Below are 142,262 nucleotides of genomic sequence, written 5' to 3' on the forward strand. Positions count from 1 at the left end.
TCTTCCCTTGAGAGGAACGTTAAGTCCCGGACACAGGCCAAGATGAGGTCTCTTTGGCCCTGCAGTGACTGGAGTGCAACCCTCAGCTTTCCCTCGCAACTCGAATGGAAGATTAGGCTTCCCGGGGCCAACACAAGAGGAAGCCTGAAATCACCGTAGTAACTCTAGAATCCCGCCGCAACTCGAGAAAATCCACATGGTCCCAACGTCTTCGCAAGATGAGGCCCTTGCCCGCTACGGCGTCTCAAGGGAAGTCCCAGGTTCTGTCCTGAAGTGCGAAACGGTACCTGACTCCTTTCATGCAACCCCCAAAAGTCCCCCACACGCCGGTTTCCCTCGAGGGTAACACCGAGGGTTCCGTCTCTACTTCATCTGAGCCCCTTCTACCCTCCTGATGGCGACAGGAGAGTCGATCCCCCTGCATTGTCTGGAAGGGTCCCCGGCCTTCCCAGCACACCTCAGGATGAAGCCGGCCTCACTAGGAAATTTGAGACTACCACCGTGGGTGGTCCCACATGCCGAAAGACCCCAATTTCCCTGTCCGCTCTTGAAAAGAACCCGAGGCCCGGACACCTCTTCGAAGGCAACCCAGTGGGTGAAGGCACAACACGAAGGGGCACTGTCACCGTCGTGCATTTCCGGAAACACCCGCAGGTTCCACACACAGCTCAACAAGGGGCTTGAGACCCCCTGAGCACCTCGAGAGGCAAGCGGAGTTCCCTTCCTCAGACAAGACGATTCCTGACTCTCCTGTCCCAACTCTGCAGGGACCCTGCGGTCGGAGTCCGAAACGGAGAGGAGGCCTGAGGTTCCTGCCTTCCCTGGAGATGAGGCCCTCTTCCATTGCGCCAAACCCAGCGGAGTCCTGAGAGGCCCCGCCAACTCCACAGCATCCCTCATCTGTCAGAAGTACACTGGGAAGTTCCCTAAGGTCACCGGTAAACTTTTATTGCACAAGGTCCCCATGAAAAGGCCCACGCAGCAGGACAGCCACAGATTCTGTCTGCCATTAAAGGGCAGTAAGGTGCCCTCCCCACTTCTTTGCTGCCTCGGCGGCCACCAGGGTGCAATTCGCGTACCCTTCCCTTTCCCATCCTAGCAGGTGCTCCAGGGCCCGCTGGCCTACAAAGTGCCAGAAGCAGGGCTGGGCCAGCCGGCCAGAATTCAGGGTTATGTCCCTTGGACTTCCAGCGGACCCTAGGCTGCTTGGGAAAACCGCGCATACTCTGAGGTTTTTCAGCAGAGGGGTGGAGCGGTAAAGGCCTTGACCCCAAAGACGAGGCCTTTCTGCGACCGCCAGGTTGGGGAGCTCTGAGACTGTGCCAACACAGGGCGGAATACATGGTTCCCTGCTCCAGGCAGTCCCCGTTCCCTTACCTGTGTTCCGCACCCCTCCGCTGTGGCCAATGGATGCCGATCCTTGGGGATCCAGGAGTTCACGAAATGGGCATTCCCAGCCGCAATGGCGACCCCCAACAGCACATCTGGAAAGCCCTCCCCCACCCCCGCCAGGAGCCGACCCCCACTGCGAACGGAACCCCACCCCGCCCCGCGCCGCCAGGTTTCGCCCCGGCCCTGCCGGGCTCCCGGCGGGTTCCCAGCCATATTGGCGACCCCCGGGAGCACAACAGGGACCGACCCCCCACCCACAGCGAGCGGAATCTCGACCTGTGCAGCCCAGGTTTACCCCACCCTGGCTGCGCTCCCGGCGCGTTTCCAGCTGCAGTGGCCATCTCCGAGAGCACAACTGGGAAGCCCTCCCCTACCCCCGCCAGGAGCCGACACCCGCCCTGCGCCGCCGGGTTCGCCCCGCCCCTGCCGCGCTCCAGGGGCGCTGCCCACCTTCAACAGCGGCTCTCGGTGAGCCCCGTCCCCACGCCCGGTTCCAGGAGAGGCTCTCGGACCTCGCTGCTGCCGCCAGGTCAAACATGAGGACAATACATACACCCCACAGAGACAATCCAAGCTGTCTATGATTTAGGGATAAAACGAGGACTACAGAAAGGCAAGATGACCTGACCTAGGAGGGCCATGATATTCTATAGAACCAGACAAAGTTGGTTACCAAGTAAACTTTTTTCCTTGGAACCCGGAAAGCTGGTTCTTTGCATATGCAATGACCAACAATTAGCTTGTTACCCAAGCCTGCCTCACTGCCACCCCCATCCCCCCACTCCCCAGAAGACTGGCTCAAAGAAATATTTTAAATCTCAGGCGGAAACCTGGAAGATGTCTTGTCTGTCTGTTTGGATTAAGGTATGTGTCAGTGTGAGCCCTGTGTTTTTTGATAATATTGCTCAAGTTCTGTGTTCTGATTTCAGTGGTCTCAAGACAAGGCAGCCCTTCCAAATCAAACAGCTGGAAATACAAGAAAACATTGACCTAAATGAATGTCAGAGTCCCGTGAACTGGGAACTGGTCAATATTAAATATCTAGTATTTTTGATTTTGCTCCTCCATTATAGACATGTCTAAGAGTCAACAACATTAAGCACAACATGTTCATAGTGCCTAGGTTTCTTTTGAGGTAAAAATTGCTCTATTGTTGTATCTGTCACAAGCTTGTCAGCAAGAAACTACCTGGAAATGACAACAACAAAAGTAAAAAATGTAAAGGTGATATGAGCTTTTAGACAAACTCTTTACAATAATTATACTCTAAAATATCTGCCTCTCATAGTCTTGATTGAAGGCAGAGGAGAAGGGGATGACAGAGGATAAGATGGTTGCATGGCATCACTGACTCGATGGACATGAGTTTGAGCAAGCCCCTGGAGTTGGTGATGGACACGGAAGCCTGGCGTCCTTCAGGCCACGGGGTCCCAAAGAGTCAGACACGACTGAGCAACTGAACTGAACTGAACTAACAAACGTTTCTCCAGGAGTTTTGGTTACCCGAGTTTCTATCCTTGTGCTAAACCAAGTGACGACAGTGTATTTCATAGCTAGGTCATTTCCAAATAAATGAAAGTTCTGAAACATTCACGACTTGAAAGGACCTCCCTTTTACACAGAAACAAAAGAGATTTTTGACTCTCCATGAATAGTGTCTGGCACCATCCTGACATGTTAAATGTAAGAAAGCAATTGTTTTGTTTTGTTTTGTTCTGTTCTTTGGGGTGGGGGGAGGGGGGCGGGCTATAGCGAATGCCAATATAAAAGTCAGTTCTTGGTTGCTGAAGGGAAATGTATGACTTGTTATTACAAGAAAGTATGTGGAATGCAATGGCACTTGAGGAAGGAAAACAAAGTAGTTCTGTCTTACAGGTGGCCGTTTCAGGATGGGAGAAGCAAAGGAATGGGTACAGAATGGGATAAGGAGGTTGTAGGGAACGTGGACCCCCAGAAAAGAGTTCTGTGCCTAGCACAAGTTTTCTTGAGATGTCGAACTGCCTTTGCTAATGGAGTTTAAGTTTCTTTACCTCTTAAGTGATCTCTTCTAGGTTGACCTAGAACAGAAATCTTTTGTTAGCTTTGGCTAAGTAGAGAAGTAGTGTTTCACGGTGACATATGTGATCCTTCCTGACTGTTTGCAGCCCTTTTGATATCGATGCACTGCTTCTGCTGCTGCTGCCGCCGCTGCTGCTGCTAAGTCGTTTCAGTCGTGTCCGACTCTGTGCGACCCCATAGACGGCAGCCCACGAGGCCCCGCAGTCCCTGGGGTTCTCTAGGCAAGAACACTGGAGTGGGTTGCCATTTCCTCCTCCCATGCATGAAAGTGAAAAGTGAACGTGAAGTCGCTCAGTGGTGTCCAACTCTTAGCGACCCCATGGACTGCAGCCTACCAGGCTCCTCCATCCATGGGATTTTCCACGCAAGAGTACTGGAGTGGGGTGCCATTGCCTTCTCCCATATCTATGCACAAGCCTGCCTAAATAATTGACTTCTAGCTAGCTTTGGGATGCCAATGACCATCCACCCTTACCAGGCAACAGAGAAGAGAAAAACACTTACCACAGGAGGTCCTGGTAAGGAACGAGGAACTAACAAGCTCCCGCCAACCAGGATTCTGCAGAGGTCAACAAGAGGTCAGTAAGAGATGGAAGACTGCAGTCCAGAGGTCCTAGCACCTTCCATCTTGCAGCAGACACCCAGCATAGTCAAAACGAATTCAATGTTGCAAAAAATAAGTAAACAAATAAAGGACAGAAGTTCTTTGAACACATGACTGAGATTAGGGGTGAGGCAGTACATGTACGGTGCCCGGAAAATCTTAAAGTATGAGAAAGGAAAGAAATTAAAGACAACTATCAAGCTGTCCAAACTGATAAAAACGAAAGATTACACAGTTTTTTCTGTATATATTACCACATAATAATCTGAAAAGGAATTTAAAAAAATTCCCTTTCAATAATGTCAACATGAATACAACACTTTGCCATGGATGTAACGAGGATGACAAGACTGGCACACTGGAACTTATACACCCTGGCTGAAAACTATCCTGAATACATGGACAGGTATTCCATAACAATGGAAAGACTTAAGATGGCAATACCATGGAATGCATCTTCAATCTGAAATGAAGATTTGATATGATTTGATCACTCAGAGCTTTTGTGTCATCAATTGTTATTAAAGTATAAATGAGATAGAGAAAGCTGCTGACTTAGACTTGAGGCGGGGTGTATGCCCTGCTGGTCTCTAGCCAGATATTCTACAGGCACTAGCAGTCAGCTAAGGAAAGAAAGGCACTGTCTCAGGGAATGGCACCAGGCCCCTCCCCCACGACATGCCTTGAGGTCACATTGGCAGCAGGTGAGTCATCCTGGGCCAAAAACTGATTGACATGAATCTTGAAGAAAAGCAGTATTCCAGGCAAATATATCATTTCCTTAACATAGATTAGGAGAACAAGGTACGAGGAAAACATACTGTTTTGTTCAAGTCGCTTCTGAGCCTATTGGGGGAACCGACCTGAAGCCAGAGTCCAGCAGATATACATAGCATATTTACATCGCTTAAGACAAACATTTCCTCAGGAACAAATGCATTGCTTAGCTCAAGGTTTGTCTGCGAAATTCTTACACATCAGGAGATGGCTCCGAGCTGTGTTTCTACACACAAGAACATGAATGCAAAGGACAAGCCTGCACAGCCCATCTGCCCCCCTCCCCCACAGCCAGCAGCATTTCCAAGTGACCTCCTAAGGCCTTCCCCAAAATACAGGGGCACCTCTGGGTTTCCTGTTTCCCTCACTTCGAACACTTTTCTTAAAAAAAAAAAAAAATCCTGCACACTTCTTGATAGAATGCCACAGTGCAAGGAATACAGTCCTTCAATATTTAAACCTCCATTTGCAAAACACTTGGAGCTTGGTTTTGTTTTGTTTTGTTTTTTAATTACACCACCACATAATTTAAAGCTTTTACACGTTCTAATTATTCAGTTCCAAAACACCAAACTTTTATTGCACAGGGTCCTCATGAAAAGGCCCACGCAGCTGGACAACCACAGATTCTGCCATGAAAGGGCAGCAAGGTGCCCTCCCCCCTTCTTTGCTGCCTGGGCGGCCACCAGGGTTTGAAATCCATGCACCCTACTAAGTTTCTAGGGTGCAATCCGTGGACCCTTCCCTTTCCCATCCCAGCAGGTGCTCAAGGGCCCGCTGGCTTACAAAGTGCCAGAAGCAGGGCTGGGCCAGCCGGCCAGAGTTCAGTGTTCTGTCCCTTGGACTTCCAGCGGACACTAGGCTGCTTGGAAGAACCGCGCAGACTCGGAGATTTTTCAGCAGAGGGGTGGAGCGGTAAAGGCCTTGACCCCAAAGGCAAGGCCTTTCTGCGACCGCCAGGTTGGGGAGCTCCGAGAATGTGCCAACAGAGGGCAGAATACTTGGTTCCCTGCTCCACGCAGTCCCAGTTCCCTTACCTGTGGTCCGCAGCCCTCCACTGCACCCACGGGATGGCGATCCTTGGGGACCCAGGAGCGGACGAAATGGGCGTTCCCAGCCGCAGTTGCAACCCCCGAGAGCGCAACTGGGAACCCCTCCCCATCCCCCCCATGAGCCGACCCCCGCCCCGCGCCCCCAGGGTTAGCCCCGCCCCTGCCGCGCTCCCGGCGCGTTCCCAGCCGCAGTGGCGACCCCCGGGAGCACAACTGGGACCGACCCCCACCCAAAGCCATCGGAATCTCGACCCGCGCAGCCCGGGTTTACCCAGTGCCGGGTGCACTCCCGGCGCGTTTGCAGCCTCAGTGTCCACCTCTGAGAGCACAACTGGGAAGCCCGCCCCCACCCCCGCCAGAAGCCGACCCCCGCCCCACGCCGCCCGCGTTCACCCCGCCCTTGCACGGTCCAGGTACCTTCCCAGCTTCTAGCGTTCACGCCCGGGTAGGAGCAGGATGTAGGAGTATGGGAGATGTGTCTGAAGCCTGACATCCTCAGCTCCGCTCTGGCCTGCCCTTTGGACCTAGGAGCCAGGCCAACTTGCAGAGGGCTTAGGGCCCCATTGTATGCAAACTACCAAGGCCTACCGCAAGGAGAGCTCTGTCCGAGGGAAGGGAAGCACCCCAGGCTGCATTCCCAAGCTGTTGTTTAGCCGCCCAGACTCAGCGCTGCACAGGGGTAATCAGGCTCTCTGTGCCCGCAGCTTCACACACAGGTGTGTCTCCGTAGGAATCAAGAAAGATCCTGACAGAGTGAGGTTCATTAGAGCTATACTAAAGAGCAAAGACTTGTCCATGTGATCTTGCCTTCCCCTGTGCCTTTGGGTCTCCAGGCTCGGCCCCAGCTCCGTGGAAACAACCCCTGAGAAAATATCTTCAAGATCCACTTTTCCCAGTGTCTGGGAACCGGGGTTCGTAGGAGGAGAGAAAAGCACGCCTCCATAGGGAACGAAAAGGCAGCCCACCTGCCTGTGTTTTGAAGCCTCTATTTGGAAGGAATGGGTTAGCTTCTCCTAAAGGAGACCTCCAGATCTGCTCAGAAGTCGGTAATTCCAGAGGCAGGGTACTGGTTCCTGACTGCCCTTTGCTAGCCTTGCAAAGATATTCCTAGATTCTAGAGTTATTTTCCATGAAGGAGCAGGCTTCGGGAATGTGTCAGACGGGACTGGCTCCTTATTGACCTCAGCTCAGCTATTGCCTTTCCATTCAAACTAGAACAAGGCCCTACTTTATGAAGGGTAAGGGTCTTCTTCTTTGCAAACTGCCAAGGGCTACAGCAATGAGACCTCTGTCAAGGTGAGGGAAGCCTAAGAGGATGGATTCTCAAGCAGGTGCTTTGCCACAAAGCATCAGCACCCCACGGAGAGAATCAAGCTCCCTGTGCACCAATGTTGGGAGTGTAGCTTCACACACAGAGTTGTCTCTATAGGAGCCAAGAATGTTCCTGAGAGATTAGGTTCACTAAACCTCTCCTACAGAGCATAGACCTGTCCAAGTGGTTTTGCCTTCCCCTGTGAGTTGGGTCCTCGAGGTCTGCCACACCTCCGGGGAAACTGTCCCTGAGAAAAGATCCCCAGGAACCGCTTCGCCGAGGCTGGGAAATGCTGTTCACATGAAGTAAGGCAAGCGAATCTCCTGCATAGTAAAAGAGGCCTTACAGTCCCTGGAGGAGCAGGCTGCCAGAATGTGTGAAACCTGACTGTTGCCTTACTGGCCTCAGCTCCACCATTGCCTGTTCATCCGAGCTAGCACCCAGGCCTACTTGGAAAAGCGTTTGGGTGCAGATTTCTACAAAGTGCCAAGGGCTACAGCAGTGAGAATTCTCTCAGTGGTAAGGGAGAGCATTTTATGGATTCTCAAGCTGTTTTCTGAAAGACAGCGTCAAAATGAACAGAGAGAATCAGGCTCTCTCTGCCCCTATGTTAGGTACGCAGCTTCACACACAGAGGTGTCTCTGTAGGAGCCAAGAATGCTCCTGAGAGATGAGGTTCACTAGAGGTCTGCTACAGAGCATAGACCTGTCCATGTGGTCTTGCCTTCCCCTGTGTCTTTGGGCCCTGGGCTCGGCCCCAGCTCCGTGGAAACAACCCCTGAGAAAATATCTTCAAGATACGCTTTTCCCAGAGGCTGGGAACTGGGGTTCATAGGAGGAGAGAAAAGCAAGCCTCCTTCGGGCACGAAAGACAGCCAACCTGCCTGTGTTTTGAAGCCTCTATTTGGAAGGAATGGGTTAGCTTCTCCTAAAGGAGACCTCCAGATCTGCTCAGAAGTCGGTAATTCCAGAGGCAGGGTGCTGGTTCCTGACTGCCCTTTGCCAGCCTTACAAAGACATTCCTAGATTCTAGCAATATTTTCCATGAAGGAGCAGGCATCGGGAATATGTCACAGTTGACGGGTGCCTCACTGGCCTCAGCTCAGCTATTGCCTTTCCTTTCAAACTAGGATCAGGGCCTACTTGGTGAAGGGTAAGGGTCTGCTTCTTTCCAAACTGCCAAGAGACACAGCAATGAGACCTCTGTCAAGGCGAGGGAAGCGTAAGCGGATGGATTCTCAAACAGGTGCTTTGCCACAAAGCATCAGCACCCCATGGAGAGAATCAGGCTCCCTGTGCCCCTATGTTCGGTGTGTAGCTTTACACACAGAGGTGTCTCTGTACGAGCCAAGAATGTTCCTAAGAGATGAGACACACTAACGTCTCCTACAGAGCATAGACCTGTCCATGTGGTTTTTCCTTCCCCTCTGAGATGGGTCCCCGAGGTCCACCCCAGCTCTGGGGATAGAGCCCCTGAGAAAAGATCTCCAGGAACCGCTGTTTGCCCAGGCTGGGAAACGCAGTTCACAGGAGGCCAGGCAAGCGAGCCTCCCACAGGGAAAAATAGGCCTTACTGTCCCTGGAGGAGCACGCTGCCAGAGTGTGTGACACCTGACTGGTGCCTTACTGACCTCAGCTCCGCCACTGCATGGCCATCCAAACCAGGACCCAGGCCTACTTGGAGAAGGGTTTGGGTGCGGATTTGTAAAAACTGCCAAGGGTTACAGCAATGAGAAGTCTCTCAGAGGTAAGGGAGAGCATTGTATGGATTCTTAAGCTGTTGTTTGAATGACAGCTTCAAAGCTGCAAAGAGAGAATCAGGCCCTGTGTGCCCCCTTGTTGGGTACGCAGCTCCACACACAGAGGTATCCCCGTGGAATCCAAGACTTTCCTCACATACTGAGGTTAACTAGAGTTCTCCTACAGAGCAAAGACTTGTCCATGTGGTTTTGCCTTCCTCTGTGCGTGTGGGTCTCCGGGCTCGGCTCCAACTCCGTTGAAATAGCCCCTGAAAAAAGATCTCCAAGAACCACTTTTCCCCCAGGCGGGAAGCGGAGTTCACAGGAAGCGGAACAAGCAAGCCTCCTTCGGGCAAGTAGATGCAGCCAACTAGCCTGTGTTTGGAAGCCTCTATTTGGAAGGAATGGTTAGCTTCTCCAAAAGAAGACCTCCAGATCTTCTCAGAAGATGGAAATTCCAGAGGCAGGGTCGAGGTTCCTGACTGTCCTTTACCAGCCTTGCAAAGACATTTCTAGATTCTAGCGTTATTTTCCATGAAGGAGCAGGCTTCAGGAATATGTCAGACTTGACTGGCGCCTTACTGGCCTCAGGTCAGCTATCGCCTTTCCGTTCAAACTAGGACAAGGGCCTACTTGGTGAAGGGTAAGGGTCTGCTTCTTTCCAAACTGCCAAAGGCTACAGCAAAGAGACCTCTGTCAAAGAGAGGGAAGTGGAAGCGGATGGATTCTCAAACAGGTGCTTTGCCACAAAGCATCTGTACCCCACGGAGAGAATCAGGCTGCATTTGCCCCTATGTTGGGTGTGTAGCTTCAAACACAGAGGTGTTTCTATAGGAGCCCAGAATGTTCCTGGGAGATGAGGTTCACTAGAGCTCTGCTACAGAGCATAGACCTGTCCATATGGTTTTGCCTTCCCCTGTGAGTTGGGTTCCCGATGTTCGCCCCAGCTCCGAGGAAGAAACCCCTGAGAAAACACCTCCAGGAACTGCTTTTCGTCCAGACTGGGAAATGCAGTTCACAGAAGGCAAGGCAAGCGAGCCTCCTGCAGAGAAAAAGAGGCCTTACTGCCCCTGGAGGAGCAGGCTGCAAGAGTGTGTGAGACCTGACTGGTGCCTTACTGGCCTCAGCTCCGCCATTGCATGTTCCTCTGAACTAGGACCCAGGCCTACTAGGAGAAGGGTTTGGGTGCGGATTTCTAAAAAACTGCCAAGGGCTACAGCAATGAGAACTCTCTCAGAGATAAGGGAGAGAATTGTATGGATTCTCAAGCTGTTTTCTGAACGACAGTGTTAAACCTTCACAGAGGGAATCAGGCTCTCTGACCCCATAAGTTGTCCCTGTAGGAACCAAGAACGTTCGTCAAAGACTGAGGTTCACTAGAGCTCTCTTAGAGAGCAAAGACTTGTTCATGTAGTTTTGCTTTCCTCTGTATGTGTGGGTCTCCGGGCATAACCTCAGCTCCGTGGAAACAACCCCTGAGCAAAGATCTCCAAGATCTGCTTTTCCCCCATGCTGGGAACCAGGGATCATAGGAGGCAGGAAAAGCAAGCCTCCTTCGGGCAAGAAGAGGCAGCCAACTAGCCTGTGTTTGGAAGCCTCTATTTGCAAGGAATGGGTTAGCTTCTCCAGAAGGAGACCTCCAGATCTGCTCAGAAGATAGATATTCCAGAGGCAGGGTCGAGGTTCCTGACTGCCCTTTGCCAGCCTTGCAAAGACATTCCTAGATTCTAGCGCTATTTTCCATGAAGGAGCAGGCATCGGGAATATGTCAGAGTTGACGGGTGCCTTACTGGCCTCAGCTCAGCTATTGCCTTTCCTTTCAAACTAGGATCAGGGCCTACTTGGTAAAGGGTAAGGGTCTGCTTCTTTCCAAACTGCCAAGGGACACAGCAATGAGACCTCTGTCAAGGCGAGGGAAGCGTAAGCGGATGGATTCTCAAACAGGTGCTTTGCCACAAAGCATCAGCACCCCACGGAGAGAATCAGGCTCCCTGTGCCCCTATGTTCGGTGTGTAGCTTTACACACAGAGGTGTCTCTGTACGAGCCAAGAATGTTCCTAAGACTTGAGATTCACTAAGGTCTCCTACAGAGCATAGACTTGTCCGTGTAGTTTTGCCTTCCCCTGTGAGTTTGGTCCCCGAGGTCCACCCCAGCTCCGGGGAAACAACTCCTTAGAAAAGATCTCCAGGAACCGCTTTTCGCCCAGGCTGGGAAACGCAGTTCACAGGAGGCAAGGCAAGCGAGACTCCTGCAGGGAAAAAGAGGCCTTACTGTCCCTGGAGGAGCAGGCTACCAGAATGTGTGACATCTGACTGGTGCCTTACTGACCTCAGCTCCGCCATTGCATGGCCATCCAAACCAGGACCCAGGCCTACTTGGAGAAGGGTTTGGGTGCGGATTTCTAAAAACTGCCAAGGGCTACAGCAATGAGAACTCTCTCAGAGGTAAGGGAGAGCATTGTATGGATTCACAAGCTGTTGTTTGAATGACAGCTTCAAAGCTGCAAAGAGAGAATCAGTCTCTCTGTGCCCCCTTGTTGGGTACGCAGCTTCACACACAGGGGTGTCTCCATAGGAGTCAAGAACGTTCCTGACAGAGTAAGTTTCACTTAGAGGTCTCCTGGAGAACAAAGACTTGTCCATGTGGTTTTCCTTCCCCTGTGCAATTGGGTCTCTGGTCTCGGCCCCAGCTCCATGGAAAAAACCCCTGAGAAAAGATCTTCAATATCCGCTTTTCCCAGAGCCTGGGAAGCTGGGTTCATAGGAGGCAGGAAAAGCAAGCCTCCTTCGGGCACGAAGAGGCAGCCGACCGGCCTGTTTTTGGAAGTCTCAATATGGAAGGAATGAGTTAGATTCTCCTAAAGGAGACCTCCAGATCTGCTTAGAAATCGGTAATTCCAGAGGCAGGGTGCAGGCTCCTGACTGCCCTTTGCCAGCCTTGCAGAGACATTCCTAGATTCCAGCGTTATTTTCCATGAAGGAGCAGGCTTCGGGAATATGTCAGACTTGACTGGCGCCTTATTGGCCTCAGCTCAGCTCTTGCCTTTCCTTTCAAACTAGGACAAGGGCCCACTTTATGAAAGGTAAGGGTCCTCTTCTTTCCAAACTGCCAAGGGCTACAGCAATGAGACCTCTGTCAAGGCGAGGGAAGCGTAAGCTGATAGATTCTCAAGCAGGTGCTTTGCCACAAAGCATCAGCACCCCATGGAAAGAATCTGGCTCCCTTTGCCCCTACGTTGCGTGTGTAGCTACACACACAGAGGTGTCTCGATAGGAGCCAAAAATGTTCCTGAGAGAGGAGGTTCACTGTTGGGGGCCAGAGTGAGGCACTCCGCCCATGGCAAAGGTCATGAGGAAGGAGGCTCGACATACGCAAAGGCGGGATCGAGCCTCAGGAGTCCCCCTGGAAATCCTCGAGCATCTACCCCCATCACCAGAGCCTGCCTACCTTACTACTTTGTGCTCTCACCTACACCTCTGACTTTACGGGGGGCTGTCCCCCACCACCTCTTTCGGAGAAGGAGTTAACCTAGAGCTCCAGTTGATAAAAACCCCTGGGTGTGACAAGAGTGTTTTAACCTACAAACTCCTCTGAAGGTTCTCTAGCCTGCCTGACAGGCTTGTCCGGCCACATGTGATTGCTCACAGCCTCCCAACCATGAGAGGCACGAGATGCTTTAAACCTTCTAAAAACAGGTTCCTTAGAAAAGTTAGAAAATTATTAGTATAAGTATAATGGGCTGATTAGAAATCATATTGGTGAAGGGTTTTTCATTTGTTGAGCTGATGTTTACTGCTAAGTCTCCACATCCCCTGCCCTTATACACATTAATGAATATATAGAAGAAATAAGTATTAACCTTTGATAGAAATCACGTTAGACCTTAGGCTAAGTAAATTCTTTCCTTAACTAAAACCCACTACACCCTCACCCTATAGGAATGTAACTTTATTTGGGTGGCGTCTGTTTTAAGAATAATCACCCCTGGAGAAATAAGTGTCCTGGTTGACTGACCGCTGTCACAAGGAGAGGGTCGTAAATTGTCAGCAGGCCCCCCGGCCAGAAGATGATGTAACACCCCTAAGACCTCTGTATACTTTTGTATGAAGCACCTGACTTTGATAAAAGTCAGGACTGCTGACCCCACGTGACTTTTGCATAACATCTCAGTGTATAAAAGTAGACCATGGAAAATAAAGAATTGGGATCAGTTTCTCGAAATACTGGTCTCCCCATGTCTCTCTCTCTCTCTCTCACTCTGGTTGAGTCTCCATCTGGAGCGCGGAACCCACCAAGCTTACTAATTTTGCCTGGGCTTCTAAGATCCGACCGGGGAGGCCTCAGTGTCTCCTCTCCTTCGGGAGAACGGAAGGACGCCTGCGGCCTACGTAAGTGGTGCAAGCTTCTTGTCTTGAAGTTTTATTGGTCCCCCGCGTAAACCAAGCTACTCAGCCTCTTTTCTCCACTGAATTTTCCTACTGAGCTATCCTCATTTTATTACTCTTTATATCCTTAATTAACGTTTAATTAAGCAGTTGTTCCCTGACCCTCGCCTACGCCGTCTCTGCTTCGAATACCCTGGATCAGCTGGGGCTGGACCCCGGCAGTTCACTAGAGATCTCCTACAGAGCATAGACCTGTCCATTTGGTTTTGCCTTCCCCTGTGAGTTGGGTCCCCGAGGTCCGCCCCAACTCCTGGGAAACAGCCCCTGAGAAAAGATCTCCAGGAACTGCTTTCCGCCCAGGCTGGGAAACGCTGTTCACAGGAAGTAAGGCAAGCGAGCCTCCTGAAGGGAAATAGAGGCCTTACTGTCCCTGGAGGAGCAGGCTGCCAGAGTGTGTGACACCTGACTGGTGCCTTACTGGCCTCAGCTCCGCTATTGCATGTTCATCTGAACTTGAACCCAAGCCTACTTGGAGAAGTGTTTGTGTGCCGATTTCCAGAAACTGCGAAGGGCTACAGCAATGATAACTCTCTCAGTGGTAAGGGAGAGCATTGTGTGAATTCTCAATTTGTTGTTTGAACAACAGCGTCAAAGCTGCACAGAGAGAATCAGGTCTCTGTGTCTCTATGTTGGCTATGCAGCTTCCCACACAGAGATGTCCCCGTTGGAGCCAAGAACATTCCCCATAGAGTGAGGTTCACTAGAGCACTCCTAGAGAGCAAAGACTTATCCATGCGGTTTTCCCTTCCCCTGTGCGTGTGGGTCTCCGGGATCGGCCCCTGCTCCGTGGAAACAGCCTCTGAGAAAAGATCTCCAAGAACCTCTTATCCCCCAGGCTGGGAAGCGGAGTTCGCAGGAGGTGGGATAAGCAAGCTTCCTTCGGCAAGAAGAGACAGCCAACCGGCCTGTGTTTGGAAGCCTATATTTGCAAGGAATGGGTTAGTTTCTCCTGACCGAGACCGCCAGATGTGCTGAGAAGATAGAAATTCCAGAGGCAGGGTCGAGGTTCCTGACTGCCCTTTGCCAGCCTTGCAAAGACATTCCCAGATTCTAACGTTATTTTCCATGAAGGAGCAGGCATCGGGAATATGTCAGACTTGACTGGCGCCTTACTGGCCTCAGCTCAGCTACTGCCTTTCCATTCAAACAAGGACAAGGGCCTACTTGGTGAAGGGTAAGGGTCAGCTTCTTTCCAAACTGCCAAGGACTACAGCAATGAGACCTCTGTCAAGGTGAGGGAAGCCTATGCGGATGGATTCTTAGCAGGTGCTTTGCCACAAAGCATCAGCACCCACGGAGAGAATCAGACTCCCTTTGCCACTATGTTGGGTGTGTAGCTTCATGCACAGAGGTGTCTCTGTAGAAGCCAAGAATGTTCCTGAGAGATGAGGTTCACTAGAGCTCTCCTACAGAGCATAGACCTGTCCATGTGGTTTTGTCTTCCCCTGTGAGTTGGGCCCCCGAGGTCTGACCCAGCTCCAGGGAAACAGCCCCTGAGAAAAAATCTCCAGGAACAGCTTTGCGCCCAGGCTGGGAAATGCAGTTCACAGGAGGCAAGGCAAGCGAGCCTCCTGCAGGGAAAAAGAGGCCTTACTGCTCCTGGACGATCAGGCTGCAAGAGTGTGTGAGACCTCACTTGTGCCTTACTGGCCTCAGCTCCGCCGTTGCCTGTTGTTCCGAGCTAGGACCCAGGCGTACTTGGAGAAGGGTTAGGGTGCGGATTTCTACAAACTGTCAAGGACGACAGCAATGAGAATTCTCTTAGCAGTAAGGGAGAGCATTGTATGGATTCTCAAGCTGTTGTTTGAATGACAGCTTCAAAGCTACACAGAGAGAATCAGGGTCTCTGTTCCCCTATTTTGGCTGTGCAGCTTCACACACAGAATTTGACTCTGTTGGAGCCAGAAATATTCCTGAAAGACTTAGGCTCACCAAAGCTGTCCTCCAGAGCAAAGACATTGGATGTGGTTTTGCCTTCCCTTGCCAGTATGGGTCCCCTAGCTTGGCCCCAGCTCCGGGGATACAGCCTCTGAAAAAAATCTTGCAAGAAGCGATTTTTCCTCCAGGCTGTTAAGCAGAATTCGCAGTTTTCAAGTTAAGGAAGCCTGCTTCGTGGAAGAGCAAGCAGCCAACTGGCCCTGTGTTAGGAAGCCTGTATTTTAAAGGAATACGTTAGCTTCTACAGCGGGAGAACCTCAGATCTGCTCAGGGGGCTGAAATACTAGAGTCAGGGTCGAGGTTCTCCCTTGTCCTTTGCGCACCTTGCAAAGACATTCCTAGCTTCTAGCGTTAGTGTCCCTGTAGTAGCAGGCTGCAGGAGCGTGTGATAAATGACTGCCGCGTTCCTGTCCTCAGCTCCGCTATTGACTTTCTATTCGAACTAGAACCCAGGCCTACTTTGAGAGGGGTTAGGGTCCAGTGTTTCCAAACTGCCAAGGGCTACAGCAATGCGAGCTCTGTCAGAGGTAAGAAAAGAGCAATTGGTTGGATTCTTCAGCTGCTGCGTGGCTGCACAGCTTCCGCGCTGCATGGAGAGCATGAGGCTCCTTGTGGCCCTATTTTGGGTACGCAGCAACATGCACACAGAATGTCTGTGTTCACTTATGTACAGGCTTATGTACACTAGAGCTCTCCTACAGAGCAAAGACCACTCAGTGGGCTCCAAGAGATACCTGTCGCGGCTCGAGAAGAGAGTGGAGTCCTTTGCTTCCCCTCGAGATGAGGCCTGACTCCCCGGGTGAGTATGGAATGCAACCCCAAATCCCTGTCCCCTATGGAGAGGAACATTAAGTCCTGGATAAAAGCCTAGATGAGGTCTAGTTTGCCCTTCAGTGAATGGAGCCCAATCCACAGCTCTCCCTGGCAACTCGAATGGAAGATTAGACTTCCTGGGCCAACACAAGAGGAAGCCTGAATTCCCCGTCGTAACTCGAGAATCCCACCGAAACTCGAGAAAATCCACGTGCTTCCCTCGTCATCGCAAGATGAGGCCCTTTGTCCGCTACAGCATCTCAAGAGAAGTCCCACGTTCCATCCTGAAGTGCGAAACGGTACTTGGCACCCTTGATGCGACCCCAAAAGTTCCGCGACATACCAGACTCACTCAAGGGGAACACTGAGGTTCCCGGCACCACTTCATCTGACCCCTTCTCCTCTCCTGATTGCGACAGGAGGGTCGACTCCCCTTCTCTGTCTGCAAGGGGTTCCCGACCTTCCGGGCGCACCTCAGGATGAGGCCGGTCTCATGAGGAAGTTCGAGACGTAGCCTCGTGGGTGGTGCCACATGCCGAAAGACCCCAATTTCACGGTCCACTCTTGAAAAGAACCCGATGCCAGCACACCTCTTTGAAGGAAAACCTGTGGATGAAGGCACAACACGAAGGGGCACTGACACCCGCGTGCATCGTCCAGAAAAACCCGCAGGTCCCACAGACATTTCGACAAGTGGCCTGTCACCCTGTAAACAACTCGAAAGGCAAACGAAGGTCCATTCCTCAACAGAAGACTAGGTGTGACTCTCTTGTCCCTACTCTGCAGGGACCATGGGATCCGAGTCAGAAACGGAGAGGAAGCCTGAGGTTCCTGCGTCCACTCGAGATGAGGCCCTCTTCCATTGCACCACACCCAGTGGAGTCCCGAGAGGCCCCTACCAACTCCACAGTATCCCTGAGTTCTCAGAGGCACAATGAGAAGCTCCCTGAGGTCACAGGCACAAGTCGAGGGAACCCTGGGTTTTCTGCCATGACTCGAGAAAGACCTCGAGAGTGCTTCAAAATGTGTTGAGTCGCGATTCCCCTACCATGACTCGAGAGCCATGACACGCGCCCCCTCTTCACGCGCATGGAGACCTGACTAAACTGGCACTGCACGAGAGGCTCCCTGAGATCCTCATCGTACCTCATGAGGAAACCCACACTGCCGCGGCAGCTCGAGGAAACACATGAGACACCCCGGTCATCGCGAGATGAGGGCCTTATATTCCTGCATGGCCTGGAGACCAATCACGAGTCCTCTCTCCAAACTGAAGAGCAGACTGGACTCCGTTGAGGCCGCTCAGGGGGCTCCAACAGATCCTTGTCGCGACTCAAGAGGAGAGCGGAGTCCTTGGCTTCCCCTCGAGATGAGGTCTGACTCCCCGGGGGAGCCCGGAATGCAACCCCGAGATGCCTGCTTTCCCTAGAGAGGAATAGTAGGTCCTGGACACACGCCTAGGTGAGGTCTCTTCGGCCCTGCAGTGACTCGAGTGCAACCCCCAGATTTCTCTTGCAACTCGAGGGGAAGATTGGGCTTCCCAGGGCCAACCCAAGAGGAAGGCTGAGATCCCCATTGTAACTCGAGAATCCCGCCGCAACTCGAGAAAAACCACGTGGTTCCAAACTCTTGGCAAGATGAGACCCTTGCCAGCGACGGCGTCTCAAGGGAAGTCCCCTCTTCTGCCCTGAAGGGCGGAAAGCATCCTGTCCGACTTCATGCGACCCCCAAAAGTTCCCCGACACGCCGGGTTCCCTCGAGGGGAACACCGAGGGTCCCGGCACCGCTTCCTCTGAGCCCCTTCTCCCCTCCTGATCGCGACAGGAGAGTCGATTCCCCTGCGTGGTCTGGAAGGGGTTCCCGGCCTTCCCGGTGCACCTCAGGATGAGGCCGGCCTCACGAGGAAATTGGAGACGAGCCACGTGGGTGGTGCCACATGCCCAAGGCCCCCGATTCCCCAGTCCGCTCTTGAGAAGGACCCGAGGCCCGGATCCCTCTTCGAAGGCAACCCTGTGGGTGAAGTCACAACAGGAAGGGGTACTGCCAACCCCGTGCACCGTCCGCAAAGACCTGCGGGTTCCACACACAGCTCGACGAGGGGCCTGAGACCCCCTGAGCAACTCGAGAGGCAAGCGGGGTTCCCTTCTTCAGACAAGACGAGGCCTGACTCTCCTGTCCCAACTCTGCAGGGACCCTGCGGTCGGAGTCCAAAACGGAGAGGAAGCCTGAGGTTCCTGCCTCCCCTCGAGCTGAGGCCCTCTTCCATTGCGCCAGACCCAGCGGAGTCCCGAGGGTCACCGCCAACACCACAGGATCCCTCGCCTCTCAGAGGCACCCTGGGAAGTTCCCTAAGGTTCCCGGCAGAAGGCGAGGGAAACGAGGGTTTCCCGCCGCCCTCCGACAAAGACTTCGAGAGTCCTTCTTCAACGCGTCTCGAGGCCCTAGTCCCCTCCCGCGACTCGAGAGCCATGACGCGCTCGCCCTCGCCACGCGCATGGAGAGCTGACTTCCCTGGCGCCGCACGAGAGGCTCCCTGAGATTCTCATCGTGCCTCGGGAGAAAACCCCCAGGGGCGCCGCAGCTCGAGGAAACCCCTGAGACGGCCCCGTACTCGCGAGCTGAGGGCCTTCTTTTCCTGCATGGCCTGGAGAGCAATCCCGGGTCCTCTCTCCAAACGGAAGAAGAGTCTGGTCAATTGAGGCCGCTCAGGGGGCTCCAAGAGACCCGCGTCGCGACTCGAGAGGAGAGCGGAATTCTTGGCTTTCCCTCGAGACGAGGCCTGACTCCCCGGGGGAGCCTGGAATGCAACCCCGAGATCCCTGCCTTCCCTGGAGAGGAATATTAGGTCCCGGACACACGTCTAGGTGAGGTCTCTTCGGCCCTGCAGTGACTCGAGCGCAACCCCCAGCTTTCCCTCGCAACTCGAGGCGAAGATTGGCCTTCCCAGGGCCAACCCAAGAGGAAGCCTGAGATCCCCGTCGTAACTCGAGATTCCCGCCGCAACTCGAGAAAAACCACGTGGTTCCCACCTCTTGGCAAGATGAGGCCCTTGCCCGCCACGGCGTCTCAAGGGAAGTCCCCTGTTCCGCCCTGAAGGGTGAAACGGTCGCTGACAGCCTTCCTGCGACCCCCAAAAGTCCCCCGACACGCCGGGTTCCCTCGAGGGGAACACCGAGGGTCCCGGCACCGCTTCATCTGAGCCCCTTCTCCCCTCCGGATCGCGACAGGAGAGGCGATTCCCCTGCGTGGTCTGGAAGGGGTTCCCGGCCTTCCAGGCGCACCTCAGGATGAGGCTGGCCTCACGAGGAAATTCGAGACGAGCCACGTGGGTGGTGCCACATGCAGAATGCCCCCGATTCCCGGGTCCGCTCTTGAGAAGGACCCGAGGCCCGGACCCCTCTTCGAAGGCAACCCTGTGGGTGAAGGCACAACACGAAGGGGCACTGCCACCCCCGTGCATCGTCCGCAAAGACCCGCGGGTTCCACACACAGCTCGACGAGGGGCCTGAGACCCCCTGAGCAACTCGAGAGGCCAGCGGGGTTCCCTTCCTCAGACAAGACGAGGCCTGACTCTCCTGTCCCAACTCTGCAGGGACCCTGCGGTCGGAGTCCGAAACGGAGAGGAAGCCTGAGGTTCCTGCCTCCCCTCGAGGTGAGGCCCTCTTCCGTTGCGCCAGACCCAGCGGAGTGCCGAGGGGCCCCGCCACCTCCACAGGATCCCTCGCCTCTCAGAGGCACCCTGGCAAGTTCCCTAATGTCCCTGGCAGAAGGCGAGGGAAACGAGGGTTTCCCGCCGCCCCCCGAGAAAGACCTCGAGAGTCCTTCTTCAACGCGTCTCGAGGCCCTAGTCCCCTCCCGTGACTCGAGAGCCAGGACGCGCTCCCCCTCGCCACGCGCATGGAGACCTGACTTCCCTGGCGCCGCACGAGAGGCTCCCTGAGATCCTCGTCGTGCCTCGGGAGAAAACCCCCAGGGGCGCCGCAGCTCGAGGAAACCCCTGAGACGCCCCCGTCCTCGCGAGCTGAGGGCCTTCTTTTCCTGCATGGCCTGGAGAGCAATCCCGGGTCCTCTCTCAAAACGGAAGAGGAGGCTGGACTCCCTTGAGGCCGATCAGGGGGCTCCAAGAGACCCGCGTCGCGTCTCGAGAGGAGAGCGGAGTCCTTGGCTTCCCCTCGAGACGAGGCCTGACTCCCCGGGGGAGCCTGGAATGCAACCCCGAGATCCCTGCCTTCCCTGGAGAGGAATATTAGGTCCCGGACACACGCCTAGGTGAGGTCTCTTCGGCCCTGCAGTGACCCGAGCGCAACCCCCAGCTTTCCCTCTCAATTCGAGGGGAAGATTGGGCTTCCCAGGGCCAACCCAAGAGGAAGCCTGGGATCCCCGTCGTAACTCGAGAATCCCGCCGCAACTCGAGAAAAACCACGTGGTTCCCACCTCTTGGCAAGATGAGGCCCTTGCCCGTGACGGCGTCTCAAGGGAAGTCCCCTGTTCCGCCCTGAAGGGCGAAACGGTCCCTGACAGCCTTCCTGCGACCCTCAAAAGTTCCCCGACACGCCGGGTTCCCTAGAGGGGAACACCGAGGGTCCCGGCACCACTTCATCTTAGCCCCTTCTCCCCTCCTGATCGCGACAGGAGAGTCGATTCCCCTGCGTGGTCCGGAAGGGGTTCCCAGCCTTCCCGGCGCACCTCAGGATGAGGCCGGTCTCACGAGGAAATTCGAGACGAGCCACGTGGGTGGTGCCACATGCCGAACGCCCCCGATTCCCCGGTCTGCTCTTAATAAGAACACGATGCCCGGGCACCTCTTCGAAAGCAAACCTGTGGATGAATGCACAACACGAAGGAGTACTGACATCCCCATGCATAGTACGGAAAAACACGCAGATTCCAAACACAGATCGACAAGTGTCCTGTCATCCCTTGAAGAACTAGAGCGGCATGCGGAGTTCCGTTCCTCCAAACAAGAGAAGGCCTGACTCTCCTTTCCCAACTCTGCAGGGACCGTGCGATCGGAGTCAGAAATGTAGATGAAACCTGACGTTCCTGCATCAACTCGAAATGAGGCCCTCTTCGATTGCGCCATACCCAGTGGAGTCCCGAGAGGCCCCTCCCAACTCCACAGTATCCCTGACTTCTCAGAGGCACCCTCAGAAGCTCTCTGCGGTCACTGGCACAAGTCGAGTGAACCCAGGGTTTCCTGCTGCATTCTGCGAAAGACCTCGAGAGTCCTTCTTTACCGCGTCTTGAGGCCCGATACCCTACCATGACTGGAGAGCAATGACGCATTTCCCTCGCCACGCCCATTGAAACCTAACTTCCCTGGCGCCACACGAGAGGCTCCCTGCGCTCCCCGTCCTACCTCATGAAAACCCCACACTGGCACCTCCGCTCTAGAAAACACATGAGACGCCCCCGTCATCGTAAGATGAGGGCCTTCTTTTCCTACATGACCTAGAGAGCAATCCCGAGTCCACTCTCCAAACTCCACTGGAGGCCTGTCTCCCTTTAGGCCACTCAGTAGCCTCCAAGAGATACACGTCGCTACTCTAGAGGAGAGCGGAGTCCGTTGCTTCCCCTCGAGCTGAGGCCTGACTACTTGGATGAGTGTGGAATGGGATCCCGAGATCCGTGTCGCCCCTGTAGAGGAAAACTCGGTCCTGGACACAAGCCTAAATGAGGTCTTTTTTGTCCTGCATTGACTCAAGTGCAATCCCCAGCTCTCCCTCGCAACTCGAATGGAAGATTGGACTTCCCTGGGCCAACACAAGAGGAAACCTGTATTCCCCGTTGTAACTCAAGAATCCTGCCGCAACTCGAGAAAAAACACGTGGGTCCCCCGTCAGCGCTAGATGAGGCCCTTGCCCACTACAGCGTCTCAAGAGAAGACCCAGGTTCCGTCTTGAAGTGTGAAACGGTACTTGGCACCCTTGATGCAACCCGAAAAGTTACCCGACTTACCAGTTTCACTCAAGGGGAGCACCGAGGTTCCCGGCACTACTTCATCTGAGCCCTTTCTCTCCTCCTGATCCCGAAAGGAGGGTCGATTCCCCTGCTTTGTCTGGAAAGGGTTCCCGGACTTTCCTGCGCGCCTCAGGATGAGGCCGATCTCACGAGGAAATTCGAGATGTAGCCTCGTGGGTGGTGCAACATGCTGAAAGACCCCGATTTCCCGGTCCGCACTTGAGGAGAACCCGATGCCCGGACACCTCTTCGAAGGCAACCCTGTGGATGAAGGCACAACAGGAAGGAGCACTGACACCCCCGTGCATCTCCGAAAAACCCGCAGGTTCCACACACATCACGAAATGTGGTGTCATCATTGAACAACTTGAGATGTAAGCGCAGTTCCATTCCTCCGCAGAACACGAGACCTGACACTCCTGAGCAAACTCAGCAGGGACCCTGCAGTCTGAGTCAGATCCGGCTCCAGGAAGTCAGGAGCAGAACCCTGAGGTTCCTGCCTCAACTCGAGATGAGGCTCTCTTCCATTGCACCAAACCCAGAGGAGTCCCGAGAGGCCTCTCCCAAATCCATAGTATCCCTGATTTCTCAGAGGCACCCTGAGAAGCTCCCTGAGGTCACCGGCACAAGTCAAGGGAACCCAGGGTTTCCTGCCGCAACCCTAGAAAGACATCGAGAGTCCTTTTTCAACCCGTCATGAGGCCCGATTCCCCTACCCTGACTGGAGAGCAATGACGCGCTCCCCCTTGCCCCGCCCATGGAGACCTGACTTCCCTGTTGCCAAACGAGAGGCTACCTGAACTCCCCGTCGTACCTCGTGAGAAACCCCACACTGGCGCCACAGCTCGAGAAAACCCACGAGACGCCCCCGTCATCTCAAGATGTGTGCCTTCTTTTCCTGCATGGCCTGGAGAGCAATCCCGAGTCCTCTCTCCAAACTGAAGAGGAGGGTTGACTCCCTTTAGACCACTCAGTGGGCTCCAAGAGATATGCGTCGCAACTCGAGAGGAGAGCCGAGTCCTTTGCTTCCCCTCGAGACGAGGCCTAACTCCCCGGGTGAGTCTGTAATGCAAACCCGAGATCCCTGTCGCCCTTGGAGAGGATCATTGGGTCCTGAACACAAGGCTAGCTGAGGTCGCTTTTGCCCTGCAGTAACTCGAGAGCACTCCCCAGCTTTCCCTCGCAACCCGAATGGAAGATGGACCTCCCTGGGCCAACACAAGAGGAAGCCTGAATTCCCAGTAGTAATTCGAGAATTCCGCCTCAACTCGAGAAAAACCACGTGATTCCCCCGTCATTGCAAGATGAGGCCCTTGCCTGCTCCAGCGTCTCAAGAGTAGTCCCACGTTCTGTCTTCAAGTGCGAAATGATATTTGGCACCCTTAATGCTACCCCAAAAGTTCCCCGACATACGGGTCGCACTAGAGGGGAACACCGAGGTTCCTGGCACCACTTCATCTGAGCCCCTTCTCCCCTCCTGATCGCGAAAGGAGGGTCAATTCCCCTGCTTTGTCTGCAAGGGGTTCCCGACCTTCTCCACGCACCTCAGATGAGGCTGTCTCACGAGGAAATTCGAGACGTAGCCTCGATGGTGGTGCCACATGCCGAAAGACCGCGATTTCCCGATCCGCTCTTGATAAGAACGCGATGCCCAGACACCTATAAGAAGATAGTGTGGATGAAGGCACAACACGAAGGGGCACTGACAACCCCGTGCATCGTCCAGAAAAGACCGCAGGTTACTCTTACAGCTCAACAAGTGCCTGTCACCCAGTGAACAACTCGAGAGGCAAGCGGAGGTCCATTCCTGCACACAAGACGAGGCCTGACTCACCTCTCCCAACTCTGAAGTGACCCTGCGATCGGAGTCCGAAATGGAGAGGAACCCTGAGGTTCCTGACTCCACTCGAGATGAGGCCCTCTTCCATTACACCAAAAATAGTGGAGGCCCGAGAGGCCCCTCCCAAATCCACAGTATCCCGACTTCTCAGAGGCACCCTTAGAAGCTCCCTGAGGTCACCGGCACAAGTCGAGGGAACACAGGGTTTCCTGACGCAACCCGAGAAAGACCTCGAAAATCCTCCTTCAATGCGTCTTGAATCCCGATTCCCCTACCATGACTCAAGAGCAATGACGCGTTCCCCCTCGCCACTCGCATGGAGACTTGACTTCCCTGGCGCCACACGAGAGGCTCCCTGAGCTCCCCGTCATACCTCGTGAGAAATCCCACACTGGCTCCCCAGCTCGAGAAAACCCACGAGACGCCTCCGTCATCGCGAGATGAAGGCCTTCTTTTCCTGCATGGCCTGGAGAGCATCTCGAGGCCTCTCTTCAAACTCCACAGGAGGCCTGACTCCCTTTAGGCCACTCTGTGGGCTCAAGAGATACCCGTTGGGACTCAAGAGGAGAGCGGAATTCTTTGCTTCCCCTATATACCAGGCCTAACTCCACAGGTGAGTCTGGAATGCAACCCCGAGATCCCTGTCGCCCCTGGAGAGGAACATTAGGTCCTAGACACAAGCATAGATGAGGTCTCATTTGCCCTGAAGTGACTCGAGAGCAATCCCCTGCTCTCCCTCGCACCTCGAATGGAAGAATGGAGTTCCCTGGGACAACACAAGAGGAAGCCTGAATTCCCCGTCGTAATTCGAAAATCCCGCCGCAACTCGAGAAAAACCACGTGGTTCCCCCGTCATCGCAAGATGAGGCCCTTGCCAGCTACAGCGTCTCAGGAGAAGCCCCACATTCCATCTTGAAGTTTAAAACGATAATTGGCAACCTTGATGTTACCACAAAAGTTCCCCGACACACTGGTCTCACTCGAGGGGAACACCAAGGTTCGGTGCACCGCTTGTTCTGAGCCCCTTATCCCCTCCTGATCGCGACGGGAGGGTCGATTACCCTGCTTTGTCTGGAAGGGGTTCCGGACCTTCCCGGCGCACCTCAGGATGAGGCCGGTCTCACGAGGAAATTCAAGACGTAGCCTTGTGGTTGGTGCCACACGCCGAAAGACCCCGATTTCCGTGTCTGCTCTTGATAAGAACCCAATGCTAGGACACCTCTTCGAAGGCAATCCTGTGGACGAAGGCACAAAACGAAGGGGTCTGACACCCTCCTGCATCGTTGGAAAAGCCCGCAAGTTCCACATACAGATCGACAAGTGGCCTGTCACCCCATGAACAACTCGAGAGGCAAGAGGAGTTCAATTCCTCCACACAAGACGAGGCCTGACTCTCCTGTCCCAACTCTGCATGGACACTGAGATCCGATTCAGAAATGGAGAGGAACACTGAGGTTCCTGCCTCAACTCGAGATAAGGCCCTCTTCTACTGCACCAAACCCAGTGGAGTTCGGAGCGGCCCCTCCCAACTGCACAGTATCCCTGACTTCTCAGAGGCACCCTGAGAAGCTCCCTGAGGTCACGGGCATAAGTCGAGGGAACCCAGGGTTTCCTGCCATAACCTGAGAAAAACCTCGCGAGTCCTTCTTCACGCGTCTTGATGCCCGATTCCCCTACCATGACTGGAGAAAAATGACGCGCTCCCCCTCGCCACGCGCATGAAGATCTGACTTCCCCGGCACCACATGAGAGGCTCCCTGAGCTCCCCATCGTACCTCGTGAGAAACCCCACACTGGCGCCGCAGCTCGAGAAAACCCACGAGACGCCCCTGTCATGGTGAAATGAGGGCCTTCTTTCCTGCATGACCTGAAGAGCAATCCCGAATCCTCTCTCCAAAATCCAAAGGAGGCTTGACTCCCTTTAGGTCACTCAGTGGGCTCCAAGAGATACTCGTCGATACTCAGGAGGAGAGCGGTGTCCTTTGATTCCCCTCGAGATGAGGCCTGACTACGAGGGTGAGTCTGGAATGCAACCCTGGATCCCTGTCGCCCCTGGAGAGGAACCTTAGGTCCTGGACAAAAGCCTAGAGGAGGTCTCTTTGGCCTTGCAGTGACTCAAGCGCAACCCCTAGCTTTCCCTTGCAACTCGAACAGAAGATTGGCCTTTCTGGGCCAACACAAGAGGAAGCCTGAATTTCCAGTCGTAATGCGAGAAACCCGCCGCAAATCGAGAAAAATCATGTGGTTCCCCGTATTGCAAGATGAGGCCCTTGCCCCCTACAGCATCTCAAGAGAAGTCTCACATTCCGTCTTGAAGTGCAAAACAGTACTTGGCACCCTTGATGCGACCCCAAAAGTTCCCCTATATACCGATCTCACTAGAGGGGACACTGAAGTTCCCGGCACCACTTCATCTGAGGCCTTTCTCCTCTCCTGATCGCGACAGGAGGGTCGATTCCCATGCTTTGTCTGCAAGGGGTTCCCGACGTTCCCCGTGAACCTCCGGATGAGGCCGGTCTCATGAGGAAATTCGAAAAGTAGCCTCATGGTTGGTGCCATATGCTGAAAGATCCCGAATTCCCGGTCCACTCTAGATAAGAACCTGACGCCCGGACATCTCTTCGAAGGCAACCCTGTGGATGAAGGCACAACACGAAGGGACACTGACATCCCCATGCATCGTCTAGAAAAACCCGCCGATTCCACTCACAGCTCCAAATGTGGACTGTCACCCCGTGAACAACTCGAGAGGCAAGTGAAGTTGCATTCCTTCACACAAGACGAGGCCTTACTCTCCTGGCCCAACTCTTCAGGGACCCTGCGATCGGAGTCAGAAATGGAGAGGAACCCTGAGGTTCCTGCCTCAACTAGAGAAGAGGCCCTCTTCCATTGAACCAAACTCAGTGGTGTCCCGAGAGGCCCCTCCCAACACCACAGTATCCCTGAATTCTCAGAGGCTCCCTGAGAAGCTACCTGAGGTCACTGGCACAAGTCGAGGGAACCCAGAGTTTCCTGAAGTAACCCGAGAAAGACTTGGAGAGTCCTTTTTCAACGTCTCTTGATGCCCGATTCCCCTACCATGTCTCCAGAGCAAGGACGCGCTCCCCTCGCCACAAGCACGAAAATTGACTTCCCTAGTACCACACAAGAGGCTCCCTGAGTACCCCATCGTACCTCGTGAGAAAACCCACAGTGGCGCCGCAGTTCGAGAAAAACCACAAGATGCCCCCATCAAGGAGAGATGCGGGCCTTCTTTTCCTGCCTGACCTGGAGAGCAATCCCTGGTCCTCTCTCCAAACTTCACAGGAGGATTGACTCCCTTTAGGCCACTCAGGTGGGTCCAAGAAATACCCGGTGCGACTCGAGAGGAGAGCGGAGTCCTTTGCTTCCCTGGAGACGAGGCCTGACTCCCCGGGTGAGTTTGGAATGCAACCCCGAGATCCCTGTCGCCCCTGGAGTGGAACATTATGTCCTAGACACAAGCCTAGATGAGGTCTATTTTGCCCTACAGTGACTCGAGAGCAACCTCCATCTCTCCCTCACAATTTGAATGGAAGATTGGTCTTCCCAAGGTCAACACAAGAGGAAGTCTGAATTTCCCATCGTAATTCGAGAATTCAGCCTCAAGTCTTAAAAACCATGTGGTTCCCCCTTAATCACAATATGAGGCCCTTGCCAGCTAGAGTCTCAAGAGAAGTCCCACGTTCCATCTTAAAGTTCGAAATGCTACTTGGCACCCTTGATGTGACCCAAAAGTTCCCCAACATACCGGTCTCACTCCAGGGGAACACGGAAGTTCCCGGAGTCTCCAGGGAAGTCCCATGTTCCGTCCTTAAGTGCGAAACGGTAATTGACACCCTTGATGCGACCGCAAAAGTTCGCCGACACGCTGGGTTCCCTCGAGGGGAACACCGAGGGTCCCGGCACCACTTCATCTGAGCCCCTTCTCCCCTCCTGATCGCGACAGGAGAGTCGATTCCCCTGCTTTCTCTGGAAGGGGTTCCCGGCCTTCCTGGTGCACCTCAGGATGAGGCCGGTCTCAGGAGGAAATTCGAGACTAGCCATGTGTGAGGTGCCACGTGCCGAACAACCCCGATTTTCCGGTCCGCTCTTGATAAGAACCCGATGCCCGGACACCTCTTCGAAGGAAACCCTGTGAGTGAAGGCACAACACGAAGGGGCACTGACACCCCCGTGCATCATCCGGAAAAACCCGCAGGGTCTACTCACAGCTCGACAAGGGGCCTGAGACTCCCGGAACAACTCGAGAGGCAACCAGAATTCCATTCCTCAGACAAGACGAGGCATGACTCTCCTGTCCCAACACTGCAGGGACCGTGCAGTCGGAGTCAGAATCGGAGAGGAAGCCTGAGGTTCCTGCCTCCCTTCGAGATGAGGCCCTCTTCCATTGCGCCGAACCCAGCAGAGTCCCGAGAGGCCCCGCCAACTCCACAGCATCCCTCACCTCTCAGAGACACCCTGGGAAGTTCCCTATAGTTCCCTGCAGAAGTCGAGGGAAACGAGGGATTCCCGCCGCCACCCGAGAAAGACCTCGAGAGTCCTTCTTCAACGCATCTTGAGGCCCTAGTCGCATCCCATGACTCGAGAGTGATGACCAGCTCCCCCTCGCCATGCGCATGGAGACATGAGTTCCCTGGCGCCGCACGAGAGGCTCCCTGAGGTCCTCGTCATGCCTCGTGAGAAAACCCCCACGGGCGCTGCAGCCTGAGGAAACCCATGAGACGCCCCCGTCCTCACGAGCTGAGGGCCTTCTTTTCCTGCCTGGCCTGGAGAGCAATCCCGAGTCCTCTCTCCAAACTGAAGAGGAGGCTCGACACCCTTGAGTCCACTCATTGGGCTCCAAGAGATCCGTGTCGCGACTTGAGAGGAAAGCGGAGTCCTCTGCTTCCCCTCGAGGCGAGGCCTGACTCCCCGGGGGAGTCTGGAATGCAAACCCGAGATCCCTGTCTTCCCTTGAGAGGAATATTAGGTCCTGGACACACGCCTCGATGAGGTCTCTTTGGCCCTGTAGTGACTCGAGCAGAACCCCCAGCTTTCCCTTGCAACTCCAGGGGAAGTTTGGGCTTCCCAGGGCCAACCCAAGAGGAAGCCTGAAATCCCCGTCGTTTTCGAGAATCCAGACGTAACTCGAGAAAAACGACGTGGTTCCAACGTCTTCACAGGATGAGGCCCTTGCCCGCTACAGCGTCTCCAGGGAAGTCCCATGTTCCATCCTGAAGTGGGAAACGGTACTTGGCTCCCTTGATGCGACCCCTAAAGTTCCCTGAAACACCGGGTTCCCTCGAGTGGAACACCTAGAGTCCCTGCCCCACTTCATCTGAGCCCCATCTCCCCTCCTGATCACGACAGGAGATTCGATTCCCATGCTTTGTGTGGAAGGTGTTCCCGGCCTTCCCGGCGCACCTCAGGATGATGCTGGTCTCACGAGGAAATTCGAGATGAGCCACGTGTGTGCTGCCACATGCCGAACGACCCCGATTTCCCGGTCCGCTCTTGAAATGAACCCTATACCCGAACACCTCTTTGAAGGCAACCCTGTGGGGGAAGACACAAAATGAAGGGGCAATGACACCCCCGTGCATCTTCTGGAAACACCCGCAGGTTCCACACACAGCTCGACAAGGGGCCTGAGACCCACTGAACGACTCGAGAGGCAAACAGAGTTCCATTACTCAGACAAGATGAGGCCTGACTCTCCTGTCCCAACCCTGCAGGGACCCTGCGGTCGGAGTCAGAAATGGAGAGGAAGCCTGAGGTTCCTGCCTCCAATCGAGATGAGGCCCTCTTTCATTTCGTCAAACCTAGTGGAGTCCCGAGAGGCCCCTCTAACTCCTCAGTATTCCTCACCTCTCAGAGGCACCTGGGAAGTTCACTAAGGTCCCCGGTAGAGGTCGAGGGAAACGAGTGTTTCCCACCCCAACCCAAGAAAGACCTCGAGAGTCCTTCTTACATGCGTCTTGAGGCCCTAGTCCCTCCCATGACTCCAGAGCAATGACGCGATCTGCCTGGCCACACGCATGGAGGCCTGACTTCTCTGGCGCTGCACGAGAGGCTCCCTGATCTCCCCATCATATCTCGTGAGAAACCCCACACTGGCGCCACAGCTCGAGAAAACCCATGAGACACTCCCGTCATCACGAGAGGAGGGCCATCTTTAACTGCATGGTATGCAGATCAAGCGTGAACCTTCTGTCCAAGCTACACAGGACGCTTGACTCCTTTTAGGCCACTCATTGGGCTCCAAGAGTTACATGTCGCGACTCGAGAGGATAGTGGAGTCCTTTGCTTCCACTCGAGACGAGGCGTGACCCACCGGGTGAGACTGGAATGCGACCCCGATATCCCTGTTGCCCCTGGAGAGCAATACTACGTCCTGGACCCAAGCCTAGATGAGGACTCTTTGCCCTGAAGTGACTCGAGAGCAACCCACAGCTCTCTCTGACAAGTTGAATGGAAGATTGGACTTGCTGGGCCAACACAAGAGGAAGCCTGAATTCCCCGTCGTAACTCGAGAATCCCGCCACATCTCGAGAAAAACCACGTGTTTCGCTCGTCATCGCAATATGAGGCCCTTGCCCGCTAGAGCATCTCCAGAGAATTCCCACGTTCGTCTTGAAGTGCGAAACTGTACTTGGCACCCTTGATGCGACCTCAAAAGTGCCGTGACATACCGGTCTCACTCGAGGGGACCACCGAAGTTCCCGGCACCACTTCATCTGAGCCCCTTCTCCCCTTCTGATCGCGACCGGTAGGTCGATTCCCGTGCTTTGTCTGCAAGGGTTTCCCTACCTTCCCGGCGAACCTCAGGATGAGGCCGGTCTCCTGAGGAAATTCGAGATGTAGCCTCGTGGGTGGTACCAATGCTGAAAGACCCCAATTTTCTGGTACGCTCTTGAAAAGAACCCGATGCCCGGACACCTCTTTGAAGGCAACCCTGTGGATGAAGGCACAACACGAAGGGGAAATGACACCCCTCTGCATCATCCGGAAAAACCCACAGGTTCCACACACAGCTCAACAAGAGGCCTGTCACTCCATGAACAACTCGCAAGGAAAGCGGAGATCCATTCCTCCACAGAAGACGAGGCGTGACTCTCTTGTCCATACTCTGCAGGTACTCTGCGACCCGAGTCAGAAATGGAGAGGACCCCTGAAGTTCCTGCCTGCATACGAGATGAGGCCCTCTTCAATTGCACCAAACCCAGTTGAGTAACGAAAGGCCCCTCCCAAATCTACAGTGTCCCTGACTTCTCAGAGGCACCCTGAGAAGTTGCCTGAGGTCACCGACACAAGTCGAGGGAACCCAGGGTTCCCTGCCGCAACCCGAGAAAGACCTCGAGAGTCCTTCTTCAATGCGTCTTGAGGCCCGATTCGCCTACTATGACTCGAGAGCAATCACGCACTCCCCTTCACCACACGCACGGAGACCTGACGTCCCTAGCACCACACGAGAGGCTCTCTGAGCTCCCCGTTGTACCTCGTGAGAAATCTGATACTGGCGCCACAGCTGGAGAAAACCCACGAGACGCCCCCGTCATCGCAAGATGAGGGCCTTTTTTCCTGCATGGCCAGGAAAACAATCCCGAGTCATCTCTCCAAACTCCATAGGAGGCTTCACTCCCTTTACGCCACGCAGTGGGCTCCAAGAGATACCCATCGCGACTTGACAGGAGAGCGGAGTCCTTTTTTTCCCCTCAAGACGAGGCCTGACTCTCCGGGTGAGTCGAGAATGCAACCCTGAGGTCCCTGTCGGCCCAGTAGTGGAACAATAGGTCCTGGACACAAGCGTAGATGATGTCTATTTTGCCCTGCAGTGACTGGAGAGCAATCCCCAGTTCTAACTCGCAACTCGAATGGAATACTGGATTTTCCTGGCGCCACACAAGAGGCTCCCTAAGATCCCCGTGGTACTTCATGAGACACCCCACACTGGCGCCGCAGCTCGAGAAAACCCACGAGATGCCACCGTCATCTCGAGATGAGGGCCTTCTTTTCCTGCATGGCCTGGAGTCCAATCCCGAGTCCTCTCTCCAAACTCCACAGGAGGCTTGACTCCCTTTAGTACACACAGTGGGCTCCAAGAGATACCCATCGCGACTCGAGACGAGAGCGGAATTCTTTGCTTACCCTCGAGGTGAGAACTGACTCCCCGGATGAGTCTGGAATGCAAACCCGAGATCCCTGTCGCCCCTGGAGAGCAACATTAGATCCTGGACACAAGCCTAGATTAGGTCTCTTTTGCCCTGCAGTGACTCTAGCGCAATCCCCAGCTCCCCCTCGCAACCCGAATGCAAGATTGGATTTCAAGGCCAACAAGAGGAAGCCTAAATTCCCGGTCATAACTCGAGAATCCTGCCGCAACTCGAGCAAAACCACGTGGTTCTCCCGTCATCGCAAGATGAGGCCCTTGCCCGCTACAGCGTTTCAAAAGATGTCCCAGGTTCCGTCTTGAAATGCGAAATGGTACTTGGCACCCTTGATGCGACCCCAAAAGTCCCCCAACACGCCGGTCTCACTCAAGGGGAACACCGAGGTTCCCGGCACCACTTCATTTAAGCCCCTTCTCCCCTCCTGATCGTGACCGGTGGGTCGATTCCCCTGCTTTGTCTGCAAGGGGGCCCGACCTTCCCTGCACAACTCAGGATGAGGCCGGTCTCATGGGGAAATTCGATACGTAGCTTTGTGGGTGGTGCCGCTTGCTGAAAGACTCCAATTTCCCGGTCCGCTCTTGATAAGAATCCGATGCTCGGACACCTCTTGGAAGGCAGCCTTGAGTATGAAGGTACAACACGAAGGGGCACTAACACACCTGTGCATCATCCGGAAAAACGGGCAGGTTACACACACAGCTCGACAAGTGGCCTGTCACCTCGAGAACAACTCGAGAGGCAAGAGGAGTCCCATCCTCCAGAAAAGACGAGGCCTGACTCTCCTGTACCAACATGCAGGGACCTTGCGATCTGAGTCAGAAATGGAGAGGAACACTGAGGTTCCTGCTTCAACTCGAGATGAGTCCCTCTTACATTCCACCAAATGCAGAGGAGTCTCGAGAGGCCCCTCCAAACTGCACAGTATCCCTGACTTCTCAGAGGCACTCTGAGAAGCTCCCTGAGGTCGCAGGCACAAGTCAAGGGAACCCTGGGTTTTATGCAGTGACCCGAGAAAGACCTCGAGAGTCCTTCTTCAACCCGTCTTGAGGCCCGATTACCCTACCATGACTCGAGAGCAATGACGATCTCCCCCTAGCCATCTCATGGGGACCTGACTTCCCTGGCGCCACACGAGAGGCTCCCTGAGCTCCCTCTCGTACCTCGTCAGAAACCCGGCACTAGCGCGGCAGTCTAGAAACCCCACGAGACACCGCCGTCATCGTGAGATGAGGGCCTTCTTTTCCTGCATGGCCTGGAGAGGAATCCCGAGTCCTCTATCCAAACACCACAGGAGGCTTGACTCCCTTTATGGCACACAGTGGGCTCCAAGAGATACCCATCGCGACCCAAAAGGACAGCAGAGTTCTTTGCTTCCCCTTGAGATGAGGCCTGATTCCCCGGGTGAGTCTGGTATGCAAGCCCGAGATCCCTGTCGCCCCTAGGGACGAACATTAAGTCCTGGACACAAGCCTAGATGAGGTCTATTTTGCCCTGCAGTGACTCGAGGGCAATCCCCAGCTATCCCTTGAAACTCGAATGGAAGATAGGACTTCCCTGGGCCAACACATGAGGAAGACTGTATTCCCTGTCAAAACTCGAGAATCCCGCCACAACTCGAGAAACGCCACGTGGTTCCCCCGTCATCGCAAGATGAGGCCCTTGCCCCCTACAGCGTCTCAAGAGAAGTCCCACGTTCCGTCTTGAAGTGCGAAACGGTATTGGCACCCTTGATGCGACCTCAAAAGTTCCTCGCCACACCAGTCTGACTCAAGGTGAACACCGAGGTTCCCAGCACCACTACATCTGGGCCCCTTCTCCCCTCCTGATCGTGACAGGAGGGTCGATTCCCCTGTTTTGTCTTGAAGGGGTTCCTGCCTTTCCCGGTGCATCTCAGGATGAGGCCGGTCTCACGAGGATATTCGAGACATAGCCTCGTGGATGGTGACACATGCCGAAAGACCCCGATTTCCCGGTCCGCTCTTGATAAGATCCCAATGCCCGGACACCTCTTTGAAGATAACCCTTTTGATGAAGGCACAACACGAAGGGGCACTGACACCCCCGGGTATCGTCTGCAGAAACCCGCAGGTACCACACACAGCTCGAGAAGTGACCTGTCAACCCGTGAACAACTGGAGAGGCAAGCGGAGTTCCATTCCTCCACACAAGACGAGGCCTGACTCTCCTGTTCGAACTCTGCAGCGAAACTGCGATCCGAGTCAGATCTGGCCCAGGAGAAGTCAGGAGACACAACATGAGTTTCCTGCCTCCACTCGAGATGAGGCCCTCTTCCATTGCACCAAACCCAGTGGAGTCCCGAGAGGCCCCTCCCAACTGCATAGTATCCCTGACTTCTCAGAGGCACCCTTAGACCTTCCTGAGATCACCGGCACAAGTCGAGGGAACCAAGGGTTTCCTGCCCCAACCCGTAAAAGACCTCGAGAGTCTTTCTTCAACGCGTCTTGAGGCGCGATTCCCCTACCATGACTCGAGAGCCAGGACGCGCTCCCCCTAGCCACGCGCATAGAAACCTGACTTCCCTGGCGCCACAGGAGAGGCTCCCTGAGCTCCCCATTATACCTCGTGAGCAACACCACACTGGAGCCGCAGCTCGAGAATACCCACGAGACGCCCCAGTCCTCACGAGATGAGGGCCTTCTTTTGCTGTATGGCCTGGAGAGCAATCCTGAGTCCTCTCTCCAAACTCCACAGGAGGCTTGACTCATTTTAGGCCACACAGTGAGCTCCAAGATATACCCGTCGCAACTTCACAGGAGAGCAGTGTCCTTGGCTTCCCCTCGAGACGAGACCTGATTCCCCGGGTGAGTCGAGAATGCAATGCCGAGATAGCTGTCGCCCCAGAAGAGGAACATTAGGTCCTGGACACAAGCCTAGATGAGCTCTATTTGGCCCTGCAGTGTCTCGAGAGCAATCCCCAGTTCTAACTCGCAATTCGAATGAAAACTGGACTTCCCTGGGCCAGTTGAAGAGGAAGCCTGAATTCCCCGTCGTCACTCGACAATCCCGCCGCAACTCGAGAAAAAACACGTGGTTCCAACGTCTTCGCAAGATGAGGCCCTTGCCCACTACGGCGTCTCAAGGGAAGTCCATTGTTCCGCCCTGAAGTGCGAAACGGTACCTGACACCCTTCGTGAGAACCCCAAAAGTTCCCCGACACACCGGGTTCCCTCGAGGGGAACACCGAGAGTCCCGGCACCGCTTCATCTGAGCCCCTTCTCCCCTCCTGGTCACGACAGGAGAGTCGATTCCCCTGCGTGGTCCGGAAGGGGTTCCCGGCCCTCCCGGCGCACCTCAGGATGAGGCCGGTCTCACGAGGAAATTCGAGACGAGCCACGTGGGTGGGGCCACATGCCGAACGCCCCCGATTCCCCGGTCCGCCCTTGAGAAGGACCCGAGGCCCGGACCCCTCTTCGAAGGCAACCCTGTGGGTGAAGGCACAACACGGAGGGGCACTGCCAACCCCGTGCATCGTCCGCAAAGACCCGCGGGTGCCACACACAGCTCGACGAGGGGCCTAAGACCCCCTGAGCAACTCGAGAGGCCAGCGGGGTTCCCTTCCTCAGGCAAGACGAGGCCTGACTCTCCTGTCCCAACTCTGCAGGGACCCTGCGGTCGGAGTCCGAAACGGAGAGGAAGCCTGAGGTTCCTGCCTCCCCTCGAGGTGAGGCCCTCTTCCGTTGCGCCAGACCCAGCGGAGTCCCGAGGGGCCCCGCCACCTCCACAGGATCCCTCGCCTCTCAGAGGCACCCTGGGAAGTTCCCGAAGGTCCCCGGCAGAAGGCGAGGGACACGAGGGTTTCCCGCCGCCCCCGGAGAAAGACCTCGAGAATCCTTCTTCAACGCGTCTCGAGGCCCTAGTCCCCTCCCGTGACTCGAGAGCCAGGACGCGCTCCCCCTCGCCATGCGCATGGAGACCTGACTTCCCTGTCGCCGCATGAGAGGCTCCCTGAGATCTTCGTCGTGCCTCGGGAGAAAACCCCCACGGGCGCCGCAGCTCGAGGAAACCACTGAGACGCCCCCGTCCTCGCGAGCTGAGGGCCTTCTTTTCCTGCATGGCCTGGAGAGCAATCCCGGGTCCTCTCTCCAAACGGAAGAGGAAGCTGGACTCCCTTGAGGCCGCTCAGGGGGCTCCAAGAGACCCGCGTCGCGACTCGAGAGGAGAGCGGAGTCCTTGGCTTCCCCTCGAGACGAGGCCTGACTCCCCGGGGGAGCCTGGAATGCAACCCCGAGATCCCTGCCTTCCCTGGAGAGGAATATTAGGTCCCGGACACACGCCTAGGTGAGGTCTCTTCGGCCCTGCAGTGACTCGAGCGCAACCCCCAGCTTTCCCTCGCAACTCGAGGGGAAGATTGGGCTTCGCAGGGCCAACCCAAGAGGAAGCCTGAGATCCCCGTCGTAACTCAAGAATCCGCCGCAACTCGAGAAAAACCACGTGGTTCCCACGTCTTCGCAAGATGACGCCCTTGCCCGCGACGGCGTATGAAGGGAAGTCCCCTGTTCCGCCCTGAAGGGAGAAACGGTCCCTGACAGCCTTCCTGCAACCCCCAAAAGTTCCTCGACACGCCGGGTTCCCTCGAGGGTAACACCGAGGGTTCTGGCCCCACTTCATCTGAGCCCCTTCTCCCCTCCTGATGGCGACAGGAGAGTCGATCCCCCTGCGTTGTCTGGAAGGCTCCCCGGCCTTCCCGGCATACCTCAGGATGTAGCCGGCCTCACTAGGAAATTTGAGACTAGCCCCGTGGGTGGTCCCACATGCCGAAAGACCCCGATTTCCCTGTCCGCTCTTGAAAAGAACCCGAGGCCCGGACACCTCTTCGAAGGCAACCCAGTGGGTGAAAGCACAACACGAAGGGGCACTGTCACCGTCGTGCATCGTCCGGAAACACCCGCAGGTTCCACACACAGCTGAACAAGGGGCCTGAGACCCCCTGAACACCTCGACAGGCAAGCGGAGTTCCCTTCCTCAGACAAGACGATTCCTGACTCTCCTGTCCCAACTCTGCAGGGACCCTGCGGTCGGAGTCCGAAACGGAGAGGAAGCCTGAGGTTCCTGCCTTCCCTGGAGATGAGGCCCTCTTCCATTGCGCCAAACCCAGCGTAGTCCTGAGAGGCCCCTCCAACTCCACAGCATCCCTCATCTGTCAGAAGCACACTGGGAAGTTCCCTAAGGTCACCGGTAAACTTTTATTGCACAAGGTCCACATGAAAAGGCCCACGCACCAGGACAGCCACAGATTCTGTCTGCCATTAAAGGGCAGTAAGGTGCCCTCCCCCCTTCTTTGCTGCCTCGGTGGCCACCAGGGTGCAATTCGCGTACCCTTCCCTTTCCCATCCTAGCAGGTGCTCCAGGGCCCGCTGGCCTACAAAGTGCCAGAAGCAGGGCTGGGCCAGCCGGCCAGAATTCAGGGTTCTGTCCCTTGGACTTCCAGCGGACACTAGGCTGCTTGGGAAAACCGCGCAGACTATGAGGTTTTTCAGCAGAGGGGTGGAGTGGTAAAGGCCTTGACCCCAAAGACGAGGCCTTCCTGCGACCGCCAGGTTGGGGAGCTCTGAGACTGTGCCAACACAGGGCGGAATACATGGTTCCCTGCTCCACGCAGTCCCCGTTCCCTTACCTGTGTTCCGCACCCCTCCGCTGTGGCCGATGGATGCCGATCCTTGGGGATCCAGGAGTTCACGAAATGGGCATTCCCAGCCGCAATGGCGACCCCCAACAGCACATCTGGAAAGCCCTCCCCCACCCCCGCCAGGAGCCGACCCCCGCTGCGAACGGACCCCCACCCCGCCCCGCGCCGCCAGGTTTTGCCCCGGCCCTGCTGGGCTCCCGGCGGGTTCCCAGCCACATTGGCGACCCCCGGGAGCACAACAGGGACCGACCCCCCACCCACAGCGAGCGGAATCTCGACCTGTGCAGGCCAGGTTTACCCCACCCTGGCTGCGCTCCCGGCGTGTTTCCAGCCGCAGTGGCCATCTCTGAGAGCACAACTGGGAAGCCCTCCCCTACCCCCGCCAGGAGCCGACACCCGCCCTGTGCCGCCCGGGTTCGCCCCGCCCCTGCCGCGCTCCAGGGGCGCTGCCCACCTTCACCAGCGGCTCTCGGTGAGCCCCGTCCCCACGCCCGGTTCCAGGAGAGGCTCTCGGACCTCGCTGCTGCTGCCAGGTCAAACATGAGGACAATACATACACCCCACAGAGACAATCCAAGCTGTCTATGATTTAGGGATAAAACGAGGACTACAGAAAGGCAAGATGACCTGACCTAGGAGGGCCATGATATTCTATAGAACCAGACAAAGTTGGTTACCAAGTAAACTTTTTTCCTTGGAACCCGGAAAGCTGGTTCTTTGCATATGCAATGACCAACAATTAGCTTGTTACCCAAGCCTGCCTTACTGCCACCCCCATCCCCCCACTCCCCAGAAGACTGGCTCAAAGAAATATTTTAAATCTCAGGCGGAAACCTGGAAGATGTCTTGTCTGTCTGTTTGGATTAAGGTATGTGTCAGTGTGAGCCTTGTGTTTTTTGATAATATTGCTCAAGTTCTGTGTTCTGATTTCAATGGTCTCAAGACAAGGCAGCCCTTCCAAATCAAACTGCTGGAAATACAAGAAAACATTGACCTAAATGAATGTCAGAGTCCCGTGAACTGGGAACTAGTCAATATTAAATATCTAGTATTTTTGGTTTTGCTCCTCCATTATAGACATGTCTAAGAGTCAACAACATTAAGCACAACATGTTCATAGTGCCTAGGTTTCTTTTGAGGTAAAAATTGCTCTATTGTTATATCTGTCACAAGCTCTTCAGCAAGAAACTACCTGGAAACGACAACAACAAAAGTAAAAAATGTAAATGTGATATGAGCTTTTAGACAAACTCTTTACAATAATTATACTCTAAAATATCTGCCTCTCATAGTCTTGATTGAAGGCAGAGGAGAAGGGGATGACAGAGGATACGATGGTTGTATGGCATCACTGACTCGATGGACATGAGTTTGAGCAAGCCCCTGGAGTTGGTGACTGACACGGAAGCCTAGCGTCCTTCAGGCCACGGGGTCCCAAAAGTCAGACACGACTGAGCAACTGAACTGAACTGAACTAACAAACGTTTCTCCAGGTGTTTTGGTTACCCGAGTTTCTATCCTTGTGACGACAGTGTATTGAATAGCTAGGTCATTTCCAAATAAATGAAAGTTCTGAAACATTTACGACTTGAAAGGACCTCCCTTTTACACAGAAACAAAAGAGATTTTTGACTCTCCATGAATAGTGTCTGGCACCATCCTGACATGTTAAATGTAAGAAAGCAATTGTTTTGTTTTGTTTTGTTCTGTTCTTGGGGGTGGGGGGAGGGGGGCGGGCTATAGCGAATGCCAATATAAAAGTCAGTTCTTGGTTGCTGAAGGGAAATGTATGACTTGTTATTACAAGAAAGTATGTGGAATGCAATGGCACTTGAGGAAGGAAAACGAAGTAGTTCTGTCTTAGAGGTGGCAGTTTCAGGATGGGAGAAGCAAAGGAATGGGTACAGAATGGGATAAGGAGGTTGTAGGGAAAGTGGACCCCCAGAAAAGAGTTCTGTGCCTAGCACAAGTTTTCTTGAGATGTCGAACTGCCTTTGCTAATGGAGTTTAAGTTTCTTTACCTCTTAAGTGATCTCTTCTAGGTTGACCTAGAACAGAAATCTTTTGTTAGCTTTGGCTAAGTGGAGAAGTAGTGTTTCACGGTGACATATGTGATCCTTCCTGACTGTTTGCAGCCCTTTTGATATCGATGCCTTGCTTCTGCTGCTGCTGCCGCCGCCGCTGCTGCTAAGTCGTTTCAGTCGTGTCTGACTCTGTGCGACCCCATAGACGGCAGCCCACCAGGCCCCGCAGTCCCTGGGGTTCTCTAGGCAAGAACACTGGAGTGGGTTGCCATTTCCTCCTCCCATGCATGAAAGTGAAAAGTGAACGTGAAGTCGCTCAGTGGTGTCCGACTCTTAACCACACCATGGACTGCAGCCTATCAGGCTCCTCCATCCATGGGATTTTCCACGCAAGAGTACTGGAGTGGGGTGCCATTGCCTTCTCCCATATCTATGCACAAGCCTGCCTAAATAATTGACTTCTAGCTAGCTTTGGGATGCCAATGACCATCCACCCTTACCAGGCAACAGAGAAGAGAAAAACACTTACCACAGGAGGTCCTGGTAAGGAACGAGGAACTAACAAGCTCCCGCCAACCAGGATTCTGCAGAGGTCAACAAGAGGTCAGTAAGAGATGGAAGACTGCAGTCCAGAGGTCCTAACAACTTCCATCTTGCAGCAGAGACCCAGCATAGTCAAAACGAATTCAATGTTGCAAAAAATAAGTAAACAAATAAAGGACAGAAGTCCTTTGAACACATGACTGAGATTAGGGGTGAGGCAGTACATGTACGGTGCCCGGAAAATCTTAAAGTATGAGAAAGGAAAGAATTTAAAGACAACTATCAAGCTGTCCGAACTGATAAAAACGAAAGATTACACAGTTTTTTCTGTATATATTAGCAGATAATAATCTGAAAAGGAATTTAAAAAAATTCCCTTTCAATAATGTCAACATGAATACAACACTTTGCCATGGATGTAACGAGGATGACAAGACTGGCACACTGGAAATTATACACCCTGGCTGAAAACTATCCTGAATACATGGACAGATATTCCATATCAATGGAAAGACTTAAGATGGCAATACCATGGAATGCATCTTCAATCTGAAATGAAGATTTGATATGATTTGATCGCTCAGAGCTTTTGTGTCATCAATTGTTATTAAAGTATAAATGAGATAGAGAAAGCTGCTGACTTAGACTTGAGGCGGGGTGTACGCCCTGCTGGGCTCTAGCCAGATATTCTACAGGCACTAGCAGTCAGCTAAGGAAAGAAAGGCACTGTCTCAGGGAATGGCACCAGGCCCCTCCCCCACGACATGCCTTGAGGTCACATTGGCAGCAGGTGAGTCATCCTGGGCCAAAAACTGATTGACATGAATCTTGAAGAAAGGCAGTATTCCAGGCAAATATATCATTTCCTTAACATAGATTAGGAGAACAAGGTACGAGGAAAACATACTGTTTTGTTCAAGTCACTTCTGAGCCTATTGGGGGAACCGACCTGAAGCCAGGGTCCAGCAGATATACATAGGATATTTACATCGCTTAAGACAAACATTTCCTCAGGAACAAATGCATTGCTTAGCTCAAGGTTTGTCTGCGAAATTCTTACACATCAGTAGATGGCTCCGAGCTGGGTTTCTACACACAAGAACATGAATGCAAAGGAGAAGCCTGCACAGCCCATCTGACCCCTCCCCCACAGCTAGCAGCATTTCCAAGTGACCTCCTAAGGCCTTCCCCAAAATACAAGGGCACCTCTGGGTTTCCTGTTTCAAGCTCTTCGAACACTTTTCTTAAAAAAAAAAAAAATCCTGCACACTTCTTGATAGAATGCCACAGTGCAAGAAAACAGGCCTTCAATACTTAAACCTCCCTGTGCCAAACACTTGGGGCTTGGTTTTGTTTTGTTTTGTTTTTTAATTACACCACCACATAATTTAAACTTTTTACAATTTCTAATTATTCAGTACCAAAACACCAAACTTTTATTGCACAAGGTCCCCATGAAAAGGCCCACACATCAGGACAGCCACAGATTCTGCCATGAAAGGGCAGCAAGGTGCCCTCCCCCCTTCTTTGCTGCCTGGGCGGCCACCAGGGTTTGAAATCCATGCACCCTACTAACTTTCTAGGGTGCAATTCGCGGACCCTTCCCTTTCTCATCCTAGCAGGTGCTCCAGGGCCCGCTGGCCTACAAAGTGCCAGAAGCAGGGCTGGGCCAGCCGGCCAGAGTTCAGGGTTCTGTCCCTTGGACTTCCAGGGGACACTAGGCTGCTTGGGAAAACCGTGCAGACTGAGATTTTTTCAGCAAAGGGGTGGATCGGTAAAGGCCTTGACACCAAGGGCGAGGCCTTTCTGCAACCGCCAGGTTGGGGAGCTCCGAGAATGTGCCAACAGAGGGCGGAATACGTGGTTCCCTGCTCCAAGCAGTCCCAGTTCTCTGACCTGTGGCCCACAGCCCTCCGCTGCACCCACTAGATGTGGATCCTTGGGGACACATTAGCATAGGAAATGGGCGTTCCTAGCCGCAGTGGCGACCCCGGAGAGCACAACTGGGACCGAACCCCCACCCACAGCCATCTAAATCTCGACCCGCGCAGCCCAGGTTTACCCCGCCCCTGCCGCACTCCCAGCGCATTTCCAGCTGCAGTGGGGACCCCCGAGAGCACAACTGTTACCACCCCCCACCCCCTCCCAACCGGAACCCCGACCCGCGCCGCCTGGGATCGCCCCGCCCCTGGCGCGCTCCCGGCGCATTGCCCACTTCCACCAGGGGCTCCTGGTGAGCCCTGTCCCCACGCCCGGTTCCAGGAGAGGCTCTCGGACCTCGCTACTGCCGCCAGGTCAAACACGAGGACAATACATCCACCCCACAGAGACAATCCAAGCTGTCTATGATTTAGGGTTCAAACGAGGACTACAGAAAGGAAAGATGTCCTGACCTAGGAGGGCCATGAGAGTCTATAGATCCAAACAAAATTGGGTACCAAGGAAGCTTTTTTCCTTGGAACCCGGAAAGCTGGTTCTTTGCATATGCAATGACCAACAATTAGCTTGTTACCCAAGCCTGCCTCGCTGCCACCCCCACTCCCACCCCCCCACTTCCCAGGAAAACGGCTCAAAGAAATATTTTAAATCTCAGGCGGAAAACTGGAAGATGTCTTGTCTGTCTGTCTGGATTAAGGTATATGTCAGTGTGAGCCTTGTGTTTTTTGATAATATTGCTCAAGTTCTGAGTTCTGATTTCAATGGTCTCAAGACAAGGCAGCCCTTCCAAATCAAACTGCTGGAAATACAAGAAAACATTGACCTAAATGAATGTCAGAGTCCCGTGAACTGGGAACTAGTCAATATTAAATATCTAGTATTTTTGGTTTTGCTCCTCTACTATAGACATGTCTAAGAGTCAACAACATTAAGCACAACATGTACATAGTGCCTAGGTTTCTTTTGAGGTAAAAATTGCTCTATTGTTATATGTGTCACAAGCTTGTCAGCAAGAAAGTACCTGGAAACAGCAACAACCAATGTAAAATATGTAAATGTGATATGAGCTTTTAGATAAACTCTTAACAATAATTATACTCTAAAATATCTGCCTCTCATAGTCTTGATTGAAGGCAGAGGAGAAGGGGATGACAGAGGATAAGATGGTTGGATGGCATCACTGACTCGATGGACATGAGTTTGAGCAAGCCCCTGGAGTTGGTGATGGACACGGAAGCCTGGCGTCCTGCAGGCCACGGGGTCCCAAAGAGTCAGACTCGACTGAGCAACTGAACTGAACTGAACTTACAATCGTTCCTCCAGGTGTTTTGGTTACCTGAGTTTCTATCCTGGTGCTAAACTAAGTGACGACAGTGTATTGAATAGCTAGGTCACTTCCAAATAAATGAAACTTCTGAAACATTCACGACTTGAAAGGACCTCCCTTTTACACAGAAACAAAAGAGATTTTTGACTCTGCATGAATAGTGACTGGCACCATCCGAACATACTAAATGTAAGAAAGCAATTTTTTTGTTTTGTTTTGTTTTGTTCTGTTCTTGCAGGAAGCGGGGTGGGCGCTATTATCACTGATAGGTATGCTCACCAATCTATCAAATGCCAATATAAGAGTCAGTTCTTGGTTGCTGAAGGGAAATGTATGACTTGTCATTACAAGAATGTATGGAATGCAATCACACTTTAAGAAGGAAAACGAAGTAGTTCTGTCTTACAGGTGGCATTTTCAGGACGGGAGAAGCAAAGGAATGGGTACAGAATGGGATAAGGAGGTTGTAGGGAAAGTAGGCCCCCAGAAAAGAGTTTTGTGCCTAGCACAAGTTTTCTTGAGATGTTGAACTGCCTTTGCTAATGGAGTTTAAGTTTCTTTACCTCTTAAGTGATCTCTTCTAGGTTGACCTAGAACAGAAATCTTTCGTTAGCTTTGGCTAAGAGGAGAAGTATTGTTTCACGATGACATATGTGATCCTACCTGACTGTTCTCATCCCCTTTGATATCTATGCACTGCTGCTGCTGCTGCTGCAGCTGCTAAGTGGTTCAGTTGAGGCCGACCCTGTGCCACGCCATAGATGGCAGCCCACCAGGCCCCACAGTCTCTGGGGTTCTCTAGGCAAGAACACTGGAGTGGGGTGCCATTTCCTCCTCCTATGCATGAAAGTGAAAAATGAAAACGAAGTCACTCAGTGGTGTCCAACTCTTAGCCACCCCATGGACTGCAGCCTACCAGGCTCCTCCATCCTTGGGATTTTCCAGGAGTGGGGTGCCATTGCCTTCTCCCATATCTGTGCACAAGCCTGCCTAAATAATTGACTTCTAGCCAACTTTGGGATGCCCATGACCACCCACCCTTACCAGGCAACAGAGAAGAGAAAAACACTTACCACAGGAGGTTCTGATAAGGAACAAGGAACTAACAAGCTCCCACCTACCAGGATTCTGCAGAGGTCAACAAGAGGTCAGCAAGAGATGAGAGACTGCAGTCCAGAGGTCCTACCTACTTCCATCTAGCAACAAACACCCAGCATAGTCAAAACGATTTCAATGTTAAAGAATAAATAAATAAATAAATAGATAAATAAATAAAAGGACAGAAGTTCTTTGAACACATGTCTGAATTTAGGGGTGAGGCATTACATATGTGTCCCAGGATAATCTTAAAGTGTCAGAAAGTAAAGAAATTAAAGACAACTATCAAGCTGTCCAAACTGATAAAAATGAATGATTACACAGTTTTATCTGTATACATTAGCAGATAATAATCTGAAAAGGAATTTTAAAAAATTCCCTTTCAATAATATCAGCATGAATAAAACACTTTGCCATGGATGTAACGAGGATGACAAGACTGGCACACTGGAAATTATACACCCTGGCTGAAAACTATCCTGAATACATGGACAGATATTCCATAACGATGGAAAGACTTAAGATGGCAATACCATGGAATGCATCTTCAATCTGAAATGAAGATTTGATATGATTTGATCGCTCAGAGCTTTTGTGTCATCAAGTGTTATTAAAGTATTAAAGAGATAGAGAAAGCTGCTGACTTAGACTCGAGGCGGGGTGGGGGGGGGTAGTAAGAGTACCCCCTGCTGGTCTTTAGCCAGATATTCTACAGGCACTAGCAGTCAGCTAAGGAAAGAAAGGAACTGTTTCAGGGAATGGCACCAGGCCCCTCCCCCACGACATGCATTGAGATAATATTGGCAGCAGGTGAGTCATCCCGGGCCAAAACTTGATTGACATGAATCTTGAAGAAAGGCAGTATTGCAGGCAAATATATCATTTCCTTAACATAGATAAGGAGAACAAGCTAGGAGGAAAACATGCTGTTTTGTTCAAATCGCTTCTGAGCCTTTTGGGGGAACCGACCTGAAGCCAGAGTCCAGCAGATATACATAGCATATTTACATCGCTTAAGACAAACATTTTCTTAGGAAAAAATGCATTGCTTAGCTCAAGGTTTGTCTGCGAAATTCTTACACATCAAGAGATGGCTCCGAGCTGGGTTTCCACACACAAGAACATCCATGCAAAGGACAAGCCTGCACAGCCCATCTGCCCCGCTCCCGCACAGCCAGCAGCATTTCCAAGTGACCTCCTAAGGCCTTCCCCAAAATACAGGGGCACCTCTGGGTTTCCTGTTTCCCTCACTTCGAACACTTTTCTTAAAAAAAAAAAAATCCTGCACACTTCTTGATAGAATGCCACAGTGCAAGGAATACAGTCCTTCAATATTTAAACCTCCATTTGCAAAACACTTGGAGCTTGGTTTTGTTTTGTTTTGTTTTTTAATTACACCACCACATAATTTAAAGCTTTTACACGTTCTAATTATTCAGTTCCAAAACACCAAACTTTTATTGCACAGGGTCCTCATGAAAAGGCCCACGAAGCTGGACAACCACAGATTCTGCCATGAAAGGGCAGCAAGGTGCCCTCCCCCCTTCTTTGCTGCCTGGGCGGCCACCAGGGTTTGAAATCCATGCACCCTACTAAGTTTCTAGGGTGCAATCCATGGACCCTTCCCTTTCCCATCCCAGCAGGTGCTCAAGGGCCCGCTGGCTTACAAAGTGCCAGAAGAGGGCTGGGCCAGCCGGCCAGAGTTCAGTGTTCTGTCCCTTGGACTTCCAGCGGACACTAGGCTGCTTGGAAAAACCGCGCAGACTCTTAGATTTTTCAGCAGAGGGGTGGAGCGGTAAAGGCCTTGACCCCAAAGGCAAGGCCTTTCTGCGACCGCCAGGTTGGGGAGCTCCGAGAATGTGCCAACAGAGGGCGGAATACTTGGTTCCCTGCTCCACGCAGTCCCAGTTCCCTTACCTGTGGTCTGCAGCCCTCCGCTGCACCCACGGGATGGCGATCCTTGGGGACCCAGGAGCAGACGAAATGGGCGTTCCCAGCCGCAGTTGCAACCCCCGAGAGCGCAACTGGGAACCCCTCCCCATCCCCCCCCGTGAGCCGACCCCGCCCCGCTCCGCCAGGGTTAGCCCCGCCCCTGCCGCGCTCCCTGCGCGTTCCCAGCCGCAGTGGCTACCCCGGGAGCACAACTGGGACCGACCCCCACCCAAAGCCATCTGAATCTCGACCCCCGCAGCCCGGGTTTACCTGTCCCGGGTGCGCTCCCAGCGAGTTTTCAGCCTCAGTGTCCACCTCTGAGAGCACAACTGGGAAGCCCGCCCCCACCCCCGCCAGAAGCCGACCCCCGCCCCACGCCGCCCGCGTTCGCCCCGCCCCTGCATGGTCCAGGTACCTTCCCAGCTTCTAGCGTTCACGCCCGGGTAGGAGCAGGATGTAGGAGTATGGGAGATGTGTCTGGAGCCTGACAGCCTCAGCTCCGCTCTGGCCTGCCCTTTGGACCTAGGAGCCAGGCCAACTTGCAGAGGGCTTAGGGCCCCATTGTATGCAAACTACCAAGGCCTACCGCAAGGAGAGCTCTGTCCGAGGGAAGGGAAGTGCCCCAGGCTGCTTTCCCAAGCTGTTGCTTGGCAATGCAGACTCAGCGGTAAACGGAGGGAATCAGGCTCTCTGTAGCCGCAGCTTCACACACAGGTGTGTCTCCGTAGGAATCAAGAAAGATCCTGACAGGGTGAGGTTCATTAGAGCTATACTAAAGAGCAAAGGCTTGTCCATGTGGTCTTGCCTTCCCCTGTGCCTTTGGGTCTCCAGGCTCGGCCCCAGCTCCGTGGAAACAACCCCTGAGAAAATATCTTCAAGATCCACTTTTCCCAGTGTCTGGGAACCGGGGTTCGTAGGAGGAGAGAAAAGCACGCCTCCATCGGGAACAAAAATGCAGCCCACCTGCCTGTGTTTTGAAGCCTCTATTTGGAAGGAATGGGTTAGCTTCTCCTAAAGGAGACCTCCAGATCTGCTCAGAAGTCGGTAATTCCAGAGGCAGGGTGCTGGTTCCTGACTGCCCTTTGCCAGCCTTGCAAAGACATTCCAAGATTCTAGAGTCATATTCCATGAAGGAGCAGGCTTCGGGAATGTGTCAGAGGGGACTGGCTCCTTATTGGCCTCAGCTCAGCTATTGCCTTTCCATTCAAACTAGGACAAGGGCCTAGTTTATGAAATGTAAGGGTCTTCTTCTTTGAAACTGCCAAGGGCTACAGCAATGAGACTTCTGTCAAGGCGAGGGAAGCCTAAGAGGACGGATTCTCAAGCAGGTGCTTTGCTACAAAGCATCAGCACCCCACGGAGAGAACCAAGATCCCTGTTCCCCAATGTTGGGAGTGTAGCTTCACACACAGAGTTGTCTCTATAGGAGCCAAGAATGTTCCTGAGAGATTAGGTTCACTAAACCTCTCCTACAGAGCATAGACCTGTCCATGTGGTTTTTCCTTCCCCTGTGAGTTGGGTCCTCGAGGTCCACCACACCTCCGGGGAAACTGTCCCTGAGAAAAGATCTCCAGGAACGGCTTCGCTGAGGCTGGGAAACGCTGTTCACAGGAAGTAAGGCAAGCGAATCTCCTGCAGAGAAAAAGAGGCCTTACTGTCCCTGGAGGAGCAGGCTGCCAGAGTGTGTGAAACCTGACTGTTGCCTTGCTGGCCTCAGTTCCACCATTGCCTGTTCCTCCGAACTAGGACCCAGGCCTATTTGGAGAAGCGTTTGGCTGCGGATTTCTACAAAGTGCCAAGGGCTACAGCAGTGAGAATTCTCTCAGCGGTCAGGGAGAGCATTTTATGGATTCTCAAGCTGTTTTCTGAACGACAGGGTCAAAATGAACTGAGAAAATCAGGCTCTCTGTGCCCCTATGTTAGGTACGCAGCTTCACACACAGAAGTGTCTCTATAGGAGCCAAGAATGTTCCTGAGAGATGAGGTTCACTAGAAGTCTGCTACAGAGCATAGACCTGTCCATATGGTTTTGCCTTGCCCTGTGAGTTGGGTCCCTGAGGTCCGCCCCAGCTCAGGGGAAGGAGCCCCTGAGAAAAGATCTCCAGGGGCCGCTATTCCCCCAGGCTGGCAAACGCAGTTCACAGGAGGTAACGCAAGCGAGCCTCCTGCAAGGCACAACAGGCCTTAGTGTCCCTGGACGATCAGGCTGCAAGAGTGTGTGAGACCTGACTGGTGCCTTACTGGCCTCAGCTCCGCCATTGCATGTTCCTCTGAAGTAGGACCCAGGCCTACTAGGAGAAGGGTTTGGGTATGGGTTTCTAAATACTGCCAAGGGGTATAGCAATGAGAACTGTGTCACGGGTAAGGAAGAGCATTGTATGGATTTTCAAGCTGTTGTTTGAACGACAGCTTCAAAGATGCACAGAGAGCATCAGACTCTGTGTCTCCATGTTCGGTACACAGCTTCACAGACAGGGGTGTCTCCATAGGAAACAAGAACGTTCCTGACAGAGTGAGGTTCACTAGAGCTCTCCTAGAGAGCAAAGACTTGTCCATGTGGTTTTTCTTCCCCTGTGCGTTTGGGGCTCCAGGCTCGGCCCCAGCTCCGTGGAAACAACCTCTGAGAAAAGATCTTCAAGATCCGCTTTTCCCAGAGGCTGGGATGTGGGGTTCATAGGAGGCGGGAAAAGCAGGCCTCCTTCAGAGAGCAAGAGGCAGCCAAGCGGCCTGCGTTTGGAAGCCTCTATTTGGAAGAATGGGTTAGCTTCCCCTAAGGGAGACCTCCAGATCTGTTCAGAAGTCGGTAATTCCAGAGGCAGTGTGCAGGGTCCTGACTGCCCTTTGCCAGCCTTGCAAAGACATTCCTAGATTCTACAGTTATCTTCCTGAAGAAGCAGGCTTTGGGAATATGTCAGACTTGACTGGCGCCTTATTGGCCTCAGCTCAGCTATTGCCTTTCCATTCAAAGTAGGACAAGGCCCTACTTTATGAAGGGTAAGGGTCTTCTTCTTTCCAAACTGCCGAGGGCTACAGCAATGAGACCTCCGTAAATGCGAGGGAAGCATAAGCGGATGGATTATCAGGAAGGTTCTTTGCCACCAAGCATCAGCACCCCACGGAGAGAATCAGGCTCCCTTTGCCCCTATGTGGGGTGTGTAGATTCACACACAGTGGTGTCTCTACAGGAGCCAAGAATGTTCCTGAGAGATGAGGCTCACAAGAGCTCTCCTACAGAGTGCTCACCTGTACATGTGGTTTCGCCTTCCCCTGTGAGTTGGGTGCCCGAGGTCCACCCCAGCTCCGAGAAAACAGCCTCTGAGAAAAGATCTCCAGGAACCGCTTTTTGCCCAGGCTGGGAAAAGCTGTTCACAGGAAGTAAGGCAAGTGAGCCTCCTGCAGAGAAAAAGAAGCCTTACTGTCCCTGGAGGAGCAGGCTGCCAGAGTGTGTGAAAACTGACTGGTGCCATACTGGTCTTAGCTCCGCCATTGCTTGTTCCTCCGAACTGGGACTCAGGCCTACTTGGAGAAGGGTTTAGGTGCAGATTTCTACAAACTTCCAAGGGCTACTGCAATGAGAACTCTCTCAGAGGTAAGGGCGAGAATTGTATGGATTCTCAAGCTGTTTTCTGAACGACAGCATTAAACCTGCACAGAGAGAATCAGGCTCTTTGCCGCCATGTTGGGTACGCAGTTTCACACACAGAGGTGTCCGCATAGGAGCCAAGAACGTTCGTCAAAGACTGAGGTTCACTAGAGCTCTCTTAGAGAGCAAAGACTTGTTCATGTGGTTTTGCCTTCCCCTGTATGTGTGGGTCTCTGGGCACAACCCCAGCTCCGTGGAAACAACCCCTGAGCAAAGATCTCCAAGATCTGCTTTTCCCCCATGCTGGAAACCAGGGATCATAGGAGGCAGGAAAAGCAAGCCTCCTTCAGGCAAGAAGAGGCAGCCAACTAGCCTGTGTTTGGAAGCCTCTATTTGCAAGGAATGGGTTAGCTTCTCCAGAAGGAGACCTCCAGATCTGCTCAGAAGATAGATATTCCAGAGGCAGGGTCGAGGTTCCTGACTGCCCTTTGCCAGCCTTGCAAAGACATTCCTAGATTCTAGCAATATTTTCCATGAAGGAGCAGGCATCGGGAATATGTCAGAGTTGACGGGTGCCTTACTGGCCTCAGCTCAGCTATTGCCTTTCCTTTCAAACTAGGATCAGGGCCTACTTGGTGAAGGGTAAGGGTCTACTTCTTTCCCAACTGCCAAGAGTCACAGCAATGAGACCTCTGTCAAGGCGAGGGAAGCGTAAGCAGATGGATTCTCAAACAGGTGCTTTGCCACAAAGCATCAGCACCCCACGGAGAGAATCAGGCTCCCTGTGCCCCTATGTTCGGTGTGTAGCTTTACACACAGAGGTGTCTCTGTACGAGCCAAGAATGTTCCTAAGAGATGAAACACACTGACATCTCCTACAGAGCATAGACCTGTCCATGTGGTTTTTCCTTCCCCTGTGAGATGGGTCCCCGAGGTCCACCCCAGCTCTGGGGATAGAGCCCCTGAGAAAAGATCTCCAGGAACCGCTTTTTGCCCAGGCTGGGAAACGCAGTTCACAGGAGGCAAGGCAAGCGAGCCTCCTGCAGGGAAAAATAGGCCTTACTGTCCCTGGAGGAGCAGGGTGCCAGAGTGTGTGACACCTGACTGGTGCCTTACTGACCTCAGCTCCGCCATTGCATGGCCATCCAAACCAGGACCCAGGCCTACTTGGAGAAGGGTTTGGGTGCGGATTTGTAAAAACTGCCAAAGGCTACAGCAATGAGAAGTCTCTCAGAGGTAAGGGAGAGCATTGTATGGATTCTCAAGCTGTTGTTTGAACGACAGCTTCAAAGCTGCAAAGAGAGAATCAGGCCCTGTGTGCCCCCTTGTTGGGTACACAGCTTCACACACAGGGGTGTCTCCATAGGAGTCAAGAACGTTCCTGACACAGTAAGTTTCACTTAGAGGTCTCCTGGAGAGCAAAGACTTGTCCATGTGGTTTTCCTTCCCCTGTGCGATTGGGTCTCTGGTCTCGGCCCCAGCTCCATGGAAACAACCCCTGAGAAAATACCTTCAAGATCCGCTTTTCCCAGAGGCTGGGAACAGGGCTTCATAGGATGCGAGAAAAGCAGGCCTCCTTCGGGCGCGAAAAGGCAGCCAACTGGCCTGTTTGGAAGCCTCTATTTGGAAAGAATGGGTTAGCTTCTCCTAAAGGAGACCTCCAGATCTGCTCAGAAGTCGGTAATTCCAGAGGCAGGGTGCTGGTTCCTGACTGCCCTTTGCCAGCCTTGCAAAGACATTCCCAGATTCTAGAGTTATTTTCCATGAAGGTGAAGGCTACGGGAGTATGTCAGACTTGGCAGGCACCTTATTGGCCTCAGCTCAGCTATTACCTTTCCATTCAAACTAGGACAAAGGCCTACTTTATGAAGGGTAAGGGTCTTCTTCTTTCCAACCTGCCAAGGGCTACAGCAATGGGACCTCTGTCAAGGCGAGGGAAGCCTAAGTGGATGGATCATCAAGCAGGTGCTTTGCCACAAAGCATCAGCACCCCACGGGGAGAATCAGGCTCCCTTTGCCCCTATGTTGGGTGTGTAGCTTCACATACAGAGGTGTCTCTATAGGAGGCCAGAATGTTCCTGAGAGATGAGGTTCACTAGAGCTCTCCTACAGAGCATAGACCTGTCCATATGCTTTTGCCTTCCCCTGTGAGTTGGGTCCTCGAGGTCCTCCCCAGCTCCGGGGAAGGAGCCCCTGAGAAAAGATCTCCAGGGACCTCTTTTCCCCCAGGCTGGGAAATGCAGCTCACAGGAGGGAAGTCAAGTGAGCCTCCTGCAGGGAAAAAGAGGGCTTACTGTCCCTGGACGATCAGGCTGCAGAGTGTGTGAGACCTGACTGGTGCCTTACTGGCCTCAGCTCCGCCATTGCATGTTCCTCCGAACTAGGACCTAGGACTACTTGGAGAAGGGTTTGGGTGCGGATTTCTAAAAACTGCCAAGGGCTACAGCAATGAGAACTCTGTCACGGGTAAGGAAGAGCATTGTATGGATTTTCAAGGTGTTTTTTGAACGACATCTTTAAAGCTACACAGAGAGAATCAGGCTCTCTGTGCCCCCATGTTGGGTACGCAGCTTCGCACACAGGGGTGTCTCCATATGAATCAAGAATGTTCGTGACAGAGTGAAGTTCACTAGAGCTCTCCTAGAGAGCAAAGACTTGTACATGTGGTTTTTCTTCCCCTGTTAGTTTGGGTCTCCAGGCTTAGCCCCAGCTCCGTGGAAACAACCCCTGAGAAAAGATCTTCAAGATCCGCTTTTCCCAGAGGCTGGGATGTGGGATTCATAGGAGGCGGGAAAAGCAGGCCTCATTCAGAGAGCAAGAGGCAGCCAAGCGGCCTGCGTTTGGAAGCCTCTATTTGGAAGAATGGGTTAGCTTCCCCTAAGGGAGACCTCCAGATCTGTTCAGAAGTCGGTAATTCCAGAGGCAGGGTGCAGGCTCCTGACTGCCCTTTGCCAGCCTTGCAGAGACATTCCTAGATTCCAGCGTTATTTTCCATGAAGGAGCAGGCTTCGGGAATATGTCAGACTTGACTGGCGCCTTATTGGCCTCAGCTCAGCTCTTGCCTTTCCTTTCATACTAGGACAAGGGCCCACTTTATGAGAGGTAAGGGTCCTCTTCTTTCCAAACTGCCAAGGGCTACAGCAATGAGACCTCTGTCAAGGCGAGGGAAGCGTAAGCTGATGGATTTTCAAGCAGGTGCTTTGCCACAAAGCATCAGCACCCCACGGAAAGAATCTGGCTCCCTTTGCCCCTACGTTGCGTGTGTAGCTACACACAGAGGTGTCTCGATAGGAGCCAAGAATGTTCCTGAGAGAGGAGGTTCACTGTTGGGGGCCAGAGTGAGGCACTCCGCCCATGGCAAAGGTCATGAGGAAGGAGGCTCGACATACGCAAAGGCGGGATCGAGCCTCAGGAGTCCCCCTGGAAATCCTCGAGCATCTACCCCCATAACCAGAGCCTGCCTACCTTACTACTTTGTGCTCTCACCTACACCTCTGACTTTACGGGGGGCTGTCCCCCACCACCTCTTTCGGAGAAGGAGTTAACCTAGAGCTCCAGTTGATAAAAAACCCCTGGGTGTGACAAGAGTGTTTTAACCTACAAACTCCTCTGAAGGTTCTCTAGCCTGCCTGACAGGCTTGTCCGGCCACATGTGATTGCTCACAGCCTCCCAACCATGAGAGGCACGAGATGCTTTCAACCTTCTAAAAACAGGTTCCTTAGAAAAGTTAGAAAATTATTAGTATAAGTATAATGGGCTGATTAGAAATCATATTGGTGAAGGGTTTTTCATTTGTTGAGCTGATGTTTACTGCTAAGTCTCCACATCCCCTGCCCTTATACACATTAATGAATATATAGAAGAAATAAGTATTAACCTTTGATAGAAATCACGTTAGACCTTAGGCTAAGTAAATTCTTTCCTTAACTAAAACCCACTACACCCTCACCCTATAGGAATGTAACTTTATTTGGGTGGCGTCTGTTTTAAGAATAATCACCCCTGGAGAAATAAGTGTCCTGGTTGACTGACCGCTGTCACAAGGAGAGGGTCGTAAATTGTCAGCAGGCCCCCCGGCCAGAAGATGATGTAACACCCCTAAGACCTCTGTATACTTTTGTATGAAGCACCTAACTTTGATAAAAGTCAGGACTGCTGACCCCACGTGACTTTTGCATAACATCTCAGTGTATAAAAGTAGACCATGGAAAATAAAGAATTGGGATCAGTTTCTCGAAATACTGGTATCCCCATGTCTCTCTCTCTCTCTCACTCTGGTTGAGTCTCCATCTGGAGCGCGGAACCCACCAAGCTTACTAATTTTGCCTGGGCTTCTAAGATCCGACCGGGGAGGCCTCAGTGTCTCCTCTTCTTCGGGAGAATGGAAGGACGCCTGCGGCCTACGTAAGTGGTGCAAGCTTCTTGTCTTGAAGTTTTATTGGTCCCCCGCGTAAACCAAGCTACTCAGCCTCTTTTCTCCACTGAATTTTCCTACTGAGCTATCCTCATTTTATTACTCTTTATATCCTTAATTAACGTTTAATTAAGCAGTAGTTCCCTGACCCTCGCCTACGCCGTCTCTGCTTCGAATACCCTGGATCAGCTGGGGCTGGACCCCGGCAGTTCACTAGAGATCTCCTACAGAGCATAGACCTGTCCATTTGGTTTTGCCTTCCCCTGTGAGTTGGGTCCCCGAGGTCCGCCCCAACTCCGGGGAAACAGCCCCTGAGAAAAGATCTCCAGGAACTGCTTTCCGCCCAGGCTGGGAAACGCTGTTCACAGGAAGTAAGGCAAGCGAGCCTCCTGAAGGGAAATAGAGGCCTTACTGTCCCTGGAGGAGCAGGCTGCCAGAGTGTGTGACACCTGACTGGTGCCTTACTGGCCTCAGCTCCGCTATTGCATGTTCATCTGAACTTGAACCCAAGCCTACTTGGAGAAGTGTTTGTGTGCCGATTTCCAGAAACTGCGAAGGGCTACAGCAATGATAACTCTCTCAGTGGTAAGGGAGAGCATTGTGTGGATTCTCAATTTGTTGTTTGAACGACAGCGTCAAAGCTGCACAGAGAGAATCAGGTCTCTGTGTCTCTATGTTGGCTATGCAGCTTCCCACACAGAGATGTCCCCGTTGGAGCCAAGAACATTCCGCATAGACTGAGGTTCACTAGAGCACTCCTAGAGAGCAAAGACTTATCCATGCGGTTTTCCCTTCCCCTGTGCGTGTGGGTCTCCGGGATCGGCCCCTGCTCCGTGGAAACAGCCTCTGAGAAAAGATCTCCAAGAACCTCTTATCCCCCAGGCTGGGAAGCGGAGTTCGCAGGAGGTGGGATAAGCAAGCTTCCTTCGGCAAGAAGAGACAGCCAACCGGCCTGTGTTTGGAAGCCTATATTTGCAAGGAATGGGTTAGTTTCTCCTGACCGAGACCTCCGGATGTGCTGAGAAGATAGAAATTCCAGAGGCAGGGTCGAGGTTCCTGACTGCCCTTTGCCAGCCTTTCAAAGACATTCCCAGATTCTAACGTTATTTTCCATGAAGGAGCAGGCATCGGGAATATGTCAGACTTGACTGGCGCCTTACTGGCCTCAGCTCAGCTACTGCCTTTCCATTCAAACAAGGACAAGGGCCTACTTGGTGAAGGGTAAGGGTCTGCTTCTTTCCAAACTGCCAAGGACTACAGCAATGAGACCTCTGTCAAGGTGAGGGAAGCCTATGCGGATGGATTCTTAGCAGGTGCTTTGCCACAAAGCATCAGCACCCACGGAGAGAATCAGACTCCCTTTGCCACTATGTTGGGTGTGTAGCTTCATGCACAGAGGTGTCTCTGTAGAAGCCAAGAATGTTCCTGAGAGATGAGGTTCACTAGAGCTCTCCTACAGAGCATAGACCTGTCCATGTGGTTTTGTCTTCCCCTGTGAGTTGGGCCCCCGAGGTCCGACCCAGCTCCAGGGAAACAGCCCCTGAGAAAAAATCTCCAGGAACAGCTTTGCGCCCAGGCTGGGAAATGCAGTTCACAGGAGGCAAGGCAAGCGAGCCTCCTGCAGGGAAAAAGAGGCCTTACTGCTCCTGGACGATCAGGCTGCAAGAGTGTGTGAGACCTCACTTGTGCCTTACTGGCCTCAGCTCCGCCGTTGCCTGTTGTTCCGAGCTAGGACCCAGGCCTACTTGGAGAAGGGTTAGGGTGCGGATTTCTACAAACTGTCAAGGACTACAGCAATGAGAATTCTCTTAGCAGTAACGGAGAGCATTGTATGGATTCTCAAGCTGTTGTTTGAATGACAGCTTCAAAGCTACACAGAGAGAATCAGGGTCTCTGTTCCCCTATTTTGGCTGTGCAGCTTCACACACAGAATTTGACTCTGTTGGAGCCAGAAATATTCCTGAAAGACTTAGGCTCACCAAAGCTGTCCTCCAGAGCAAAGACATTGGATGTGGTTTTGCCTTCCCTTGCCAGTATGGGTCCCCTAGCTTGGCCCCAGCTCCGGGGATACAGCCTCTGAAAAAAATCTTCCAAGAAGCGATTTTTCCTCCAGGCTGTTAAGCGGAATTCGCAGTTTTCAAGTTAAGGAAGCCTGCTTCGTGGAAGAGCAAGCAGCCAACTGGCCCTGTGTTAGGAAGCCTGTATTTGAAAGGAATGGGTTAGCTTCTACAGCGGGAGAACCTCAGATCTGCTCAGGGGGCTGAAATACTAGAGTCAGGGTCGAGGTTCTCCCTTGTCCTTTGCGCACCTTGCAAAGACATTCCTAGCTTCTAGCGTTAGTGTCCCTGTAGTAGCAGGCTGCAGGAGCGTGTGATAAATGACTGCCGCATTCCTGTCCTCAGCTCCGCTATTAACTTTCTATTCGAACTAGAACCCAGGCCTACTTTGAGAGGGGTTAGGGTCCAGTGTTTCCAAACTGCCAAGGGCTACGGCAATGCGAGCTCTGTCAGAGGTAAGAAAAGAGCAATTGGTTGGATTCTTCAGCTGCTGCGTGGCTGCACAGCTTCCGCGCTGCATGGAGAGCATGAGGCTCCTTGTGGCCCTATTTTGGGTACGCAGCAACATGCACACAGAATGTCTGTGTTCACTTATGTACAGGCTTATGTACACTAGAGCTCTCCTACAGAGCAAAGACCACTCAGTGGGCTCCAAGAGATACCTGTCGCGGCTCGAGAAGAGAGTGGAGTCCTTTGCTTCCCCTCGAGATGAGGCCTGACTCCCCGGGTGAGTATGGAATGCAACCCCAAATCCCTGTCGCCTATGGAGAGGAACATTAAGTCCTGGATACAAGCCTAGATGAGGTCTAGTTTGCCCTTCAGTGAATGGAGCCCAATCCACAGCTCTCCCTGGCAACTCGAATGGAAGATTAGACTTCCTGGGCCAACACAAGAGGAAGCCTGAATTCCCCGTTGTAACTCGAGAATCCCACCGAAACTCGAGAAAATCCACGTGCTTCCCTCGTCATCGCAAGATGAGGCCCTTTGTCCGCTACAGCATCTCAAGAGAAGTCCCACGTTCCATCCTGAAGTGCGAAACGGTACTTGGCACCCTTGATGCGACCCCAAAAGTTCCGCGACATACCAGACTCACTCAAGGGGAACACTGAGGTTCCCGGCACCACTTCATCTGACCCCTTCTCCTCTCCTGATTGCGACAGGAGGGTCGACTCCCCTTCTCTGTCTGCAAGGGGTTCCCGACCTTCCGGGCGCACCTCAGGATGAGGCCGGTCTCAGGAGGAAGTTCGAGACGTAGCCTCGTGGGTGGTGCCACATGCCGAAAGACCCCAATTTCACGGTCCACTCTTGAAAAGAACCCGATGCCAGCACACCTCTTTGAAGGAAAACCTGTGGATGAAGGCACAACATGAAGGGGCACTGACACCCGCGTGCATCGTCCAGAAAAACCCGCAGGTCCCACAGACATTTCGACAAGTGGCCTGTCACTCTGTAAACAACTCGAAAGGCAAACGAAGGTCCATTCCTCAACAGAAGACTAGGTGTGACTCTCTTGTCCCTACTCTGCAGGGACCATGGGATCCAAGTCAAAAACGGAGAGGAAGCCTGAGGTTCCTGCGTCCACTCGAGATGAGGCCCTCTTCCATTGCACCACACCCAGTGGAGTCCCGAGAGGCCCCTACCAACTCCACAGTATCCCTGAGTTCTCAGAGGCACAATGAGAACCTCCCTGAGGTCACAGGCACAAGTCGAGGGAACCCTGGGTTTTCTGCCATGACTCGAGAAAGACCTCGAGAGTGCTTCAAAATGTGGTGAGTCGCGATTCCCCTACCATGACTCGAGAGCCATGACACGCGCCCCCTCTTCACGCGCATGGAGACCTGACTAACCTGGCACTGCACGAGAGGCTCCCTGAGATCCTCATCGTACCTCGTGAGGAAACCCACACTGCCGCGGCAGCTCGAGGAAACACATGAGACACCCCGGTCATCGCGAGATGAGGGCCTTATATTCCTGCATGGCCTGGAGACCAATCACGAGTCCTCTCTCCAAACTGAAGAGCAGGCTGGACTCCGTTGAGGCCGCTCTGGGGGCTCCAACAGATCCTTGTCGCGACTCAAGAGGAGAGCGGAGTCCTTGGCTTCCCCTCGAGACGAAGTCTAACTCCCCGGGGGAGCCTGGAATGCAACCCCGAGATGCCTGCTTTCCCTGGAGAGGAATAGTAGGTCCTGGACACACGCCTAGGTGAGGTCTCTTCGGCCCTGCAGTGACTCGAGCGCAACCCCCAGATTTCCCTTGCAACTCGAGGGGAAGATTGGGCTTCCCAGGGCCAACCCAAGAGGAAGGCTGAGATCCCCATTGTAACTCGAGAATCCCGCCGCAACTCGAGAAAAACCACGTGGTTCCAAACTCTTGGCAAGATGAGACCCTTGTCCGCGACGGCGTCTCAAGGGAAGTCCCCTCTTCCGCCCTGAAGGGCGGAAAGGATCCTGCCAGCCTTCATGCGACCCCCAAAAGTTCCCTGACACGCCGGGTTCCCTCGAGGGGAACACCGAGGGTCCCGCAACCGCTTCCTCTGAGCCCCTTCTCCCCTCCTGATCGCGACAGGAGAGTCGATTCCCCTGCGTGGTCTGGAAGGGGTTCCAGGCCTTCCCGGGGCACCTAAGGATGAGGCCGGTCTCACGAGGAAATTCGAGACGAGCCACGTGGGTGGGGCCACATGCCGAACGACCCCGATTCCCCGGTCCGCTCCTGAGAAGGACCCGCGGCCCGGACCCCTCTTCGAAGGCAACCCTGTGGGTGAAGGCACAACACGAAGGGGCACTGCCACCCCCGTGCATCATCCGCAAAGACCCGTGGGTTCCACACAGAGCTCGACGATGGGCCTGAGACACCCTGAGCAACTCGAGAGGCAAGCGGGGTTCCCTTCCTCAGACAAGACGAGGCCTGACTCTATTGTCCCAACTCTGCAGGGACCCTGCGGTCGGAGTCCGAAACGGAGAGGAAGCCTGAGGTTCCTGCCTCCCCTCGAGGTGAGGCCATCTTCCGTTGCGCCAGACCCAGCAGAGTCCCGAGGGGCCCCGCCACCTCCACAGGATCCCTCGCCTCTCAGAGGCACCCTGGGAAGTTCCCTAAGGTCCCCTGCAGAAGGCGAGGGAAACGAGGTTTTTCCGCCGCCGCCCGAGAAAGACCTCGAGAGTCCTTCTTCAACGCGTCTCGAGGCCCTAGACCCCTCCCGTGACTCGAAAGCCATGAAGCGCTCCCCCTCGCCACACGCATGGAGACCTGACTTCCCTGGCGCCGCACGAGAGGCTCCCTGAGATCCTCGTCGTGCCTCGGGAGAAAATCCAAACGGGAGCCGCAGCTCGAGGAAACCCCTGAGACGCCGCCGTCCTCGCGAGCTGAGGGCCTTCTTTTCCTGCATGGCCTGGAGAGCAATCCCGGGTCCTCTCTCCAAACGGAAGAGGAGGCTGGACTCCCTTGAGGCCGCTCAGGGGGCTCCAAGCGACCGGCGTCGCGACTCGAGAGGAGAGCGGAGTCCTTGGCTTCCCCCCGAGACGAGTCCTGACTCCCCGGGGGAGACTGGAATGCAACCCCGAGATCCCTGCCTTCCCTGGAGAGGAATATTAGGTCCCGGACACACGCCTAGGTGAGGTCTCTTCGGCCCTGCAGTGACTCGAGTGCAACCCCCAGCTTTCCCTCGCAACCCGAGGGGAAGATTGGGCTTCCCAGGGCCAACCCAAGGGGAAGGCTGAGATCCCCGTCGTAACTCGAGATCCCGCCGCAACTCGAGAAAAACCACGTGGTTCCCACCTCTTGGCAAGATGAGGCCCTTGCCCGCCACGGCGTCTCAAGGGAAGTCCCCTGTTCCGCCCTGAAGGGCGAAACGGTCCCTGACAGCCTTCCTGCGACCCTCAAAAGTTCCCCGACACGCCGGGTTCCCTAGAGGGGAACACCGAGGGTCCCGGCACCACTTCATCTTAGCCCCTTCTCCCCTCCTGATCGCGACAGGAGAGTCGATTCCCCTGCGTGGTCCGGAAGGGGTTCCCAGCCTTCCCGGCGCACCTCAGGATGAGGCCGGTCTCACGAGGAAATTCGAGACGAGCCACGTGGGTGGGGCCACAGGCCGAACGCCCCCGATTCCCCAGTCCGCTCTTGAGAAGGACCCGAGGCCCGGATCCCTCTTCGAAGGCAACCCTGTGGGTGAAGTCACAACACGAAGGGGCACTGCCACCCCCGTGCTTCGTCCGCAAAGACCCGCGGGTTCCACACACAGCTCGACGAGGGGCCTGAGACCCCCTGAGCAACTCGAGAGGCCAGCGGGGTTCCCTTCCTCAGACAAGACGAGGCCTGACTCTCCAGTCCCAACTCTGCAGGGACCGTGCGGTCGGAGTCCGAAACGGAGAGGAAGCCTGAGGTTCCTGCCTCCCCTCGAGGTGAGGCCCTCTTCCGTTGCGCCAGACCCAGCGGAGTCCCGAGGGGCCCCGCCACCTCCACAGGATCCCTCGCCTCTCAGAGGCACCCTGGGAAGTTCCCTAAGGTCCCAGGCCGAAGGCGAGGGAAACGAGGGTTTCCCGCCGCCCCCCGAGAAAGACCTCGAGAGTCCTTCTTCAACGCGTCTCGAGGCCCTAGACCCTTTCCGTGACTCGAGAGCCAGGACGCGCTCCCCCTCGCCACGCTCATGGAGACCTGACTTCCCTGGCGCCGCTCGAGAGGCTCCCTGAGATCCTCGTCGTGCCTCGGGAGAAAACCCCCACGGGCGCTGAAGCTCCAGGAAACCCCTGAGACGCCCCATCCTCGCGAGCTGAGGGCCTTCTTTTCCTGCATGGCCTGGAGAGCAATCCCGGGTCCTCTATCCAAACGGAAGAGGAGGCTGGACTCCCTTGAGGCCGCTCAGGGGGCTCCAAGAGACCCGCGTCGCGACTCGAGAGGAGAGCGGAGTCCTTGGCTTCCCCTCGAGACGAGGCCTGACTCCCCGGGGGAGCCTGGAATGCAACCCCGAGATGTCTGCCTTCCCTGGAGAGGAATATTAGGTCCCGGACACACGCCTAGGTGAGGTCTCTTCGGCCCTGCAGTGACTCGAGCGCAACCCCCAGCTTTCCCTCGCAACCCGAGGGGAAGATTGGGCTTCCCAGGGCCAACCCAAGGGGAAGGCTGAGATCCCCGTCGTAACTCGAGAATCCCGCCGCAACTCGAGAAAAACCACGTGGTTCCCACCTCTTGGCAAGATGAGGCCCTTGCCCGCCACGGCGTCTCAAGGGAAGTCCCCTGTTCCGCCCTGAAGGGCGAAACGGTCCCTGACAGCCTTCCTGCGACCCCCAAAAGTCCCCCGACACGCCGGGTTCCCTCGAGGGGAACACCGAGGGTCCCGGCACCGCTTCCTCTGAGCCCCTTCTCCCCTCCTGATCGCGACAGGAGAGGCGATTCCCCTGCGTGGTCTGGAAGGGGTTCCCGGCCTTCCCGGCGCACCTCAGGATGAGGCCGGTCTCACGAGGAAATTCGAGACGAGCCACGTGGGTGGGGCCACATGCCGAACGCCCCCGATTCCCCGGTCCGCCCTTGAGAAGGACCCGAGGCCCGGACCCCTCTTCGAAGGCAACCCTGTGGGTGAAGGCACAACACGAAGGGGCACTGCCACCCCCGTGCATCGTCCGCAAAGACCCGCGCGTTCCACACACAGCTCGACGAGGGGCCTGAGACCCCCTGAGCAACTTGAGAGGCCAGCGGGGTTCCCTTCCTCAGGCAAGACGAGGCCTGACTCTCCTGTCCCAACTCTGCAGGGACCCTGCGGTCGGAGTCCGAAACGGAGAGGAAGCCTGAGGTTCCTGCCTCCCCACGAGGTGAGGCCCTCTTCCATTGCGCCAGACCCAGCGGAGTCCCGAGGGGCCCCGCCACCTCCACAGGACCCCTCGCCTCTCAGAGGCACCCTGGGAAGTTCCCTAAGGTCCCCGGCAGAAGGCGAGGGACACGAGGGTTTCCCGCCGCCCCCCGAGAAAGACCTCGAGAGTCCTTCTTCAACGCGTCTCGAGGCCCTAGTCCCCTCCCGTGACTCGAGAGCCAGGACGCGCTCCCCCTCGCCACGCGCATGGAGACCTGACTTCCCTGGTGCTGCACGAAAGGCTCCCTGAGATCCTCGTCGTGCCTCGGGAGAAAACCCCCACGGGCGCCGCAGCTCGAGGAAACCCCTGAGACACCCCCGTCCTCGCGAGCTGAGGGCCTTCTTTTCCTGCATGGCCTGGAGAGCAATCCCGGGTCCTCTCTCCAAACGGAAGAGGAGGCTGGAGTCCCTTGAGGCCACTCAGGGGGCTCCAAGAGCCCCGCGTCGCGACTCGAGAGGAGAGCGGAGTCCTTGGCTTCCCCTCGAGACGAGGCCTGACTCCCCGGGGGAGCCTGGAATGCAACCCCGAGATGCCTGCCTTCCCTGGAGAGGAATATGAGGTCCCGGACACACGCCTAGGTGAGGTCTCTTCGGCCCTGCAGTGACTCGAGCGCAATCCCCAGCTTTCCCTCGCAACCCGAGGGGAAGATTGGGCTTCCCAGGGCCAACCCAAGGGGAAGGCTGAGATCCCCGTCGTAACTCGAGAATCCCGCCGCAACTCGAGTAAACCCACGTGGTTCCCACCTCTTGGCAAGATGAGGCCCTTGCCCGCCACGGCGTCTCAAGGGAAGTCCCCTGTTCCGCCCTGAAGGGCGAAACGGTCCCTGACAGCCTTCCTGCGACCCCCAAAAGTCCCCCGACACGCCGGGTTCCCTCGAGGGGAACACCGAGGGTCCCGGCACTGCTTCCTCTGAGCCCCTTCTCCCGTCCTGATCGCGACAGGAGAGGCGATTCCCCTGCGTGGTCTGGAAGGGGTTCCCGGCCTTCCCGGCGCACCTCAGGAGGAGGCCGGTCTCACGAGGAAATTCGAGACTAGCCACGTGTGAGGTGCCACGTGCCGAACGACCCCGATTTTCCGGTCGGCTCTTGATAAGAACCCGATACCCGGACACCTCTTTGAAGGCAACCCTGTGGGTGAAGGCACAACACGAAGGGGAACTGACACCCCCGTGCATCATCCGGAAAAACCCGCAGGGTCTACACACAGCTCGACAAGGGGCCTGAGACTCCCGGAACAACTCGAGAGGCAACCAGAATTCCATTCCTCAGACAAGACGAGGCATGACTCTCCTGTCCCAACACTGCAGGGACCGTGCAGTCGGAGTCCGAAACCGAGAGGAAGCCTGAGGTTCCTGCCTCCCCTCGAGATGAGGCCCTCTTCCATTGCGCCGAACCCAGCAGAGTCCCGAGAGGCCCTGCCAACTACACAGCATCCCTCACCTCTCAGAGGCACCCTGGGAAGTTCCCTAAGGTCCCCTGCAGAAGTCGAGGGAAACGAGGGTTTCCCGCCGCAACCCGAGAAAGACCTCGAGAATCCTTCTTCAACGCCTCTTGACGACCTAGCCGCTTCCCATGACTCGAGAGTGATGACCAGCTCCCCCTCGCCATGCGCATGGAGACCTGACTTCCCTGGCGCCGCACGAGAGGCTCCCTGAGGTCCTCATCGTGCCTCGTGAGAAAACCCCCATGGGCGCAGCAGCCTGAGGAAACCCATGAGACGCCCCCGTCTTCGCGAGATGAGGGCCTTCTTTCTTGCCTGGCCTGGAGAGCAATCCCGAGTCCTCTCTCCAAACTGAAGAGGAGGCTCGACACCCTTGAGTCCACTCAGTGGGCTCCAAGAGATCCGTGTCGCGACTTGAGAGGAAAGCGGAGTCCTTTGCTTCCCCTCCAGGCGAGTCCTGACTCCCCGGGGGAGTCTGGAATGGAAACCCGGGATCCCTGTCTTCCCTTGAGAGGAATATTAGGTTCTGGACACACGCCTCGATGAGGTCTCTTTGGCCCTGTAGTGACTCGAGCAGAACCCCCAGCTTTCCATCGCAACTCGAATTGAAGATTGGGCTTCCCAGAGCCAACCCAAGAGAGACCTGAAATTCCTGTCGTTTTCGAGAATCCCGATGCAACTCAAGAAAAACGACGTGGTTCCAACGTCTTCACAGGATGAGGCCCTTGCCCGCTACAGCGTCTCCAGGGAAGTCCCATGTTCCGTCCTGAAGTGGGAAACGGTACTTGGCTCCCTTGATGCGACCCCTAAAGTTCCCTGAAACGCCGGGTTCCCTCGAGTGGAACACCGAGGGTCCCGGCACCACTTCATCTGAGCCCCATCTCCCCTCCTGATCGCGACAGGAGAATCCATTCCCCTACTTTGTGTGGAAGGGGTTCCCGGCCTTCCCGGCGCACCTCAGGATGATGCTGGTCTCACGAGGAAATTCGAGATGAGCCACGTGGGTGGTGCCACATGCAGAATGACCCCGATTTCCCGGTCCGCTCTTGAAATGAACCCGATGCCCGGACACCTCTTTGAAGGCAACCCTGTGGGGGAAGGCACAAAACGAAGGGGCACTGACACCCCCATGCATCTTCTGGAAACACCCGCAGGTTCCACACACAGCTTGTCAAGGGCCCTGAGACCCCCTGAACGACTCGAGAGGCAAGCAGAGTTCCGTTACTCAGACAAGACGAGGCCTGACTCTCCTATCCCAACTCTGCAGGGACCCTGTGGTCGGAGTCAGAAATGGAGAGAAAGCCTGAGGTTCCTGCCTCCAATCGAGATGAGGCCCTCTTTCATTTCGTCAAACCTAGTGGAGTCCCGAGAGGCCCCTCTAACTCCTCAGTATCCCTCACCTCTCAGAGGCACCTGGGAAGTTCCCTAAGGTCCCCTGTAGAGGTCGAGGGAAACGAGTGTTTCCCGCCCCAACCCAAGAAAGACCTTGAGAGTCCTTCTTAAATGCCTCTTGAGGCCCTAGTCCCTCCCATGACTCGAGAGCAATGACGCGATCTGCCTGGCCACACGCATGGAGTCAGGCTTCTCTGGCGCTGCACAAGAGGATCCCTGAACTCCCCATCATATCTCGTGAGAAACCCCACACTGGCGCCGCAGCTCGAGAAAACCCATGAGACGCCCCCGTCATCACGAGAGGAGGGCCATCTTTAACTGCATGGTATGCAGATCAAGCGTGAACCTTCTGTCCAAGCTACACAGGACGCTTGACTCCCTTTAGGCCACTCATTGGGCTCCAAGAGTTACGCGTCCCGACTCGAGAGGATAGTGGAGTCCTTTGCTTCTTCTCGAGACGAGGCGTGACCCACCGGGTGAGACTGGAATGCGACCCCGATATCCCTGTCGCCCTTGGAGAGGAACATTACGTCCTGGACCCAAGCCTAGATGAGGACTCTTTGCCCTGAAGTGACTCGAGAGCAACCCCCAGCTCTCTCTGACAAGTTGAATGGAAGATTGGACTTCCTGGGCCAACACAAGAGGAAGCCTGAATTCCCCGTTGTAACTCAAGAATCCCGCCTCAACTCGAGAAAAACCACGTGTTTCCTTCGTCATCGCAATATGAGGCCCTTGCCCGCTACAGCATCTCCAGAGAATTCCCACGTTCCGTCTTGAAGTGCGAAACTGTACTTGGCACCCTTGATGCGACCTCAAAAGTGCCGTGACATACCGGTCTCACTCGAGGGGACCACCGAGGTTCCCGGCACCACTTCATCTGAGCCCCTTCTCCCCTTCTGATCGCGAGCGGTGGGTCGATTCCCCTGCTTTGTCTGCAAGGGGTTCCTGACCTTCCCGGCGCACCTCAGGATGAGGCCGGTCTCCCAAGGAAATTCGAGACGTAGCCTCGTGGGTGGTACCACATGCTGAAAGACCCCAATTTTCCGGTACGCTCTTGAAAAGAACCCGATGCCCGGAAACCTCTTTGAAGGCAACCCTGTGGATGAAGGCACAACACGAAGGGGCACTGACACCCCCGTGCATCGTCCGGAAAAACCCGCAGGTTGCACACTCAGCTCAACAAGTGGCCTGTCACTCCGTGAACAACTCGAAAGGCAAGGGGAAATCCATTCCTCCACAGAAGACGAGGCGTGACTCTCTTCTCCATACTCTGCAGGTACCCTGCGACCCGAGTCAGAAATGGAGAGGATCCCTGACGTTCCTGCCTCCATTCGAGATGAGGCCCTCTTCGATTGCACCAAACCCAGTTGAGTAACGAAGGGCCCCTCCCAAATCCACAGTGTCCCTGACTTCTCAGAGGCACCCTTAGAAGTTGCCTGAGGTCACCGACACAAATCAAGGGAACCCAGGGTTCCCTGCCGCAACCCGAGAAAGACCTCAAGAGTCCTTCTTCAATGCGTCTTGAGGCCCGTTTCGCCTACTATGACTCGAGAGCAATCACGCACTCCCCTTCACCACACGCACGGAGACCTGACGTCCCTAGCACCACACGAGAGGCTCTCTGAGCTCCCTGTTGTACCTCGTGAGAAATCTGATACTGGCGCCGCAGCTGGAGAAAACCCACGAGATGCCCCCGTCATCGCGAGATGAGGGCCTTTTTTCCTGCATGGCCAGGAAAACAATCCCGAGTCATCTCTCCAAACTCCATAGGAGGCTTCACTCCCTTTACGCCACGCAGTGGGCTCCAAGAGATACCCGTCGCGACTCGACAGGAGAGCGGAGTCCTTTTTTTCCCCTCAAGACGAGGCCTGACTCTCCGGGTGAGTCGAGAATGCAACCCTGAGATCCCTGTTGGCCCAGTAGTGGAACACTAGGTCCTGGACACAAGCGTAGATGAGGTCTATTTTGCCCTGCAGTGACTGGAGAGCAATCCCCAGTTCTAACTTGCAACTCGAATGGAATACTGGATTTTCCTGGCGCCATACAAGAGGCTCCCTGAGATCCCCGTGGTACTTCATGAGACACCCCACACTGGTGCCGCAGCTCGAGAAAACCCACGAGACGCCACCGTCATCTCGAGATGAGGGCCTTCTTTTCCTGCATGGCCTGGAGTCCAATCCCGAGTCCTCTCTCCAAACTCCACAGGAGGCTTGACTCCCTTTAGTACACACAGTGGGCTCCAAGAGATACCCATCGCGACTCGAGACGAGAGCGGAATTCTTTGCTTACCCTCGAGGTGAGAACTGACTCCCCGGATGAGTCTGGAATGCAAACCCGAGATCCCTGTCGCCCCTGGAGAGCAACGTTAGATCCTGGACACAAGCCTCGATTAGGTCTCTTTTGCCCTGCAGTGACTCTAGCGCAATCCCCAGCTCCCCCTCGCAACCCGAATGGAAGATTGGATTTCAAGGCCAACAAGAGGAAGCCTAAATTCCCGGTCATAACTCGAGAATCCCGCCGCAACTCGAGCAAAACCATGTGGTTCTCCCGTCATCGCAAGATGAGGCCCTTGCCCGCTACAGCGTTTCAAAAGATGTCCCAGGTTCCGTCTTGAAATGCGAAACGGTACTTGGCACCCTTGATGCGACCCCAAAAGTCCCCCAACACGCCGGTCTCACTCAAGGGGAACACCGAGGTTCCCGGCACCACTTCATTTAAGCCCCTTCTGCCCTCCTGATCGTGACCCGTGGGTCGATTCCCCTGCTTTGTCTGCAAGGGGGCCCGACCTTCCCTGCACAACTCAGGATGAGGCCGGTCTCATGGGGAAATTCGATACGTAGCTTTGTGGGTGGTGCCACTTGCTGAAAGACTCCAATTTCCCGGTCCACTCTTGATAAGAATCCGATGCTCGGACACCTCTTGGAAGGCAGCCTTGAGTATGAAGGTACAACACGAAGGGGCACTAACACACCTGTGCATCATCCGGAAAAACGGGCAGGTTACACACACAGCTCAACAAGTGGCCTGTCACCTCGAGAACAACTCGAGAGGCAAGAGGAGTCCCATCCTCCAGAAAAGACGAGGCCTGACTCTCCTGTACCAACATGCAGGGACCTTGCGATCTGAGTCAGAAATGGAGAGGAACACTGAGGTTCCTGCTTCAACTCGAGATGAGTCCCTCTTACATTCCACCAAATGCAGAGGAGTCTCGAGAGGCCCCTCCAAACTGCACAGTATCCCTGACTTCTCAGAGGCACTCTGAGAAGCTCCCTGAGGTCGCAGGCACAAGTCAAGGGAACCCTGGGTTTTATGCAGTGACCCGAGAAAGACCTCAAGAGTCCTTGTTCAACCCGTCTTGAGGCCCGATTACCCTACCATGACTCGAGAGCAATGACGAGCTCCCCCTAGCCATCTCATGGGGACCTGACTTCCCTGGCGCCACACGAGAGGCTCCCTGAGCTCCCTCTCGTACCTCGTCAGAAACCCGGCACTAGCGCAGCAGTCTAGAAAACCCACGAGACGCCGCCATCATCGCGAGATGAGGGCCTTCTGTTCCTGCATGGCCTGGAGAGGAATCCCGAGTCCTCTTTCCAAACACCACAGGAGGCTTGACTCCCTTTAGGGCACACAGTGGGCTCCAAGAGATACCCATCGCGACTCAAAAGGACAGCGGAGTTCTTTGCTTCCCCTCGAGACGAGGCCTGATTCCCCGGGTGAGTCTGGTATGCAACCCCAAGATCCCTGTCGCCCCTAGGGACGAACATTAAGTCCTGGACACAAGCCTAGATGAGGTCTATTTTGCCCTGCAGTGACTCGAGAGCAATCCCCAGCTCTCCCTTGAAACTCGAATGGAAGATAGGACTTCCCTGGGCCAACACATGAGGAAGACTGTATTCCCCGTCGAAACTCGAGAATCCCGCCATAACTCGAGAAACGCCACGTGGTTCCCCCGTCATCCCAAGATGAGGCCCTTGCCCCCTACAGCGTCTCAAGAGAAGTCCCACGTTCCGTCTTGAAGTGCGAAACGGTATTGGCACCCTTGATGCGCCCTCAAAAGTTCCTCGACACACCAGTCTGACTCGAGGAGAACACTGAGGTTCCCGGCACCAATACATCTGGGCCCCTTCTCCCATCCTGATCGCGACAGGAGGGTCGATTCCCCTGTTTTGTCTTGAAGGGGTTCCCGCCTTTCCCGGTGCATCTCAGGATGAGGCCGGTCTCACGAGGATATTCGAGACATAGCCACGTGGATGGTGACACATGCCGAAAGACCCCGATTTCCCGGTCCGCTCTTGATAAGATCCTGATGCCCGGACACCTCTTTGAAGATAACCCTTTTGATGAAGGCACAACACTTAGGGGCACTGACACCCCTGGGTATCGTCCGGAGAAACCCGCAGGTACCACACACAGCTCGAGAAGTGACCTGTCACCCCGTGAACAACTGGAGAGGCAAGCAGAGTTCCATTCCTCCACACAAGACGAGGCCTGACTCTCCTGTTTGAACTCTGCAGCGAAACTGCGATCCGAGTCAGATCTGGCCCAGGGGAAGTCAGGAGAGGAAACATGAGTTTCCTGCCTCCACTCGAGATGAGGCCCTCTTCCATTGCACCGAACCCAGTGGAGTCCAGAGAGACCCCTCCCAACTGCTCAGTATCCCTGACTTCTCAGAGGCACCCTTAGACCTTCCTGAGATCACCGGCACAAGTCGAGGGAACCAAGGGTTTCCTGCCCCAACCCGTAAAAGACCTCGAGAGTCCTTCTTCAACGCGTCTTGAGGTGCGATTTCCCTACCATGACTCGAGAGCAATGACGCGCTCCCCCTAGCCACGCGCATAGAAACCTGACTTCCCTGGCGCCACAGGAGAGGCTCCCTGAGCTCCCCATTATACCTCGTGAGCAACACCACACTGGAGCCGCAGCCCGAGAATACCCACGAGACGCCCCAGTCCTCACGAGATGAGGGCCTTCTTTTGCTGTATGGCCTGGAGAGCAATCCTGAGTCCTCTCTCCAAACTCCACAGGAGGCTTGACTCATTTTAGGCCACACAGTGAGCTCCAAGATATACCCGTCGCAACTTGACAGGAGAGCGGTGTCCTTGGCTTCCCCTCGAGACGAGGCCTGACTCCCCGGGTGAGTCGAGAATGCAATGCTGAGATCGCTTTGGCCCCAGCAGAGGAACATTAGGTCCTGGACACAAGCCTAGATGAGGTCTATTTGGCCCTGCAGTGTCTCGAGAGCAATCCCCAGTTCTAACTCACAATTCGAATGAAAACTGGACTTCCCTGGGCCAGTTGAAGAGGAAGCCTGAATTCCCGGTTGTAACTCGAGAATCCCGCCCCAACTCAAGAAAAACCACGTGGTTCCCCCGTCATCGAAAGATGAGGCCCTTGCCCGCTACAGCGTCTCAAGAGAAGTCCCACGTTCCGTATTGAAGAGCGAAAAGTTACTTGGAACCCTTGATGCGACCCCAAAAGTTCCCCGACATACCAGTCTCACTTGAGGAGAACACCGAGGTTCCCGGCACCACTTCATCTGAGACTCTTCTCCCCTCTTGATCGCGACAGGAGGTTCGATTCCCCTGCTTTGTCTGGAAGGCGTTCCCGACCTTCCTGGCGCACATCAAGATGAGGCCAGTCTCACGAGGAAATTCGAGACATAGCCTCGTGGGTGGTGTGGCATGCCAAAAGACCCCGATTCCCTGGTCCGCTCTTGATAAGAACCCGATGGCAGAACCCAACTCGAAGGCAATCCTGTGGAACAAGGCACAACACGAAGGGGCAGTGACACCCCAGTGCATCGTCCAGAAAAACCCGCAAGTTCCACATACAAATCGACAAGTGGCCTGTCACCCCATGAACAACGCGAGAGTCAAGCGGAGTTCCATTCCTCCACACAAGACGAGGCCTGACTCTCCTGTCCCAACTCTGCAGGGACTCTGCGATCCGAGTCAGATCCGGCGCATTCGAAGCCAGGAGAGGAACCCTGTGGTTCCTGCCTCAACTTGTCATGAGGCCCTCTTCCATTGCACCAAACCCAGTGGAGTTCCGAGAGGCCCCTCCCAACTCCACAGTGACCCTGACTTCTCAGAGGCACGCTGAGAAGCTTCCTGAGGTCACTGGCACAAGTCGATGGAACCCAGGGTTTCCTGCTGCAACCCAAGAAAGACCTCGAGAGTCCTTCTTTAACACGTTTTCAGGCCCAATTCCCCTACCATGACTCGAGAACAATGACGGGCTCCCTCTCACCACGTGCATAGAGACCTGACTGACCTGGCACCACATGAGAGGCTCACTGAGCTCCCAGTCTTACTTCTTGAGAAACCCCACACTAGCGCCACAGCTCGAGAAAACCTACGAGACGCCCCAGTCATCGGGAGATGAGGGCCTTCATTTCCTGCATTCCCTGGAGAGCAATCCCGTGTCCTCCCTCCAAACACCAGAGGAGGTTTGACTCCCTTTAAGCCACTCAGTGGGCTCCAAGACATACCCGTCCGACTCGAGAGGAGAGCAGAGTCCTTTGCTTCCCCTCGAGACGAGGCCTGACTCCAGGGTGAGTCTGGAATGCAACCCCGAGATTCCTGTCGCCCCTTGACATGAACATTAGGTCCTGCACACAAGCCTTGGTGGGGTCTCTTTTGCCTTCAGTGACTAGAGCGCACCTCCAGCTCTTCCTCGAATCTCGAATGGAAGATAAGACTTTTGTGGGCCAACACAAGAGGAAGCATGAATTCCCTGTGGTAACTCAAATATCCCACCGCAACTCGAGAAAAACCAAGTGGTTCCCCAGTCATTCCAAGATGAGGCCCTTGCCCGCTGGAGCACCCCAAGAGAAGTCCCACGTTCCAATTTGAAGAGAGAAATGGTACTTGGAACGCATTATGTGAACCCAAAAGTTACCCGACTTACCTGTCTCACTTGAGGGAAACACCGAGGTTTCCAGCAGCACTTCATCTGAACCACTTCTCCCCACCTGATCGCCAAAGGAGGGTCGAATCCTCTGCTTTGTCTGGAAGGGTTTCATGACCTTCTCGGCACACCTCAGGTTGAGGCCGGTTTCATGAGGAAATTCGAGACTAGCCACGTGGGTGGTGCCAAATGCTGAACGACCCCGATTTCCCAGTCCGCTCTTCATAAGAACACGATGCCCTGACACCTCTTTGAAGGCAACCCTGTGGATGAAGACACAAAAAGAAGGGTCACTGACACCCCCATGCATCGTCTGGAAAAACCTGCAGATTCCACACACAGTTTGACAAGGGGCCTGAAACCCCATGAACAACTCGAGAGGCAAGCGGAGTTCCATTCCTCAGAAAAGACATAGCCTGACTCTCCTGTCCCAACTCTGCAGGGACACTACGATCAGAGTCAGAATTGGAAAGGAAGCCTGAGGTTCCTGCCTCCACTCGAGATGAGGCCCTCTTCCATTGCGACAAACCCAGTGGAGTCCCGAGAGGCCCCACCAACTCCACAGCATCCCTCACCTCTCAGAGGCACCCTGGGAAGTTCCCTCAGGTCCCCGGCAGAAGTCGGGGGAAACGAGGGTTTCCCGCTACAACCCGAGAAAGACATCGAGAGTCCTTCTTCAACGCGTCTTGAGGCCCTAGTCCCCTCCCATGACTCGAGAACAATGACGCGCTCCTTCTCGCCACGTGCATGGAGACATGACTTCCCTGGCGCCGCACGAGAGGCTCCCTGAGATCCTCGTCGTGCCTCGGGAGGAAACCCCCACGGGTGCCGCAGCTCGAGGAAACCCCTGAGATGCCCCCGTCCTCGCGAGGTGAGGGCCTTCTTTTTCTGCCTGGCCTGGAGAGCAATCACGAGTTCTCTCTCAAAAGTGAAGAGGAGGCTGGACTCCCTTGAGGCCACTCAGGGGGCACAAAGATATCAGCGTCGCGACTCGGGAGGAGAGCGGAGTCCTTTGCTTCCCCTCGAGGCTAGGCCTGACTCCCCGGGGGAGCATGAGATGCAAGCCCGAGATCCTTGTCTTCCCTGGAGAGGAGCATTAGGTCCTGGACACACGCCTAGATGAGGTCTCTTTGGCCCTGCAGTGACTCGAGCGCAACCCCCAGCTTTCGATCGCCACTAGAATAGAAGATTGGGCTACCCAGGGCCGACACAAGAGGAAGCCTGTAATCCCCTGTCGTAACACGAGAATCCCGCAGCAACTCGAGAAAAACCACGTGGTTCCCACCTCTTCGCAAGATGAGGCCCTTGCCCGTAACGGCGTCTCAAGGGAAGTCCCCTTTTCCGCCCTGAAGTGCGAAACGGGACCTGACAGCCTTCATGCGACCCCCAAAAGTTCCCCGATAGGCCGGGTTCCCTCGAGTGGAACACCGAGGGTCCCGGCACCGCTTCACCTGAGCCCCTTCTCCCCTCCTGATCGCGACAGGAGAGTCGATTCCCCTGCGTGGTCTGGAAGGGGTTCCCGGACTTGACGGTGCACATCAAGAGGAGGCCGGTCTCACGAGGACATTCGAAACGAGCCACGTGGGTGGTGCCACATGCCGAACGAGCCCGATTCCCCGGTCCGCTCTTGAGAAGAACCCGATGACGGACCCCTCTTCGAAGGCAACCCTGTGGGTGAAGGCACAGCCCGAAGCGGCACTGACACCCCCGTGCATCGTCCGGAAACACACGCAGGTTCCACACACAGCTCGACGAGGGGCCTGAGACCCCCTGAGCAACTCGAGAGGCCAGCGGGGTTCCCTTCCTCAGACAAGACGAGGCCTGACTCTCCTGTACCAACTCTGCAGGGACCCTGCGGTCGGAGTCCGAAACGGAGAGGAAGCCTGAGGTTCTTGCCTCCCCACGAGATGAGGACCTCTTCCGTTGCGCCAGACCCAGCGGAGTCCCGAGGGGCCCCGCCACCTCCACAGGATCCCTCGCCTCTCAGAGGCACCCTGGGAAGTTCCCTAAGGTCCCCGGCAGAAGGCGAGGGAAAGGAGGGTTTCCCGCCGCCCCCCGAGAAAGACCTCGAGAGTCCTTCTTCAACGCGTCTCAAGGGCCTTGTCCCCTCCCGTGACTCAAGAGCCAGGACGCGCTCCCCCTCGCCACGCGCATGGAGACCTGACTTCCCTGGCGCCGCACGAGAGGCTCCCTGAGATCCTCGTCGTGCCTCGGGAGAAAACCCCCACGGGCGCCGCAGCTCGAGGAAACCCCTGAGACGCCCCCGTCCTCGCGAGCTGAGGGCCTTCTGTTCCTGCATGGCCTGGAGAGCAATCCCGGGTCCTGTCTCCAAACGGAAGAGGAGGCTGGACTCCCTTGAGGCCGCTCAGGGGGCTCCCAGAGACCCGCGTCGCGACTCGAGAGGAGAGCGGAGTCCTTGGCTTCCCCTCGAGACGAGGCCTGACTCCCCGGGGGAGCCTGGAATGCAACCCCGAGATCCCTGCCTTCCCTGGAGAGGAATATTAGGTCCCGGACACACGCCTAGGTGAGGTCTCTTCGGCCCTGCAGTGACTCGAGCGCAACCCCCAGCTTTCCCTGGCAACTCGAGGGGAAGATTGGGCTTCCCAGGGCCAACCCAAGAGGAAGCCTAAGATCCCCGTCGTAACTCGAGAATCCCGCCGCATCTCGAGAAACACCACGAGGTTCCCACCTCTTCGCAAGATGAGGCCCTTGCCCGCTACGGCGTCTCAAGGGAAGTCCTAGGTTCTGTCCTGAAGTGCGAAACGGTACCTGACTCCTTTCATGCATCCCCCAAAATTCCCTCACACGCCGGTTTCTCTCGAGGGTAACACCGAGGGTTCCGGTCCCACTTCATCCGAGCCCCTTCTCCCCTCCAGACCGCGACAGGAGAGTCGATCCCCCTGCGTTGTCTTGAAGGGTCCCCGGCCTTCCCGGCACACCTCAGGATGAAGCCGGCCTCACTAGGAAATTTGAGACTAGCCCCGTGGGTGGTCCCACATGCCGAAAGACCCCAATTTCCCTGTCTGCTCTTGAAAAGAACCCGAGGCCCGGACACCTCTTCGAAGGCAAGCCAGTGGGTGAAAGCACAACACGAAGGGGCACTGTCACTGTCGTGCATCGTCCGGAAACACCCGCAGGTTCCACACACAGCTCAACAAGGGGCCTGAGACCCCCTGAACACCTGGACAGGCAAGCGGAGTTCCCTTCCTCAGACAAGACGATTCCTGACTCTCTTGTCCCAACTCTGCAGGGACCCTGCGGTCGGAGTCCGAAACGGAGAGGAAGCCTGAGGTTCCTGCCTTCCCTGGAGATGAGGCCCTCTTCCAGTGCGCCAAACCCAGCGGAGTCCTGAGAGGCCCCGCCAACTCCACAGCATCCCTCATCTGTCAGAAGCACACTGGGAAGTTCCCTAAGGTCACCGGTAAACTTTTATTGCACAAGGTCCCCATGAAATGGCCCACGCAGCAGGACATCCACAGATTCTGTCTGCCATTAAAGGGGAGTAAGGTGCCCTCCCCACTTCTTTGCTGCCTCGGCGGCCACCAGGGTGCAATTCGCGTACCCTTCCCTTTCCCATCCTAGCAGGTGCTCCAGGGCCCGCTGGCCTACAAAGTGCCAGAAGCAGGGCTGGGCCAGCCGGCCAGAATTCAGGGTTCTGTCCCTTGGAGTTCCAGCGGACACTAGGCTGCTTGGGAAAACCGCGCAGACTCTGAGGTTTTTCAGCAGAGGGGTGGAGCGGTAAAGGCCTTGACCCCAAAGACGAGGCCTTTCTGCGACCGCCAGGTTGGGGAGCTCTGAGACTGTGCCAACACAGGGCGGAATACATGGTTCCCTGCTCCAGGCAGTCCCCGTTCCCTTACCTGTGTTCCGCACCCCTCCGCTGTGGCCAATGGATGCCGATCCTTGGGGATCCAGGAGTTCACGAAATGGGCATTCCCAGCCGCAATGGCGACCCCCAACAGCACATCTGGAAAGCCCTCCCCACCCCTGCCAGGAGCCGACCCCCGCTGCGAAGGGACCCCCCACCCCGCCCCGCGCCGCCAGGTTTCGCCCCGGCCCTGTCGGGCTCCCGGCGGGTTCCCAGCCACATTGGCGACCCCCGGGAGCACAACAGGGACCGACCACCCACCCACAGCGAGCGGAATCTCGACCTGTGCAGCCCAGGTTTACCCCGCCCTGGGTGCGCTCCCAGAGCGTTTCCAGCCGCAGTGGCCATCTCCGAGAGCACAACTGGGAAGCCCTCCCCCAACCCCGCCAGGAGCCGACACCCGCCCTGCACCACCCGGGTTCGCCCCGCCCCTGCCGCGCTCCAGGGGCGCTGCCCACCTTCACCAGTGGCTCCTGGTGAGCCCCGTCCCCACGCCCGGTTCCAGGAGAGGCTCTCGGACCTCGCTGCTGCCGCCAGGTCAAACATGAGGACAATACATACACCCCACAGAGACAATCCAAGCTGTCTATGATTTAGGGATAAAACGAGGACTACAGAAAGGCAAGATGACCTGACCTAGGAGGGCCATGATATTCTATAGAACCAGACAAAGTTGGTTACCAAGGAAACTTTTTTCCTTGGAACCCGGAAAGCTGGTTCTTTGCATATGCAATGACCAACAATTAGCTTGTTACCCAAGCCTGCCTCGCTGCCACCCCCATCCCCCCACTCCCCAGAAGACTGGCTCAAAGAAATATTTTAAATCTCAGGCGGAAACCTGGAAGATGTCTTGTCTGTCTGTTTGGATTAAGGTATGTGTCAGTGTGAGCCCTGTGTTTTTTGATAATATTGCTCAAGTTCTGTGTTCTGATTTCAGTGGTCTCAAGACAAGGCAGCCCTTCCAAATCAAACTGCTGGAAATACAAGAAAACATTGACCTAAATGAATGTCAGAGTCCCGTGAACTGGGAACTAGTCAATATTAAATATCTAGTATTTTTGGTTTTGCTCCTCCATTATAGACATGTCTAAGAGTCAACAACATTAAGCACAACATGTTCATAGTGCCTAGGTTTCTTTTGAGGTAAAAATTGCTCTATTGTTATATCTGTCACAAGCTTGTCAGCAAGAAAGTACCTGGAAACGACAACAACAAAAGTAAAAAATGTAAATGTGATATGAGCTTTTAGACAAACTCTTTACAATAATTATACTCTAAAATATCTGCCTCTCAGTCTTGATTGAAGGCAGAGGAGAAGGGGATGACAGAGGATAAGATGGTTGTATGGCATCACTGACTCGATGGACATGAGTTTGAGCAAGCCCCTGGAGCTGGTGACGGACACGGAAGCCTGGCGTCCTTCAGGCCACGGGGTCCCAAAGAGTCAGACACGACTGAGCAACTGAACTGAACTGAACTAACAAACGTTTCTCCAAGTGTTTTGGTTACCCGAGTTTCTATCCTTGTGACGATAGTGTATTGAATAGCTAGGTCATTTCCAAATAAATGAAAGTTCTGAAACATTCACGACTTGAAAGGACCTCCCTTTTACACAGAAACAAAAGAGATTTTTGACTTTCCATGAATAGTGTCTGGCACCATCCTGACATGTTAAATGTACGAAAGCAATTGTTTTGTTTTGTTTTATTTTTTTCTGTTCTTGGGGGTGGGGGGAGGGGGGCGGGCTATAGCGAATGCCAATATAAAAGTCAGTTCTTGGTTGCTGAAGGGAAATGTATGACTTGTTATTACAAGAAAGTATGTGGAATGCAATGGCACTTGAGGAAGGAAAACAAAGTAGTTCTGTCTTACAGGTGGCCGTTTCAGGATGGGAGAAGCAAAGGAATGGGTACAGAATGGGATAAGGAGGTTGTAGGGAAAGTGGACCCCCAGAAAAGAGTTCTGTGCCTAGCACAAGTTTTCTTGAGATGTCGAACTGCCTTTGCTAATGGAGTTTAAGTTTCTTTACCTCTTAAGTGATCTCTTCTAGGTTGACCTAGAACAGAAATCTTTTGTTAGCTTTGGCTAAGTGGAGAAGTAGTGTTTCACGGTGACATATGTGATCCTTCCTGACTGTTTGCAGCCCTTTTGATATCGATGCACTGCTTCTGCTGCTGCTGCCGCCGCTGCTGCTGCTAAGTCGTTTCAGTCGTGTCCGACTCTGTGCGACCCCATAGACGGCAGCCCACCAGGCCCCGCAGTCCCTGGGGTTCTCTAGGCAAGAACACTGGAGTGGGTTGCCATTTCCTCCTCCCATGCATGAAAGTGAAAAGTGAACGTGAAGTCGCTCAGTGGTGTCTGACTCTTAGTGACCCCATGGACTGCAGCCTACCAGGCTCCTCCATCCATGGGATTTTCCACGCAAGAGTACTGGAATGGGGTGCCATTGCCTTCTCCCATATCTATGCACAAGCCTGCCTAAATAATTGACTTCTAGCTAGCTTTGGGATGCCAATGACCATCCACCCTTATAAGGCAACAGAGAAGAGAAAAACACTTACCACAGGAGGTCCTGGTAAGGAACGAGGAACTAACAAGCTCCCGCCAACCAGGATTCTGCAGAGGTCAACAAGAGGTCAGTAAGAGATGGAAGACTGCAGTCCAGAGGTCCTAGCAACTTCCATCTTGCAGCAGAGACCCAGCATAGTCAAAACGAATTCAATGTTGCAAAAAATAAGTAAACAAATAAAGGACAGAAGTTCTTTGAACACATGACTGAGATTAGGGGTGAGGCAGTACATGTACGGTGCCCAGAAAATCTTAAAGTATGAGAAAGGAAAGAAATTAAAGACAACTATCAAGCTGTCCAAACTGATAAAAACGAAAGATTACACAGTTTTTTCTGTATATATTACCAGATAATAATCTGAAAAGGAATTTAAAAAAATTCCCTTTCAATAATGTCAACATGAATACAACACTTTGCCATGGATGTAACGAGGATGACAAGACTGGCACACTGGAACTTATACACCCTGGCTGAAAACTATCCTGAATACATGGACAGGTATTCCATAACAATGGAAAGACTTAAGATGGCAATACCATGGAATGCATCTTCAATCTGAAATGAAGATTTGATATGATTTGATCGCTCAGAGCTTTTGTGTCATCAATTGTTATTAAAGTATAAATGAGATAGAGAAAGCTGCTGACTTAGACTTGAGGCGGGGTGTACGCCCTGCTGGGCTCTAGCCAGATATTCTACAGGCACTAGCAGTCAGCTAAGGAAAGAAAGGCACTGTCTCAGGGAATGGCCCCAGGCCCCTCCCCCACGACATGCCTTGAGGTCACATTGGCAGCAGGTGAGTCATCCTGGGCCAAAAACTGATTGACATGAATCTTGAAGAAAGGCAGTATTCCAGGCAAATATATCATTTCCTTAACATAGATTAGGAGAACAAGGTACGAGGAAAACATACTGTTTTGTTCAAGTCACTTCTGAGCCTATTGGGGGAACCGACCTGAAGCCAGAGTCCAGCAGATATACATAGGATATTTACATCGCTTAAGACAAACATTTCCTCAGGAACAAATGCATTGCTTAGCTCAAGGTTTGTCTGCGAAATTCTTACACATCAGGAGATGGCTCCGAGCTGGGTTTCTACACACAAGAACATGAATGCAAAGGACAAGCCTGCACAGCCCATCTGCCCCCCTCCCCCACAGCCAGCAGCATTTCCAAGTGACCTCCTAAGGCCTTCCCCAAAATACAGGGGCACCTCTGGGTTTCCTGTTTCCCTCACTTCGAACACTTTTCTTAAAAAAAAAAAAAATCCTGCACACTTCTTGATAGAATGCCACAGTGCAAGGAAAACAGGCCTTCAATACTTAACCCTCCCTGTGCCAAACACTTGGGGCTTGGTTTTGTTTTGTTTTGTTTTTTAATTACACCACCACATAATTTAAACTTTTTACAATTTCTATTTCAGTACCAAAACACCAAACTTTTATTGCACAAGGTCCCCATGAAAAGGCCCACGCATCAGGACAGCCACAGATTCTGCCATGAAAGAGCAGCAAGGTGCCCTCCCCCCTTCTTTGCTGCCTGGGCGGCCACCAGGGTTTGAAATCCATGCACCCTACTAACTTTCTAGGGTGCAATCCGTGGACCCTTCCCTTTCCCATCCCAGCAGGTGCTCAAGGGCCCGCTGGCTTACAAAGTGCCAGAAGCAGGGCTGGGCCAGCCGGCCAGAGTTCAGTGTTCTGTCCCTTGGACTTCCAGGGGACACTAGGCTGCTTGGGAAAACCGTGCAGACTGAGATTTTTCAGCAAAGGGTTGGAGCGGTAAAGGCCTTGACACCAAGGGCGAGGCCTTTCTGCAACCGCCAGGTTGGGGAGCTCCGAGAATGTGCCAACAGAGGGCGGAATACTTGGTTCCCTGCTCCAAGCAGTCCCAGTTCCCTGACCTGTGGCCCGCAGCCCTCCGCTGCACCCACTAGATGTGGATCCTTGGGGACACAGGAGCGTAGGAAATGGGCGTTCCTAGCCACAGTGGCGACCCCCGAGAGCACAACTGGGACCGAACCCCCACCCACAGCCATCTAAATCTCGACCCGCGCAGCCCAGGTTTACCCCGCCCCGGGTGCGCTCCCGGCGCGTTTCCAGCCGCAGTGGCCACCACCGAGAGCACAACTGGGAAGCCCTCCCCCACCCCCACCAGGAGCCGAACCCCGCCCCGCGCCACCCGGGTTCACCCCGCCCCTGCCGCACTCCCAGCGCGTTTCCAGCTGCAGTGGGGACCCCCGAGAGCACAACTGTTACCGCCCCCCACCCCCTCCCGACCAGAACCCCGACCCGCGCCGCCCGGGATCGCCCCGCCCCTGGCGCACTCCCGGCGCGTTGCCCACTTCCACCAGGGGCTCCTGGTGAGCCCCATCCCCACGCCCGGTTCCAGGAGAGGCTCTCGGACCTCGCTACTGCCGCCAGGTCAAACACGAGGACAATACATCCACCCCACAGAGACAATCCAAGCTGTCTATGATTTAGGGATAATACGAGGACTACAGAAAGGAAAGATGTCCTGACCTAGGAGGGCCATGAGAGTCTATAGATCCAAACAAAATTGGGTACCAAGGAAACTTTTTTCCTTGGAACCCGGAAAGCTGGTTCTTTGCATATGCAATGACCAACAATTAGCTTGTTACCCAAGCCTGCCTCGCTGCCACCCCCACTCCCCCCCCCCCACTCCCCAGGAAAACGGCTCAAAGAAATGTTTTAAATCTCAGGCGGAAAACTGGAAGATGTCTTGTCTGTCTGTCTGGATTAAGGTATGTGTCAGTGTGAGCCTTGTGTTTTTTGATAATATTGCTCAAGTTCTGAGTTCTGATTTCAATGGTCTCAAGACAAGGCAGCCCTTCCAAATCAAACTGCTGGAAATACAAGAAGACATTGACCTAAATGAATGTCAGAGTCCCGTGTACTGGGAACTAGTCAATATTAAATATCTAGTATTTTTGGTTTTGCTCCTCCACTATAGACATGTCTAAGAGTCAACAACATTAAGCACAACATGTTCATAGTGCCTAGATTTATTCTAAGGTAAAAATTGCTCTATTGTTATATGTGTCACAAGCTTGTCAGCAAGAAAGTACCTGGAAACAGCAACAACCAATGTAAAAAATGTAAATGTGATATGAGCTTTTAGATAAACTCTTAACAATAATTATACTCTAAAATATCCGCCTCTCATAGTCTTGATTGAAGGCAGAGGAGAAGGGGATGACAGAGGATAAGATGGTTGGATGGCATCACTGACTCGATGGACATGAGTTTGAGCAAGCCCCTGGAGTTGGTGATGGACACGGAAGCCTGGCGTCCTGCAGGCCACGGGGTCCCAAAGAGTCAGACTCGACTGAGCAACTGAACTGAACTGAACTTACAATCGTTCCTCCAGGTGTTTTGGTTACCTGAGTTTCTATCCTGGTGCTAAACTAAGTGACGACAGTGTATTGAATAGCTAGGTCACTTCCAAATAAATGAAACTTCTGAAACATTCACGACTTGAAAGGACCTCCCTTTTACACAGAAACAAAAGAGATTTTTGACTCTGCATGAATAGTGACTGGCACCATCCGAACATATTAAATGTAAGAAAGCAATTTTTTTGTTTTGTTTTGTTTTGTTCTGTTCTTGCAGGAAGCGGGGTGGGCGCTATTATCACTGATAGGTATGCTCACCAATCTATCAAATGCCAATATAAGAGTCAGTTCTTGGTTGCTGAAGGGAAATGTATGACTTGTCATTACAAGAATGTATGGAATGCAATCACACTTTAAGAAGGAAAACGAAGTAGTTCTGTCTTACAGGTGGCATTTTCAGGACGGGAGAAGCAAAGGAATGGGTACAGAATGGGATAAGGAGGTTGTAGGGAAAGTAGGCCCCCAGAAAAGAGTTTTGTGCCTAGCACAAGTTTTCTTGAGATGTTGAACTGCCTTTGCTAATGGAGTTTAAGTTTCTTTACCTCTTAAGTGATCTCTTCTAGGTTGACCTAGAACAGAAATCTTTTGTTAGCTTTGGCTAAGAGGAGAAGTATTGTTTCACGGTGACATATGTGATCCTACCTGACTGTTCTCATCCCCTTTGATATCTATGCACTGCTGCTGCTGCTGCTGCAGCTGCTAAGTGGTTCAGTTGAGGCCGACCCTGTGCCACGCCATAGATGGCAGCCCACCAGGCCCCGCAGTCCCTGGGGTTCTCTAGGCAAGAACACTGGAGTGGGTTGCCATTTCCTCCTCCTATGCATGAAAGTGAAAAGTGAAAATGAAGTCGCTCAGTGGTGTCCGACTCTTAGCCACCCCATGGACTGCAGCCTACCAGGCTCCTCCGTCCTTGGGATTTTCCAGGAGTGGGGTGCCATTGCCTTCTCCCATATCTATGCACAAGCCTGCCTAAATAATTGACTTCTAGCCAACTTTGGGATGCCCATGACCACCCACCCTTACCAGGCAACAGAGAAGAGAAAAACACTTACCACAGGAGGTTCTGATAAGGAACAAGGAACTAACAAGCTCCCACCTACCAGGATTCTGCAGAGGTCAACAAGAAGTCAGCAAGAGATGAGAGACTGCAGTCCAGAGGTCCTAGCTACTTCCATCTAGCAACAAACACCCAGCATAGTCAAAACGATTTCAATGTTAAAGAATAAATAAATAAATAAAAGGACAGAAGTTCTTTGAACACATGTCTGAATTTAGGGGTGAGGCATTACATATGTGTCCCAGGATAATCTTAAAGTGTCAGAAAGTAAAGAAATTAAAGACAACTATCAAGCTGTCCAAACTGATAAAAATGAATGATTACACAGTTTTATCTGTATACATTAGCAGATAATAATCTGAAAAGGAATTTTAAAAAATTCCCTTTCAATAATATCAGCATGAATAAAACACTTTGCCATGGATGTAACGAGGATGACAAGACTGGCACACTGGAAATTATACACCCTGGCTGAAAACTATCCTGAATACATGGACAGATATTCCATAACGATGGAAAGACTTAAGATGGCAATACCATGGAATGCATCTTCAATCTGAAATGAAGATTTGATATGATTTGATCGCTCAGAGCTTTTGTGTCATCAAGTGTTATTAAAGTATTAAAGAGATAGAGAAAGCTGCTGACTTAGACTCGAGGCGGGGTGGGGGGGGGTAGTAAGAGTACCCCCTGCTGGTCTTTAGCCAGATATTCTACAGGCACTAGCAGTCAGCTAAGGAAAGAAAGGAACTGTTTCAGGGAATGGCACCAGGCCCCTCCCCCACGACATGCATTGAGATAATATTGGCAGCAGGTGAGTCATCCCGGGCCAAAACTTGATTGACATGAATCTTGAAGAAAGGCAGTATTGCAGGCAAATATATCATTTCCTTAACATAGATAAGGAGAACAAGCTAGGAGGAAAATATGCTGTTTTGTTCCAATCGCTTCTGAGCCTTTTGGGGGAACCTACCTGAAGGCAGAGTCTAGCGGAAATACATAGGATATTTACATCGCTTAAGACAAACATTTTCTTAGGAAAAAATGCATTGCTTAGCTCAAGGTTTGTCTGCGAAATTCTTACACATCAGGAGATGGCTCCGAGCTGGGTTTCCACACACAAGAACATCCATGCAAAGGACAAGCCTGCACAGCCCATCTGCCGCCCTCCCGCACAGCCAGCAGCATTTCCAAGTGACCTCCTAAGGCCTTCCCCAAAATACAGGGGCACCTCTGGGTTTCCTGTTTCCCTCACTTCGAACACTTTTCTTAAAAAAAAAAAAAATCCTGCACACTTCTTGATAGAATGCCACAGTGCAAGGAATACAGTCCTTCAATATTTAAACCTCCATTTGCAAAACACTTGGAGCTTGGTTTTGTTTTGTTTTGTTTTTTAATTACACCACCACATAATTTAAAGCTTTTACACGTTCTAATTATTCAGTTCCAAAACACCAAACTTCTATTGCACAGGGTCCTCATGAAAAGGCCCACGCAGCTGGACTACCACAGATTCTGCCATGAAAGGGCAGCAAGGTGCCCTCCCCCCTTCTTTGCTGCCTGGGCGGCCACCAGGGTTTGAAATCCATGCACCCTACTAAGTTTCTAGGGTGCAATCCGTGGACCCTTCCCTTTCCCATCCAAGCAGGTGCTCAAGGGCCCGCTGGATTACAAAGTGCCAGAAGCAGGGCTGGGCCAGCCGGCCAGAGTTCAGTGTTCTGTCCCTTGGACTTCCAGCGGACACTAGGCTGCTTGGAAAACCGCGCAGACTCTTAGATTTTTCAGCAGAGGGGTGGAGCGGTAAAGGCCTTGACCCCAAAGAGAAGGCCTTTCTGCGACCGCCAGGTTGGGGAGCTCCGAGAATGTGCCAACAGACGGCGGAATACTTGGTTCCCTGCTCCACGCAGTCCCAGTTCCCTTACCTGTGGTCCGCAGCCCTCCACTGCACCCACGGGATGGCGATCCTTGGGGACCTAGGAGCGGACGAAATGGGCGTTCCCAGCCGCAGTTGCAACCCCCTAGAGGGCAACTGTGAACCCCTCCCCATCCCCCCCATGAGCCGACCCCCGCCCCGCGCCCCCAGGGTTAGCCCCGCCCCTGCCGCGCTCCCGGCGCGTTCCCAGCCGCAGTGGCGACCCCCGGGAGAACAACTGGGACCGACCCCCACCCAAAGCCATCGGAATCTCGACCCGCGCAGCCCGGTTTTACCCAGTCCCGGGTGTGCTCCCGGCGCGTTTTCAGCCTCAGTGTTCACCTCCGAGAGCACAACTGGGAAGCCCGCCCCCACCCCCGCCAGAAGCCGACCCCCGCCCCACGCCGCCCGCGTTCGCCCCGCCCCTGCACGGTCCAGGTACCTTCCCAGCTTCTAGCGTTCACGCCCGGGTAGGAGCAGGATGTAGGAGTATGGGAGATGTGTCTGGAGCCTGACAGCCTCAGCTCCGCTCTGGCCTGCCCTTTGGACCTAGGAGCCAGGCCAACTTGCAGAGGGCTTAGGGCCCCATTGTATGCAAACTACCAAGGCCTACCGCAAGGAGAGCTCTGTCCGAGGGAAGGGAAGCGCCCCAGGCTGCATTCCCAAGCTGTTGTTTAGCCGCCCAGACTCAGCGCTGCACAGGGTTAATCAGGCTCTCTGTGCCCGCAGCTTCACACACAGGTGTGTCTCCGTAGGAATCAAGAAAGATCCTGACAGAGTGAGGTTCATTAGAGCTATACTAAAGAGCAAAGGCTTGTCCATGTCGTCTTGCTTTCCCCTGTGCCTTTGGGTCTCCAGGCTCAGCCCCAGCTCTGTGGAAACAACCCCTGAGAAAATATCTTCAAGATCCTCTTTTCCCAGTGTCTGGGAACCGGGGTTCGTAGGAGGAGAGAAAAGCACGCCTCCATAGGGAACGAAAAGGCAGCCCACCTGCCTGTGTTTTGAAGCCTCTATTTGGAAGGAATGGGTTAGCTTCTCCTAAAGGAGACCTCCAGATCTGCTCAGAAGTCGGTAATTCCAGAGGCAGGGTACTGGTTCCTGACTGCCCTTTGCTAGCCTTGCAAAGATATTCCTAGATTCTAGAGTTATTTTCCATGAAGTAGCAGGCTTCGGGAATGTGTCAGACGGGACTGGCTCCTTATTGACCTCAGCTCAGCTATTGCCTTTCCATTCAAACTAGGACAAGGCCCTACTTTATGAAGGGTAAGGGTCTTCTTCTTTGCAAACTGCCAAGGGCTACATCAATGAGACCTCTGTCAAGGTGAGGGAAGCCTAAGAGAATGGATTCTCAAGCAGGTGCTTTGCCACAAAGCATCAGCACCCCACGGAGAGAATCAAGCTCCCTGTGCACCAATGTTGGGAGTGTAGCTTCACACACAGAGTTGTCTCTATAGGAGCCAAGAATGTTCCTGAGAGATTAGGTTCACTAAACTTCTCCTACAGAGCATAGACCTGTCCATGTGGTTTTGCCTTCCCCTGTGAGTTGGGTCCCCGAGGTCCGCCACACCTCCGGGGAAACTGTCCCTGAGAAAAGATCTCCAGGAACCGCTTCGCCGAGGCTGGGAAATGCTGTTCACATGAAGTAAGGCAAGCGAATCTCCTGCAGAGTAAAAGAGGCCTTACAGTCCCTGGAGGAGCAAGCTGCCAGAATGTGTGAAACCTGACTGTTGCCTTACTGGCCTCAGCTCCACCATTGCCTGTTCATCCGAGCTAGCACCCAGGCCTACTTGGAAAAGCGTTTGGGTGCAGATTTCTACAAAGTGCCAAGGGCTACAGCAGTGAGAATTCTCTCGGTGGTAAGGGAGAGCATTTTATGGATTCTCAAGCTGTTTTCTGAATGACAGCGTCAAAATGAACAGAGAGAATCAGGCTCTCTCTGCCCCTATGTTAGGTACGCAGCTTCACACACAGAGGTGTCTCTGTAGGAGCCAAGAATGCTCCTGAGAGATGAGGTTCACTAGAGGTCTGCTACAGAGCATAGACCTGTCCATGTGGTCTTGCCTTCCCCTGTGCCTTTGGGCCCCGGGCTCGGCCCCAGCTCCGTGGAAACAACCCCTGAGAAAATGTCTTTAAGATACGCTTTTCCCAGAGGCTGGGAACTGGGGTTCATAGGAGGAGAGAAAAGCAAGCCTCCTTCGGGCACGAAAGGCAGCCAACCTGCCTGTGTTTTGAAGCCTCTATTTGGAAGGAATGGGTTAGCTTCTCCTAAAGGAGACCTCCAGATCTGCTCAGAAGTCGGTAATTCCAGAGGCAGGGTGCTGGTTCCTGACTGCCCTTTGCCAGCCTTGCAAAGACATTCCAAGATTCTAGAGTTATATTCCATGAAGGAGCAGGCTTCGGGAATGTGTCAGAGGGGACTGGCTCCTTATTGGCCTCAGTTCAGCTATTGCCTTTCCATTCAAACTAGGACAAGGGCCTACTTTATGAAGGGTAAGGGTCTTCTTCTTTGAAACTGCCAAGGGCTACAGCAATGAGACCTCTGTCAAGGCGAGGGAAGCGTAAGCTGATGGATTCTCAAGCAGGTGCTTTGCCACAAAGCATCAGCACCCCACGGAAAGAATCTGGCTCCCTTTGCCCCTACGTTGCATGTGTAGCTACACACACAGAGGTGTCTCGATAGGAGGCAAGAATGTTCCTGAGAGAGGAGGTTCACTGTTGGGGGCCAGAGTGAGGCACTCCGCCCATGGCAAAGGTCATGAGGAAGGAGGCTCGACATACGCAAAGGCGGGATCGAGCCTCAGGAGTCCCCCTGGAAATCCTCGAGCATCTACCCCCATAACCAGAGCCTGCCTACCTTACTACTTTGTGCTCTCACCTACACCTCTGACTTTACGGGGGGCTGTCCCCCACCACCTCTTTCGGAGAAGGAGTTAACCTAGAGCTCCAGTTGATAAAAACCCCTGGGTGTGACAAGAGTGTTTTAACCTACAAACTCCTCTGATGGTTCTCTAGCCTGCCTGACAGGCTTGTCCGGCCACATGTGATTGCTCACAGCCTCCCAACCATGAGAGGCACGAGATGCTTTAAACCTTCTAAAAACAGGTTCCTTAGAAAAGTTAGAAAATTATTAGTATAAGTATAATGGGCTGATTAGAAATCATATTGGTGAAGGGTTTTTCATTTGTTGAGCTGATGTTTACTGCTAAGTCTCCACATCCCCTGCCCTTATACACATTAATGAATATATAGAAGAAATAAGTATTAACCTTTGATAGAAATCACGTTAGACCTTAGGCTAAGTAAATTCTTTCCTTAACTAAAACCCACTACACCCTCACCCTATAGGAATGTAACTTTATTTGGGTGGCGTCTGTTTTAAGAATAATCACCCCTGGAGAAATAAGTGTCCTGGTTGACTGGCCGCTGTCACAAGGAGAGGGTCGTAAATTGTCAGCAGGCCCCCCAGCCAGAAGATGATGTAACACCCCTAAGACCTCTGTATACTTTTGTATGAAGCACCTGACTTTGATAAAAGTCAGGACTGCTGACCCCACGTGACTTTTGCATAACATCTCAGTGTATAAAAGTAGACCATGGAAAATAAAGAATTGTGATCAGTTTCTCGAAATACTGGTCTCCCCATGTCTCTCTCTCTCTCTCACTCTGGTTGAGTCTCCATCTGGAGCGCGGAACCCACCAAGCTTACTAATTTTGCCTGGGCTTCTAAGATCCGACCGGGGAGGCCTCAGTGTCTCCTCTCCTTCGGGAGAACGGAAGGACGCCTGCGGCCTACGTAAGTGGTGCAAGCTTCTTGTCTTGAAGTTTTATTGGTCCCCCGCGTAAACCAAGCTACTCAGCCTCTTTTCTCCACTGAATTTTCCTACTGAGCTATCCTCATTTTATTACTCTTTATATCCTTAATTAACGTTTAATTAAGCAGTTGTTCCCTGACCCTCGCCTACGCCGTCTCTGCTTCAAATACCCTGGATCAGCTGGGGCTGGACCCCGGCAGTTCACTAGAGATCTCCTACAGAGCATAGACCTGTCCATTTGGTTTTGCCTTCCCCTGTGAGTTGGGTCCCCGAGGTCCGCCCCAACTCCGGGGAAACAGCCCCTGAGAAAAGATCTCCAGGAACTGCTTTCTGCCCAGGCTGGGAAACGCTGTTCACAGGAAGTAAGGCAAGCGAGCCTCCTGAAGGGAAATAGAGGCCTTACTGTCCCTGGAGGAGCAGGCTGCCAGAGTGTGTGACACCTGACTGGTGCCTTACTGGCCTCAGCTCCGCTATTGCATGTTCATCTGAACTTGAACCCAGGCCTACTTGGAGAAGTCTTTGTGTGCCGATTTCCAGAAACTGCGAAGGGCTACAGCAATGATAACTCTCTCAGTGGTAAGGGAGAGCATTGTGTGGATTCTCAATTTGTTGTTTGAACGACAGCCTCAAAGCTGCACAGAGAGAATCAGGTCTCTGTGTCTCTATGTTGGCAATGCAGCTTCCCACACAGAGATGTCCCCGTTGGAGCCAAGAACATTCTCCATAGAGTGAGGTTCACTAGAGCACTCCTAGAGAGCAAAGACTTATCCATGCGGTTTTCCCTTCCCCTGTGCGTGTGGGTCTCTGGGATCAGCCCCTGCTCCTTGGAAACAGCCTCTGAGAAAAGATCTCCAAGAACCTCTTATCACCCAGGCTGGGAAGTGGAGTTCACAGGAGGTGGGATAAGCAAGCTTCCTTCGGCAAGAAGAGACAGCCAACCGGCCTGTGTTTGGAAGCCTATATTTGCAAGGAATGGGTTAGTTTCTCCTGACCGAGACCGCCAGATGTGCTGAGAAGATAGAAATTCCAGAGGCAGGGTCGAGGTTCCTGACTGCCCTTTGCCAGCCTTGCAAAGACATTCCCAGATTCTAACGTTATTTTCCATGAAGGAGCAGGCATCGGGAATATGTCAGACTTGACTGGCGCCTTACTGGCCTCAGCTCAGCTACTGCCTTTCCATTCAAACAGGGACAAGGGCCTACTTGGTGAAGGGTAAGGGTCTGCTTCTTTCCAAACTGCCAAGGACTACAGCAATGAGACCTCTGTCAAGGTGAGGGAAGCCTATGCGGATGGATTCTTAGCAGGTGCTTTGCCACAAAGCATCAGCACCCACGGAGAGAATCAGACTCCCTTTGCCACTATGTTGGGTGTGTAGCTTCATGCACAGAGGTGTCTCTGTAGAAGCCAAGAATGTTCCTGAGAGATGAGGTTCACTAGAGCTCTCCTACAGAGCATAGACCTGTCCATGTGGTTTTGTCTTCCCCTGTGAGTTGGGCCCCCGAGGTCTGACCCAGCTCCAGGGAAACAGCCCCTGAGAAAAAATCTCCAGGAACAGCTTTGCGCCCAGGCTGGGAAATGCAGTTCACAGGAGGCAAGGCAAGCGAGCCTCCTACAGGGAAAAAGAGGCCTTACTGCTCCTGGACGATCAGGCTGCAAGAGTGTGTGAGACCTCACTTGTGCCTTACTGGCCTCAGCTCCGCCGTTGCCTGTTATTCCGAGCTAGGACCCAGGCCTACTTGGAGAAGGGTTAGGGTGCGGATTTCTACAAACTGTCAAGGACTACAGCAATGAGAATTCTCTTAGCAGTAAGGGAGAGCATTGTATGGATTCTCAAGCTGTTGTTTGAAAGACAGCTTCAAAGCTACACAGAGAGAATCAGGCTCTCTGTTCCCCTATTTTGGCTGTGCAGCTTCACACACAGAATTTGACTCTGTTGGAGCCAGAAATATTCCTGAAAGACTTAGGCTCACCAAAGCTGTCCTCCAGAGCAAAGACATTGGATGTGGTTTTGCCTTCCCTTGTCAGTATGGGTCCCCTAGCTTGGCCCCAGCTCCGGGGATACAGCCTCTGAAAAAAATCTTCCAAGAAGCGATTTTCCTCCAGGCTGTTAAGCGGAATTTGCAGTTTGCAAGTTAAGGAAGCCTGCTTCGTGGAAGAGCAAGCAGCCAACTGGCCCTGTGTTAGGAAGCCTGTATTTGAAAGGAATGGGTTAGCTTCTACAGCGGGAGAACTTCAGATCTGCTCAGGGGACTAAAATACTAGAGTCAGGGCCGAGGTTCTCCCTTGTCCTTTGCGCACCTTGCAAAGACATTCCTAGCTTCTAGCGTTAGTGTCCCTGTAGTAGCAGGCTGCAGGAGCGTGTGATAAATGACTGCCGCGTTCCTGTCCTCAGCTCCGCTATTGACTTTCTATTCGAACTAGAACCCAGGCCTACTTTGAGAGGGGTTAGGGTCCAGTGTTTTCAAACTGCCAAGGGCTACGGCAATGCGAGCTCTGTCAGAGGTAAGAAAAGAGCAATTGGTTGGATTCTTCAGCTGCTGCGTGGCTGCACAGCTTCCGCGCCGCATGGAGAGCATGAGGCTCCTTGTGGCCCTATTTTGGGTATGCAGCAACATGCACACAGAATGTCTGTGTTCACTTATGTACAGGCTTATGAACACTAGAGCTCTCCTACAGAGCAAAGACCACTCAGTGGGCTCCAAGAGATACCTGTCGCGATTCGAGAAGAGAGTGGAATCCTTTGCTTCCCCTCGAGATGAGGCCTGACTTCCGGGTGAGTATGGAATGCAACCCCAAATCCCTGTCGCCTATGGAGAGGAACATTAAGTCCTGGATACAAGCCTAGATGAGGTCTAGTTTGCACTTCAGTGAATGGAGCCCAATCCCCAGCTCTCCCTGGCAACTCGAATGGAAGATTAGACTTCCTGGGCCAACACAAGAGGAAGCCTGAATTCCCCGTCGTAACTCGAGAATCCCACCGAAACTCGAGAAAAACCACGTGCTTCCCTCGTCATCGCAAGATGAGGCCCTTTGTCCGCTACAGCATCTCAAGAGAAGTCCCACGTTCCATCCTGAAGTGCGAAACGGTACTTGGCACCCTTGATGCGACCCCAAAAGTTCCGCGACATACCAGACTCACTCAAGGGGAACACCGAGGTTCCCGGCACCACTTCATCTGAGCCCCTTCTCCTCTCCTGATTGCGACAGGAGGGTCGACTCCCCTTCTCTGTCTGCAAGGGGTTCCCGACCTTCCGGGCGCACCTAAGGATGAGGCCGGTCTCATGAGGAAGTTCGAGACGTAGCCTCGTGGGTGGTGCCACATGTCGAAAGACTCCAATTTCACGGTCCACTCTTGAAAAGAACCCGATGCCAGCACACCTCTTTGAAGGAAAACCTGTGGGTGAAGGCACAAGACGAAGGGGCACTGACACCCGCGTGCATCGTCCAGAAAAACCCGCAGGTCCCACAGACATTTCGACAAGTGGCCTGTCACCCTGTAAACAACTCGAAAGGCAAACGAAGGTCCATTCCTCAACAGAAGACTAGGTGTGACTCTCTTGTCCCTACTCTGCAGGGACCATGGGATCCGAGTCAGAAACGGAGAGGAAGCCTGAGGTTCCTGCGTCCACTCGAGATAAAGCCCTCTTCCATTGCACCACACCCAGTGGAGTCCCGAGAGGCCCCTACCAACTCCACAGTATCCCTGAGTTCTCAGAGGCACAATGAGAAGCTCCCTGAGGTCACAGGCACAAGTCGAGGGAACCCTGGGTTTTCTGCCGTGACTCGAGAAAGACCTCGAGAGTGCTTCAACATGTGTTGAGTCGCGATTCCCCTACCATGACTCGAGAGCCATGACGCGCTCCCCCTCGCCACGCGCATGGAGACCTGACTAACCTGGCACTGCACGAGAGGCTCCATGAGTTCCTCATCGTACCTCGTGAGGAAACCCACACTGGCGCGGCAGCTCAAGGAAACACATGAGACACCCCGATCATCGCGAGATGAGGGCCTTATTTTCCTGCATGGCCGGGAGACCAATCATGAATCCTCTCTCCAAACTGAAGAGGAGGGTAGACTACCTTGAAGCCGCTCAGGGGGCACCAAGAGATCCGCGTCGCGACTCGAGAGGAGAGCGGAGTCCTTGGCTTCCCCTTTAGACGAGGCCTGACTCCCCGGGGGAGCCTAGAATGGAACACAGAGATCCCCGCCTTCCCTGGAGAGGAATATTAGGTCCCGGACACACGCCTAGGTGAGGTCTCTTGGCCCCTGCAGTGACTCGAACGCAAACCCCAGCTTTCCCTCGCAACTTGAGGGGAAGAATGGGCTTCCCAGGGCCAACCCAAGAGGAAGGCTGAGATCCCCGTCGTAACTCGAGAATCCCGCCGCAACTCGAGAAAAACCACGTGGTTCCCACCTCTTGGCAAGATGAGGCCCTTGCCCTCGACGGCGTCTCAAGGGAAGTCCCCTGTTCCGCCCTGAAGGGTGAAACGGTCCCTGACAGCCTACCTGCGACCACCAAAAGTTCCCCAACACGCCGTGTTCCCTCGAGGGGAACACCGAGTGTCCCGGCACTGCTTCATCTGAGACCATTCTCCCCTCCAGAACGCGACAGGAGAGTCGATTCCCCTGCGTGGTCTGGAAGGGGTTCACGGCCTTCCCGGCGCACCTCAGGATGAGGCTGTGCTCACGAGGAAATTCGAGACCAGCCACGTGGGTGGTGACACATGCCGAACGCCCCCGATTCCCCGGTCCGCTCTTGAGAATGACCCGAGACCCAGACCCCTCTTCGAAGGCAACCCTGTGGGTGAAGGCACAACACGAAGGGGCACTGCCACCCCCGTGCATCGTCCGCAAAGACCCGCGGGTTCCACACACAGCTCAACGAGGGGCCTGAGACCCCCTGAGCAACTCGAGAGGCCAGCGGGGTTCCCTTCCTCAGAAAAGACGAGGCCTGACTCTCCTGTCCCAACTCTGCAGGGACCCTGCGGTCGGAGTCCGAAACGGAGAGGAAGCCTGAGGTTCCTGCCTCCCCTCGAGGTGAGGCCCTCTTCCGTTGCGCCAGACCCAGCGGAGTCCCGAGGGGGCCCGCCACCTCCACAGGATCCCTCGCCTCTCAGAGGCACCCTGGGAAGTTCCCTAAGGTCCCCGGCAGAAGGCGAGGGAAACGAGGGTTTCCCGCCGCCCCCCGAGAAAGACCTCGAGAGTCCTTCAACGCGACTCGAGGCCCTAGTACCCTCCCGTGACTCAAGAGCAATGAAGCGCTTCCCCTCGCCACGCGCATGGAGACCTGACTTCCCTGGCACCACACGAGAGGCTCCCTGAGATCCTCGTCGTGCCTCGGGAGAAAACCCCCACGGGCGCTGCAGCTCGAGGAAACCCCTGATACGCCCCCAACCTCGCGAGCTGAGGGCCTTCTTTTCGTGCATGGCCTGGAGAGAAATCCCGGGTCCTCTCTCCAAACGGAAGAGGAGGCTGGACTCCCTTGAGGCCGCTCAGGGGGCTCCAAGAGACCCGCGTCGCGACTCAAGAGGAGAGCGGAGTCCTTGGCTTCCCCTCGAGACGAGGCCTGACTCCCCGGGGGAGCCTGGAATGCAACCCCGAGATCCCTGCCTTCCTTGGAGAGGAATATTAGGTCCCGGACACACGCCTAGGTGAGGTCTCTTCGGCCCTGCAGTGATTCGAGCGCAACCCCCAGCTTTCCCTCGCAACTCGAGGGGAAGATTGGGCTTCCCAGGGCCAACCCAAGGGGAAGGCTGAGATCCCCGTCGTAACTCGAGAATCCCGCCGCAACCCGAGAAAAACCACGTGGTTCCCACCTCTTGGCAAGATGAGGCCCTTGCCCGCCACGGCGTCTCAAGGGAAGTCCCCTGTTCCGCCCTGAAGGGCGAAATGGTCCCTGACAGCCTTGCTGCGACCCCCAAAACTTCCCCGACACGCCGGGTTCCCCGAGGGGAACACCGAGGGTCCTGGCACCGCTTCATCTGAGCCCCTTCTCCCCTCCTGATCGCGACAGGAGAGGCGATTCCACTGCGTGGTCTGGAAGGGGTTCCCGGCCTTCCCGGCGCACCTCAGGATGAGGCCGGTCTCACGAGGAAATTTGAGACTAGCCACGTGGGTGGGGCCACATGCCGAAAGACCCCGATTTCCTGGTCCGCTCTTGATAAGATCCTGATGCCCGGACACCTCTTTGAAGATAACCCTTTTGATGAAGGCACAACACTTAGGGGCACTGACACCCCTGGGTATCGTCCGGAGAAACCCGCAGGTACCACACACAGCTCGAGAAGTGACCTGTCACCCCGTGAACAACTGGAGAGGCAAGCAGAGTTCCATTCCTCCACACAAGACGAGGCCTGACTCTCCTGTTCGAACTCTGCAGCGAAACTGCGATCCGAGTCAGATCTGTCCCAGGGGAAGTCAGGAGAGGAAACATGAGTTTCCTGCCTCCACTCGAGATGAGGCCCTCTTGCATTGAACCGAACCCAGTGGAGTCCCGAGAGACCCCTCCCAACTGCACAGTATCCCTGACTTCTCAGAGGCACCCTTAGACCTTCCTGAGATCACCGGCACAAGTCGAGGGAACCAAGGGTTTCCTGCCCCAACCCGTAAAAGACCTCGAGAGTCATTCTTCAATGCGTCTTGAGGTGCGATTCCCCTACCATGACTCGAGAGCAATGACGCGCTCCCCCTAGCCACGCGCATAGAAACCTGACTTCCCTGGCGCCACAGAAGAGGCTTCCTGAGCTCCCCATTATACCTCGTGAGCAACACCACACTGGAGCCGCAGCTCGAGAATACCCACGAGACGCACCAGTCCTCACGAGATGAGGGCCTTCCTTTGCTGTATGGCCTGGAGAGCAATCCTGAGTCCTCTCTCCAAACTCCACAGGAGGCTTGACTCATTTTAGGCCACACAGTGAGCTCCAAGATATACCGGTCGCGACTTGACAGGAGAGCGGTGTCCTTGGCTTCCCCTCGAGACGAGGCCTGACTCCCCGGGTGAGTCGAGAATGCAATGCTGAGATCGCTTTCGCCCCAGCAGAGGAACATTAGGTCCTGGACACAAGCCTAGATGAGGTCTATTTGGCCCTGCAGTGTCTCGAGAGCAATCCCCAGTTCTAACTCACAATTCGAATGAAAACTGGACTTCCCTGGGCCAGTTGAAGAGGAAGCCTGAATTCCCCGTTGTAACTTGAGAATCCCACCCCAACTCAAGAGAAACCACGTGGTTCCCCCGTCATCGAAAGATGAGGCCCTTGCCCGCTACAGCGTCTCAAGAGAAGTCCCACGTTCCGTATTGAAGAGCGAAAAGTTACTTGGAACCCTTGATGCGACCCCAAAAGTTCCCCGACATACCAGTCTCACTTGAGGAGAACACCGAGGTTCCTGGCACCACTTCATCTGAGACTCTTCTCCCCTCTTGATCGCGACAGGAGGTTCGATTCCCCTGCTTTGTCTGGAAGGCGTTCCCGACCTTCCTGGCGCACATCAAGATGAGGCCAGTCTCACGAGGAAATTCGAGTCATAGCCTCGTGGGTGGTGCGACATGCCAAAAGACCCCGATTCCCTGGTCCGCTCTTGATAAGAACCCGATGGCAGAACCCAACTCGAAGGCAATCCTGTGGAACAAGGCACAACACGAAGGGGCAGTGACACCCCGGTGCATCGTCCAGAAAAACCCGCAAGTTCCACATACAAATCGACAAGTGGCCTGTCACCCCATGAACAACGCGAGAGTCAAGCGGAGTTCCATTCCTCCACACAAGACGAGGCCTGACTCTCCTGTCCCAACTCTGCAGGGACTCTGCGATCCGAGTCAGATCCGGCGCATTCGAAGCCAGGAGAGGAACCCTGTGGTTCCTGCCTCAACTTGTCATGAGGCCCTCTTCCATTGCACCAAACCCAGTGGAGTTCCGAGAGGCCCCTCCCAACTCCACAGTGACCCTGACTTCTCAGAGGCACGCTGAGAAGCTTCCTGAGGTCACTGGCACAAGTCGATGGAACCCAGGGTTTCCTGCTGCAACCCAAGAAAGACCTCGAGAGTCCTTCTTTAACACGTTTTCAGGCCCAATTCCCCTACCATGACTCGAGAACAATGACGGGCTCCCTCTCACCACGTGCATAGAGACCTGACTGCCCTGGCACCACATGAGAGGCTCACTGAGCTCCCAGTCTTACTTCCTGAGAAACCCCACACTAGCGCCACAGCTCGAGAAAACCTACGAGACGCCCCAGTCATCGGGAGACGAGGGCCTTCATTTCCTGCATTGCCTGGAGAGCAATCCCGTGTCCTCCCTCCAAACACCAGAGGAGGTTTGACTCCCTTTAAGCCACTCAGTGGGCTCCAAGACATACCCGTCCGACTCGAGAGGAGAGCAGAGTCCTTTGCTTCCCCTCGAGACGAGGCCTGACTCCAGGGTGAGTCTGGAATGCAACCCCGAGATTCCTGTCGCCCCTTGGCATGAACATTAGGTCCTGCACACAAGCCTTGGTGGGGTCTCTTTTGCCTTCAGTGACTAGAGCGCACCTCCAGCTCTTCCTCGAATCTCGAATGGAAGATAAGACTTTTGTGGGCCAACACAAGAGGAAGCATGAATTCCCTGTGGTAACTCAAATATCCCACCGCAACTCGAGAAAAACCAAGTGGTTCCCCAGTCATTCCAAGATGAGGCCCTTGCCCGCTGGAGCACCCCAAGAGAAGTCCCACGTTCCAATTTGAAGAGCGAAACGGTACTTGGAACGCGTTATGCGACCCCAAAAGTTACCCGACATACCTGTCTCACTTGAGGGAAACACCGAGGTTCCCAGCAGCACTTCATCTGAGCCACTTCTCTCCTCCTGATCGCCACAGGAGGGTCAATTCCTCTGCTTTGTCTGGAAGGGTTTCATGACCTTCGCGGCACACCTCAGGATGAGGCCGGTTTCATGAGGAAATTCGAGACTAGCCACGTGGGTGGTGCCAAATGCTGAACGACCCCGATTTCCCAGTCCGCTCTTCATAAGAACACGATGCCCGGACACCTCTTCGAAGGCAACCCTGTGGATGAAGACACAAAACGAAGGGTCACTGACACCCCCATGCATCGTCTGGAAAAACCTGCAGATTTCACACACAGTTTGACAAGGGGCCTGAAACCCCATGAACAACTCGAGAGGCAAGCGGAGTTCCATTCCTCAGAAAACACATAGCCTGACTCTCCTGTCCCAGCTCTGCAGGGACACTACGATCAGAGTCAGAATTGGAGAGGAAGCCTGAGGTTCCTGCCTCCACTCGAGATGAGGCCCTCTTCCATTGCGACAAACCCAGTGGAGTCCCGAGAGGCCCCGCCAACTCCACAGCGTCCCTCACCTCTCAGAGGCACCCTGGGAAGTTCCCTCAGGTCCCCGGCAGAAGTCGGGGGAAAAGAGGGTTTCCCGTTGCAACCCGAGAAAGACATCGAGAGTCCTTCTTCAACGCGTCTTGAGGCCCTAGTCCCCTACCATGACTCGAGAGCCAGGACGCGCTCCACCTCGCCACGCACATGGAGACCTGACTTCCCTGGCGCCGCACGAGAGGCTCCCTGAGATCCTCGTCGTGCCTCGGGAGAAAACCCCCACGGGCGCCGCAGCTCGAGGAAACCCCTGAGACGCCCCCGTCCTCGCGACCTGAGGGCCTTCTTTTCCTGCATGGCCTGGAGAGCAATCCCGGGTCCTCTCTACAAACGGAAGAGGAGGCTGGACTCCGTTGAGGCCGCTCGGGGGGCTCCAAGAGACCCGCGTCGCGACTCGAGAGGAGAGCGGAGTCCTTGGCTTCCCGTCGAGACGAGGCCTGATTCCCCGGGGGAGCCTGGAATGCAACCCCGAGATCCCTGCCTTCCCTGGAGAGGAATATTAGGTCCCGGACACACGCCTAGGTGAGGTCTCTTCGGCCCTGCAGTGACTCGAGCGCAACCCCCAGCTTTCCCTCGCAACCCGAGGGGAAGATTGGGCTTCCCAGGGCCAACCCAAGGGGAAGGCTGAAATTCCCGTCGTAACTCGAGAATCCCGCCGCAACTCGAGAAAAACCACGTGGTTCCCACCTCTTGGCAAGAGGAGGCCCTTGCCCGCCACGGCGTCTCAAGGGAAGTCCCCTGTTCCGCCCTGAAGGGCGAAACGGTCCCTGACAAGCTTCTTGCGACCCCCAAAAGTCCCCCGACACGCTGGGTTCACCAGAGGGGAACACCGAGGGTCCCGGAACCGCTTCCTCTGAGCCCCTTCTCCCCTCCTGATCGCGACAGGAGAGGCGATTCCACTGCGTGGCCTGGAAGGTGTTCCCGGCCTTCCCGGCGCACCTCAGGATGAGGCCGATCTCACGAGGAAATTCGAGATGAGCCACGTGGGTGGGGCCACATGCCGAACGCCCCCCGATTCCCCGGTCCGCCCTTGAGAAGGACCCGAGGCCCGGACCCCTCTTCGAAGGCAACCCTGTGGGTGAAGGCACAACACGAAGGGGCACTGCCACCCCCGTGCATCGTCCGCAAAGACCCGCGGGTTCCACACACAGCTCGACGAGGGGCCTGAGGCCCCCTGAGCAACTCGAGAGGCCAGCGGGGTTCCCTTCCTCAGACAAGACGAGGCCTGACTCTCCTGTCCCAACTCTGCAGGGACCCTGCGGTCGGAGTCCGAAACGGAGAGGAAGCCTGAGGTTCCTGCCTCCCCTCGAGGTGAGGCCCTCTTCCGTTGCGCCAGACCCAGCGGAGTCCCGAGGGGCCCCGCCACCTCCACATGATCCCTCGCCTCTCAGAGGCACCCTGGGAAGTTCCCTAAGGTCCCCGGCAGAAGGCGAGGGACACGAGGGTTTCCCGCCGCCCCCCGACAAAGACCTCGAGAGTCCTTCTTCAACGCGTCTCGAGGCCCTAGTCCCCTCCCGTGACTCGAGAGCCAGGACGCGCTCCCCCTCTCCACGCGCATGGAGACCTGACATCCCTGGCGCCGCATGAGAGGCTCCCTGAGATCCTCGTCGTGCCTCGGGAGAAAACCCCCACGGGCGCCGCAGCTCGAGGAAACCCCTGAGCCGCCCCCGTCCTCGCGAGCTGAGGGCCTTCTCTTCCTGCATGGCCTGGAGAGCAATCCCGGGTCCTCTCTCCAAACGGAAGAGGAGGCTGGACTCCCTTGAGGCCGCTCAGGGTGCTCCAAGAGACCCGCGTCGCGACTCGAGAGGAGAGCGGAGTCCTTGGCTTCCCCTCGAGACGAGGCCTGACTCCCCGAGGGAGCCTGGAATGCAACCCCGAGATGCCTGCCTTCCCTGGAGAGGAATATTAGGTCCCGGACACACGCCTAGGTGAGGTCTCTTCGGCCCTGCAGTGACTCGAGCGCAACCCCCAGCTTTCCCTCGCAACCCGAGGGGAAGATTGGGCTTCCCAGGGCCAACCCAAGGGGAAGGCTGAGATCCCCGTCGTAACTCGAGAATCCCGCCGCAACTCGAGAAAAACCACGTGGTTCCCACCTCTTGGCAAGAGGAGGCCCTTGCCCGCCACGGCGTCTCAAGGGAAGTCCCCTGTTCCGCCCTGAAGGGCGAAACGGTCCCTGACAGCCTTCCTGCGATCCCCAAAAGTGCCCCGACACACCGGGTTCCCCAGAGGGGAACACCGAGGGTCCCGGCACCGCTTCCTCTGAGCCCCTTCTCCCCTCCTGATCGCGACAGGAGAGGCGATTCCCCTGCGTGGTCTGGAAGGGGTTCCCGGCCTTCCCGGCGCACCTCAGGATGAGGCCGGTCTCACGAGGAAATTCGAGACGAGCCACGTGGGTGGGGCCACATGCCGAACGCCCCCGATTCCCCGGTCCGCCCTTGAGAAGGACCCGAGGCCCGGACCCCTCTTCGAAGGCAACCCTGTGGGTGAAGGCACAACACGAAGGGGCACTGCCACCCCCGTGCATCGTCCGCAAAGACCCGCGGGTTCCACACACAGCTCGACGAGGGGCCTGAGACCCCCTGAGCAACTCGAGAGGCCAGCGGGGTTCCCTTCCTCAGACAAGACAAGGCCTGACTCTCCTGTCCCAACTCTGCAGGGACCCTGCGGTCGGAGTCCGAAACGGAGAGGAAGCCTGAGGTTCCTGCCTCCCCTCGAGGTGAGGCCCTCTTCCGTTGCGCCAGACCCAGCGGAGTCCCGAGGGGCCCCGCCACCACCACAGGATCCCTCGCCTCTCAGAGGCACCCTGGGAAGTTCCCTAAGGTCCCCGGCAGAAGGCGAGGGACACGAGGGTTTCCCGCCGCCCCCCGAGAAAGACCTCGAGAGACCTTCTTCAACGCGTCTCGAGGCCCTAGTCCCCTCCCGTGACTCGAGAGCCAGGACGCGCTCCCCCTCGCCACGCGCATGGAGACCTGACTTCCCTGGCGCCGCACGAGAGGCTCCCTGAGATCCTCGTCGTGCCTCGGGAGAAAACCCCCACGGGCGCCGCAGCTCGAGGAAACCCCTGAGACGCTCCCGTCCTCGCGAGCTGAGGGCCTTCTCTTCCTGCATGGCCTGGAGAGCAATCCCGGGTCCTCTCTCCAAACGGAAGAGGAGGCTGGACTCCCTTGAGGCCGCTCAGGGGGCTCCAAGAGACCAGCGTCGCGACTCGAGAGGAGAGCGGAGTCCTTGGCTTCCTCTCGAGACGAGGCCTGACTCCCCGGGGGAGCCTGGAATGCAACCCCGAGATCCCTGCCTTCCCTGGAGAGGAATATTAGGTCCCGGACACACGCCTAGGTGAGGTCTCTTCGGCCCTGCAGTGACTCGAGCGCAACCCCCATCTTTCCCTCACAATTCGAGGGGAAGATTGGGCTTCCCAGGGCCAACCCAAGGGGAAGGCTGAGATCCCCGTCGTAACTCGAGAATCCCGCCGCAACTCGAGAAAAACCACGTGGTTCCCACCTCTTGGCAAGATGAGGCCCTTGCCCGCCACGGAGTCTCAAGGGAAGTCCCCTGTTCCGCCCTGAAGGGCGAAACGGTCCCTGACAGCCTTCCTGCGACCCTCAAAAGTCCCCCGACACGCCGGGTTCCCCAGATTGGAACACCGAGGGTCCCGGCACCGCTTCCTCTGAGCCCCTTCTCCCCTCCTGATCGCGACAGGAGAGGCGATTCCCCTGCGTGGTCTGGAAGGGGTTCCCGGCCTTCCCGGCGCACCTCAGGATGAGGCCGGTCTCACGAGGAAATTCGAGGCGAGCCACGTGGGTGGGGCCACATGCCGAACGCCCCCGATTCCCCGGTCCGCTCTTGAGCAGGACCCGAGGCCCGGACCCCTCTTCGAAGGCAACCCTGTGGGTGAAGGCACAACACGAAGGGGCACTGCCACCCCCGTGCATCGTCCGCAAAGACCCGCGGGTTCCACACACAGCTCGACGAGGGGCCTGAGACCCCCTGAGCAACTCGAGAGGCCAGCGGGGTTCCCTTCCTCAGACAAGACGAGGCCTGACTCTCCTGTCCCAACTCTGCAGGGACCCTGTGGTCGGAGTCCGAAACGGAGAGGAAGCCTGAGGTTCCTGCCTCCCCTCGAGGTGAGGCCCTCTTCCGTTGCGCCAGACCCAGCGGAGTCCCGAGGGGCCCCGCCACCTCCACAGGATCCCTCGCCTCTCAGAGGCACCCTGGGAAGTTCCCTAAGGTCCCCGGCACAAGGCGAGGGACACGAGGGTTTCCCGCCGCCCCCCGAGGAAGACCTCGAGAGTCCTTCTTCAACGCGTCTCGAGGCCCTAATCCCCTCCCGTGACTCGAGAGCCAGAACGCGCTCCCCCTCGCCACGCGCATGGAGACCTGACTTCCCTGGCGCCGCACGAGAGGCTCCCTGAGATCCTCGTCGTGCCTCGGGAGAAAACCCCCACGGGCGCCGCAGCTCGAGGAAACCCCTGAGACGCCCCCGTCCTCGCGAGCTCTGGGCCTTCTTTTCCTGCATGGCCTGGAGAGCAATCCCGGGTCCTCTCTCCAAACGGAAGAGGAGGCTGGACTCCCTTGAGGCCGCTCAGGGGGCTCCAAGAGAACCGCGTCGCGACTCGAGAGGAGAGCGGAGTCCTTGGCTTCCCCTCGAGACGAGGCCTGACTCCCCGGGGGAGCCTGGAATGCAAACCCGAGATCCCTGCCTTCCCTGGAGAGGAATATTAGGTCCCGGACACACGCCTAGGTGAGGTCTCTTCGGCCCTGCAGTGACTCGAGCGCAAGCCCCAGCTTTCCCTCGCAACCCGAGGGGAAGTTTAGGCTTCCCAGGGCCAACCCAAGGGGAAGGCTGAGATCCCCGTCGTAACTCGAGAATCCCGCCGCAACTCGAGAAAAACCACGTGGTTCCCACCTCTTGGCAAGATGAGGCCCTTGCCCGCCACGGCGTCTCAAGGGAAGTCCCCTGTTCTGCCCTGAAGGGCGAAACGGTCCCTGACAGCCTTCCTGCGACCCCCAAAAGTCCCCCAACACGCCGGGTTCCCTCGAGGGGAACACCGAGGGTCCCGGCACCGCTTCCTCTGAGCCCCTTCTCCCCTCCTGATCGCGACAGGAGAGGCGATTCCCCTGCGTGGTCTGGAAGGGGTTCCCGGCCTTCCCGGCGCACCTCAGGATGAGGCCGGTCTCACGAGGAAATTCGAGACGAGCCACGTGGGTGGGGCCACATGCCGAACGCCCCCGATTCCCCGGTCCGCCCTTGAGAAGGACCCGAGGCCCGGACCCCTCTTCGAAGGCAACCCTGTGGGTGAAGGCACAACACGAAGGGGCACTGCCACCCCCGTGCATCGTCCGCAAAGACCCGCGGGTTCCACACACAGCTCGACGAGGGGCCTGAGACCCCCTGAGCAACTCGAGAGGCCAGCGGGGTTCCCTTCCTCAGACAAGACGAGGCCTGACTCTCCTGTCCCAACTCTGCAGGGACCCTGTGGTCGGAGTCCGAAACGGAGAGGAAGCCTGAGGTTCCTGCCTCCCCTCGAGGTGAGGCCCTCTTCCGTTGCGCCAGACCCAGCGGAGTCCCGAGGGGCCCCGCCACCTCCACAGGATCCCTCGCCTCTCAGAGGCACCCTGGGAAGTTCCCTAAGGTCCCCGGCACAAGGCGAGGGACACGAGGGTTTCCCGCCGCCCCCCGAGGAAGACCTCGAGAGTCCTTCTTCAACGCGTCTCGAGGCCCTAATCCCCTCCCGTGACTCGAGAGCCAGAACGCGCTCCCCCTCGCCACGCGCATGGAGACCTGACTTCCCTGGCGCCGCACGAGAGGCTCCCTGAGATCCTCGTCGTGCCTCGGGAGAAAACCCCCACGGGCGCCGCAGCTCGAGGAAACCCCTGAGACGCCCCCGTCCTCGCGAGCTCTGGGCCTTCTTTTCCTGCATGGCCTGGAGAGCAATCCCGGGTCCTCTCTCCAAACGGAAGAGGAGGCTGGACTCCCTTGAGGCCGCTCAGGGGGCTCCAAGAGAACCGCGTCGCGACTCGAGAGGAGAGCGGAGTCCTTGGCTTCCCCTCGAGACGAGGCCTGACTCCCCGGGGGAGCCTGGAATGCAAACCCGAGATCCCTGCCTTCCCTGGAGAGGAATATTAGGTCCCGGACACACGCCTAGGTGAGGTCTCTTCGGCCCTGCAGTGACTCGAGCGCAAGCCCCAGCTTTCCCTCGCAACCCGAGGGGAAGTTTAGGCTTCCCAGGGCCAACCCAAGGGGAAGGCTGAGATCCCCGTCGTAACTCGAGAATCCCGCCGCAACTCGAGAAAAACCACGTGGTTCCCACCTCTTGGCAAGATGAGGCCCTTGCCCGCCACGGCGTCTCAAGGGAAGTCCCCTGTTCTGCCCTGAAGGGCGAAACGGTCCCTGACAGCCTTCCTGCGACCCCCAAAAGTCCCCCAACACGCCGGGTTCCCTCGAGGGGAACACCGAGGGTCCCGGCACCGCTTCCTCTGAGCCCCTTCTCCCCTCCTGATCGCGACAGGAGAGGCGATTCCCCTGCGTGGTCTGGAAGGGGTTCCCGGCCTTCCCGGCGCACCTCAGGATGAGGCCGGTCTCACGAGGAAATTCGAGACGAGCCACGTGGGTGGGGCCACATGCCGAACGCCCCCGATTCCCCGGTCCGCCCTTGAGAAGGACCCGAGGCCCGGACCCCTCTTCGAAGGCAACCCTGTGGGTGAAGGCACAACACGAAGGGGCACTGCCACCCCCGTGCATCGTCCGCAAAGACCCGCGGGTTCCACACACAGCTCGACGAGGGGCCTGAGACCCCCTGAGCAACTCGAGAGGCCAGCGGGGTTCCCTTCCTCAGACAAGACGAGGCCTGACTCTCCTGTCCCAACTCTGCAGGGACCCTGCTGTCGGAGTCCAAAACGGAGAGGAAGCCTGAGGTTCCTGCCTCCCCTCGAGGTGAGGCCCTCTTCCGTTGCGCCACACCCAGCGGAGTCCCGAGGGGCCCCGCCACCTCCACAGGATCCCTCGCCTCTCAGAGGCACCCTGGGACGTTCCCTAAGGTCCCCGGCAGAAGGCGAGGGACACGAAGGTTTCCCGCCGCCCCCCGAGGAAGACCTCGAGAGTCCTTCTTCAACGCGTCTCGAGGCCCTAGTCCCCTCCCGTGACTCGAGAGCCAGGACGCGCTCCCCCTCGCCACGCGCATGGAGACCTGACTTCCCTGGCGCCGCACGAGAGGCTCTCTGAGATCCTCGTCGTGCCTCGCGAGAAAACCCCCACGGGCGCCGCAGCTCGAGGAATCCCCTGAGACGCCCCCGTCCTCGCCAGCTGAGGGCCTTCTTTTCCTGCATGGCCTGGAGAGCAATCCCGGGTGCTCTCTCCAAACGGAAGAGGAGGCTGGACTCCCTTGAGGCCGCTCAGGGGGCTCCAAGAGACCCGCGTCCCGACTCGAGAGGAGAGCGGAGTCCTTGGCTTCCCCTCGAGACGAGACCTGACTCCCCGGGGGAGCATGGAATGCAACCCCGAGATCCCTGCCTTCCCTGGAGAGGAATATGAGGTCCCGGACACACGCCTAGGTGAGGTCTCTTCGGCCCTGCAGTGACTCGAGCGCAACCCCCAGCTTTCCCTCGCAACCCGAGGGGAAGATTGGGCTTCCCAGGGCCAACCCAAGGGGAAGGCTGAGATCCCCGTCGTAACTCGAGAATCCCGCCGCAACTCGAGAAAAACCACGTGGTTCCCACCTCTTGGCAAGATGAGGCCCTTGCCCGCCACGGCGTCTCAAGGGAAGTCCCCTGTTCCGCCCTGAAGGGCGAAACGGTCCCTGACAGCCTTCCTGCGACCCCCAAAAGTCCCCCGACACGCCGGGTTCCCTCGAGGGGAACACCGAGGGTCCCGGCACCGCTTCCTCTGAGCCCCTTCTCCCCTCCTGATCGCGACAGGAGAGGCGATTCCCCTGCGTGGTCTGAAAGGGGTTCCCGGCCTTCCCGGCGCACCTCAGGATGAGGCCGGTCTCACGAGGAAATTCGAGACGAGCCACGTGGGTGGGGCCACATGCCGAACGCCCCCGATTCCCCGGTCCGCCCTTGAGAAGGACCCGAGGCCCGGACCCCTCTTCGAAGGCAACCCTGTGGGTGAAGGCACAACACTAAGGGGCACTGCCACCCCCGTGCATCGTCCGCAAAGACCCGCGGGTTCCACACACAGCTCGACGAGGGGCCTGAGACCCCCTGAGCAACTCGAGAGGCCAGCGGGGTTCCGTTCCTCAGACAAGACGAGGCCTGACTCTCCTGTCCCAACTCTGCAGGGACCCTGCGGTCGGAGTCCGAAACGGAGAGGAAGCCTGAGGTGCCTGCCTCCCCTCGAGGTGAGGCCCTCTTCCGTTGCGCCAGACCCAGCGGAGTCCCGAGGGGCCCCGCCACCTCCACAGGATCCCTCGCCTCTCAGAGGCACCCTGGGAAGTTCCCTAAGGTCCCCGGCAGAAGGCGAGGGACACGAGGGTTTCCCGCCGCCCCCCGAGAGTCCTTCTTCAACGCGTCTCGAGGCCCTAGTCCCCTCCCGTGACTCGAGAGCCAGGACGCGCTCCCCCTCGCCACGCGCATGGAGACCTGACTTCCCTGGCGCCGCACGAGAGGCTCCCTGAGGTCCTCGTCGTGCCTCGGGAGAAAACCCCCACGGGCGCCGCAGCTCGAGGAAACCCCTGAGACGCCCCCGTCCTCGCGAGCTGAGGGCCTTCTTTTCCTGCATGGCCTGGAGATCAATCCCGCGTCCTCTCTCCAAACGGAAGAGGAGGCTGGACTCCCTTGAGGCCGCTCAGGGGGCTCCAAGAGACCCGCGTCGCGACTCGAGAGGAGAGCGGAGTCCTTGGCTTCCCCTCGAGACGAGGCCTGACTCCCCGGGGGAGCCTGGAATGCAACCCCGAGATCCCTGCCTTCCCTGGAGAGGAATATTAGGTCCCGGACACACGCCTAGGTGAGGTCTCTTCGGCCCTGCAGTGACTCGAGCGCAACCCCCAGCTTTCCCTCGCAACCCCAGGGGAAGATTGGGCTTCCCAGGGCCAACCCAAGGGGAAGGCTGAGATCCCCGTCGTAACTCGAGAATCCCGCCGCAACTCGAGAAAAACCACGTGGTTCCCACCTCTTGGCAAGATGAGGCCCTTGCCCGCCACGGCGTCTCAAGGGAAGTCCCCTGTTCCGCCCTGAAGGGCGAAACGGTCCCTGACAGCCTTCCTGCGACCCCCAAAAGTCCCCCGACACGCCGGGTTCCCTCGAGGGGAACACCGAGGGTCCCGGCACCGCTTCCTCTGAGCCCCTTCTCCCCTCCTGATGGCGACAGGAGAGGCGATTCCCCTGCGTGGTCTGGAATGGGTTCCCGGGCTTCCCGGCGCACCTCAGGATGAGGCCGGTCTCACGAGGAAATTCGAGACGAGCCACGTGGGTGGGGCCACATGCCGAACGCCCCCGATTCCCCGGTCCGCCCTTGAGAAGGACCCGAGGCCCGGACCCCTCTTCGAAGGCAACCCTGTGGGTGAAGGCACAACACGAAGGGGCACTGCCACCCCCGTGCATCGTCCGCAAAGACCCGCGGGTTCCACACACAGCTCGACGAGGGGCCTGAGACCCCCTGAGCAACTCGAGAGGCCAGCGGGGTTCCCTTCCTCAGACAAGACGAGGCCTGACTCTCCTGTCCCAACTCTGCAGGGACCCTGCGGTCGGAGTCCGAAACGGAAAGGAAGCCTGAGGTTCCTGCCTCCCCTCGAGGTGAGGCCCTCTTCCGTTGCACCAGACCCAGCGGAGTCACGAGGGGCCCCGCCACCTCCACAGGATCCCTCGCCTCTCAGAGGCACCCTGGGAAGTTCCCTAAGGTCCCCGGCACAAGGCGAGGGACACGAGGGTTTCCCGCCGACCCCCGAGAAAGACCTCGAGAGACCTTCTTCAACGCGTCTCGAGGCCCTAGTCCCCTCCCGTGACTCGAGAGCCAGGACGCGCTCCCCCTCGCCACGCGCATGGAGACCTGACTTCCCTGGCGCCGCACGAGAGGCTCCCTGAGATCCTCGTCGTGCCTCGGGAGAAAACCCCCACGGGCGCCGCAGCTCGAGGAAACCCCTGAGACGCCCCCGTCCTCGCGAGCTGAGGGCCTTCTTTTCCTGCATGGCCTGGAGAGCAATCCCGGGTCCTCTCTCCAAACGGAAGAGGAGGCTGGACTCCCTTGAGGCCGCTCAGGGTGCTCCAAGAGACCCGCGTCGCGACTCGAGAGGAGAGCGGAGTCCTTGGCTTCCCCTCGAGACGAGGCCTGACTCCCCGGGGGAGCCTGGAATGCAACCCCGAGATCCCTGCCTTCCCTGGAGAGGAATATTAGGTCCCGGACACACGCCTAGGTGAGGTCTCTTCGGCCCTGCAGTGACTCGAGCGCAACCCCCAGCTTTCCCTCGCAACCCGAGGGGAAGATTGGGCTTCCCAGGGCCAACCCAAGGGGAAGGCTGAGATCCCCGTCGTAACTCGAGAATCCCGCCGCAACTCGAGAAAAACCACGTGGTTCCCACCTCTTGGCAAGATGAGGCCCTTGCCCGCCACGGCGTCTCAACGGAAATCCCCTGTTCCGCCCTGAAGGGCGAAACGGTCCCTGACAGCCTTCCTGCGACCCCCAAAAGTCCCCCGACACGCCGGGTTCCCTCGAGGGGAACACCGAGGGTCTCAGCACCGCTTCCTCTGAGCCCCTTCTCCCCTCCTGATCGTGACAGGAGAGGCGATTCCCCTGCGTGGTCTGGAAGGGGTTCCCGACCCTCCCGGCGCACCTCAGGATGAGGCCGGTCTCACGAGGAAATTCGAGACGAGCCACGTGGGTGGGGCCACATGCCGAACGCCCCCGATTCCCCGGTCCGCCCTTGAGAAGGACCCGAGGCCCGGACCCCTCTTCGAAGGCAACCCTGTGGGTGAAGGCACAACACGAAGGGGCACTGCCACCCCCGTGCATCGTCCGCAAAGACCCGCGGGTTCCACACACAGCTCGACGAGGGGCCTGAGACCCCCTGAGCAACTCGAGAGGCCAGCGGGGTTCCCTTCCTCAGACAAGACGAGGCCTGACTCTCCTGTCCCAACTCTGCAGGGACCCTGCGGTCGGAGTCCGAAACGGAGAGGAAGCCTGAGGTTCCTGCCTCCCCTCGAGGTGAGGCCCTCTTCCGTTGCGCCAGACCCAGCGGAGTCCCCAGGGGCCCCGCCACCTCCACAGGATCCCTCGCCTCTCAGAGGCACCCTGGGAAGTTCCCTAAGGTCCCCGGCAGAAGGCGAGGGACACGAGGGTTTCCCGCCGCCCCACGAGAAAGACCTCGAGAGTCCTTCTTCAACGCGTCTCGAGTCCCTAGTCCCCTCCCGTGACTCGAGAGCCAGGACGCGCTCCCCCTCGCCACGCGCATGGAGACCTGACTTCCCTGGCGCCGCACGAGAGGCTCCCTGAGATCCTCGTCGTGCCTCGGGAGAAAACCCCCACGGGCGCCGCAGCTCGAGGAAACCCCTGAGACGCCCCCGTCCTCGCGAGCTGAGGGCCTTCTTTTCCTGCATGGCCTGGAGAGAAATCCCGGGTCCTCTCTCCAAACGGAAGAGGAGGCTGGACTCACTTGAAGCCGCTCAGGGAGCTCCAAGAGAAACGCGTCGCGACTCGAGAGGAGAGCGGAGTCCTTGGCCTCCCCTCGAGACGAGGCCTGACTCCCCGGGGGAGCCTGGAATGCAACAACGAGATCCCTGCCTTCCCTGGAGAGGAATATTAGGTCCCGGAGACCAGCCTAGGTGAGGTCTTTTCGGACATGCAGTGACTCGAGCGCAACCCCCAGCTTTCCCTCGCAACCCGAGGGGACGATTGGGCTTCCCAGGGCCAAGCCAAGGGGAAGGCTGAGATCCCCGTCGTAACTCGAGAATCCCGCCGCAACTCGAGAAAAACCACGTGGTTCCCACCTCTTTGCAAGATGAGGCCCTTGCCCGCCACTGCGTCTCAAGGGAAGTCCCCTGTTCCGCCCTGAAGGGCGATACGGTCCCTGAGAGCCTTCCTGCGACCCCCAAAAGTCCCCCGACACGCCGAGTTCCCTCGAGGGGAACACCGAGGGTCCCAGCACCGCTTCCTCTGAGCCCCTTCTCCCCTCCGGATCGCGACAGGAGAGGCGATTCCCCTGCGTGGTCCGGAAGGGGTTCCCGGCCTTCCCGGCGCACCTCAGGATGAGGCCGGTCTCACGAGGAAATTCGAGACGAGCCACGTGGGTGGGGCCACATGCCGAACGCCCCCGATTCCCCGGTCCGCCCTTGAGAAGGACCCGAGGCCCGGACCCCTCTTCGAAGGCAACCCTGTGAGTGAAGGCACAACACGAAGGGGCACTGCCACCCCCGTGCATCGTCCGCAAAGACCCGCGGGTTCCACACACAGCTCGACGAGGGGCCTTAGACCCCCTGAGGAACTCAAGAGGCCAGCGGGGTTCCCTTCCTCAGACAAGACGAGGCCTGACTCTCCTGTCCCAACTCTGCAGGGACCCTGCGGTCGGAGTCCGAAATGGAGAGGAAGCCTGAGGTTCCTGCCTCCCCTCGAGGTGAGGCCCTCTTCCGTTGCGCCAGACCCAGCGGAGTCCCGAGGGGCCCCGCCACCTCCACAGGATCCCTCGCCTCTCAGAGGCACCCTGGGAAGTTCCCTAAGGTCCCCGGCAGAAGGCGAGGGACATGAGGGTTTCCCGCCGCCCACCGAGGAAGACCTCGAGAGTTCTTCTTCAACGCTTCTCGAGGCCCTAGTCCCCTCCCGTGACTCGAGAGCCAGGACGCGCTCCCCCTCGCCACGCGCATGGAGACCTGACTTCCCTGGCGCTGCACGAGAGGCTCCCTGAGGTCCTCGTCGTGCCTCGGGAGAAAACCCCCATGGGCGCCGCAGCTCGAGGAAACCCCTGAGACGCCCCCGTCCTCGCGAGCTGAGGGCCTTCTTATCCTGCATGGCCTGGAGAGCAATTCCGGGTCCTCTCTCCAAACGGAAGAGGAGGCTGGACTCCCTTGAGGCCGCTCAGGGGGCTCCAAGAGCCCCGCGTCGAGACTCGAGAGGAGAGCGGAGTCCTTGGCTTCCCCTCGAGACGAGGCCTGACTCCCCGGGGGAGCCTGGAATGCAACCCCGAGATCCCTGCCTTCCCTGGAGAGGAATATGAGGTCCCGGACACACGCCTAGGTGAGGTCTCTTCGGCCCTGCAGTGACTCGAGCGCAACCCCCAGCTTTCCCTCGCAACCCGAGGGGAAGATTGGGCTTCCCAGGGCCAACCCAAAGGGAAGGCTGAGATCCCTGTCGTAACTCGAGAATCCCGCCGCAACTCGAGAAAAACCACGTGGTTCCCACCTCTTGGCAAGATGAGGCCCTTGCCCGCCACGGCGTCTCAAGGGAAGTCCCCTGTTCCGCCCTGAAGGGCGAAACGGTCCCTGACAGCCTTCCTGCGACCCCCAAAAGTCCCTCAACATGCCGGGTTCCCTCGAGGGGAACACCGAGGGTCCCGGCACCGCTTCCTCTGAGCCCCTTCTCCCCTCCTGATCGCGACAGGAGAGGCGATTCCCCTGCGTGGTCTGGAAGGGGTTCCCGGCCTTCCCGACGCACCTCAGGATGAGGCCGGTCTCACGAGGAAATTCGAGACGATCCACGTGGGTGGGGCCACATGCCGAACGCCCCCGATTCCCCGGTCCGCCCTTGAGAAGGACCCGAGGCCCGGACCCCTCTTCGAAGGCAACCCTGTGGATGAAGGCACAACACGAAGGGGCACTGCCACCCCCGTGCATCGTCCGCAATGATCCGCGGGTTCCACACACAGCTCGACGAGGGGCCTGAGACCCCCTGAGCAACTCGAGAGGCCAGCGGGGATCCCTTCCTCAGACAAGACGAGGCCTGACTCTCCTGTCCCAACTCTGCAGGGACCCTGCGGTCGGAGTCCGAAACAGAGAGGAAGCCTGAGGTTCCTGCCTCCCCTCGAGGTGAGGCCCTCTTCCGTTGCGCCAGACCCAGCGGAGTCCCGAGGGGCCCCGCCACCTCCACAGGATCCCTCGCCTCTCAGAGGCACCCTGGGAAGTTCCCTAAGGTCCCCGGCAGAAGGCGAGGGACACGAGGGTTTCCCGCCGCCCCACGAGAAAGACCTCGAGAGTCCTTCTTCAACGCGTCTCGAGTCCCTAGTCCCCTCCCGTGACTCGAGAGCCAGGACGCGCTCCCCCTCGCCACGCGCATGGAGACCTGACTTCCCTGGCGCCGCACGAGAGGCTCCCTGAGATCCTCGTCGTGCCTCGGGAGAAAACCCCCACGGGCGCCGCAGCTCGAGGAAACCCCTGAGACGCCCCCGTCCTCGCGAGCTGAGGGCCTTCTTTTCCTGCATGGCCTGGAGAGAAATCCCGGGTCCTCTCTCCAAACGGAAGAGGAGGCTGGACTCACTTGAAGCCGCTCAGGGAGCTCCAAGAGAAACGCGTCGCGACTCGAGAGGAGAGCGGAGTCCTTGGCCTCCCCTCGAGACGAGGCCTGACTCCCCGGGGGAGCCTGGAATGCAACAACGAGATCCCTGCCTTCCCTGGAGAGGAATATTAGGTCCCGGAGACCAGCCTAGGTGAGGTCTTTTCGGACATGCAGTGACTCGAGCGCAACCCCCAGCTTTCCCTCGCAACCGGAGGGGACGATTGGGCTTCCCAGGGCCAAGCCAAGGGGAAGGCTGAGATCCCCGTCGTAACTCGAGAATCCCGCCGCAACTCGAGAAAAACCACGTGGTTCCCACCTCTTTGCAAGATGAGGCCCTTGCCCGCCACTGCGTCTCAAGGGAAGTCCCCTGTTCCGCCCTGAAGGGCGATACGGTCCCTGAGAGCCTTCCTGCGACCCCCAAAAGTCCCCCGACACGCCGAGTTCCCTCGAGGGGAACACCGAGGGTCCCAGCACCGCTTCCTCTGAGCCCCTTCTCCCCTCCGGATCGCGACAGGAGAGGCGATTCCCCTGCGTGGTCCGGAAGGGGTTCCCGGCCTTCCCGGCGCACCTCAGGATGAGGCCGGTCTCACGAGGAAATTCGAGACGAGCCACGTGGGTGGGGCCACATGCCGAACGCCCCCGATTCCCCGGTCCGCCCTTGAGAAGGACCCGAGGCCCGGACCCCTCTTCGAAGGCAACCCTGTGAGTGAAGGCACAACACGAAGGGGCACTGCCACCCCCGTGCATCGTCCGCAATGACCCGCGGGTTCCACACACAGCTCGACGAGGGGCCTTAGACCCCCTGAGGAACTCAAGAGGCCAGCGGGGTTCCCTTCCTCAGACAAGACGAGGCCTGACTCTCCTGTCGCAACTCTGCAGGGACCCTGCGGTCGGAGTCCGAAATGGAGAGGAAGCCTGAGGTTCCTGCCTCCCCTCGAGGTGAGGCCCTCTTCCGTTGCGCCAGACCCAGCGGAGTCCCGAGGGGCCCCGCCACCTCCACAGGATCCCTCGCCTCTCAGAGGCACCCTGGGAAGTTCCCTAAGGTCCCCGGCAGAAGGCGAGGGACATGAGGGTTTCCCGCCGCCCACCGAGGAAGACCTCGAGAGTTCTTCTTCAACGCTTCTCGAGGCCCTAGTCCCCTCCCGTGACTCGAGAGCCAGGACGCGCTCCCCCTCGCCACGCGCATGGAGACCTGACTTCCCTGGCGCTGCACGAGAGGCTCCCTGAGGTCCTCGTCGTGCCTCGGGAGAAAACCCCCATGGGCGCCGCAGCTCGAGGAAACCCCTGAGACGCCCCCGTCCTCGCGAGCTGAGGGCCTTCTTATCCTGCATGGCCTGGAGAGCAATTCCGGGTCCTCTCTCCAAACGGAAGAGGAGGCTGGACTCCCTTGAGGCCGCTCAGGGGGCTCCAAGAGCCCCGCGTCGCGACTCGAGAGGAGAGCGGAGTCCTTGGCTTCCCCTCGAGACGAGGCCTGACTCCCCGGGGGAGCCTGGAATGCAACCCCGAGATCCCTGCCTTCCCTGGAGAGGAATATGAGGTCCCGGACACACGCCTAGGTGAGGTCTCTTCGGCCCTGCAGTGACTCGAGCGCAACCCCCAGCTTTCCCTCGCAACCCGAGGGGAAGATTGGGCTTCCCAGGGCCAACCCAAAGGGAAGGCTGAGATCCCTGTCGTAACTCGAGAATCCCGCCGCAACTCGAGAAAAACCACGTGGTTCCCACCTCTTGGCAAGATGAGGCCCTTGCCCGCCACGGCGTCTCAAGGGAAGTCCCCTGTTCCGCCCTGAAGGGCGAAACGGTCCCTGACAGCCTTCCTGCGACCCCCAAAAGTCCCTCAACATGCCGGGTTCCCTCGAGGGGAACACCGAGGGTCCCGGCACCGCTTCCTCTGAGCCCCTTCTCCCCTCCTGATCGCGACAGGAGAGGCGATTCCCCTGCGTGGTCTGGAAGGGGTTCCCGGCCTTCCCGACGCACCTCAGGATGAGGCCGGTCTCACGAGGAAATTCGAGACGATCCACGTGGGTGGGGCCACATGCCGAACGCCCCCGATTCCCCGGTCCGCCCTTGAGAAGGACCCGAGGCCCGGACCCCTCTTCGAAGGCAACCCTGTGGATGAAGGCACAACACGAAGGGGCACTGCCACCCCCGTGCATCGTCCGCAATGATCCGCGGGTTCCACACACAGCTCGACGAGGGGCCTGAGACCCCCTGAGCAACTCGAGAGGCCAGCGGGGATCCCTTCCTCAGACAAGACGAGGCCTGACTCTCCTGTCCCAACTCTGCAGGGACCCTGCGGTCGGAGTCCGAAACAGAGAGGAAGCCTGAGGTTCCTGCCTCCCCTCGAGGTGAGGCCCTCTTCCGTTGCGCCAGACCCAGCGGAGTCCCGAGGGGCCCCGCCACCTCCACAGGATCCCTCGCCTCTCAGAGGCACCCTGGGAAGTTCCCTAAGGTCCCCGGCAGAAGGCGAGGGACACGAGGGTTTCCCGCCGCCCCCCGAGGAAGACCTCGAGAGTCCTTCTTCAACGCGTCTCGAGGCCCTAGTCCCCTCCCGTGACTCGAGAGCCAGGACGCGCTCCCCCTCGCCACAGGCATGGAGACCTGACTTCCCTGGCGCCGCACGAGAGGCTCCCTGAGATCCTCGTCATGCCTCGGGAGAAAACCCCCACGGGTGCCGCAGCTCGAGGAAACCCCTGAGACGACCCCGTCCTCGCGAGCTGAGGGCCTTCTTTTCCTGCATGGCCTGGAGAGCAATCCCGGGTCCTCTCTCCAAACGGAAGAGGAGGCTGGACTCCCTTGAGGCCGCTCAGGGGGCTCCAAGAGCCCCGCGTCGCGACTCGAGAGGAGAGCGGAGTCCTTGGCTTCCCCTCGAGACGAGGCCTGACTCCCCGGGGGAGCATGGAATGCAACCCCGAGATCCCTGCCTTCCCTGGAGAGGAATATTAGGTCCCGGACACGCGCCTAGGTGAGGTCTCTTCGGCCCTGCAGTGACTCGAGCCCAACCCCCAGCTTTCCCTCGCAACCCGAGGGGAAGATTGGGCTTCCCAGGGCCAACCCAAGGGGAAGGCTGAGATCCCCGTCGTAACTCGAGAATCCCGCCGCAACTCGAGAAAACCCACGTGGTTCCCACCTCTTGGCAAGATGAGGCCCTTGCCCGCCACGGCGTCTCAAGGGAAGTCCCCTGTTCCGCCCTGAAGGGCGAAACGGTCCCTGACAGCCTTCCTGCGACCCCCAAAAGTCCCCCGACACGCCGGGTTCCCTCGAGGGGAACACCGAGGGTCCCGGCACCGCTTCCTCTGAGCCCCTTCTCCCCTCCTGATCGCGACAGGAGAGACGATTCCCCTGCGTGGTCTGGAAGGGGTTCCCGGCCTTCCCGGCGCACCTCAGGATGAGGCCGGTCTCACGAGGAAATTCGAGACGAGCCACGTGGGTGGGGCCACATGCCGAACGCCCCCGATTCCCCGGTCCGCCCTTGAGAAGGACCCGAGGCCCGGACCCCTCTTCGAAGGCAACCCTGTGGGTGAAGGCACAACACGAAGGGGCACTGCCACCCCCGTGCATCGTCCGCAAAGACGCGCGGGTTCCACACACAGCTCGACGAGGGGCCTGAGACCCCCTGAGCAACTCGAGAGGCCAGCGGGGTTCCCTTCCTCAGACAAGACGAGGCCTGACTCTCCTGTCCCAACTCTGCAGGGACCCTGCGGTCGGAGTCCGAAACGGAGAGGAAGCCTGAGGTTCCTGCCTCCCCTCGAGGTGAGGCCCTCTTCCGTTGCGCCAGACCCAGCGGAGTCCCGAGGGGCCCCGCCACCTCCACAGGATCCCTCGCCTCTCAGAGTCACCCTGGGAAGTTCCCTAAGGTCCCCGGCAGAAGGCGAGGGACACGAGTGTTTCCCGCCGCCCCCCGAGGAAGACCTCGAGAGTCCTTCTTCAACGCGTCTCGAGGCCCTAGTCCCCTCCCGTGACTCGAGAGCCAGGACGCGCTCCCCCTCGCAACGCGCATGGAGACCTGACTTCCCTGGCGCCGCACGAGAGGCTCCCTGAGATCCTCGTCGTGCCTCGGGAGAAAACCCCCATGGGCGCCGCAGCTCGAGGAAACCCCTGAGACGCCCCGTCCTTGCGAGCTGAGGGCCTTCTTTTCCTGCATGGCCTGGAGAGCAATCCCGGGTCCTCTCTCCAAACGGAAGAGGAGGCTGGACTCCCTTGAGGCCGCTCAGGGGGCTCCAAGAACACCGCGTCGCGACTCTAGAGGAGAGCGGAGTCCTTGGCTTCTCCTCGAGACGAGGCCTGACTCCCCGGGGGAGCCTGGAATGCAACCCCGAGATCCCTGCCTTCCCTCGAGAGGAATATTAGGTCCCGGACACACGCCTAGGTGAGGTCTCTTCGGCCCTGCAGTGACTCGAGCGCAACCCCCAGCTTTCCCTCGCAACCCGAGGGGAAGATTGGGCTTCCCAGGGCCAACCCAAGGGGAAGGCTGAGATCCCCGTCGTAACTCGAGAATCCCGCCGCAACTCGAGAAAACCACGTGGTTCCCACCTCTTGGCAAGAGGAGGCCCTTGCCCGCCACGGCGTCTCAAGGGAAGTCCCCTGTTCCGCCCTGAAGGGCGAAACGGTCCCTGACAGCCTTCCTGCGACCCCCAAAAGTCCCCCGACACTCCGGGCTCCCTCGAGGGGAACACCGAGGGTCCCGGCACCGCTTCCTCTGAGCCCCTTCTCCCCTCCTGATCGCGACAGGAGAGGCGATTCCCCTGCGTGGTCTGGAAGGGGTTCCCGGCCTTCCCGGCGCACCTCAGGATGAGGCCGGTCTCACGAGGAAATTCGAGACGAGCCACGTGGGTGGGGCCACATGCCGAAGGCCCCCGATTCCCCGGTCCGCCCTTGAGAAGGACCCGAGGCCCGGACCCCTCTTCGAAGGCAACCCTGTGGGTGAAGGCACAACACGAAGGGGCACTGCCACCCCCGTGCATCGTCCGCAAAGACCCGCGGGTTCCACACACAGCTCGACGAGGGGCCTGAGACCCCCTGAGCAACTCGAGAGGCCAGCGGGGCTCCCTTCCTCAGACAAGACGAGGCCTGACTCTCCTGTCCCAACTCTGCAGGGACCCTGCGGTCGGAGTCCGAAACGGAGAGGAAGCCTGAGGTTCCTGCCTCCCCTCGAGGTGAGGCCCTCTTCCGTTGCGCCAGACCCAGCGGAGTCCCGAGGGGCCCCGCCATCTCCACAGGATCCCTCGCCTCTCAGAGGCACCCTGGGAAGTTCCCTAAGGTCCCCGGCAGAAGGCGAGGGACACGAGGGTTTCCCGCCGCCCCCCGAGGAAGACCTCGAGAGTCCTTCTTCAACGCGTCTTGAGGTCAGATTACCCTACCATGGCTCGAGAGCAATAACGCGCTCCCCCTCGCCACGCACATGGAGACCTGACTTCCCTGGCGCCACATGAGAGGCTCCCTGAGCTCCCTGTCATACCTCGTGTGAAACCCCACACTGGCGCTGCAGCTCGAGAACACACACAAGACCCCTCCGTCATCGCGAGATGAGGGCCATCTTTTCCTGCATGGCCTGGAGAGCAGTCCCAATCCTCTCTCCAAACTTCACAGGAGGCTTGACTCCCTTTAGGCCACAAAGTGGGCTCCAAGAGGTGCCCGTCGCGACTCGAAAGGAGAGCGGAGTCCTTTGCTTCCCTTCGACATGAGGCCTGATTCCCTGGGTGAGTCTGGAATGCAAACCTGAGATCCCTGTGGCCCTTGGAGAGGAACATTAGGTCCTGGACACAAGCCTAGATGAGGTCTACTTTGCCCTGCAGTGACTCGAGCGCAACCCCCAGCTCTCCCTCGCAACTCGAATGGATGATTGGACTTCCCTGGCCCAACACAAGAGGAAGCCTGAAATCCCCGTCGTAACTCGAGAATCCCGCCGCAACTCGAGAAAAACCACGTGGCTCCCCCGTCATCGCAAGATGAGGCCCTTGGCCGCTACAGCGTATCAAGAGAAGTCCCACGTTCCATCCTGAAGTACAAAACGGTACTTGGCACCCTGGATGCGACCCCCAAAGTTCCCTGACATACCGGTCTCACTCGAGGGAAACACCAAAGTTCACGGCACCACTTCCTGTGAGCCCCTTCACCCCTCCTGATCGCGACAGAAGGGTCAATTCCCATATTTTGTCTGCAAGGGGTTCCCGACGTTCCCCGCGAACCTCCGGATGAGGCCGGTCTCATGAGGAAATTCGAAAAGTAGCCTCATGGTTGGTGCCATATGCTGAAAGATCCCGAATTCCCGGTCCACTCTAGATAAGAACCTGACGCCCGGACATCTCTTCGAAGGCAACCCTGTGGATGAAGGCACAACACGAAGGGACACTGACATCCCCATGCATCGTCTGGAAAAACCCGCAGATTCCACTCACAGCTCCAAATGTGGACTGTCACCTCGTGAACAACTCGAGAGGCAAGTGAAGTTGCATTCCTTCACACAAGACGAGGCCTTACTCTCCTGTCCCAACTCTTCAGGGACCCTGCAATTGGAGTCAGAAATGGAGAGGAACCCTGAGGTTCCTGCCTCAACTAGAGAAGAGGCCCTCTTCCATTGAACCAAACTCAGTGGTGTCCCGAGAGGCCCCTCCCAACACCACAGTATCCCTGAATTCTCAGAGGCTCCCTGAGAAGCTACCTGAGGTCACTGGCACAAGTCGAGGGAACCCAGAGTTTCCTGAAGTAACCCGAGAAAGACTTGGAGAGTCCTTTTTCAACGTCTCTTGATGCCCGATTCCCCTACCATGACTCCAGAGCAAGGACGCGCTCCCCTCGCCACAAGCAGGAAAACTGACTTCCCTAGTACCACACAAGAGGCTCCCTGAGTACCCCATCGTACCTCGTGAGAAAACCCACACTGGCGCCGCAGTTCGAGAAAAACCACAAGATGCCCCCGTCAAGGAGAGATGGGGGCCTTCTTTTCCTGCCTGACCTGGAGAGCAATTCCTGGTCCTCTCTCCAAACTTCACAGGAGTATTGACTCCCTTTAGGCCACTCAGTTGGGTCCAAGAAATACCCGGTGCGACTCGAGAGGAGAGCGGAGTCCTTTGCTTCCCTGGAGACGAGGCCTGACTCCCCGGGTGAGTTTGGAATGCAACCCCGAGATCCCTGTCGCCCCTGGAGTGGAACATTATGTCCTAGACACAAGCCTAGATGAGGTCTATTTTGCCCTACAGTGACTCGAGCAACTTCCATCTCTCCCTCACAATTTGAATGGAAGATTGGTCTTCCCACGGTCAACACAAGAGGAAGTCTGAATTTCCCATCGTAATTCGAGAATTCAGCCTCAAGTCTTAAAAACCATGTGGTTCCCCCTTCATCGCAATATGAGGCCCTTGCCAGCTAGAGTCTCAAGAGAAGTCCCACGTTCCATCTTAAAGTTCGAAATGCTACTTGGCACCCTTGATGTGACCCCAAAGTTCCCCAACATACCGGTCTCACTCCAGGGGAACACCGAAGTTCCCGGTGTCTCCAGGGAAGTCCCATGTTCTGCCCTGAAGGGCGACACGGTACTTGACACCCTTGATGCGACCGCAAAAGTTCCCCGACACGCTGGGTTCCCTCGAGGGGAACACCGAGGGTCCCGGCACCACTTCATCTGAGCCCCGTCTCCCCTCCTGATCGCGACAGGAGAGTCGATTCCCCTGCTTTGTCTGGAAGGGGTTCCCGGCCTTCCTGGCGCACCTCAGGATGAGGCCGGTCTCAGGAGGAAATTGGAGACTAGCCACATGTGAGGTGCCACGTGCCGAACGACTCCGATTTTCCGGTCCGCTCTTGATAAGAACCCGATGCCCGGACACCTCTTCGAAGGCAACCCTGTGGGTGAAGGCACAACACGAAGGGGCACTGACACCCCCGTGCATCATCCGGAAAAACCCGCAGGGTCTACACACAGCTCGACAAGGGGCCTGAGACTCCCGGAACAACTCGAGAGGCAACCAGAATTCCATTCCTCAGACAAGACGAGGCATGACTCTCCTGTCCCAACACTGCAGGGACCGTGCAGTCGGAGTCCGAATCGGAGAGGAAGCCTGAGGTACCTGCCTCCCCTCGAGATGAGGCCCTCTTCCATTGCGCCGAACCCAGCAGAGTCCCGAGAGGCCCTGCCAACTGCACAGCATCCCTCACCTCTCAGAAGCACCGTGGGAAGTTCCCTAAGGTCCCCTGCAGAAGTCGAGGGAAACAAGGGTTTCCCGCCGCAACCCGAGAAAGACCTCGAGAGTCCTTCTTCAACGCCTCTTGAGGACCTAGCCGTTTCCCATGACTCGAGAGTGATGACCAGCTCCCCCTCGCCATGCGCATGGAGACCTGACTTGCCTGGCGCCGCACGAGAGGCTCCCTGAGGTCCTCATCGTGCCTCGTGAGAAAACCCCCATGGGCGCAGCAGCCTGAGGAAACCCATGAGACGCCCCCGTCATCGCGAGATGAGGGCCTTCTTTTCCTGCCTGGCCTGGAGAGCAATAGCGAGTCCTCTCTCCAAACTGAAGAGGAGGCTCGACACCCTTGAGTCCACTCAGTGGGCTCCAAGAGATCCGTGTCGCGACTTGAGAGGAAAGCGGAGTCTTTGCTTCCCCTCCAGGCGAGTCCTGACCCCCCGAGGGAGTCTGGAATGGAAACCCGTGATCCCTGTCTTCCCTTGAGAGGAATATTAGGTCCTGGACACACGCCTCGATGAGGTCTCTTTGGCCCTGTAGAGACTCGAGCAGAACCCCCAGCTTTCCATCGCAACTCGAATTGAAGATTGGGCTTCCCAGGGCCAACCCAAGAGGAAGCCTGAAATTCCTGTCGTTTTTGAGAATCCCAATGCAACTCGAGAAAAACGACGTGGTTCCAACGTCTTCACAGGATGAGGCCCTTGCCCGCTACAGCGTCTCCAGGGAAGTCCCATGTTCCGTCCTGAAGTGGGAAACGGTACTTGGCTCCCTTGATGCGACCCCTAAAGTTCCATGAAACGCCGGGTTCCCTCGAGTGGAACACCGAGGGTCCCGGCACCACTTCATCTGAGCCCCATCTCCCCTCCTGATCACGACAGGAGAATCGATTCCCCTACTTTGTGTGGAAGGTGTTCCCGGCCTTCCCGCCGCACCTCAGGATGATGCTGGTCTCACGAGGAAATTCGAGATGAGCCACGTGGGTGGTGCCACATGCCGAATGACCCCGATTTCCCGGTCCGCTCTTGAAATGAACCCGATGCCCGGACACCTCTTTGAAGGAAACCCTGTGGGGGAAGGCACCAAACGAAGGGCCACTGACACCCCCATGCATCTTCTGGAAACACCCGCAGGTTCCACACACAGCTTGTCAAGGGCCCTGAGACCCCCTGAACGACTCAAGGGGCAAGCAGAGTTGCGTTACTCAGACAAGACGAGGCCTGACTCTCCTGTCCCAACTCTGCAGGGACCCTGCGGTCGGAGTCAGAAATGGAGAGGAAGCCTGAGGTTCCTGCCTCCAATCGAGATGAGGCCCTCTTTCATTTCGTCAAACCTAGTGGAGTCCCGAGAGGCCCCTCTAACTCCTCAGTATCCCTCACCTCTCAGAGGCACCTGGGAAGTTCCCTAAGGTCCCCTGTAGAGGTCGATGGAAACGAGTGTTTCCCGCCCCAACCCAAGAAAGACCTTGAGAGTCCTTCTTAAATGCCTCTTGAGGCCCTAGTCCCTCCCATGACTCGAGAGCAATGACGCGATCTGCCTGGCCACACGCATGGAGTCAGGCTTCTCTGGCGCCGCACGAGAGGCTCCCTGAACTCCCCATCATATCGCGTGAGAAACCCCACACTGGCGCCGCAGCTCGAGAAAACCCATGAGACGCCCCCGTCATCACGAGAGGAGGGCCATCTTTAACTGCATGGTATGCAGATCAAGCGTGAACCTTCTGTCCAAGCTACACAGGACGCTTGACTCCCTTTAGGCCACTCATTGGGCTCCAAGAGTTACGCGTCCCGACTCGAGAGGATAGTGGAGTCCTTTGCTTCCTTCCACTCGAGACGAGGTGTGACCCACCGGGTGAGACTGGAATGCGACCCCGATATGCCTGTCGCCCCTGGAGAGGAACATTACGTCCTGGACCCAAGCCTAGATGAGGACTCTTTGCCCTGAAGTGACTCGAGAGCAACCCCCAGCTCTCTCTGACAAGTTGAATGGAAGATTGGACTTGCTGGGCCAACACAAGAGGAAGCCTGAATTCCCCGTTGTAACTCGAGAATCCCGCCTCAACTCGAGAAAAACCACGTGTTTCCCTCGTCATCGCAATATGAGGCCCTTGCCCGCTACAGCATCTCCAGAGAATTCCCACGTTCCATCTTGAAGTGCGAAACTGTACTTGGCACCCTTGATGCGACCTCAAAAGTGCCGTGACATACCGGTCTCACTCGAGGGGACCACCGAGGTTCCCGGCACCACTTCATCTGAGCCCCTTCTCCCCTTCTGATCGCGACCGGTGGGTCGATTCCCCTGCTTTGTCTGCAAGGGGTTCCCGACCTTCCCAGCGCACCTCAGGATGAGGCCGGTCTCCCGAGGAAATTCGAGACGTAGCCTCGTGGGTGGTACCACATGCTGAAAGACCCCAATTTTCCGGTACGCTCTTGAAAAGAACCCGATGCCCGGAAACCTCTTTGAAGGCAACCCTGTGGATGAAGGCACAACACGAAGGGGCACTGACACCCCCGTGCATCGTCCAGAAAAACCCGCAGGTTCCACACTCAGCTCAACAAGTGGCCTGTCACTCCGTGAACAACTCGAAAGGCAAGGGGAAATCCATTCCTCAACAGAAGACGAGGCGTGACTCTCTTGTCCATACTCTGCAGGTACCCTGCGACCCGAGTCAGATATGGAGAGGACCCCTGAGGTTCCTGCCTCCATTCGAGATGAGGCCCTCTTCGATTGCACCAAACCCAGTTGAGTAACGAAAGGCCCCTCCCAAATCCACAGTGTCCCTGACTTCTCAGAGGCACCCTTAGAAGTTGCCTGAGGTCACCGACACAAATCAAGGGAACCCAGGGTTCCCTGCCGCAACCCGAGAAAGACCTCAAGAGTCCTTCTTCAATGTGTCTTGAGGCCCGATTCGCCTACTATGACTCGAGAGCAATCACGCACTCCCCTTCACCACACGCACGGAGACCTGACGTCCCTAGCACCACACGAGAGGCTCTCTGAGCTCCCCGTTGTACCTCGTGAGAAATCTGATACTGGCGCCGCAGCTGGAGAAAACCCACGAGATGCCCCCATCATCGCGAGATGAGGGCCTTTTTTCCTGCATGGCCAGGAAAACAATCCCGAGTCATCTCCAAACTCCATAGGAGGCTTCACTCCCTTTACGCCACGCAGTGGGCTCCAAGAGATACCCGTCGCGACTCGACAGGACAGCGGAGTCCTTTTTTTCCCCTCAAGACGAGGCCTGACTCTCCGGGTGAGTCGAGAATGCAACCCTGAGATCCCTGTCGGCCCAGTAGTGGAACACTAGGTCCTGGACACAAGCGTAGATGAGGTCTATTTTGCCCTGCAGTGACTGGAGAGCAATCCCCAGTTCTAACTTGCAACTTGAATGGAATACTGGATTTTCCTGGCGCCATACAAGAGGCTCCCTGAGATCCCCGTGGTACTTCATGAGACACCCCACACTGGCGCCGCAGCTCGAGAAAACCCACGTGACGCCACCGTCATCTCGAGATGAGGGCCTTCTTTTCCTGCATGGCCTGGAGTCCAATCCCGAGTCCTCTCTCCAAACTCCACAGGAGGCTTGACTCTCTTTAGTACACACAGTGGGCTCCAAGAGATACCCATCGCGACTCGAGACGAGAGCGGAATTCTTTGCTTACCCTCGAGGTGAGAACTGACTCCCCGGATGAGTCTGGAATGCAAACCCGAGATCCCTGTCGCCCCTGGAGAGCAACGTTAGATCCTGGACACAAGCCTAGATTAGGTCTCTTTTGCCCTGCAGTGACTCTAGCGCAATCCCCAGCTCCCCCTCGCAACCCGAATGGAAGATTGGATTTCAAGGCCAACAAGAGGAAGCCTAAATTCCCGGTCATAACTCGAGAATCCCGCCGCAACTCGAGCAAAACCACGTGGTTCTCCCGTCATCGCAAGATGAGGCCCTTGCCCGCTACAGCGTTTCAAAAGATGTCCCAGGTTCCGTCTTGAAATGCGAAACGGTACTTGGCACCCTTGATGCGACCCCAAACGTCCCCCAACACGCCGGTCTCACTCAAGGGGAACACCGAGGTTCCCGGCACCACTTCATTTAAGCCCCTTCTCCCCTCCTGATCGTGACCGGTGGGTCGATTCCCCTGCTTTGTCTGCAAGGGGGCCCGACCTTCCCTGCACAACTCAGGATGAGGCCGCTCTCATGGGGAAATTCGATATGTAGCTTTGTGGGCGGTGCCACTTGCTGAAAGACTCCAATTTCCCGGTCCGCTCTTGATAAGAATCCGATGCTCGGACACCTCTTGGAAGGCAGCCTTGAGTATGAAGGTACAACACGAAGGGGCACTAACACACCTGTGCATCATCCGGAAAAACGGGCAGGTTACACACACAGCTCGACAAGTGGCCTGTCACCTCGAGAACAACTCGAGAGGCAAGAGGAGTCCCATCCTCCAGAAAAGACGAGGCCTGACTCTCCTGTACCAACATGCAGGGACCTTGCGATCTGAGTCAGAAATGGAGAGGAACACTGAGGTTCCTGCTTCAACTCGAGATGAGTCCCTCTTACATTCCACCAAATGCAGAGGAGTCTCGAGAGGCCCCTCCAAACTGCACAGTATCCCTGACTTCTCAGAGGCACTCTGAGAAGCTCCCTGAGGTCGCAGGCACAAGTCAAGGGAACCCTGGGTTTTATGCAGTGATCCGAGAAAGACCTCGAGAGTCCTTCTTCAACCCGTCTTGAGGCCCGATTCCCCTACCATGACTCGAGAGCAATGACGAGCTCCCCCTAGCCATCTCATGGGGACCTGACTTCCCTGGCGCCACACGAGAGGCTCCCTGAGCTCCCTCTCGTACCTCGTCAGAAACCCGGCACTAGCGCAGCAGTCTAGAAAACCCACGAGACGCCACCATCATCGCGAGATGAGGGCCTTCTTTTCCTGCATGGCCTGGAGAGGAATCCTGAGTCCTCTATCCAAACAGCACAGGAGGCTTGACTCCCTTTAGGGCACACAGTGGGCTCAAAGAGATACCCATCGCGACTCAAAAGGACAGCGGAGTTCTTTGCTTCCCCTCGAGACGAGGCCTGATTCCCCGGGTGAGTCTGGTATGCAACCCCAAGATCCCTGTCGCCCCTAGGGACGAGCATTAAGTCCTGGACACAAGCCTAGATGAGGTCTATTTTGCCCTGCAGTGACTCGAGAGCAATCCCCAGCTCTCCCTTTAAACTCGAATGGAAGATAGGACTTCCCTGGCTCAACACATGAGGAAGACTGTATTCCCCGTCGAAACTCGAGAATCCCGCCACAACTCGAGAAACGCCACGTGGTTCCCCCGTCATCCTAAGATGAGGCCCTTGCCCCCTACAGCGTCTCAAGAGAAGTCCCACGTTCCATATTGAAGTGCGAAACGGTATTGGCACCCTTGATGCGCCCTCAAATGTTCCTCGACACACCAGTCTGACTCGAGGAGAACACCGAGGTTCCCGGCACCACTACATCTGGGCCCCTTCTCCTTTCCTGATCGGGACAGGAGGGTCGATTCCCCTGTTTTGTCTTGAAGGGGTTCCCACCTTTCCCGGTGCATCTCAGGATGAGGCCGGTCTCACGAGGATATTCGAGACATAGCCACGTGGATGGTGACACATGCCGAAAGACCCCGATTTCCCGGTCCGCTCTTGATAAGATCCTGATGCCCGGACACCTCTTTGAAGATAACCCTTTTGATGAAGGCACAACACTTAGGGGCACTGACACCACTGGGTATCGTCCGGAGAAACCCGCAGGTACCACACACAGCTCGAGAAGTGACCTGTCACCACGTGAACAACTGGAGAGGCAAGCAGAGTTCCATTCCCCCACACAAGACGAGGCCTGACTCTCCTGTTCGAACTCTGCAGCGAAACTGTGATCCGAGTCACATCTGGCCCAGGGGAAGCCAGGAGAGGAAACATGAGTTTCCTGCCTCCACTCGAGATGAGGCCCTCTTCCATTGCACCGAACCCAGTGGAGTCCCGAGAGACCCCTCCCAAATGCACAGTATCCCTGACTTCTCAGAGTCACCCTTAGACCTTCCTGAGATCACCGGCACAAGTCGAGGGAACCAAGGGTTTCCTGCCCCAACCCGTAAAAGACCTCGAGAGTCCTTCTTCAACGCGTCTTGAGGTGCGATTCCCCTACCATGACTCGAGAGCAATGACGCGCTCCCCCTAGCCACGCGCATAGAAACCTGACTTCCCTGGCGCCACAGGAGAGGCTCCCTGAGCTCCCCATTATACCTCGTGAGCAACACCACACTGGAGCCGCAGCTCGAGAATACCCACGAGACGCCCCAGTCCTCACGAGATGAGGGCCTTCCTTTGCTGTATGGCCTGGAGAGCAATCCTGAGTCCTCTCTCCAAACTCCACAGGAGGCTTGACTCATTTTAGGCCACACAGTGAGCTCCAAGATATACCGGTCGCGACTTGACAGGAGAGCGGTGTCCTTGGCTTCCCCTCGAGACGAGGCCTGACTCCCCGGGTGAGTCGAGAATGCAATGCTGAGATCGCTTTCGCCCCAGCAGAGGAACATTAGGTCCTGGACACAAGCCTAGATGAGGTCTATTTGGCCCTGCAGTGTCTCGAGAGCAATCCCCAGTTCTAACTCACAATTCGAATGAAAACTGGACTTCCCTGGGCCAGTTGAAGAGGAAGCCTGAATTCCCGGTTGTAACTCGAGAATCCCGCCCCAACTCAAGAAAAACCATGGGTTCCCCCGTCATCGAAAGATGAGGCCCTTGCCCGCTACAGCGTCTCAAGAGAAGTCCCACATTCCGTATTGAAGAGCGAAAAGTTACTTGGAACCCTTGATGCGACCCCAAAAGTTCCCCGACATACCAGTCTCACTTGAGGAGAACACCGAGCTTCCCGGCACCACTTCATCTGAGACTCTTCTCCCCTCTTGATCGCGACAGGAGGTTCGATTCCCCTGCTTTGTCTGGAAGGCGTTCCCGACCTTCCTGGTGCACATCAAGATGAGGCCAGTCTCACGACGAAATTCGAGACATAGCCTCGTGGGTGGTGTGGCATGCCAAAAGACCCCGATTCCCTGGTTCGCTCTTGATAAGAACCCGATGGCAGAACCCAACTCGAAGGCAATCCTGTGGAACAAGGCACAACACGAAGGGGCAGAGACACCACGGTGCATCGTCCAGAAAAACCCGCAAGTTCCACATACAAATCGACAAGTGGCCTGTCACCCCATGAACAACGCGAGAGTCAAGTGGAGTTCCATTCCTCCACACAAGACGAGCCTGACTCTCCTGTCCCAACTCTGCAGGGACTCTGCGATCCGAGTCAGATCCGGCGCATTCGAAGCCAGGAGAGGAACCCTGTGGTTCCTGCCTCAACTTGTCATGAGGCCCTCTTCCATTGCACCAAACCCAGTGGAGTTCCGAGAGGCCCCTCCCAACTCCACAGTGACCCTGACTTCTCAGAGGCACGCTGAGAAGCTTCCTGAGGTCACTGGCACAAGTCGATGGAACCCAGGGTTTCCTGCTGCAACCCAAGAAAGACCTCGAGAGTCCTTCTTTAACACGTCTTCAGGCCCAATTCCCCTACCATGACTCGAGAACAATGACGGGCTCCCTCTCACCACGTGCATAGAGACCTGACTGCCCTGGCACCACATGAGAGGCTCACTGAGCTCCCAGTCTTACTTCCTGAGAAACCCCACACTAGCGCCACAGCTCGAGAAAACCTACGAGACGCCCCAGTCATCGGGAGATGAGGGCCTTCATTTCCTGCATTGCCTGGAGAGCAATCCCGTGTCCTCCCTCCAAACACCAGAGGAGGTTTGACTCCCTTTAAGCCACTCAGTGGGCTCCAAGACATACCCGTCCGACTCGAGAGGAGAGCAGAGTCCTTTGCTTCCCCTCGAGACGAGGCCTGACTCCAGGGTGAGTCTGGAATGCAACCCCGAGATTCCTGTCGCCCCTTGACATGAACATTAGGTCCTGCACACAAGCCTTGGTGGGGTCTCTTTTGCCTTCAGTGACTAGAGCGCACCTCCAGCTCTTCCTCGAATCTCGAATGAAGATAAGACTTTTGTGGGCCAACACAAGAGGAAGCATGAATTCCCTGTGGTAACTCAAATATCCCACCGCAACTAGAGAAAAACCAAGTGGTTCCCCAGTCATTCCAAGATGAGGCCCTTGCCCGCTGGAGCACCCCAAGAGAAGTCCCACGTTCCAATTTGAAGAGCGAAACGGTACTTGGAACGCGTTATGCGACCCCAAAAGTTACCCGACATACCTGTCTCACTTGAGGGAAACACCGAGGTTCCCAGCAGCACTTCATCTGAGCCACTTCTCCCCTCCTGATCGCCACAGGAGGGTCGATTCCTCTGCTTTGTCTGGAAGGGTTTCATGACCTTCGCGGCACACCTCAGGATGAGGCCGGTTTCATGAGGAAATTCGAGACTAGCCACGTGGGTGGTGCCAAATGCTAAACGACCCCGATTTCCCAGTCCGCTCTTCATAAGAACACGATGCCCGGACACCTCTTCGAAGGCAACCCTGTGGATGAAGACACAAAACGAAGGGTCACTGAAACCCCCATGCATCGTCTGGAAAAACCTGCAGATTCCACACACAGTTTGACAAGGGGCCTGAAACCCCATGAACAACTCGAGAGGCAAGCGGAGTTCCATTCCTCAGAAAAGACATAGCCTGACTCTCCTGTCCCAACTCTGCAGGGACACTACGATCAGAGTCAGAATTGGAGAGGAAGCCTGAGGTTCCTGCCTCCACTCGAGATGAGGCCCTCTTCCATTGCGACAAACCGAGTGGAGTCCCGAGAGGCCCCGCCAAATCCACAGCGTCCCTCACCTCTCAGAAGCACCCTGGGAAGTTTCCTCAGGTCCCCGGCAGAAGTCGGGGGAAACGAGGGTTTCCTGCTGCAACCCGAGAAAGACATCGAGAGTCCTTCTTCAACGCGTCTTGAGGCCCTAGTCCCCTCCCATGACTCGAGAACAATGACGCGCTCCTTCTCGCCATGTGCATGGAGACATGACTTCCCTGGAACCGCACGAGAGGCTCCCTGAGATCCTTGTCGTGCCTCGGGAGAAAACCCCCACGGGTGTCACAGCTCGAGGAAACCCCTGAGATTGCCCTTCCTCCGAGGTGAGGGCCTTCTTTTCCTGCCTGGCCTGGAGAGTAATCACGAGTCCTCTCTCAAAAGTGAAGAGGAGGCTGGACTCCCTTGAGGCCACTCAGGGGGCACCAAGATATCCGCGTCGCGACTCGGGAGGAGAGCGGAGTCCTTTGCTTCCCCTCGAGGCGAGGCCTGACTCCCCGGGGGAGCATGGGATTCAACTCTGAGATCCTTGTCTTCCCTGGAGAGGAGCATTAGGTCCTGGACACAGGCCTACATGAGGTCTCTTTGGCCCTGCAGTGACTCGAGCGCAACCCCCAGCTATCGCTCGCCACTAGAATAGAAGATTGGGCTACCCAGGGCAGACACAAGAGGAAGCCTGTAATCCCCCGTCGTAACACGAGAATCCCGCCGCAACTCGAGAAAAACCACGTGGTTCCCACCTCTTCGCAAGATGAGGCCCTTGCCCGCGACGTCGTCTCAAGGGAAGTCCCCTGTTCGGACCTGAAGGGCGAAACGGTCCCTGACAGCCTTCCTGCGACCCCCAAAAGTCCCCCGACACACCGGGGTCCCCCGAGGGGAACACCGAGGGTCCCAGCACCGCTTCCTCGGAGCCCCTTCTCCCCTCCTGAGCGCGACAGGAGAGGCGATTCCCCTGCGTGGTCTGGAAGGGGTTCCCGGCCTTCCCGGCACACCTCAGGATGAGGCCGGTCTCACGAGGAAATTCGAGACGAGCCACGTGGGTGGTGCCACATGCCGAACGCCCCCAATTCCCTGGTCCGCCCTTGAGAAGGACCCGAGGCCCGGACCCCTCTTCGAAGGCAACCCTGTGGGTGAAGGCACAACACGAAGGGGCACTGCCACCCCCGTGCATCGTCTGCAAAGACGCGCGGGTTCCACACACAGCTCGACGAGGGGCCTGAGACCCCCTGAGCAACTCGAGAGGCCAGCGGGGTTCCCTTCCTCAGACACGTCGAGGACTGATTCTCCTGTCCCAACTCTGCAGGGACGCTGCGGTCAGAGTCCGAAACGCAGAGGAAGCCTGAGGTTCCTGCCTCCCCTCGAGGTGAGGCCCTCTTCCGTTGCGCCAGACCCAGCGGAGTCCCGAGGGGCCCCGCCACCTCCACAGGATCCCTCGCCTCTCAGAGGCACCCTGGCAAGTTCCCTAAGGTCCCAGGCAGAAGGCGAGGGAAACGAGGGTTTCCCGCCGCCCCCCCAGAAAGACCTCGTGAGTCCTTCTTCAACGCGTCTCAAGGCCCTAGTCCCCTCCCGTGACTCGAGAGCCAGGACACGCTCCCCCTCGCCACGCGCATGGAGAACTGACTTCCCTGGCGCCGCACGAGAGGCTCCCTGAGGTCCTCGTCGTGCCTCGGGAGAAAACCCCCACGGGCGCCGCAGCTCGAGGAAACCCCTGAGACGCCCCTGTCCTCGCGAGCTGAGGGCCTTCTTTTCCTGCATGGCCTGGAGAGCAATCCCGGGTCCTCTCTCCAAACGGAAGAGGAGGCTGGACTCCCTTGAGGCCGCTCAGGGGGCTCCAAGAGACCCGCGTCGCGACTCGAGAGGAGAGCGGAGTCCTTGGCTTCCCCTCGAGACGAGGCCTGACTCCCCGGGGGAGCCTGGAATGCAACCCCGAGATCCCTGCCTTCCCTGGAGAGGAATATGAGGTCCCGGACACACGCCTAGGTGAGGTCTCTTCGGCCCTGCAGTGACTCGAGCGCAACCCCCAGCTTTCCCTCGCAACCCGAGGGGAAGATTGGGCTTCCCAGGGCCAACCCAAGGGGAAGGCTGAGATCCCCGTCGTAACTCGAGAATCCCGCCGCAACTCGAGAAAAACCACGTGGTTCCCACCTCTTGGCAAGATGAGGCCCTTGCCCGCCACGGCGTCTCAAGGGAAGTCCCCTGTTCCGCCCTGAAGGGCGAAACGGTCCCTGACAGCCTTCCTGCGACCCCCAAGAGTGCCCCGACACGCGGGGTTCCCCTGAGGGGAACACCTAGGGTCCTGGCACCGCTTCCTCTGAGCCCCTTCTCCCCTCCTGATCGCAACAGGAGAGGCGATTCCCCTGCGTGGTCTGGAAGGGGTTCCCGGCCTTCCCGGCGCACCTCAGGATGAGGCCGGACTCACGAGGAAATTCGAGACGAGCCACGTGGGTGGTGCCACATGCCGAACGCCCCCGATTCCCCGGTCCGCTCTTGAGAAGGAGCCGAGGCCCAGACCCCTCTTCGAAGGCAACCCTGTGGGTGAAGGCACAACACGAAGGGGCACTGCCACCCCCGTGCATCGTCCGCAAAGACCCGCGGGTTCCACACACAGCTCGACGAGGGGCCTGAGACCCCATGAGCAACTCGAAAGGCCACCGGGGTTCCCTTCCTCAGACAAGACGAGGCCTGACTCTCCTGTCCCAACTCTGCAGGGACACTGCGGTCGGAGTCCGAAACGCAGAGGAAGCCTGAGGTTCCTGCCTCCCCTCGAGGTGAGGCCCTCTTCCGTTGCGCCAGACCCAGCGGAGTCCCGACTGGCCCCGCCACCTCCACAGGATCGCTCGCCTCTCAGAGGCACACTGGCAAGTTCCCTAAGGTCCCCGGCAGAAGGCGAGGGAAACGAGGGTTTACCGCCGCCCCCCGAGAAAGACCTCGAGAGTCCTTCTTCAACGCGTCTCGAGGCCCTAGTCCCCTCCCGTGACTCGAGAGCCAGGACGCGCTCCCCCTCACCACGCGCATGGAGACCTGACTTCCCTGGCGCCGCACGAGAGGCTCCCTGAGATCCTCGTCGTGCCTCGGGAGAAAACCCCCACGGGGGCCGCAGCTCGAGGAAACCCCTGAGACGCCCCCATCCTCGCGAGCTGAGGGCCTTCTTTTCCTGCATGGCCTGGAGAGCAATCCCGGGTCCTCTCTCCAAACGCAAGAGGAGGCTGGACTCCCTTGAGGCCGCTCAGGGGGCTCCAAGAGCCCCGCGTCGCGACTCGAGAGGAGAGCGGAGTCCTTGGCTTCCCCTCGAGACGAGGCCTGACACCCCGGGGGAGCCTGGAATGCAACCCCGAGATCCCTGCCTTCCCTGGAGAGGAATATTAGGTCCCGGACACACGCCTATGTGAGGTCTCTTCGGCCCTGCGGTGACTCGAGCGCAACCCCCAGCTTTCCCTCGCAACCCGAGGGGAAGATTGGGCTTCCCAGGGCCAACCCAAGGGGAAGGCTGAGATCCCCGTCGTAACTCGAGAATCCCGCCGCAACTCGAGAAAAACCACGTGGTTCCCACCTCTTGGCAAGATGAGGCCCTTGCCCGCGACGGCGTCTCAAGGGAAGTCCCCTGTTCCGCCCTGAAGTGCGAAACGGTCCCTGACAGCCTTCCTGCCACCCCCAAAAGTCCCCCGATACGCCGGGGTCCCCCGAGGGGAATACCGAGGGTCCCGGCACCGCTTCCTCTGAGCCCCTTCTCCCCTCCTGATCGCGACAGGAGAGTCGATTCCCCCGCATGGTCTGGAAGGGGTTCCCGGCCTTCCCGGCGCACCTCAGCATGAGGCCGGTCTCATGAAGAAATTCGAGATGATCCACGTGGGTGGTGCCACATGCCGAACGCCCCCGATTCCCCGGTCCGCTCTTGAGAAGGACCCGAGGCCCGGACCCCTCTTCGAAGGCAACCCTGTGGGTGAAGGCACAACACGAAGGGGCACTGCCACCCCCGTGCATCGTCCGCAACGACCCGCGGGTTCCACACACAGCTCGACGAGGGGCCTGCGACCCCCTGAGCAACTCGAGAGTCCAGCGGGCTTCCCTTCCTCAGACAAGACGAGGACTGACTCTCCTGTCCCAACTCTGCAGGAACCCTGCGGTCGGAGTCTGAAACGGAGAGGAATCCTGAGGTTCCTGTCTCCCCTCGAGGTGAGGTCCTCTTCCATTGCACCAAACCCAGATGAGTCGCGAGAGGCCCCTCCCAACTCCACAGTATCCCTGAATTCTCAGAGGCACCTTGAGAATCTACCTGAGGTCACCGGCTCAAGTCCAGGGAACCCAGGGTTTCCTGCTGCGACCCGAGAAAGACCTTGAGAGTCCTTCGGCGCGTCTTGAGGCCCGATTCCCCTACCATGACTCGAGAGCAAAGACCCGCTCCCCATCGCCATGTGCATGGAGACCTGACTTCCCTGACTCCTGAAGAGAGTCTCCCTGAGCTCCCCGTCGTACCTTTTCGGAAACCCCATTCAGGCACCGCAGCTCGAGAAAACCCACGATACGCCCCCGTCATCACGAGATGAGGGACTTGTTTCCTGCCTGGCATGGAGAGCAAAACCGAGTCCTCTCTCCAGACTCCACAGGAGGCTTGACTCTCTTTAGGCCTCTCAGTTGGCTCCAAGAGATACCTGTCAGGACCTGAAGGGAGAGCAGAGTCCTTTGCTTCCCCTCGAGACGAGGCCTGACTCCCCGTGTGAGTCTGGAATGCAACCCCGAGTTCCTGTCACACCTGGAGAGGAAAACTCGGTCCTGGACACAAGCCTAGATGAGGTCTATTTTGCACTGCAGTTACTAGAGCACAATCGCCAGCTCTCCCTCGCAAATCGAATTGAAGATTGGACTTCCCTGGGCCAATACAATTGGAAGCCTGAATTCGACATCGTAACTCGAGAATCCCGCCGAAACTCGAGAAAATCCACGTGGTTCCCCCATCAGCGCTAGATGAGGCCCTTGCCCGCTACAGCGACTCAAGAGAAGTCCCACTTTCTGTCTTGAAGTGCGAAACGGTACTTGGCACCCTTGATGCAATCTCAAAATTCCCTGACATACCGGTCTCACTCGAAAGGAACACCGAGGTTCCCGGAACCACTTCATTTGAGCTCCTTCTCCCCTCGTGATCGCGACAGGAGTGTCGATTCCCCTGCTGTCTGGAAGGGGTTCCCGACCTTTCCAGCGCGCCTAAGGATGAGGCAGGTCTCACGAGGAAATTCGAAACATAGCCTCGTGGGTGGTGCCACAAGCCGAAAGACCCCGATTTCCCAGTCTGCTCTTGATAAGAACGTGATGCCATGACACCTTTACGAAGGAAAACCTGTGGATGAAAGCACAACACGAAGGGGCACTGACACCGTGCATCGTCCAGAAAAACCCGCAGGTTACAAACACAGTTCGACAAGTGGTCTGTCAGCCCGTGAACAACTCGAGAGGCAAGTGGAGTTCCATTCCTCCACACAAGACGAGACCTGATTTTCTGTACCAACTCTGCAGGGAAACTGCGATCCGAGTCAGTACCAGCGACAGGAAACCCAGGAGAGGAAACATGAGGTACCTGCCTCCACTCGAGATGAGGCTCTCATCCATTGCACCAAACCCAGTGGAGTCCAGAGAGGCCCCTCCCAACTCCACAGTACCCCTGACTTCTCAGAGGCACCCGGAGAAGCTCCATGAGGTCACCGGCACATGTCGAGGGAACCCAGGGTTTCCTGCCACAATGGGAAAAAGACCTCGAGAGTCCTACTTCAACGTGTCTTGAAGCCCGAATCTGCTTCCATGGCTCTATAGAAATGACACGCACCCCCTCGCCACGCATATGGAGACCTGACTTCCCTGGCGCCATAAGAGAGGCTCCCTGAGCTCCCTGTCGTACCTCGTGAGAAACCCCACACTGACGCCGCAGCTTGAGAAAACTCACCATACGCCCCTGTCATCGCGAGATGAGGGCCTTCTTTTCCTGCATGGCCTGGAGAGGAATCCCGAATCCTCTTTCCAAACTCCACAGGAGGCTTGACTCCCTTTAGGCCACTTAGTGGGCTCCAAGAGATACCCGTCGCGACTCGAGAGGAGAATTGAGTCCTTTGCTTCCCTTCGAGACAAGGCCTGACTCACCAGGTGGGTCTGGAATGCAACCCCGAGATCCCTGTCTCCCCTGGAGAGGAACATTAGGTCCTGGAAACAAGCCTAGATGAGGTCTCTTTTGCCCTTCTGTAACTCGAGAGCAATCCCCCGCTCTCCCTGACAACTCGAATGGAAGATTGGACTTCCCTGGGCCAACACAAGAGGAAGCCTGAATTCCCCTTCGTAACTCGAGAATCCCGCCGCAACTCGAGAAAAAGCACTTGGTTCCCTCGTCATCACAAGATGAGGCCCTTGCCCGCTACAGCTTCTCAAGAAAAGTCCCACGTTCCGTCTTGAAGTGCAAAACGATACTTGACACCCTTGATGTGACCCCAAAAGTTCCCCGAAATATCGGTCTCACTCGAGGTGAACACCGAGGTTCCCGGCACCAGTTTATCTGAGCCCCTTCTCCCCTCCTGTTCGTGATAGCAGGGTCACTTCCCCTGCTTTGTTTGTAAGGGCTTCCCGACCTTCACGGGGCACTTCAGGATGAGGCCAGTATCACGAGGAAATTCGAGACGTAGCTCGCGGGTGGTGCCACATGCCAAAAGACTATGATTTCCCGGTATGCTCTTGATAAGAACCCGATGCCTGGACACCTCTTTGAAGGCAACCCTGTGGATGAAGGCACAACACAAAGGGGCACTGACACCCTCGTGCATCGTCCGGAAAAACCCGCAGGTTCCACATACAGCTCAACAAGTGGCTTGTCACCCCTGAAGAACTCGAGAGGCAAGTGGGGTTTCATTCCTCTACACAAGACGATGCCTGACTCTCCTGTTCCAACTCTGCAGGGACTTTGCGATCCGAATCAGACCAGCGCCAGTGAAGTCACGATAGGAACGCTGAGGTTCCTGCCTCCACTCGAGATTAGGACCTCTTCCATTTCACGAAACCCAGTGGAGTCCCGAGAGACGCGTCCCAGCTCCAAAGTATCCCTGACTTCTCAGAGGCACCCTGAGAAGCTCCCTGAGGTCACCAGCACAATTCGAGTGAACCCAGGGTTTACTGCCGCCACCATAGAAAGAACTCAAGAGTCCTTCTTCAACGCATTTTGAGGCCTGATTCCCCTACCATGACTCGAGGGCAATGACACGCTCCCTCTGCTACACTCATGAAGCCCTGACTTCCCTGGCGCCACACGAGAGGCTCCCTGAGCTCCCCGTCATACCTCGTGGGAAACCAAACACTGGCGCCACAGATAGAGAAAACCCACGAGACGCCCCCATTTTCGCGACATGACGGCCTTCTTTTCTAGCATGGCCTGGAGAGCAATCCCGAGTCCTCTCTCCAAACTCCACAGTAGGCTTGACTCCCTTTTGGTCACTCAGTAGACTCCAAGACACACCCGTCGCGACTCGAGAGGAGAGCGGAGTCTTTTCCTTCCCCTCGAGGCGAGGCCTGACTCCTCGGGTGTGACTGATATGTGAACCGGAGATCCCTGTCGCCCCTGGAGAGAAACATTAGGTCCTGGACACAAGCCTAGATGAGGTCTCTTTTTTCCTGCAGTGACTCGAGAGCAATCCCCAACTCTCCCTCGCAACTCGAATGGAAGACTGGACTTCCCTGGGCCAACAGAAGAGGAAGCCTGAATTTCCCGTTGTAACTCAAGAATCCCGCCACAACTCGAGAAAAACCACGTCGTTCCCTCTTCATCGCAAGATGCGGCCATTGCCACTACAGCGTCTCAAAAGAAGTCTTACGTTCCATCTTGAAGTGCGATACGGTACTTGGCACCTTTGATGCGACCCCAAAAGTTCCCCAACACACTGGTCTCACTGGAGGGGAACACCGAGGTTCCCGGCATCACCTCATCTGTGCCCCTTCTCCCCTCCTGATCGAGACAGGAGGGTCGATTCCCCTGCTTTGTCTGCAAGGGGTTCCGACCTTCCCGGCGCACCTCAGGATGAGGCCGGTCTCACTAGGAAATTCGAGACGTAGCCTGGTGGGTGGTGCCACATGCGGAAAGACCCCGATTTCCCAGTCCGCTCTTAATAGGAACCCGATGCCAGGACACCTCTTCGAAAGCAAACCTGTGGATGAATGCACAACACGAAGGGGTACTGACATCCCCATGCATAGTACGGAAAAACACGCAGATTCCAAACACAGATCGACAAGTGTCCTGTCATCCCTTGAAGAACTAGAGAGGCATGCGGAGTTCCGTTCCTCCAAACAAGAGAAGGCCTGACTCTCCTTTCCCAACTCTGCAGGGACCGTGTGATCGGAGTCAGAAATGTAGATGAAACCTGACGTTCCTGCATCAACTCGAAATGAGGCCCTCTTCCATTGCGCCATACCCAGTGGAGTCCCGAGAGGCCCCTAAAACTCCACAGTATCCCTGATTCTCAGAGGCACCCTCAGAAGCTCTCTGCGGTCACTGGCACAAGTCGAGTGAACCCAGGGTTTCCTGCTGCATTCTGAGAAAGACCTTGAGAGTCCTTCTTTACCGCGTCTTGAGGCCCGATACCCTACCATGACTGGAGAGCAATGACGCATTCCCCTCGCCACGCCCATTGAAACCTAACTTCCCTGGCGCCACACGAGAGGCTCCCTGCGCTCCCCGTCCTACCTCATGAAAACCCCACACTGGCACCGCCGCTCGAGAAAACTCACGAGACGCCCACATCATCGTAAGATGAGGGCCTTCTTTTCCTACATGACCTAGAGAGCAATCCCGAGTCCACTCTCCAAACTCCACTGGAGGCCTGACTCCCTTTAGGCCACTCAGTAGCCTCCAAGAGATACACGTCGCTACTCTAGAGGAGAGCAGAGTCCGTTGCTTGCCCTCGAGCCGAGGCCTGACTACTTGGGTGAGTCTGGAATGGGATCCCGAGATCCGTGTTGCCCCTGTAGAGGAAAACTCGGTCCTGGACACAAGCCTAAATGAGGTCTTTTTTGTCCTGCATTGACTCAAGTGCAATCCCCAGCTCTCCCTCGCAACTCGAATGGATGATTGGACTTCCCTGGGCCAACACAAGAGGAAGCCTGTATTCCCCATTGTAATTCGAGAATCCCGCGGCAACTGGAGAAAAACAACGTGGCTCCTCCGTCATCGAAATATGAGGCCCCTGTCAGCTATAGCGTCTCCAGGGAAGTCCCATGTTCCGTCTTGAAGTGTGAAACGGTACTTGGCACCCTTGATGCGACCCCCAAATTTCCCTGACACCCCGGTCTCACTCGAGGAGAACATGGAGGTTCCCAGCACCGCTTCAGCTGAGCCTCTTCTCCCCTCCTGATGGCGACAGGAGGGTCGATTCCCCTGCGTTGTCTGGAAGGGGTTCCCAGACTTCCCGGCGAACCTCAGGATGAGGCCAGTCTCACGAGGGAAGTCGAGACGTAGCCTCGTGGGTTGTGCCACATGCCGAAAGACCCCGATTTCCTGGTCCGCTATTGATAAGATCCCGATGCCCGGTCACCTCTTCGAAGGTAACCCTGTGGATGAAGGCACAACACGAAGGGGCACTGACACCCCTGTGCATCGTCCCCCAAAACTGCAGGTTCCACATACAACTCGACAGGTGGCCTGTCATCCCGTGAACAACTCGAGAGGCAAGCGGAGTTCCATTACTCCACACAAGACGAGGTCTGACTCTCCTGTCCCAACTCTGCAGGGACCCTGCTATCCGAGTCAGAAATGGAGAGGAACCCTGACGTTACTGCCTCAATCCGAGATTAGGTCCTCTTCAATTGCACCAGTCCCTGTGATGTCCCGAGAAGCCCCTCTCAACTCCACAGTATCCCTGACTTCTCAGAGGAACCCCGCTAAGCTCCCTGAGGTCATGGGCACAAGTCGAGGGAACCCAGGGTTTCCTGCCACACCCCGAGAAAGACCTCGAGAGTTCTTCTTCGAAGCGTCCTGAGGCTTGATTCCCCTACCATGACTCGAGAGCAATGAGGCGCTCCCCCACGCCACGTCCATGGAGACCTGACTTCCGTGGCACCACAGGAGTCTCCCTGAGCTCCCCGTCCTATCTCGTGAGAAACCCCAACCAGGCACTGCACCTTGAGAAAACCCACGAGACGCCCCCGTCATCGCGAGATGAGGGCCTTCTTTTCCTGCATGGCCTAGAGAGCAATCCCGAGTCCTCTCTCCAAACTCCACAGGAGGCTTAACTCCATTTAGGCCACTCTTGGGCTCCAAGGGATACCCGTCGCGACTCGAGAGGAGAGCGGAGTCCATTCATTCCCTTCGAGACGAGGCCTGACTCCCCGGGTGAGTCTGGAATGCAACCCCGAGATCCCTGTCGCCCCTGGAGAGAAAAACTCGGTCCTGGACACAAACCTAGATGAGCTCTATTTTGCCCTGCAGTGACTCGAGAGCAATCTCCAGCTCTCACTTGCAACTCGAATGGAAGATTGGACTTCCCTGGGCCAACACAAGAGGAAACCTGTATTCCCCATCGTAACTCAAGAATCCTGCCGCAACTCGAGAAAAAACACGTGGGTCCCCCGTCAGCGCTAGATGAGGCCCTTGCCCACTACAGCATCTCAAGAGAAGTCCCAGGTTCCGTCTTGAAGTGCGAAACGGTACTTGGCACCCTTGATGCAACCCGAAAAGTTACCCGACTTTCACTCAAGGAGAGCACCGAGGTTCCCGGCACTACTTCATCTGAGCCCTTTCTCTCCTCCTGATCCCGAAAGGAGGGTCGATTCCCCTGCTTTGTTTGGAAAGGGTTCCCGGACTTTCCTGCGTGCCTCAGGATGAGGCCTGTCTCACGAGAAAATTCGAGACGTAGCCTAGTGGGTGGTGCAACATGCTGAAAGACCCCAATTTCCCGGTCCGCACTTGAGGAGAACACGATACCCGGACACCTCTTCGAAGGCAACCTTGTGGATGAAGGCACAACAGGAAGGAGCACTGACGCCCCCGTGCATCTCCGAAAAACCCGCAGGTTCCACACACATCACGAAAAGTGGTGTTATCCTTGAACAACTTGAGATGTAAGCGGAGTTCCATTCCTCCGCAGAACACGAGACCTGACACTCCTGAGCAAACTCAACAGGGACCCTGCGATCTGAGTCACATCCGGCCTCCAGGAAGTCAGGAGCAGAACCCTGAGGTTCCTGCCTCAACTCGAGATGAGGCCCACTTCCATTGCACCAAACCCAAAGGAGTCCCGAGAGGCCTCTCCCAAATCCACAGTATCCCTGACTTCTCAGAGGCACCCTGAGACGCTCCCTGAGGTCACCGGCACAAGTCAAGGGAACCCAGGGTTTCCTGCCGCAACCCTAGAAAGACATCGAGAGTTCTTTTACAACCCGTCATGAGGCCCGATTCCCCTACCCTGACTTGAGAGCAATGACGCGCTCCCCCTTGCCCCGCCCATGGAGACCTGACTTCCCTGTTGCCACACGAGAGGCTACCTGAACTCCCCGTCGTACCTCGTGAGAAACCCCACACTGGCGCCGCAGCTCGAGAAAACCCACGAGACGCCCCCGTCATCTCGAGATGTGGGCCTTCTTTTCCTGCATGGCCTGGAGAGCAATCCCGAGTCCTCTCTCCAAACTGAAGAGGAGGGTTGACTCCCTTTAGACCACTCAGTGGGCTCCAAGAGATACGCGTCGCAACTCGAGAGGATAGCCAAGTCCTTTGCTTCCCCTCGAGACGAGGCCTAACTCCCCGAGTGAGTCTGTAATGCAAACCCGAGATCCCTGTCGCCCTTGGAGAGGATCACTGGGTCCTGAACACAAGGCTAGATGAGGTCGCTTTTGCCCTGCAGTAACTCGAGAGCACTCCCCAGCTTTCCCTCGCAACCCGAATGGAAGATTGGACCTCCCTGGGCCAACACAAGAGGAAGCCTGAATTCCCAGTAGTAATTCGAGAATTCCGCCTCAACTTGAGAAAAACCACGTGGTTCCCCCGTCATTGCAAGATGAGGCCCTTGCCCGCTCCAGCGTCTCAAGAGTAGTCCCACGTTCTGTCTTCAAGTGCGAAATGATATTTGGCACCCTTAATGCTACCCCAAAAGTTCCCCGACATACGGGTCGCACTAGAGGGGAACACCGAGGTTCCTGGCACCACTTCATCTGAGCCCCTTCTCCCCTCCTGATCGCGAAAGGAGGGTCAATTCCCCTGCTTTGTCTGCAAGGGGTTCCCGACCTTCTCCACGCACCTCAGATGAGGCTGTCTCACGAGGAAATTCGAGACATAGCCTCGATGGTGGTGCCACATGCCGAAAGACCGCGATTTCCCGATCCGCTCTTGATAAGAACGCGATGCCCAGACACCTATTCGAAGATAGTGTGGATGAAGGCACAACACGAAGGGGCACTGACACCCCCGTGCATCGTCCGGAAAAGACCGCAGGTTACTCATACAGCTCAACAAGTGCCTGTCACCCAGTGAACAACTCGAGAGGCAAGCGGAGGTCCATTCCTGCACACAAGACAAGGCCTGACTCACCTCTCCCAACTATGCAGGGGGCTGCGATCGGAATCAGAAATGGAGAGGAACCCTGAGGTTCCTGCCTCCCCTC

The 142,262-nt window shown here is 56.1% G+C and overlaps 1 long non-coding RNA gene across 1 annotated transcript; it reads right to left on the minus strand.

The window, feature by feature from the left end:
• Window positions 1-22,233: 22,233 nt before the first annotated feature.
• LOC129657136 (uncharacterized) lies at window positions 22,234-85,600 on the minus strand. Its single transcript, XR_008716554.1, has 3 exons — window positions 85,506-85,600; window positions 85,074-85,124; window positions 22,234-22,353 (listed from the first exon to the last, which is right to left on the minus strand). It is a non-coding gene; the product is annotated as an uncharacterized LOC129657136 (long non-coding RNA).
• Between the last annotated feature and the right edge of the window lie 56,662 nt (window positions 85,601-142,262).

Source organism: Bubalus kerabau, chromosome 7 (genome assembly GCF_029407905.1).
Source record: "Bubalus kerabau isolate K-KA32 ecotype Philippines breed swamp buffalo chromosome 7, PCC_UOA_SB_1v2, whole genome shotgun sequence".
In the NCBI taxonomy this organism is placed as follows: domain Eukaryota; kingdom Metazoa; phylum Chordata; class Mammalia; order Artiodactyla; family Bovidae; genus Bubalus; species Bubalus kerabau.